This window comes from Pezoporus flaviventris, unplaced genomic scaffold (assembly GCF_033815535.1).
Source record: "Pezoporus flaviventris isolate CSIRO_AGI_PZ_B2104156 unplaced genomic scaffold, CSIRO_AGI_Pfla_v1 ptg000022l, whole genome shotgun sequence".
NCBI lineage: Eukaryota > Metazoa > Chordata > Aves > Psittaciformes > Psittacidae > Pezoporus > Pezoporus flaviventris.
Window position 1 is genome coordinate 30,377 of NW_026892570.1, and position 128,076 is coordinate 158,452.

Below are 128,076 nucleotides of genomic sequence, written 5' to 3' on the forward strand. Positions count from 1 at the left end.
ATGTCTTGAGAAGAAGGATTTCAACAGGCATCAAGGCATGTAGATTAAGACTTACAAAATCAATTTGAGCAACTTGAGGTACCTATGACAAGCTGAATTTTAGGCATTTTTAAAGACTTATTCTTCCAGTTACAGAGGATTGCCCAGTAGAAGTAAAACAGAGAAGAGAGACAATTTCACGAGCAGATGACTATTATTTGAGTTCTGGTCCTTATATACATTTTTTCCTCATTGAAATAATTACTTTAGGTCAGGGTTCTGAAGATAAATTAAATGCAACTCAGAACAAGGAAAAATAAGTGAACAAATTGCTAGACAGAATTCTACATCATAGAATCAGGGAGAAACCAAGAAGCTGCCTAGAAATGTCTGTTGTGAATCATTAGCCTGACAGATATCTTTGAAAATTGAAAATACAGAACAAACAATTAATAGGTTTTATCATTATTTAGGTAGTTTGAAAGTTCTTAATAAATCCTCCTACAAGAGGATTTTGGTCTCTAGCCGACCATGAGATGAAATACTGTTGCAATATTAGAGAAGAGAGAGATGTAAAATAATAATTACTGTTAATATGTGAAAAGTTTAAAGAAGAGGGGATGCCGTAATGGATGGGAACCTAGCTGAGAGCTGATTCCCTCTTATGACTGAGTGACATAACCAAGTGAGCTTTTTGTCAAAGTATTCAGCAGAGTATGTACGTTTATGTTCATCATGACTGTCTGTCAGAAAGAGGCAGGAAAACATAGGTGTGCAGCTGTTCTATGACCTTCATACTTGGCCACACTGGTGTGGATAACAGTGGGATAATGAGAAACTGCACTGCCCACGAGTAAACAATTACCGATCTGGTGTAAAGAAAGTTGTTTTTCTAAGGGTATAAAAGCAGGACCCCCTTGTAGCCAAATCCAAATCCTCACCTATGGGTGTACGCACTGCACAGGAATTTTCTCAATTACCTCAGACTCCTGGCACTGGCTGCAACAGGGCTTCCCAGCTTAAAGTGTGGGACTGGATGATGATTTGGTGGTAAATAGTGATGTATTTCTTCTTAATCTCTGTTCTCTATATGCAGCAATGATTTGATGCATTGCTAATTTTTCTCTGTATTTATATATATATAGGTATCTGATTTATTGCACTTATTTACTGAATATATAGAGATATATACCCAATTCGCATTAGCGTGCTTGTTTGCTTTAGAGTGCTTATTTGCTTTAGTGTTCTTGTTTAATAAACTGTGCATGTTATACAAACCAGTATACGGTCGTTTTGTTGCATACCCTGCCTGTCAGCAGAATAGATGCAAAGATATTAATGGGTGTAGGTGAATTTATTGTTACTACTGATCAAATAAATTACATATTACACTTGGATTTGTCACAAAATCGTGTTCTAAAGTCATGACTATATAGTATTAGAAAGAATTTTAAAATTATCTAAACAAACAGGGCCACCAAATTTCTAGTTATCATTTCATAAGAAAAAAAAAAAAATCATCATTCTGAGTTTTCACTCTGATACCTAAAATGTTTACTGGCACAAATCAAGAGAAAAAAAAATCATACTAACAACACTTAATGATTTATTATAATGATCTAGAAAATTCACTGTACATAATGTTGAAACTGGCTAACACCAATTCAGGCATTGCTTTGCAGATGGCAAGTGGTGTCAGCTACAAATAATATGTACATAAAAAATTTATGCTCTGGTGGTGGGTAGGTATCTGCTTTTCCATGTTCCTTCTCTGTTATTTCCCACATGCCCTTCTATTTCTCATCAGTGATGACTTCAGGCCTCCTAAACAGTTACCTGCCACAAGTTACCAGCTGCTTTTGTACAACTTCGCACCCTAGCGCTTTTCTCATATAATGTTAGAAGTAACCACGGGCTATGACTAGGCTACCCGGGCTAGGTGTTTTTAAAATTAATTGAACTATAGTGTCATGGGGATTTTAACTACAGTGGTACGTCACTCCTGTAACTGAAGTACAAGTGCCCATATGCCCTCTTTCTATGGAAAAGCTCATAAAGGGAACTGCTGGATTCAGATTTGCCATTCGAGCCATGAAGTCCTAGTATCTCCATAAACAACTACAAAGTGAGTAACAGTGCAGAAAGACCAGGAAGTGAGACATAGCAGTGATGGCTCCAGTCCCTCTGGACTGAGCAGATTTTGGCAAGTTGACACCCCGTAGCAGCAGGGATAGTCACAGTCAATATCCAAATACTATTTTAACAAACTGTTTTGCCAGGGCCCACCTACACAGCCTCTCCACAGGCATAAAAGCAATGTTTTTTTTTAAAAAAAAGGAACAAAAACGTGGCACTAATCCCTAGGACTTCTAAAAGTTATTTTTAACATCTGCATTGGCTTCCCTACTATGTGGACAGAGATAAAACCCACAAGAATGGCTTTGGCAACATATTCTATCTTCTCAGCCTTTTACCTATAGTACCTAAGGATACCAACATATGGGAAGACCACATAGTCTTGAGTCTTACCTGCTTCCATACAGAGCTCATCAACTTACTACTGGATGACTGCAGGGATACCAAGGGTGCTTTGCAAAGGCCAGCCATCTGAAATGCGTATCTTTGTGTTGTGAGAATTTATGCTTACCCTGTGCACTTAATTTAAAAAGGGACATAAACCAACTTAAAATTATTCACATTAGTGGTAATTATTTATTGAATACAAACCACTAAAAAATGCGTGAGCTCATCAGTTCAACACTATGCTGAGAAACTTGCGTGCCCCCCACTAGATGGTGCTGTCCCTGTCACTTAATAAAGACAGCTCTCAAACTGTAACTCTTAAGCGTCCTTAAACATTACTAGCAAAATTGCTCATTCACTCTGATCCCTGCAGTCTTGCGAGGAGAAACAGCAAGTGCCAAGTTCAGTATCCAGAGGTTCCATTATAGTTAAGGAATCCCAATAGCATTTTGGCTTTGCCACTCCTGTGCTGGTTTGGTTTTTTGTGTTGTTTTTTTTTTTTTGTGTGTGTGTTTTTTTTTTTTTTAATGTAATATGTAGTGCTGCCTTTTAAGGTCTTTTTGGTTTTCATACATTCCTATCAGCTGACTGACGACTAAGAATAATTTTAAAAATGCAGATATTACAAAACAGTCCCAGAAATACTGGGAGAAAGAGTCATATTTCTGATTTGGTGTGCTGATGGCTGGAATAGACTTAATGTACTTCATAATAGCTTGCATGGTGCTATGATTTGGATTGTGATGAGGACAGTGTTGATAACACACAGATGTGATGTTTCAGTTGCTGCTAAGCAGTGCTTGCACAGCACCAAGGCCTTTTCTGGGTCTTTTATTTTAGCGAGCAGGCTGGGGGTGTGTTGACACGGGAGTCACGAACAATGCAGTAGACGATCAATGTGATCAAGTGATTGCCAAATTTATTACAAAGCCTTAACTCCTTATATACTATTTTTTACATGCACTTACAGTGATTTGCCATATTATGATTGGATACATGTCTTGAAGACCCTTAGTGACTAACATATAATTGGTTAAGCACAGGTGTGGGAACTTGACCTCGAAAGCTTGCCAACAGTCCACAGTTCTCATTAACTCAGTGAATTCCAGCTTCTTCTTATCTTGCTTGCTTAAGCTTCTTCGGGCCTCTCATGGCCTTGCTGTATCTTTCAGGATTATTCAGAGTTTATGTACCAATTATGCATTCTCCTGTGAGAACACTGTCTCCACAGGGGTGCACATGGAGCTGGGAGGGAACACAGCCAGGACAGCTAATACCAGCTGACCCAAGGGGTACACCAGATCGTATGGCAGCATGCTTAGCATATAACACTGGGGGAAGAAGAAGGAAAGGGGCACATTTGGAATTATGGCATTTGTCTTTCCAAGTAACCATTACTCACAGGGGAGCCCTGCTTTCCTGGAGATCGCTGACTGCCATGGGAAGTAGTGAATGATTTCCTTGCTTTGCTTTTCTTGCATGCACAGCTTTTGCTTTCCTTATTAAATAGTCTTTATTTCAACCGACAGGTTTTCTCACCTACTCTTACAATTCTTTCCTCCATTCTTTGGGGTGTGCTTGTGGGTGCAGTGTGGAGTGAGCAAGTGGCTGCATGGCCCTTAGTCGCCAGCTAGGGTTAAGTCACGATATTTGGCCAACTGAAACAGAGGAAAAAATATTTAGCCACATACTGACTTTCAGATCTGACACCACACACCTGACTTCTCTCGTCTCCCTTCCTACATTTTCCCCCACAAAAACCCCCAAACCTCTAGAGAAGTGCATTTAGCAGACTAAACAGTCTTACAGGTTAAATCTAGCATAAAAACTACCATTTGACTATTACTACTAACCTTCAGCATTACAACAGTACAGCTCTGTCTTGTTTTCAGCTGGTATAGTTTTTGTTTTTTTTTTTCCTAGTGGTGGGTGCAGTGCTGAGTTTTGGCTTTAGTCTGAGAACAGCGCTGATAACACACCAATGTTTTAGTTGCTGCTCCGTAGCGCTTACCCTGATCAAGGACTTTTTCAGTCTCATGCTCTGCCACTGAGGAAGTGCACAAGAAGCTGGGAGGAAGCAGAGACAGGACACCTGACCCAAATTAGCCGAAGGGGTATTCCATACCACAGCACGTCATGCTCAGTATATAAACAGGGGGGAGTCATCTGGAAGGCCCAGATCGCTGCTTGGGTCAGGCTAGGTATTGGTCAGGGGGTGGTGGGCAATTGTATTGTGCATCACTTGTCTTTCTTGGGCTTTATTCCTCTCTTTTTCATTGCAATTACTATTACATTTTACTTCATTTCAATTATTTCACTGTCTGTATCTCAACCTGCAGGTTTTACCTTTTCCTGATTCTCATCCCCATCTCACCAGCAGGGAAGAAGTGAGAGAGGGGCTGTGTGGTACTTGGTTGCCAGCTGGAGTTAAACCACGATAACCTGCAACCGCGCAACTATATTACCTGACTGATGTTCAGTAGCACAACAGATGTCTGAATGCAGGATAGGGAGTACAGGCTTCACTGAAGACTAGTGCTTTGTATTTAATTAAAACACAAATAATATGTTTAACAATCAGATAGCAGAAACAGAAATAGAAGCAAAGTGCCACACATTGTGCAGGATGTGCAGCACACTGTGGGTATTTCTCTGTGCAGCACACTGTGGGTATTTCTCTGTGCAGCACAGTAGGAATGTACACTGCAGCTGAACAGAGCCATACTTCACCCACAAAGGCTAGGAGTGAATAAAAAGATCAAGACAGCCTATGAGTTCTCAAAGTGATTTCTTAAAATTAAGGAAGTTATATCTAGCTGCCACTTCTGTCAAAATGAGGTCTGGGTTATGCAAAATAGCAGATAGTGTACCCTGAGCAGTTTTGTCAATAGCATGTGTAACCTATGAGCAATCTTACTAACATGGGTTTCTCTTGTGTAAATCTGTCACAGCAAACACAGATTACTTGTATTCCCAGCATTCAGAACTGCCCTGCTGGGGCCCTGATGCCATTTCTACTGGAATCAGTGGTAACATCTCTGTTTACTTCACTGATCTGAGGATCACTTACAATGACATTAATGCTTCTCTTCTAAAACGAGAGAGTAGAAAAAAATTGCTATTGCAAACACTGGCTGTTTGGGAAGCCAACTCAGAGTGCATGTGATTGTTCAGGAAGTGCCACTTTTAAGGCGCATTACCAGCTGCTGCCTTTTTTTTATTTCATGTTTCTTTCTTTCAGCTAGAACTCTTCAGAGTAATCATTTCAATGTATTTTATCTACACTGGAAACATAAGGGTCAGGATAGACCTCCAAAATCCTTTCAGTTATAATAGATATATATATGATTTACCCAATTTAAAATTAAATGCAAATTCTGAAATCTGGTGTAAACTAAATGTTAAGTATAGTACTTCATCAAATCTTTTAATCAATGACAACTGCCAAAACGTGAAATATATTGGAAAAACTTCTTCTGTCTACTGTTATGTTAGACTGCAATTCCACTTAGCATGTTTTCTTCTGACTATATATTATGTGCAATAATCTCATTCAGTTAAACTCAAAGAATTTCAGCTAACAAAGGTTGTAGTTCACAAGAGAACTCCAAGTTGCCAAGAAAATGCCTTGACTCCAGAAAAGAATTCCAGATCTTTATTCCTCTATCAAGACCAATGAATGCTGTAACAACCTCTACAGAAATATCCTGTTCTCCTAAAAAAAAAAAGAACCCCAAAATAAACAAACAAAAAAATACGCAAAACCCCAAACAAGAAAAAAAAACAACAAAATTCTCACTTTATGATTCTGAAACAAAAAGCATAAGCAATAACAAATTAGTAACCATAAAAAATGACAATAATATAGTTTAATTATCAAACTACAAAATTAAAACCATAAACATGGAAAAACATTAACCTAAATGAAAAAGCTCATACTGAATCATATGGGTAAAGTGTGGATGTAATATACTTGGGCTTAATTATTGTCCTTAGTGTCACAGACAATGTTATCAATTTCCTTTCTTTTGTCATATGGCACCTCTTCAGTTAAGGCAGGAACCTCCTACTTTGTGTTCTATTTCTAGTAACCATTCACACATAGGGCCAGACTTCTGCAGTTACTTAGGCACCAAAAACACATTCTTGGTGGTACTGATGTAAGCAACAAATAATTCTTGTCAGCAGACATCAACAAGAGAGCATTTTACAACTAACGAGGGAAAAGACACAGTTTACAGTGCTAGGAGTCTCCTGAACAAAACTTGAAGATCAGCATCTTCCTGGTGAATGTATTCAGAAGCCTACTGAACTTTCAGTGTTTGTTTTGCCAAACCACTGAACACATTTCATTGACGATGGCAGGAAGAATGCCATTACTCTCTAGTTAGTTGCTACAACTGCAAGAACTGGCCTTGAAATTGAGATGAAATGTTTTATTGATAAGCAGACCTTGGAGTTTTTATTGTGTATCATGAACAGATGTAAAATTCAGGAGTGTTTAGACTCTTCTAGTTTTGAAGAGTTTAAAGTCAGTACTATGGATTTACTGAGTAAGCTTACTACATTTTACAGCAGTTAGTACATTGCTGCATGTATAATTGAAGTAGTTTAGGACTTATTTCACCTTGTCCTCAGGAAAGGTTGTGTAACTAGAGCAAACATTGTTCCAGCATGATTCAGCTGATTCCAAAGAACACTCAAAACCGTGTGTCTCTGAAAGACTTGGAAATAAAGCATCCCTGTGATGTCTGGCTTTACTGTAGTTATGAATACATTCTAGAATGGTTTATGAAATAGTTCATACATTTTGACATCCCTGTAAGATTGACAGAATTCAATGTTTGGTGGGGTTTGGTGACACACTAATGAGGTTCACAGTGCGCCCTGTTTTAATTCACCACCTCTCATGCTGTTTTGTGCCAAAGCCATTCTGAAAGCACTACCTGCAACACTGAAGAAACAAGCTTGAGAATTTTCATATTTATGTACATGAAAATACATGGAATAGGTCTAAAGTTATATGATTTCATTAGACCCTGTAAATTAGAAGTTTTTGAGAACAAAACCAAGAAGAAAAATCTTTTATTTATTTCTTCTATGGGCGAGTTTACTTCCCTGAACTCTTAGTACGGGACTGAGAAGGCTGGCTGTGATTGTCCTGTACCAGAGGACAGCCCTGTACCCTGAAGGTGACCTGACGACCTCCCATCCTGACCTCTGTGTGAACACTGCTCAGATTTCTTCTGAACTCTCTTGCCTTGGTAAGTCTGCAGATGTTACAGACTTCTAACTATGGCCACAAGGTTACGACAGAAAACCACTCCTCTATGGGCTGCTGCTTCCCTTGGGGCACATCCACCTGCTCCAGTGTGGGTTCTCCATGGGCTGCAGGTAGATATCTGCTCCAGCATGGATCTCCATGGTCTGAAGGGGACAGCTTGCCTCACCATGGTTTGCACCACAGGCTGCAGAGGAATTTGTGCTCTGGTGCCTGCAGCATGTCCTCCCCTCCTTCTGCACTCACCCTGGTGTCTGCAGGGCTGCTTCTCCTGTGTTTCTCACTCCTCTCACTCACAGCTGCTGTGCAGCAATTTTCACCCTTTCTTAAATACACTATCACAGAGGTGCCACAAGCATTGCTGAGAAGCCCAGCTGTGCCCTGGAGCGGGTTTGTTGGAGCTGGCACAAATGGGCTGTCTGGCACAGGGCACTACCCAGTTTCTTCTAAGAAATGCTGCTCTCTGTCCCCGCAAATGTGCCATGAAAACCCAATACTGCATGCTGCAAAAACTCAGGGGTTTTGCTTACCAATGAAACTTTTTGACTTAATTTAAAACCTAATTGTTGCAGTTCCAGGAACAAGTTGGATATAAATTATTTTCTTCCTGTCATCATCAAAGAAATGCACTGCGGCTGTGTGACAGAACAAGAACCTTGTGAGCGTGGGAGGCATCGGCACACAGTCACTCAGGGCAAACATGACCCAGATTTTGCAGTCTGATTCACCACATCCCAGTGGTGTGAGAGTCAAACTCTTTGGAGAAGTACCAAGATTCAACTTGGTTTAGTCATTATGCTAATAATAGAATTATAGAATGGATAGGGGTGGAAAGGACCTTAAAGACCATCTAGTTCCAGCCCCCCTGCCATGGGCAGGGACGCACATCAGACCAGGTTGCTCACAGCCCCCTCCCCAGCCTGGCCTTAAACACTTCCAGAGATGGGGCAGCCACAGCTTCTCTGGGCAACCTGTGTCAGTGCCTCACCACCCTCAGTGAAGAATTTCTTTCCTAATGTCTAATCTAAACCATCCCTCTGTCAGTTTAAAGCCATTCCCCCTTGTCCTGTCACAACACGCCTCTGTAAAAAGTCCTTTTCCAGATTTCCTGTAGGCATCCTTTAGGTCCTGGACACTGCTCTAAGGTCTTCCCAAAGCCTTCTCCAGGTTGAAGAAGCCCAACTCTCTCAGCCTGTCTCCATAGCAGAGATGTTCCAGCCCTCGGAGCATTTTTGTGGCCCTGCTCTGGACTTGTTCGAGCAAGTTCATGTCCCTTTTGTGTTGGGGATCCCAGAGCTGAACACAGTACTGCAGATGGAGTCTCATGAGAGCGGAGTAGATGGGCAGGATCACCTCCTTTGACCAGCTGGCCATGCTCCTTTTGATGCAGCCCAGGATATGGCTGGTTTCACACTCAAGCCAGCTCATGTTGAGCTTCTCATCAGCCAACACCCCCAGGCCCTTCTTCCCAGCAGTACTTTCATCAGTTCTCTGCCCAACCCATAGCTGTGCCTGAGGTTGCCCCAACCCAGTTGTAGGACCTTGCACTTGACCTTGTTGAACTTCATGAGGTTGGCACTGGCCACCTCTCATGCTTCTCAAGGTCCTTCTGGATGGCATTCCTTCCAGCATGTCGACTGCACCACACAGCTTGGTGTCGTCGACAGTAATTCAGTTGCAGTAATTTCTACACTGGCTTAAGCCGGGGGAAAAAAAACAGTAAAAAAAAATATGGTAACGGCCATCCCATTTGAACCCCTTGGACCAGCTGACTGACGTCCTAAACCCGGGCAGGAGCTGCCGGCCAGTGTGCAACCACCGCATGGCGTTCGGACCGACCACGAGCACACCTGGAGGTTCCTATTCCCGGTCAACCTGCTCCCCACTCCCTCCCAGCGCCCTACCTCGGCCCCGCCGCTTCCCGTGCCGGGCCGTGCCGTGCCGTGCCGTGGCGCGGCGCAGCGCACCACGCCCTCCCACGCCTGCAGTCGGCAACAAGCTACCGCGCCTGCGCGACAGAGAGCGGCCCAAGGCGCATGCGGGGGGAGGGCGGGGCTGGGGGAGGGGCAGTGGTCGGGTAGGAGCTGGCGGTCCGGGGGCCGCGCTGGTGCTGCTGCCGCCGGCGTGGCAGTGGGGGACAGGATGGTGTTCGAGTCGCTGGTCGTGGACGTCCTGAACCGTTTCCTCGGCGACTACGTGGTGAACCTGGACAGCTCCCAGCTGAAGCTGGGCATCTGGGGAGGTAGGGGGCTGCCACGCCGCGGCGGGACGCGCCGCCTGGCCCTTCCGCGCTGGGGAGCAGCCTGCCTGCCCGCCCGCCGCCTCCGCCTTCAGCACCCTCGCTTAGCTGTCTGCTCGCCCCCGCAGGGAGGAGGCCGAGGCGGTGGTCCCTGAGCGTCGGGGCCCGTCGGGCCGGAGCGGGCGATGCCGCCCCGCCACCGCGCTGGGCTGACTGCCCGCAGCTCCGCCGCCGCTCCACCTGCTCGGCAGCTTAAAAATAGTTGTGGGGGCGGGCGGCAGGGAAGTGTCCGCGGGGGGCGTGGAGCAGCCGGGTGCGGCAGCGGGGAGAGACCGGGAGGCGCTGCAGCGGGTGGGGGAAGCGCTGGGGGTGTGTGAATGCCCGCTTGCGGTGAATTCTTCCTCGTGGAGCTGCCCCTGCTGCCTATTCCTGGCTGGGTCGTACCCTGGGTGGGGAGGTTGCGGGTTCGGTCCGAGCGGCGCTCAAGGCACTCGCGGAAAGTTAGGGGAGGGCTTGGCGGGGAGTCTTACACGGCCTTGCTGAGCGCCAAACCGGACCGACTTTTTTCCCTATCAAGAAATAAGAAACTGAAAACAAACGGGGTTTTGATAACATTTTAGTATCGGTGGTGGGCCGGTGGGAGCGAGCAGCCTCTCTGCGAACAGCTGTGACATTCCATTTCTTGGTCCTGTCATCAGTAGGTCTAGAATATTTGTCATTTTTAGCGTTGAAGTATCAGGAATGGAGACTGTCTTAGGTGTTTGCAGAGGCTATGACCAGCCGTGCTAGGCGAGTAGAATAGTCTGTAGAATGGCAATTAGTATGCCAGTTTTGAAGGAGGGGAAGTATTCTGTTTTGTGGAGGTCCCTTTAGTAACGTAAGTACAAGAAAACAGCAGCAAAGATCTCTCCTTCCTGTACGTCTGGGCAAAGTAAGGCAGGTTAAGAAGAGTAAGACCCACACAACTGACAGATGTGTATGCAGTGACCACTCCTGGCTGGGTTTTGAATGCGCATTCTGGGTGTCTGCAGCATCAGCAAAAGCAGAGGTGCACATTTGCTGGTTTTTTTTTTGTTTTTCTTTGTTTTTTTACATGTATGTTCATATGTCTGCAGGTGTGAAGCATCCTTGAAGTACAATTCCAGTCTTAGGTACTCATGTTTATGAATCAGATTTTTTTTGCATCTTGGACATTTTTGTTTAATGCATCTATTTTCTGAAATGGTGTCCTTGTTTGGTTTCATCTCTGCTGTAATTTTCCTTCAGTTAGTCAGGGAATTTTTGGGATCTTTGCAAAGTTCAGTCTCTGTATGGAGTTGTAACACTGTAACAGCACATGTAACTGCTGGAGAAAAAGTAGTAGTCCTTGATCTGTAACAGTAAGGCCCAGTGTAGCATTGATGTGTTATATACTGTGCGTTGTATGTGTCTTGTTTGAAAAGAATGAGTTGCACTTTTGCTGAAAGACGCAGTATCAAACGAATAATTTGTGTACAGAACACACCATTTGTGTTCTTAAGTTATCTTAGTTTCTTCTTTCATTTCAAGAATGGCAAGCAGGATAATGTAAAATAGAATCATAGAATGGTTAGGGTTGGAAAAGACCTTAAGATCATCTACTTCCAACCCCCTGCCATGGGCAGGGAATAGAATCATAGAATAAATAGTCCTCCCTCCCTCCATCTTTCTTGCTGTTGCTATTGTTCAGGCCTGGTACCAGTATAAGGACAGCAGCTTCACACCTGCAGCTTTGTCTAGTAATAATGAAGATGACACTAACGCTATAAAGCTGTCAGCAGCACTCTAAGCTGACCTCTGTACCTCTCTGGAGAAAGGAACTTTAAGATATGGAACATTTAAATATTTTGGGTAATGTTTAGACATTACAAAGAGGTAGAACCTTATTTTTCCAGCGCTGTAGATTGCTGGTGGGTTATGGTTCTACGAGGCAGCTCTTACCAGACTAGATGCACATCAGATCTCTCATTTAAAAAAAAAAAAAAAAAAAAATCCTAAATAGTTTTCACTGGTTTTAACTGTAGAGTGTTAATATGGGGCTGTTACGTTTTTTTATCTATGTGGAACTTAATTTTGCGCTCTTATATTATTTCCTCTTCAAGTAGTTTTAATGTTTTAGAGGCTTTAGTATATTTTTTCTTTAAATTCCTTTTTCTACAGAATGGTGCCTTTGTACTAGAGAAAAGATTAGTTTTTCTCTACTTAGTCTGTGCACTTGCTTAGCATGAAAATTGGTATATGAAGCTACATCTTGCTCTGAGATGCCTAACTGTGTAGCATTGCTGAAGGATCACCTATGGAGGTTTATTTTTAACTCGTCTGCTGCATGATGCTTTCACTTGCATTTGCAACTTCAACTGTGTTTAATGTTTCATTTCAAACAATGTGGTTTTTTTCGTTCCAAAGATCTTGGAGGACTAAAAAATTGCATGCCTCTATCTAAAAGGCAGTTAACAGTAGTAATAGCAGTGGACTGCTGTATTTATATGGAGGCCATCACTGATTAGTAGATCCCTACACTCAGTGTATCTAGATGCTACTGATAATTTTATTGTCTTCCTAATTACTGAAATTACGGAACTAAATTATTATCATTTTAATAAAATAGTACTATTTTTTGTCTTCGTATTTCATGTAAACTTAATAAATTTTTGTGCTTTCCTGCACTCTCTGAAAGCATTTCCATTAACAGCTCTGTGTTTTTATATAGTACTTGTTTTTGTGTGTCATAAACTTGCTAAATTTTACATAAATCATGTAGTCTTGAAATCAGATTGTGCCAAATCAATTAAATATTTTGATAGCAGTTAAATGGGATGTTTTCTATCTGTAACAAATGGCCAGTGCTTTTTGGATGCTATAGCACTGCATCCCCACTATAAATCTGTATCTTAAATTTTAAAAAGCTTTTTTTGTTTGTTTTGTTTTGTTTCTGAATGAATAAATAACCAAGGGAGTTTTTTTAGATGCTGGAACAGATTATGTCCTTGTGGTATTTCGTAGCTAACATGTTTTAAATCAAGAGTGGTAACCTGTTGGTAGATTCTGGTTATATGGATTAAAACTAACTTTATATAGTTTCAGCTTCTGCAAATTTGGGAGCTTTAGTAATGACTTTTTAATGAACAAGCTTTTTAGTTTTGCATAATAAGAGAATTCATCATGCCACATTAAATCTATCCATATTCAATCTGTGTAGTAAAGTTGTGTGATGAAACTGCTCCAAACAACATACATGAGCACTTATTTTTTTGCCTCTTAAAAAAAACCCCAACCTCAGATTGAAGGGTAAAAATGCAGACTGTCTCAGTACTAAAGAAAGATGCGATGTCTGGGAACAGAGTCATGGCTGAGAGATTTGCAAGAACTGAATAACCTGAAATTCAAAAGGCAATGCAGAAGGGAGGGCATACGAGAGCCTATGCAAGTAAAGAAGGTACTTTGAATAGGTAAGGCCAATGTTGGAAAGGCCAAGGCTCAGAAAACAATGTAACAGGGAACAAAAGCTTATTATTTTTTCCTTAAGAATTCTGTTAGTATGAAGCAGAATAAAAGAATTATCATCAAGGATAATTATTTAATGGCTGATGCTGGGAAAGATAGTGTTTTAAACCTCTTCTTATTCTGATAGTTTCAATAAGCTGTGTTAACAAATGTCTAAGTACTTGGCTCAGGTAAATGGGTTAGAGAAGTATCTAGACAAGTTACATATTTTTGCCTGCTCTAGACCTAATAAAGTTATATTTCAGTACCCAAAGAAATGATTAAAGTAATGACAGTTATCTCTGAGAAGTGAAGTGACGCTGAGGTTTCCAAACAGGATGAGAGATCAGCTCTTTCACCATGTTGCTATTTTCTTTTGACTGGGTCTAAATAACTTTTTCATTCCGTGTCATGGTCAGACCTTCTATATTGTCCTTTTAAATACTTAATTCTCAGTTGACTTGGCACACCTATTTATTAGGTAATGTCTCAAGCATATCTTACTTAACACAACTTGTTATTTGAATAGCTGGTGTCTCTTAGGGGGAAGCTATGTTAGTAGGATGGTACAGGCAGATAATTGACACAAATATGTGAGCACACAAGCACTTTTTTAATTTATTTTTTATGGCTACACCTATTATAATAAACATGACTACTTTTGCATGCAGTGTTCAGATATAGCAGAGCAAGTATATAGTAGGTGCAATCTGTCCCCTACATAGTAACAATTTGAATTTATTGAGGAATGAAGAATATCTAGTACTTTGTGCTGTCTTTCGTGACCTATTTTACAGTAGATGTCAATAGAGCAGGTATTTGGCAGGCACTGTCATCCTCAAAAACTTGGAGCTTGTCTCCAGAAGGTGTTCTTAAAGAGGAAAGAATTAAGAACACAAACAAAAGGCAAAAGCAGCAATTTGTATGAAGTAACCAAAGGGGTTCAGAAGCTGGTAACACTGTTGCTAAAAAGCAGAATTATGTTAAAATGCGTGAGTGGGCGTCCTGGTTCAGCTGTAGCAGTTATTTTTCTCCTTTTTAGTAGCTGGTGCAGTGCTGAGTTTTTGACTTAAGTCTGAGGACAGTGCTGGTAACACCGATGTTTTTAGTTCTTGCTAAGTAATGTTTACTCTGATCAATGACTTTCAGTCTCATGTTCTGCCAATGAAGAGGGGCTTTCTGGGAGAAAGCAGAGACAGGACACCTGACCCTAACTAGCCAAAGGGTTATTCCATACTGCAGCACGTAACGCCCAGTATATAAACTGGAGGGAGTTACCTGAAAGGCCCAGATCACTCACTGAGCATGTCAGGCTGGCTATTGGTCGTGAGCAGCTGTATTGTGCATCGCTTGTGTTTTTTGTTTCTTTCCTTTTCCCCTTTTAGTTTTGTATTCTCTCCCCTTGTTATTTCCCTTATCATTATTATTAGTAGTAATAGTTCGGTATTATACCTGGACTGTTCTTATCTCAACCCATGGGATTTACATTCTTTCAATTCTCCTTCCTATCCTTCTGGGAGCGAGGGGGAAGGAAAGGGGGGAGTGAGCGAGCGGCAGCATGATTCTGAGTTACCAGCTGGGCTTAAACCATGACAGTGGAAGTGTTTGGTACTGGTCAAATACCAGCTGAGGTATTTCCAGTTTCTGATGCCTGTCATCTTTCTTCTCTCTCTTGACTGCTTTCTCTGCTCCCTCACTCTTTCTGCCTTGTTCTTATTTACAAGACAGCAGAGATGGGATTAATACATAGGTTAAATCTGCAGGTTTGTATGTAGATTAATATTCTTCCCTCTTTTCAGCTCTTGTTGACATCTGTAGCAATTTCAGTTAAGCCTCTTTGGTCAAATGGTTTACTGAGTGTTATTTTATTTCATAGATATGTTCTTGTCAGACAAGTCCTTGGTAATAGATGTTTAGTTCATGCAATCTAATTTCATCTAAAATTGAAACTACAAACCTGTTTGTTCCACAATTTTGACAAATATTTGATTTTGTTCAATTATTTACAGTGTCCAGAGAACACTAAGAATTTGCTTTATAACATAGCCTACATAATTCCTAGACTGTGCTATAGGTGTTTATAAACATTCTGGGTTTTATTATTGATTTGGCTGCATGTTTAATCCTAGATATTTATACCACTCCATACAGTTTTCAAGGTTGCTTAGTTGGGCATTTTTTAATCCATCAAATGGGCTTTTATCTGGCTGCATTTACGTTGTCAAAATAAGGAAAGAACCAATTGCCCCCAAGGGGGAACGACATCCCTCTACCCCAAACCCCACAAAGCCAAACAACCACATCTTAATGCATTTTGAAATTCTTGCAATTAAAATTTATTGGCAGTGCTCCAAGACAGTAAAATTGTAGTAAAAAAAGTAGCTGTGTTATGTCCTGTAACAGCCCTTTGTTCCCTGATATTTTCCGCTTCTATTTGCGAGGGTTAAATTTTGGCAATGAAAGAAGATACTGACATGGTCAGTTACTGCATTTCAAATAGTGAGTGTTAGAATTGGTTGCCAGTGAGGTATGTTAACTTTGCAAATAGTTCATGTTTGTTTGCAGGAATGTTTAGTCAATCATTTTTGCATTCCATCTCAAGTATAGGAAAAGGAAGGGTTGCATGCGTATATAAAATATAGTGCTTCAGTAGGAGCCTTTGATGTGTTTTTATAATCTATTCACTGTGGTTAGTCTCGCAATCAAGGTTTTTGTAAGTAAACCCTGATATTTTATTGAATGTGTTTCAGTAGTTCTATATGAAAATTAAGATGATTGAAGTTTTCCTGATTTCTACCTCTTCTAATGATTTTAGCTGAAACCTTTAAACTTACTAATTGTAAAACCATAAGTATAGGAAAAATGTTGAATAGTTGTTTACCCAACTTCCCACTCCCAGCATTTCATGTAGAATTGTCAAAGCTGCCTTGTTTGAAACACTATTGATACTGCGTTTATTCTCTGCCATTAACAATGTGCTCAGCTAAAATGAGCTGTAGTTCTCTACTACAAAATGTTGTTTGTAAATGCTTGAGATAATAATCCTTACTCATTTTACAGTACCTTGTTTTCAGAAACATTAGGGTTGCCAAATTATTGCAGCTTAAGTTACAGTGCCTCAGCTGAAATGTGGCATGTGCCAAACCCTTGATAAATAAGGTGATGTTTGCTTACCTGACGATGAAAGTGAAGAAACCAAACCCAGTTAAACTGCTTTGTGTGTCATGTTTAGAGTTTGCCTGTGAACTTTTTTTTACCGTGTCTCTACTGATGTGCAAAAATTGTATGCTATGCATGGTAACTTGGTTACAAACCTGAACATTTGCTCTACATACAATTAGAATTATTTGCCATGAATACAATTACAATTAGTGATGTCATCTTAGAGAAGCAAATGGCTTTTTTTTTTTCTCCCCCTTTTTTTGGTGTTTCCCATATAATGAAACTTTCTCTAATGAGTGTTAAGATCAACTTTGTCAAGGAGTAAGTTTAGAGTTGAACCCAATGGTATATAAAACTTGTCATCTTGTTATTACCTACAAACTACGTAGGCTAGTTACAGTTACTAGGGTAGTTACAGACTACTGCTGGAAATCCTTTGTGGAAATCCTTTGATTTTTTTTTTTTTTTTTTTCTTTTTTTTCCCCCTTATGTTCTTGTACAGCATAGGTGTGTTGTAAGGCTTAATAGCAGAACCACTAGCTCTCAAAAATTACCTTCTGCATATAGTATTTGTCTGGAGATGCTGCTGGTACCAAGTGCCAGATGTATAGAATTCTGCTGTAAAGTGATAATAGATTGTTGCAATGAATAAATTAAATAATTAAAAACTTTATAGTATTTTATGAGTACTACAAGATGGATAGATTACTTTACCTGATCAGCGATTCCACAGCAGTTCAACAACTTGAGCCAGCTGTTCTAATAAATGTGTATTTGAGATTAGGGTCTGGTTTCACAAAATTGGTGGTACTTTGAACATTAGTCTAATGCCATCAACACTGTACAATGGCAAGGATATTCCTTGCAGTTGGAGCTCCTGTCTGCCCCTATGTTTGGCTATTTCTGACTTGTGTCCCTCAACGGAAAGCATTATTGGGTCAATCAAATCTTCTTTTGCAATCTCAAACTGTATTCATTTCCAGGGCTGTAATCTGCTTCTGGTTTCCTGAATCTTATTTATGCCACTGCTAAGCTGTATAAGGTGTCTGTTCCATGTTCATGTGTTAACATTATACAACTAATTTGAAGGTAACCATTGCAGGTGTTCCATCCTTCTTGTAGAATTTGCAGAAGACATTGCTTTGGAGTGTGTGCATGCCATGAGTTTCCTGGTCCCTTCTAATGTTCCTTTTGTATGGCAAGTGTCTGATGCCAAGTATGTTGTAAAATCAAATCATACAAATTCAAATTTTCTGTGTTTACAGGGTATGGAATTATTGTTATCTATAGACATTTAAAAAATTGGATTTACTGAAATGCTTCCTGTGCACTTTTATAAGCCTATAAATACATCTTGCAAATATAAGATCTTTTGAGAGCTAAAAATTCACTCTAAATTTCATGTTGCTAGATTTCCACAAGCACAGGGAGCAGATGGTTGAGGAAAAAGAAGCAAACTTTTAATTTAAAAATGTGTACTTACAAAATCTGGCAGTAATTTCCAACGTTTCTAAGAATCTTAGATTTTTTTTTTTTTTTCCCGTGGACATGCAAACTCCATCAGAAAATAGCAGATACTGTTTTATAGCATGAATGAGCAGTGTGTTCTTAATAACCTTTCATGGGTATTTGAGGTGCAGGTTGTGGGTATCTTTTAAAGCAAATAGTTGAAGTAGCACAGGTCAGGGACTAATGACTCAGGCTTTGGGATATTTAGCGAGGACCACAACTACTTTGCTTATTATAGTTTTACTTATTGGCTTCTTGTTTTTTAGGAGCTGTAGCACTTAAGAATCTTGAAATAAAAGAAAATGCACTGGTAAGTTAGTGAAAATAAAATTATTGCAAAAATGATTCTTGAACTTCTGGGCTTTATGTGTTTTTTTGGCTCATATTTAAGGTACACTGTATTTTAAGTGTAAACTTACTGGTTTTTTTTTTCCTCTCCACTTGTCTGGATTACCTAATTAATTTGAGATTAAATTTAAAGGTGAAGGTGTATGCTGGCTTCATTTAGCTTTATTTTTTTTCAAAAGCAAACCCTGAAAAGCTGAAAGAATGTATTGAGGTCAAAAGCAAACATATGGCTTACTTGTCCCATTATATTGTTTTTTTTCAGTGGTTGAAAGGTAAACTCGTTAGCTTTAAGGTTATCATCTTTTTTTTTTTCTAACATGGGACCATTTCACAAGTTGCTGAAATGAGCTTTAATGTCCTAAACCACTTTTTTTCAGAGTCAGCTGGATGTGCCATTTAAAGTTATAGCGGGACATATTGGTAAGTTACATTTCACCATACACTCATGCAGGAGTTATTAAACATACTGCATTTCCTTGCAAGTCACCCTAGGCATGCTGAGCAAGTAATTTACCACGTTTCCTTGATTTGAATGCTTTGTACACTCTGAAGTTTGTTTCTTCTGAAGAAAAAAGCGTTTGAAGCAGCTCATTTCCTTAAGCTGAGGTGGCGAAGTTAAAATATACTGGAGTCTGTCTAATCAGCTTAATATTGATAAGAACCCAACACAGCAAAGACGAGCAACTGATCAGGGCTAGTTCTCATCCCTCAGAAGGATTTTGCCTTCCACGTCCTTTTCTATCCTCCTTCCCTGTTTTTGTTAATATGGGAAGTTCTCTCATTGCATGTTGGTTGTTTTGTAGAAGTTAGTGGTTTCTTAAAGCAAACTAAGTTTAAAGCCGTTATATTTCCCTTAATCTACCCTGGAAGTATGTGTTTTCTCTGACTGACTTCATAGTTTATTAAAATTAGTACTTTTGTGAAGAGTCAGAGACTCTGTAACCTGACACTCCCCATGTTTACAAAACATACACACTACTTGAAGACTCTCTTCCACAGAAAAATAAAGAAAAATATGTATTGGGGAGTATTTAGCTGGCTGATCATATAGAAGCTGCCCATGCTTTGCTTGTTTATGAGGATGCTGCATTAGGTTTGCAAGGAGGGAGAGATTGCTGTTAGGAGTAAGAAATGTAATTCGAGGGGGGAAAAAAGAGAGGACCTGTATACTTCATAATTCTGCTCATGGAGAAACTTGCCACATGTTCATTTGTGTCCTGTGTAAAACAAATAACCTAAAGGACATGTGCCTCAATTGCACTGTTTTTTTTTCTGTCTGATAAAGTAATTGTTCAGAGGTTTTGTGGTTAAATGTCAATTACCTTTTAAATATTTTTATTTTCCAGTCAACTATTTAACTGTATATCTCAACCTTTTTCTTTTGTGTTTATAGGTCAACTTAACTTACAGATTCCATGGCAAAACCTTTATACTCAGCCTGTTGAGGCAGTTCTTGATGGAGTTTATTTGCTTATTGTGCCTACAGCCAGTAAGTTAATGTAGAGGAAAAAGCAAATATAGATTGATGTGGTTTCAAAGGAATCTGGAATGGGTTGATCCTGCTTTCATGAACTTTTTGTCTGATAAATAGTCCTAGCAAATGCAATTAGATAATGGGAATGGGGTGTCTTTGAGTAGTTTACATTTAGTCACCTTATTTTTTTGATCTTATGCAGCTATTAACAAACCATGAAAATTACTGCTTTTGAAACAGCATCTTCTAAAAATATATTTATTTTTTTGTATCATAACCTTTTTACATTGTCTATTTAGGTGTAAAATATGATGCTGAAAAAGAAGCCAGGCAGTTCTTGGAAGCAAGACAAAGGGAATTACAAAGAATAGAGGAAGCAAAGCAGAAAATAGCCGACCAAGGTAAGAGTGGGAAAAGGTAATAAAAATAATGCTATTTCTTTCAATTTGTCACTTAAAGTGTTTTAGATTCCTGTTTTCCTCTTGATACTTAAAAATCTGTTAGTCATAGATTTTTAGTTGTTGCTGCCATCAATACAAGAGCAAGCATCCTGAAAATCAAAAGGTTCAAGCTTTGACGTGATCTGATGTAAATAAGGCTTTTGAACTATTGTTTATGTCATATGTTGCCTGATGTTATTTTCCTGTTCTTTCATAAGAAACAATTTAACTTCGTTTCTAATAGTAAAGAATTACACCTTTTTAAAGATTCTGTTTAATTTGTTCTTTGATACGTGTAAAGTCTCATAATCTTGAATTTAACTTCTGGTACTTTCAAGAAATATGTATTGGCCACCTTGAGTATCAGTGGGTACAAGTCATATTTTTGAACAACCTGATTCTTCAGGCTGGAAGTAGTAAAGCTGAAACTGTCTAGTCTGACTATAATTTTTATGGATTATACTGAAAAGACATTTCTATACAACTAGAGTACAGTGTGTTAGAAAATTTAAATATCATACAAACTCTTATGTTTTTGTTTTCTCTAATGTAATTTTTAAAGTACTTTAATGCAAACAAAATATTATTTTCCTTTAACTTAGATAAAGCAAAAGAAGAGAAACAAGACACTTTTGTGGAAAAACTAGTCACTCAGGTTATCAAAAATCTTCAGGTGAAGATTTCCAACATCCATATTCGCTATGAAGATGATGTAAGTATTTTGTATGTCTCAGCATAAGAGGTTCTGCACTCTAACATGAAATTAGGAACCCATCTGATTTCATTTCTTCTAGTTGCTTTCCCTGTCAGGGGAATTCTAGTAAAGTTCTGGGAATTTCATAGTTTTAAAAAAACCCCCAGAACACCTTATAAATGAAGACTGATTAAAAGCTTGCGCAGAAGCATGAAGATATTTACAAGCATGTGTCAGGCAAAATAAGATATAATTGTCAGATCTGTGATATATATATATATTTAATTGTTGTCTGTTTACTTCCAAATCTAAACTTGGAGCATAAGGTAATCCTTTTTTGGTATTTTCCCCCTGCTCTGCTAGATCACAAATAGGAATAACCCCTTGTCATTTGGGATTTCACTTCAGAACCTAAGTTTGCAGGTAATTTTATTTTTCATCTTAAAAGCATGTTGAAAGTTATGTTTTTGTGTACTGTTGTGGTGTCATAATATGTAATGAAAGTTTGCCTATAATCATGAGCAATCCACAACAGTAACTACTTGGTTTATCAAGTCCAGCATAAATGTTGTGGTGGGGTGCCATTAAAGGTTGAATGCTAGCATTAAAACAGACTTTTGGGAATAAATTAATATATTTCTGCCTGCTGCACTTTATTTTTGCCAAATACCAGGTTTGGGGTTTTTCAATATCTATGAATATTTTACTGAAACTGCCTTGAGCACTGTGAAAGGAAGTCATTACTTGAGATTGGTTAAGGGAGAAAAAGGAGAAAGGGGGTGGCATCTTGTTTCAAACTGGAGCTCAGTTCTTTGATCTGCAAGCTCCACTTTGAAGTGCTAATAGTAGTCATCATAGACTATATACTTTTTTTTTTCTAGAAGACTACCTTGTAGCAGCAGTATGCTTATTCTGCCGAGTTGCTCTGATTCAGTAGTTTTTACTATGTAACTGATAAAATGTCTTAAGTAAATGTTACTTTCTTGAACTAAATAGTTGTCTTATGAGTGCTTGTTCCCAGCACATTAAGAGGTATTTGCCCTTCCTTTAAACAGTTTTGCATAGTGAATAAAAAAAAATATTATTTCACTCTTGAAAAACTATACTAGCACATAGTGTTTCTTTTGGGCTCACGCTAAAATGCTACTTCTAGAATTACAAAAAACTTATAGTCAATTGTTTATCTCTTTCCGAAGAACCTGCCAAAAAATAATATTGGTGTAAAGGAAAAGAATTGCACTACTGAAAACAGAACTTTTAAAGAATCTTTTGGTTCTTATGTGTAGCCTAGCAGTCATGGTGGTTAGGTGTGTGTGTTTGGGGGGGTAAGTAGCCTTATCAAGTTTCCACTTAAAAGAATGACCCATTATTTTCAGAGCGGTTTAATTATGATGATGTTCCTCTCTTTTTCTGGTTTGTTTTTGGTGATGATAATATGTTGATGTGTTACAGGTACTGGAATAACTTTTTTTTAAATTTCATTCCAGACTTCAGATCAGAATTGGAATCCATGTTTACATGATGAAACTGCCAAGTTGTTCTACAAGGTACAATATAAACTGTGTGATAAAGAATTGTTACTAAAATAAGCTAAATTACAGTTCCTTCCATGGAAAGTAAGATCAAGAAAACACTGTATGGGCTCTAAAATAAAAGAATGTGGAGTGTTCAGGGGATGTTCTGAATATTTAATTCATCAACACTTTATGAAATCCATATTATGAATCTAAAATTTGTAGGTATTAATACATAAGTTCTGTTTTATTTTCAGCTTGTACGACTGGATAACCTTTTTGCTTACTGGAATGTGAAATCGGAGATGTTCTACCATGGTGGTAGTGACGAATCGTTGGTAAGGAAAGCATGAGATAATGTATCTAGTATTCTAGTTCATACTGTGAAGCATAGAGAATGCTTTACATTCATTTCTGCTTCTATTTATGTTAATCAATGTCCTCAAGAATTGTCTTGTTACTAATAGCTTTTTTAGGAAAACCAGTGAATTTTAAGATTTTTACATGATGGAAGTACACCACCTATCTGAGGAAGTTAAAAAAAAAAAAAAAAGTCCGTTGCCAGTTACAAAAATTACACACAATACGTGGTAATCTCACTGTTTAGTGATTTTTATCAGCTAAAAATAGAAGTCTCATGCCGTTTAAAACATAGATGAGTATTTTGATTTAGACTATCAGAGGGATTATCTGAAACCTGTATTAAAAGGCTAACATTTTATGTTTTAAAACTTTATAATGAAATAAAAACACAACTTGTTTTTAACTCCATGGTGTATGTAGGTTAACTTAAAACATGGAGTTGCCAGCCACAATGTGATTCCAGAAGGTTATGATTTTGGTAAGTGGTACTTTATTTGTAATAATGCATGTATACCTTGCTTCTAATTTTTAATGCCTCTCAGAGGTTGCTACTTTGGCTGTTACTCGGGAATCTTAGTAAGGAGTGCAGTTTAGTTCTTTGGCAGGAATATCCGTCTCTCTGACAGTGAATACTGTACCCTATATGTAGCCTCAGAAGGGCTTTGATTAAAATATGAGTCTTGAGTCATATATCATTCTAATGAAATATCATACATAAATCCTCCTTGTTCACATTCACTGGTAATTCATTATTTTAAGAAGTTTAGCAATAATATGTGCATCATTTATGTCTTTTGAATCAGATTGGTTTGAGTAATAGATTAATATTTTTGAGGTCACCTGCCTTATGTGAAGTGTATCTTTTTTCATTAGAGGTGGAAACAGTAATCACAAAACTTTGAAACATCAACATTATTTTATTTTTTACAGTTGCTATATTGCACATTATATTGCTTTGAGTGTTGCTTACTTTAGTCCCAAAGTTGCATTGGGTCCACTCAAACATGGTGATTATTTACTTTTCATTGTGTGGAAAATACATGGGTTTTATTTTTCATGTGCATCTGTGTGATTGTTAGTAACTGTTTACAAGGCAGAATGGCCATTGAAGTGCCTTGTTCTTTAGCAAGCAAGTCCTCAGTTCACTATAGCCAGGGTTTAAAAGGGCACTGTTAGGTTCATTGGCTTTTCTTGCTGCCTTTGCCTGAAAGGGAAACCTTCTGTGTCTCTTGCTTAGACAGAGACCTGCTTTGCCAGGGAACTATTTAATAATTTCTTCTGATTTCTTACCTGTTTTTTTTCAGTTGTTAGTTTTGACTCTTTATTTTACAAGAAAATAAGTTAAAACATCATCAGTTGTCTAAAGTTTTTGTAATTTGATCCAAATGCAAACATAATGCTTACACATAGGAAGGATGAAAAATTAAGATTAGTAAATTAATATAGGGAGAAAATTAATAGAAATGCTACCATAGAAAATGTGCAGCTAAAAGTAAATAAGCGTCAAGAAATACAGGGCTTAAAATGAAACAGAAGTAATTGTTGTAAACATAGTTTCATCTTGCAAAAATGTCTGTTTCCATTTGTATGAACCCCTTGGTGAATTTAGAATATTTGCTATGTAGATGGTCTATCAGTATTTCTGTTGAAATCAAAGATATTTTATTTGATAAAAATAGGATTTATGCAAATTCATGTAATTATACATGAATTATTATTCTTAGATCAGTTGTTGAAACAGTGGAAATGCTGATCTAGACATGGCTTTGAATGCCTGATATTACTGAATTGAGGAACAGATGAAAACTTTCTGCTCTCAGTATTTTTTCATGTGATGTAATTTGCTTTATCTGGGATCTGTATTAATTTTTTTTCATGCTTACTTGGGCTTGGATTTATTCTACAGATGTTGCCAGAATGAAACTGGAAATTGAGTGTAGATTGTATTACATTTAAAGATATGTTGATGAAGTCTAGGATTTCAAAATTAATAATCTGTCATAACTTTAGCTCTGATAAGCATTATGTATCATTTATAGCAGTCTTAAATAATTTAATTGCACTTTTAATGTCAATTTATGTTTTTTAGTATTCCGCCCAATTTCAGCTAGAGCCAAACTCCTTATGAATCCTCGATCTGATGTTGACTTTTCCTCACCAAAAATGGATTTAAATGTAAATTTACAGGATATAACTGTTGAATTCAACAAGCCACAGGTATAAACTATTTTTCTGAAGTTAGATGTAATGTGGTAAAAATGTTAGTTTGCAAGAATAAGAAAAGCAGTCTGAGATTTTCTAATAAACAGAGAATCGATTTACTTAGTCTTGTTTTTCTTTGTAAATTATTTTCTTTTTAAAGAAAAGCTTGATTCACATTGTTCTCAGAAAGATAACAGTTTGATTTTTTGTTGTTTTTTGTTTTTTTTAGTACTTCAGTGTTATGGAGCTTCTTGAGTCTATTGATATGATGACTCGAAATCTGCCATATAGGAAGTACAGACCTGATGCTCCATTGCACAACAATGCCAAGACATGGTAGGCTACCTCAGACTTTGTAAACAATTTGTTAGTTATTAATTTGAAATAATTGCCAAGTGATTGTTTCTCACCAGAGGAGATTAGAGCTCACTTCCTTCTGAAACTAAGGGTTTTCTTTGTTTTTCTGAAACTAAGAGTGTTTAAAAAAAAAAAAATGGTGAGGATCTCAAACCAAGGGTGGGGACATGATATTTGAAAGCCTTCCTTAAAGATCATTATCAGAAACTGAAGTCAATTGGATTTTAATATCCTAACTCTGTTTTAATGAAGGACACTGTGTTATATGTTAGGTACTATTACAAGTATATAGCTGTTATCTGCAAATAGACAAACATTGTCAACACAGATGGCAGAGATTTGATTCTTTTCAGAAAATTCCTTACAAATATGCTTTAATTATTCACACACACATATTTGTGGCCATTTTTTGTAGAAGGTTGCTTTTTAATTTCATGAAATAGAAATCAAGTCAACTTTGTGGAGAAAAATAAAATCTTTGGGTTCCTCTGTTGATCAGAAGTGTGATTATTAGAAAAGGGATTTTACTTTCTACAACTTGAAGTTGTATTTAGTGGGAGTCTCCATAGCTCTAGGTGTCTGTTCAATACACAAAAATAAATGCGAGCTATACTTCATTTGTCTTTGCTTTAGGTGGAAATATGTTATTTATGGCATCCTTGAAGTAAATGTTCAACCTAAGCTCCAAATGTGGTCATGGGAACATATTCGGCATCATAGGAAACAAGTGAAGAGCTATAAAGAGATGTATAAAACAAAGATAACATCAAAAAAACCTAATGAAGAAATCCTAAAATTATTAGAGGTTAGCCTTTTTTCCATTAAAGGCATAAATACTGTTCTCCTTGCTGTTTCCTTAGACTTAAATGTTTATATGTTCATAAAAGTCAGTGCTAAGTTAAACTTTCAGTGCCCAAACTTGCAACTTCATCAGTACCTTTTCCTGTGAATAGTATTAATAAACATACTAGATAATTTTTTAAATTAGTAACTGCAGTGAAGGAAAACTTAAGCTGATGTGCTTTTCCAGATTTAAGTTTTCAGCTTGAGCAAATTAACTTGCACTGAAAGTTGTTTACTGTCATTCCCTGTAAAACTGAGCCATAAAACGTAACCAAATGAAATTGTAAAAAAGTAATCTCTCACCTTCTTTCTAGGAATTTGAAAAGGCCTTGGATATTTTTAACATCACTCTAGCAAGGCAACAAGCAGAAGTTGAGGTAAAATGTCATCATTTAAGTGAATCTAAGAATAACTGCAGCACAAGGTTGTGGAGATTTTAGGCAGATGCATTTGAGTTTTAGTGATAGAGTTGTGCATCATAAGGTCTATTTTCTTTGTGTTTCCCATTTGTTATTGGAAGGCATAGTAAGTTTCAGCTTGTAATTAAGAAAAAAATAAATAGCTGCATATTCTGCTTCCTCAGAATAACTGATCTGGGATAAATTTCTTTCCACTTTTGGTGAGGAACATCTACTGTGGAAAATACGGTCAAAGTATGATGGCGTAAGTCAAATTGGAAGCAATTATACTCAAAGCTTCAGGCTTCCCCCCCCCAACTCTCCAACCCAGACTGTTAGTATATTTCTTTCTTCCTGATACCTTGTTATGTAGGCTGAACACCTCTATGTGTAGTATGTGGACCTTTTGTTACTGTTTGCAAATAATTCGGAATACAGCAAATGCAGAATACATTTAAGTTGATAATCGCAATTAGACAAGACAATGTGACTTGAGTAGTTACAATTGTTAGCCTTGTTTTTCCTAGGTTAATATACTGCTTAATTTTCAGTGCAGTACTAGCCTGAGCATCATTCCAGGAGACTGAAGTAAAAATCTGTATAAGCTTTCTGAAACCTGCAGAGTCACCTTTCTCCATTAATTATCAATGTGACTAAAAGTAAACAAAATACGATATTTAGAATCTGAAATAGTGTACTGATAATTAAACTTCGTGATTGTCAATAATTTCTTAATGGCAGTGCTTGATTTTTTTTTTTTTTCCCTTCTCTGTGTGTGTGGAGTATATTAAGTATGGCATGAAAGCTGTAGTGATAGATATGGTGGTTCTAAACCAAAACTCTAAACAGCAATATATGAATATGATTTTTCCTTCTAGTTGTCTGTATATACAACCACATTTGGATGCTTGTATGATTTTAATTCAGACTTTTACAGAACCAGAAGACAGGTTCATGTCTCTCCCTTTCAGATGCTTGGCTGACCTGGTGTGCTTTTCACCAGAAGTTTTTGGGATTCTCTTTTTTTTTGTTTGCTTGTTTTAGTTCTTGCTTGATTTTTGTATGTTTTTTATGTTGTGACACATAGTTTCTTTGGTTTTATCTTCTTCCTCCTACTTTTTGCAAGGTGACAGAGATCCCAGAGTATTTCCTGTCTAGTTTTATTTGTCTTTTCTCCAGTGTGACCATGCTGCATTCCCGACTGCTTTCCAGTCCTGAGTTTTAAGATAGGTTTCTGTAATGCTTATGATAGGTTGCAAGCAAATGTATTTTCATTTGTTTGGGCTTTTAAAAAAGCCTTGTATTTGAAAAGTGTTAGAAAAGCATCTTACAGGGTCTGCTAGCTAACTCTGAATTTATTTCCAAGTATTGAAATCAGTCAGTGATTCTAAACTGTGTTCTACCTCAATCTATCAGTCAGAAGCCCTCTCATTGTTACCAGGTCTCAGAGGACTTGTAAGAGGCAAATCTGCTACTAGCTTGGTATCCTGACAGCTAGCCTTGAGTCTACTAGAAAATTAAAGGAGCACCCTTTAGACATGGGCCGAGTAAAGACAGATAAAGGATCCTACTGTTGAGCATTTTTATTTTCTTAAAAACATACCTTACAGTTGAATTTCTAAGGCTTTCTTTTCTGTAGACTTCGAAATTAAGATGCCTACAGCTCACACTTGCGAACACCGTACCATCTGATTTTCTGGGACCTTTGTAGCAAGAGCATTATATTCCATTCCATATATATTCCATTCCATATTATATTCCTTATATATCCCATTCCATATTACATTAGGCCACTTTATAATCTTTATCACTAGTACCACACACCAACTTCAGTGAGCCAAGTGTCAAGTCTGTGTTGGAGAAATTTTGTGCTTTCAATCTAGAGAAGACTTTACAGATGATTCACCTTAATTGGAATACAGGGTGATGTTCTCCCTTTCTTTTATTGAAAACAGTTTACCTCGCTGAATAATTCCACAGACTGTGACTGTATCCATTACTAAACTGTTGTAAATGGAGGACAGGGAAAGCTCATCAAGATTTCTTAAGGAAATATCTTTAGTTCCAGTACTACACAAATGTTTTCTTCATCCTTGCAGAAGTACAGTTGCCCTCCCTTCTCTATGTAGCCTCTGTTACCTTAGACTCTAGTGTCAGCTGCTGCCTCAGACACAATGAGAATCATAGATTTGAGCGTCACTACTTTTTTTCCATGGTAGTAGTTCTTCAACGCCAGCTCTTTGGTGTCCTAGAAACCTCTGATTTCAAGGGTTTAACAGTCATTGTTTCTAACGCTCTGTCCATTCTTTCCTTGAACTGTTCACTGTAACATCTGCTTAATGACTTGGTATCCTGGATAAAGAGGACTTTGTAGAATTTTGTTCAAATTTTTTGAGGCCTTGTGTTGTTTAAATGACATCTGCATCATCTCTCTGGGCTGAATCAACAGCATCAGTTCAGAAGCCTTTACTTTTTTATGGTGATTTCCATTGGCCTGTAGGTGGATAGATGTGACAAGTCCCTTTAAAATTCTGATTTATAGCCAGCTGTTTTCCCTAGTTGTGCTGCAGAAAGGTCTTGGGCTTTTTCAATGCTGAGAAGGGATCTCTGTCTCACTCACTTTGGGTATCACAATTACTAGAGCATCTCTAAATTCAGGGCTTATCTGCAAGTGTTTGTCTTTCTGGATCATAGTAGTCATGAAGAAAAAATTGGTTTGTTTAGTCCACTACAGTTTGAGGACTCCTCTGTCTCTTAGATCAGTTGATGGTCATTTGCTGTCCCTTTTGCCAAGCTTTCAGTGCTCAAGTCTGGATGTAGTTTGCACTTCTTGGAGGACCCAGTATTGGAATAATCATTGGCATCAGACAGGATGTCCCTGGTTGTTGAAATAGTGGATGTGGGAGGAGGGAGTGCTTCGTTGCTGTTACAGCTACATATATCAGGTCCAGAAGCAGTTTTCTGTATTCCTTAGAGTAAGTACTGTATTACAAGAGTAATTTTTTTATTTTTTTTTTATTATTGCTTTGGACATCTATCTTGAAATGAAAAATAAAGGGATCATTTAAAATTTGGCCTGTGCTGGCTTTTTAATTGCTTATGTATGTATTTTTAATGATTCCTTATAATTGCACTGTTGTAGTGTAGAGCACAGTCTAATATTGTGGACTTTTTCCTTTTTTTTTGTGTGGTAAGAGCTAAAGAGAAAATCTGCTATGTAAGAAACATTTATTGACTATAAATCAGCTGCTGCTTTTTGCTTGCTTTTTTTGTTAATAAAGGTGGTTGGTTGGTTTTAGGCGAGTGAGAATTAGTATGATGATGCACTGTGTACTTGAAAAAGTTATTAAACAAAAAATAAAAAATAAGATGTTGCTTTTCTTAATGATTGTCTGATGATGTTTTCATGTGTTAGAGCAAGTCTTGAGTCTATAATTTTCTTACGAAAATTACTTGTTTGAAAATTTCTTAATTTTCAGGCAACTAAGGCTGGATTAAAAATCTACAGACCAGGAGTGAAACAAGATGATGAAAACTCTGGTGGCTGGTTTAGTTGGATATGGAACTGGTCAGGTGAAAAAAAGCAGGAACAAAAGCAAGAAGTAAAAGGTTCAAGTATGTTCACTTAGTGTTGTTTTTTTTTTTTTTTGGTGTCCCCCCCTCCCCCCCCCCCAGCTAGAAATTACCTTTAGAATAATGTGTCCCTAGCAATGGAACATTGCATTTGTTTAATATTTGGGCTGTCATATTATTGACATTTGCATTTACTCTTTGCCTTTTTTTCGCTGATAAAGTTGTTAATTGCATGTTACAGAGCTACCTTACAGTTCCTTCAAAAGTCTCTCTGAGCTGTCTTTGTGCATTCTTCTGCCGCAGTTTTCGCATTTGTCTGCATAGGGTAGTGTGTATGGGTACTTGAAGAAAGTGCTATAAAACAGTAGCAGTTAGTGCAACATAATTTTACTTCCATTTGTTTTGTAATTTGGTTATTTCATGTGGTGTATTAGAGTTTGAATCACTTAAGTACATACTGGACACCTAGTGAAGGTTGTGAAACACAAAGTAAATCAAAAAAGTTGCTTCTGTTGTTTAGCAGGCTTGGAAATAGTGTAGGTCACAATAAAAGTATAGCTGCATTTTAAAGCATGCTTTAGGACACTCAGGTAATTTAAACTGCAGAGATTTTGCTTGGATTTAGGACAATATTAATGGTATCTGCTGTAAGTTACAGAGCTACTGGAAAGTATATAACAGTATTTTCATTTTTGAGATACCTGTGCTGAGTTTAACTAACCTCATGCAATATGACAGGTCTTGAAGAGCTGATGACACTTGAAGAGAAGGCTAAACTTTATGCAGCAATTGGATATAGTGAAACAGCTGTGGATCCAACCCTTCCAAAATCGGTGAGTCAAAACCAGCTGTGATCCCAAACAATTGGTAGCTTTGTCTGCTAACAAAAGTGTACAGAAATAATCACCCTTAAAATTACTTAAAGCTGTCTTTATATTTGAATACTAATCTGACACTTCTTACCTAAGTTACTGCAGTCTGGCTTTGTGTAGTTTTTGGAAGGTGGTTGTATAGCTTACTTTGGATATTATGAGAAAGTTCAGAAAGAAATTTTGCTTACTAAAGTTAAATAAAATCATATAAAGTAATATATTGGTATTTAAGTTATGAAATGCTTCATACCCTCTTACAATTTTGAGGGATTTTTTTGTTTGTTTTTTTTTTTTTAAGATATCACGCCGAGAGATTCTCCGGAATCTTAAATATGAGTGATAGTACATGAGGTAGAGTAGATTAGTTATGAGGTAGAGTAGGTTATATAAGAGAAGAGGTGACTAAAGGACTGTAGTGAGTAAGAGCAAGAGTTTGAACCATTCAGAAACAGTCTAAGTAGTTTTTATGTGAGGTACCATGTATGGTACAGTGGACACCTTCCAGGTCTACATCAGAGGCCTTTTAACTCAAAATGTGGTGTAGAGACACCAGTCATGTTTGTAAGCATAATAAACTCTTCTATAACCCTGCCTTTTCATAATAACTAATTTGGAATGACTTTTATACCAGCTATAAGTTATTTATAGCACTAGAAACATAGTATCAAACTGGTATTTATGGTTTTCATCTCTTCATAAACTGTATTTGTGATCCACTGTTGTTTTTCCTTCATATCTAGTATGAAGCCATGAAGTTTTCTGTGAAGTTACTAAGCATGTCTATATCAATAAGGGAAAGCAAGCAAAGTCCCGAGCTGGTAGAATTTGCATTAGCTGGCTTGAGTACAGTATTTACCCAGCGACCAGGCGCACAAGCAATAAGGTGAACTTTCTTTGTCAGACTGGTTTTGCTCTCTATGAAATGTTGATGATGGCTAATAAACATTTTAAGGCTCTGCTATGATTTTTAACTTCCATATTTCACTGTCTTTTCTTGTGCAGTTTAGCAGCAGAATCATTCTGCAACTGATGGATGAAGTATATGCAGATGGATACAGTTTCTATGATTTAAAGTTCTCTCTGGCTTCAGACTATTTTGTGCCACTACAGATTTTCTCCTTTTTTTCAGTTTAGCATTGTTTCATACAAGAAAGCCATTTACTAACTCATTTCTTGCTTTGAAAAGTGACTGTTAACTCCTTTTGAAACTTTATGTGAGTATCTGATCTTGTAACCACTTGTATAGTAAGGTGATCTTGTACATGTATATAGGCATTTAACATGATTGAAGGTTCTTGAGCTTTAAGTTGAGCCTTTAGATTTGCAGAAGAAGGCTGTAACAGATGATTTTGGCTTGTTTTTGTGCTCACAGTAGATGATGAAAAGCAGCAGTATGTAATATTTTACTTTCATTTCAAATTTAATGACTTAAAAATTTAGCTTTCCTGCTTTAAACCTTGTCCCTTCTCTTTTGGTATTAAGTTACTATTGGTCTTATGGAGTTCTATGCCTAATTTAAATCTTGCTTGCAGCTTTTCTGTTTATTCCCCTGCTCATCTAAATAGTCCTAATAATGCATTATACTAAGAAAAAGGAAAGAGAATATTATAATTTTACATTGAAACTTTCTTTTAAGTGTTGGGAGATGAAGATCTTTTGTTGAAAGCTGTTAGAGGTAAGCATGATAGTGAAAGAACATAAATCCAGCACCTAACTAATACTTCCTCAGAGTAATGAGACTGTTAATGTTGTGTGCTCGTGGTGTTTCTTTTATTTCTCTGCACTGGAACCCTTCTCTCTGTGCTCTATTTCTGTTCCACAGAATAAGCTGTGGCATCTAATTCTGAAGCTGATAATACAGAATTCCAGTTTGCATAGAGGCAGGTGTCCTGTGCTGACACCTGTCCTAATGAAAAGTGTATGAAGTGAACAACTTGGTCCCCTTTTCTTAGCAGTGGCTAATAGACACAGAAGATAATGAAATGAAAGACAGTTAGCACATGGGTATATGTCTTATATGCTTAGAAATGCTATTTATATTTGAAGTAGGGTAGCGATACATTTTTTTTTTGTTCGGTTTTTGCCCTTTTTGTTTTTTTCCCAGCTTATTCCTTATACTCTTGTCATCTAATTGTATCTAGCCAGATGGATATTATATACGATCATGCTGCTTACCTTTCTTTACAGATTCGAAACAAAAGTTACCTCACTTGAAGTTACAGGCATGTCCCGAGAAAAGTGTACACCCTGCCTCCTATCTTCTCGAACGGTGTATTCAGATGAGAGTACCTCACTCTTAAGCATAATGTTTGAGACTAATCCTTTGGATGAGAAAGCAGATCAGAGGCTTAGAATAGAATCACAGCCACTGGAAATAGTGTATGATGCTGTAAGTAAATATTTAAATAAGGTATAAATATAAAAAAAATCTTAAAAGTAAATATTACGTGTATTTTTTTTGTTTTAACAGATGACAATAAATAGCTTAGTGGATTTCTTCAGGCCTCCAAAAGATGTCCATTTAGAGCAGTTGACATCAGCAACTCTGATGAAGCTTGAAGAGTTTCGTGAAAAGACATCAACAGGCAAGTGCTGCATGCTCTTCTGATTGCACATTCACACAAATGTTATGTTTTAGGGGTATGAAAATATTACATGTTTACACATGGGGATGCATGGATCCAAGTCATAGCTTTCTAACACAATACCTAAGTAAGTTGAATTCTTCAGTCTCGTTACAAAACATTTGTTCTAGGTATTTGGATAATTTTATGTCTTCATCTTTTTCAACTTCAGCTTCCTTTGTAAAATACACTTAAAACCCTGAGATAGTATTTCACTATCTATTCTGTTCTACTCCCTACAGGGTTGAAAATGGTTTGTTACTTCTAACTTTTCTGTATTGTTCATCTGAGTATCTAAATGGTCTTAATTGTTTCATACTTTAAAAAAACTGATTTGTATTGATATATGACTAATATATTCAGAGATACTGGTCCTCTAATGAAACCTCTAAATCCTTTCCAGAGTTGTTGCTTTTCATCTGCCTCTATACAGGTGTTACCACATTACTTATTCTGCAATAAATATTGATTATATTCATCTGTTTTCCAGTTACTTGGCATTAAAACCGTTACTCAAGTTTAATTTCATTCTAGCTGTTTATCTCTAGAGATCTTATATTTTGATATATGAACGAAAGTGGTGGATACTTTTAAGACTTAATACTGAGATCAACACTAGTAGTTTGTCCAGTATAGTTGGATACTTCCAGTAAGAACTTCTAGAACAATTAAGTTTTTGAATCTATGGAGCATAGTGGGTTACCCCAGCAATTCCAAGTTTCAGTACAAATTCCAGTTCTTCTTTCATCTGTTGTTCAGTATGAAACTGCTTTGGATTTGTGTTGTGATGTTGTCTCTACTTGTCTATTAGCATTGTTTGCTATCACAGTTTCATCTACTTCTTGCTTCTTTAAAGGCTGACGGTAATTATTGGTTCAGAAGAAAACTGAAGAGCATGTGTACCTCTAGTTAAACTCAGTTATCTAGCATTCACAGCTCATTTAAAGTTAGACTTGGATTTCTTTTTCTATCATCTTTTAATTCTGTAGCTTCTGCATGGATTTCTTGGCTTGTATTTACTAATTACATTATTTTTCAGGTTTGTTGTATATTATTGAAACCCAGAAAGTTCTTGACCTCAAAATCAACCTCATGGCTTCATACATCATTGTTCCACAAAAAGGATTCTATGACCATACATCAAATTTACTACTCCTGGATCTTGGTAGTCTTAAGGTATATATTTACTTAGTGAAGTAACTTACTGAAAATGACAGCTCAGCTTCTATGTGATTTCCAGTTTCTTAGTATGTGTTTTTTGGTAGTGGTTAAGTAAAAGTTCCTCTTGCAGTTTACATATTAGACATTTATTTTAAACTGCTTTCCAGTTAAGTTAGAAATTACTGAACACTTCTCAGTAGATTCTTTAAACCCAAAAGAATTTTTAGGAAATAATCCTCCCCTGGAATGAAACTACAGTTGATGCTTTGAACTCTTAAGTGGAAAATAACTAGTAATGTTTTACCTTAGAATATAAAAGAGTAAGCTTTGTAGTTATATGATTAAATGGTCGTCTTATTTTTACTATTACTATTATTCTTGTTATCAGTTACCTTTCAGGCGTTCAGTTGACTTTAAAATGAGAAAAGTAAACATTGGCACTTTTTAACTTTGATGAAACTGGAGATATGTTTGAGATACTTTATGCAAGGGAAAAGCTAAAAAGGTAGTTTGTGTTTAAAATTACAATTTAGCACTATAAAATCATAAAGAGACTGTTTTTGCATATTATTAGTGATCTTTTTACTCATTGGTGAACTTGTGTTCTTTCAGGACAAATGATCTTACATGCATGCAGGCAATGAAATTTTCCTTTTTTTTTTTTTTTTACTTTAGGTAGGAGTGATTCTTCCACTTACTATCAGTGTAGATTGCTTTACCTGCTTTTTTAGCAGGTAAAACTTTTTAATAACCTGTTTCAAAGCTTAAAATCTTGTGAAAGTGAAGTAAGATTTTTATATCTCTGCCACAGACTGACTTTTTGAACATGCGAGTGTCAGCTAGAATCATAGAATAGTATGGGTTTGAAGGGACCTTCAAAGATCATCAAGCCAAAACTACCTGCAATGAGCAGGGACACCTTTAACTAGACCAGGTTGCTCAGAGCGCTGTCCAGCCTTGCCTTGAATATGAGACATCCCCTTGTCCAGGGACAGGCCTCGCTAAAAGGTCTCTCTCCACCTTAGAAGCCCCCTTTAATATACTGAAAAATCTCCCCAGAGCCTTCTCCAGGCTAAACAACCGCAAATCTCTCAGCCTTTCATCCCACTGATCATCTCTGTGGCCTTTCTCTGGACCTGCTTCAACAGGTCCATGTCTGTCTGGTACTGGGGAATCCAGAGCTGAACCCATTATTCCATGTGGGGTCTCATAAGAGTGGAGTAAAGGAATAGAATCACCTCCTTTGATCTGCTGGCCATGTTCCTTTTTATGCAGCCCAGGGTACAGGTGGCTTTCTGGACTCTGAACACACATTGCTGGCTTATACCCAGCTTTTCATCCTCCAGTACCCTCAAGTCCTTCTCCGTAGGGCTGCTCTCAATCCCTTCATCCAACAGCCTGTATAGATCACAGAATCATATGGGTTGAAAGACCTTGAAGATGAGGTCCAACCATTAACTAGCACTGCCAAATCCACCACTAAACCATGTCTCTAATGCACCACATCTACAAGTCTTGTAAGTACCTCCAGGGATGGGGACTCAACAGCTTCCTCAGGCAGCCTGTTCCATTGCTTGACAATTTTTTTGGTGAAGAAATTTTCCCTAATATTCAATCTAAACCTCCCCTGGCACAGCTCGAGGCCGTTTCCTCTTGTTCTATCACTTGTTACTTGAGAGAAGAGACTGACCCACACCTCACTACAACCTCCTTTCAGGTAACTGTAGAGAGTGATAAGGTCACTCCTGAGCCTTCTTTTCTCCAGACTAAACACTGCGAGGTCCTTCAGCCACTCCTCAGAAAACTTATGCTCTACACCCTTCACCAGCTTCACTGCATGCTCCATCTCCTCAGTGTCTTTCTGCATGGTGTTATTGTGGCCTAAGTGTAGGACCCAAGTGCAATTGTTGAACATCATATCATTGGCCTTGGCCCATCAGTCCAGCCTGTCCAGGTCCCTTGGTAGAACCTTACTTCCTTCAAGCAGATCAACACTATGCCCAACCTGGTATTGACTGCAAACTTACTGAGGGTGCACTCGATCCCCTCATCCAGATCACTGATAAAGGTACTAAACAGAATTGGCCCCAGTACTGAACACTGGGTAATGCCACTTGTGACTGGCTGCCAGTGACACCAGGCTCAGAGCCCGGTAATGGCATGGAACAGCCCACCTCCTCCACTCTGCGTATAGGATATTACTTTCAGAATAATATACAGAAGAATATGTTTCCAAGTCAGACTCCAGTAAATGTTCAATATTACTTTTTTTCCTGAAATGCATGAGTAATTTTCATAGTGCATGTGACTCTTGAATTGGTTCCTGTCCTTTAGTAGAACCTCAGCAATACCAAAAGAGAAAAGTTAGATGCCTCTCAGGATATGATGAATAATTCTGTATTCACTTCGAGAGGCATATGCTTAAGAGAGATACAGGTTATTTGTTGAATTGGTATGTTTAATACAAAACAATATCTTTCCCTCAGTTATGTATTGGATAAGGTCAAGTCCAAATGGAGAAAATGGCATATAAAATTAAAACTGTATCTCAATGCTGATGCATAAGTGCACTTAATTAAGGTTGCACAGGCAGTATTAATCTGATAATTCTGAATAATCAATCTGCAAGTTTTTTAATGTAAAAGTAGTCATAGTTCAGTACCACTGGAAGAAGAAATGCTATGTCTTAGACACTAGTATTTGAGCCTGTTTCACTGTTAACCTTGAATATTACCTGGGTCTGGCAAAAGCAGGTGGGGATCCAAAACCATTCAACATTTAAGGATGAGACGAGCCACATTTCATCAGAGATGAAAAGCAGAGAGAGCATGTGGAAAGTATGGGCATCCCAAAGCTGAGTGAACATAAATGATGAACAGTCCAAACTCCCTTTTGCCTTTTACTCAGGATAATACCACAACTAAGTTCAACAAGATTCAGAAATAGATTTTATGTTTTTGAGGTGATTAATAGAGTAATATTTTTATATATAAAAAAACTTCAACAGTTATTCCATCGATTGCAAAAGGTTTGAAATTTTAAACTTTGGGGTATGAGTCATTGGTGTTGGGACTGGTCTTGTTCAACATCTTAGTTGATGACAGGGACAGTGGGATTGAGTGCACCCTCAGCAAGTTTGCCAATGACACCAAGCTGTGTGGTTCGGTTGATATGCTGGAGGGAAGGAATGCCATCCAGAGGGACCTTGACACGCTTGTGAGGTGGGCTGATGCCAACCTTATGAAGTTTAACCATGCCAAGTGCAAGATCCTACACCTGAGTCGCATCAATCCCAGGCACAGCTACAGGCTGGGCAGAGAAGAGATTCAGAGCAGCCCTGTGGAGAAGGACTTGGGGGTATTAGTCGATGAGAAAATGAACATGAGCTGGCTTCATTGTGCCCTTGCAGCCCAGAAAGCCAACCGTATCCTGGGCTGCATCAAAAGGAGCGTGACCAGCAGGTCGAAGAAGGTGATCCTGCCCCTCTACTCTGATCTCGTGAGACCTCATCTGGAGTATTGTGTGCAGTTCTGATGTCCTCAACATAAAAAAGACATGGAACTGTTGGAACAAGTCCAGAGGAGGGCCACGAGGATGATCAGGGCACTGGAGCACCTCCTGTGTGAAGATAGGCTGAGGAAGTTGGGGCTGTTCATCCTGGAGAAGAGAAGGCTGCATGGAGACCTCATAGCAGCCTTCCAGTATCTGAAGGGGGCCTATAAAGACGCTGGGGAGTCCTATCACTATAGTCCCTTCATTAGGGACTATAGTGATAGGACAAGGGGTAACAGATTAAACCTTAAACAGGGGAAGTTTAGATTGGATATAAGGAAGAAGTTCTTTACTGTGAGGGTGGTGAGGCACTAGAATGGGCTGCCCAGGGAAGTTGTGAATGCTCCATCCCTGGCGTTGTTCAAGGCCAGGTTGGACAGAGCCTTGGGTGACATGGTTTAGTGTGAGGAGTCCCTGCTCATGGCAAGGGGTTTTGGAACTAGATGATGTTAAGGTCCTTTCCAACCCTAACTATTCTATGATTCTGTGATTCTATATCTATTAAAGAAAATTAGTCTACACAAAATATATTGTATAAAACTTCATAGTTTTTTATTTGTATTTTGCTTCTCTCCTCGAAGGAGAAATGGAGTTTAATACTCTCCATTTTTTGTTTTGATACAGGATATTAAGTTTAGATATCTCCTCTGCTGTGACAGTGGTAACACAGAAGCCCTTATAATGAGGACTTTAAATTTAATCTCTTGTTGTGATAGGGTCAACTATTTGTAGAACTAGTGCTTTGGATGTTTTTGAAATTCATTTATACTTTTTTGTGATTCTTTTTAAGATGGAAAGCAAAAGTCGTTCTGATTTATCAAAACTCGCAGTACGACAAAGCACTATTGAAGAGATAATGTCAAGAGCTTATGACAGTTTTGATATCCAGCTCAGCAGTATACAGTTACTGTACAGCAAACATGGTAAGTATTCATGAAAGTAATCTTTTTCTCTAAAAACATTTTGAGGGTTGATGTGCCTTTTATACTTTTAATGTAGCAGTAGAGAATCTTTGAAACATACTTCTTTAAACTATTATTCTAAATTCAGTCCTATGAACATGTAATGAATTTCCAAAACATACCTTCAGGCCTTAGGTTCCAACCTTAATGTTTGCTAAATAGATAAACTTAGAATAAATCACTTATTTTTGAAGATGTCTCACTTGATTTGTTGCATAATAAATGTAAGTGTAATTAATTTATGAAATTTTTCTTCAGTGGCTTTTCTTTGTATCCTTCCACTTTTAAAGCAGAATCCATGAGTAGTTGTAGCTTTGATCCTTTTTTGAGAGTAAAGAAAGGATCAGAATCCCTTTGCTAGTAATTTTGGAACTTAAACTGCAGACAGAGTCAGAACCAGGGAAGTCTTAAGCATTTTATTCTTAACCCTCTGATTCCAGAGGGGAATGCAGAGCCTAAATTTTGTGTCATGCATATGAAAAACTGGTCCTTAGAAAATCTGCAGTATGGATGGGTTAGCTCTTCAGATGTGAACAGTGGAAATTAAGTAGTCTTGTTTGTCTGAAATTTGGATCTTGCGTTATATACGTGCATTGACAGAGTTGTAGAAGAGATTTTGTCACCTGAATTTTTAGCAGTATATACTAACTAATATCAGATACTTTAATTCTGTGATATGTGTAATGGGAAAGAATCTCAGTGTTTAAAACGTAGGTTTTCTTTGCTCTTACAGATGAGAAGTGGCAAGAGGCTCGGAAGTTGAAATATTCATCTCAACATATCTTGCAGCCCTTGGATGTAAACCTCGAATTTAGCAGGGCTATGGTCGTTACTGATGCAAGAATGCCCAAGTATGTGTGTTTTCCTATTTTGAAATTTTCATAGTAAACCACTTTCTTTTATTTATAAAAAGGATAATCTGATTATACTTGTGCTATTTTACATTATGAATTGTGGAAGTAAAATACTTTAATTGAGAAAAATAGAGAATAAACCCAAGAAGTTGGGAGTATTGAGGAGGTGATAGAACATTACAGTGATATTAAAAATAGAAGTCTGTATAATGTATTTTAAGATTGTTGTTAAAGATACTAATAGGTGTTCTAATTAGGTCTAACAGCTGTATTTCAGTCCTCTTTGAAAATACTGAGGAACTGAAAACGTCACAAAAATAATCTGAGAAGTGGTCTGCTCTCATATTCCCTCTGTCTTACATAAGTTACTCATTGTGTTTATTTACCTACTAGAGACCATTTCTCCGGGAAACAGCTCATAATACATTAAGTTTGGATTTCGGTTAAAAAACCTGATTATGGAAATTGTGCTCAGAAGAAAATGTGCATTACTATTAGTGATGAAACTTCGATGTTGAAGATCACTGAGTACCAGTGGCAAAGATTTATATTCACACATATTCTGGAAAGTGCATCTTCACTAATATATCTGAAGGACGCCACTAATTAAAAAAATCTGATCAGTTTGAAGTACTTGCAAACTACTGCATTAATGCCTTGTGTAATTTGCTTGAGTCATTATTAAGAATCCCTTAGCTACAACAAGCTAGCATATACTTTCTTAACTGTTGGAAATTTGTTTTTTAGCTACACGCTTCAGAAAATTAATGGCATAAAAATAGACATAGTCTGTTGCAGAAAATTGTTTAGTACAATCAAAAAAATCAAGAGGTAGTTTATGAAATAAAAGAATTACTTTTAATTTCCTCTGTTATAAAAGGATTTGCTTAGTCAGGAAAGAAAAGCCTTAAAAACAATGTACCTCACTAGTGCAGTGTATTGTGAGCCGAGATCAATGATTGCATGGTACAGTGGTGCCACCTTCTGGAAAGCTGGTGGGCCAGATTCTGAATTTTGATGCTTTACGAAACATCTTACTCTTTCCCTCTTTACTTTTTCTCTGTTAGGTGGTGAAAGTGAGATAATAAGGGAAATACAACTCATGGGAATCAGTCTTTTTATGTTATAAAGTCCAGTTAGGGAAAATGAGATTTCTCTTCTATGGTTGTATAACATAATGTCATTTTAATGTAGGTTTGTAATCAACATATCTCCAAGTGATGCTAGTATGACCTGGATTAAAGAATGTTGTTAATGAGAACACCTATTGCAGTATTGTAGTGCCACCTGTCTGTCTTAGCTAACAGAAGTGTTTCTCTTTTTGGCCATTTGTATCAAGAGTGATGCTGAAAAATTTTTCCCTAATGGATATTATTTCTGTATTCTAAATTCTCATACTTACTTGACAGTGAATAATTTCTGCCTGTGTCTAGAAATAGACAGGTTTTTCTTCCACTGAGATAGTAATATTTCTTGGGAATCAGCTGCTCTTCTTTCTCAGTGCCTGTACTGTCTAAAAGTATTAGGAATGCCACAAACAGCAGTTTGGTACTAGATAAGCATATACCACAGTAAGTTAGTAAGCATAACTAATACTTTAAATTGCACCAAGAGCAAGTAACTGTTTCAAATCTAACATGTTGATACCATGACTGAACAACAGCTGAACTTGTTCGTTTTGTACCTTATTCAGTCTCCAAATGCTTCCAGAATGTATTCTGCAGATGATATTATAATACTCTAGAGTCGCCTACCAGTCTTGAAATGAGACATATAGCAGCTTTTCATCCAATGGTGGAGATTTGCCCTTTTCTGCATAATCTCTTTTTGCTTTGTAATGGTCAGCTAATATGTTTATGTACAGATAGTTAAATACAAATAATTTGGCTCTTGTGATCTGTAGATGACAATGTGTACAAATGATAAAAATGAACTGATAGCTTTTACGTCAGTAAAAATCTGCTAAACTGTAAATTTTAGTAATTATAGGTGGCTAGGGCATTATGCATCGGTATTGCTCACATCAGTTACACATCTCTGAATGTATTTTTAGTATACATGTAGCTATTCTTTAATATTCTAGTTTTTATGAATATATATGAAGTCAGCATTATATTTTTCCTGAGTTTTTTTTTCTGTTAATGTTTGGAACTGTGCTGTAGAACAGAATAGTTCTGTGGAGGAAGGTGAATGGAAAGATGTTTATTCTACAATAAAAATTAGTACCAGAACTTCTTTGTTTAAAACAATGTAGTATATTTTAATGAATGAGTCCCTTAGTTTAGAGGGCATCTATTTTACTTAAGTTAGATAAAAAGCAGGTAATTGGGTTGTCTGTATTTTTTTGATTCTTTAATACTTGTACTTCCTTGGGTGACCATTGAATCCAGTTGAATTCCTTATTATTATTTTTGAAGAATGAAATCACCAGGACTTTGTACTGGCTTTATTTAGGAAGGCACATTTCTGTGTTGCTGCCTTGAAAAGAATACAAATTAATGTAATTTTCATTTTTCGAAGACTACCACATCAGTTGAAGTGAGGATTGCTAAGTGTCCTAGCTTAGTGGAGCACTCAAGTGGTACATACATAAGTCCTTTCCCGGCCCTTCTCTGTTAAAATAAAAGAACAAACAAAAACAAAAGGTCAAAATTTCTCTGTAACAGAACTGGAAGTAAGAATAAAAGTCAGAACTAGTTGGGAATTGATTACTTTAGAATTTAAGGATGTGAAGAAATTAAATGAACTGTAGAAAACAAGGTATTTACTGTTTGACATGTACAACTCTGTGCTTGGCTTGCTCAGGTATAAGGAGCTGGTTTTCCAGTTATCCTTGTATTCTCGAAGTTAGTTGAGGGTGATTGAAAATTTTGGGGGTTTTGTCCTTGTATCTTCTCCATATATTTTATGTTTCTTAGAATATTGAGTTGTTAGTCAAGCCCAGCAAAACTGGGAGGGAATAATAGGTTCTGTTCCTTACACCTTCCATGCTGCTGCCTATTGTAGGAGACAGTTAGCTTGTTGAATACACCCCTTTAATCTGTTCCAACTAGAGGTTGTAATAAAAGTATAATCATGTTCTTGGTGCCAGTTTTCTGCTTACTTGTGTTCTGCTCAATTCTATGAGAAATCAGGATGGGTTTTAGTTCTTTAAAAAGTCAGCATCTACATTTGAAGTGATTTAATTTCTTTTTGTGAAAGCCTATTCAAACAAGCTTAAAATATCTTCTACTGCTCTCAGTTTTAAAGACTGTTATTTTATTATTTGAGGTCATTTATTCCTATGGCATTTATTTTTTTGATAAATACCTTGACTATTTCTAGAGTAAGCTTAAATATATGTAGCTATATACATAACTAGGAAGCATTTTCTATACTTCATTTGAAGTTTTGGGTTGTAAACATTCTTATGCATAGAAAGTCCACACCTTTTGTTATGTAAAATACTGTGCAAAGGATCATCTATGTGATTTATTACAAGTTATTAAATATACAAACAAGAGTAGACAGTTTCTGATTGTGAGGAAGACGCTTTACGTAGCCAAAACTGAAGTGGTTATTAGTAAAATTTGCAGTTGTGATCTGCAAGGCATTATATCAAAAGCAACCTGGTCTAGCGGAAGGTGTCCCTATTGCTGGTTAAGTAACTCCTCTGTGTGCAACAGAGTTTACATATATGTATGTGTGTGTATGTATTGGAGTATTGTGTATGCTTCTGGTGTCCTCAACATAAAAAGGACATGGAACTGTTGGAACAAGTCCAGAGGAGGGCTGCGAGGATAATCAGGGGACTGGAGCACCTCCCGTATGAAGACAGGCTGAGAAAGTTGGGACTGTTCAGCCTGGAGAAGAGAAGGCTGCATGGAGACCTCATAGCAGCCTTCCAGTATCTGATGGGGGCCTATAGGGATGCTGGGGAGGGACTCTTCATTAGGGACTGTAGTGATAGAACAAGGGGTAATGGGTTAAAACTGAGGGCAAGTTTAGATTGAATATAAGGAGGAAGCTCTTTACTGTGAGGGTGGTGAGGCACTGGAATGGGTTGCACATGGAAGTTGTGAATGCTTCATCCCTGGCAGTGTTCAAGGCCAGGTTGGACAGAGCCTTGGGTGACATGGTGTAGTGTGAGGTGTCCCTGCCCATGGCAGGGGGTTTGGAACTAGATGATATTAAGGTCCTTTCTAACCCTAACTATTCTATGATTATAGGTAATATATTAAAACCCACAAAATGGCTAGATGAGTGATTTTCTGACCAGTAAGGAAACTGATGCGAAGTTGGAATGAAATAGTTTTGAGATAACTTTCATTGTTTATGAAACAGGTTCAAATTGTCTGGACAGCTGCCTTTACTCTCTATCCAGATATCAGACCAGAACCTGACACGCATCTTGGAGCTAATTGATAGCATTCCTAAGCCAGAAAGTGCTCCTGCTACCAGTACACTTCCAAAAATAACTGAGGTAAGGTTTTTAAAAAATAATTACAGTTATCAGAAAGATACTTTCTTGTTGTTAGCTGCTATTTGCAGTTTTTAAAGGAGTACCAGAAAGTTGAGAAAAAGCATTTCCTGAGTACTTTTTGAAAAAACTTGGGTATTCTTCAAAGTATAGAAATTTCACTTGTTAGTTAATCTCCAAATTTCTACTACTCTGGGTATTACTTTGTAGTACATATAGTTCTTGATTAACAAACGTATTCACTTTTGTTGAGGATTAGTTTAATAGTACCTTCAAATTTATACACATATCCGAGTGCTGCAGAACTTGGGTTCAGCTCTTTTGTTTAGCAAAGAAAAGTTTGAAACCTTGTAATTTTGAAAGTTGAAGTTGCAAATGGATTAGCCTGGCGTTTAAGAAACCCCACAACCCAACAACAAAGAACAAAACCTGCAAAATATTCCCTGTCTGTGGCTAATGTTGGCTACACATTGCCTGGCTGGCAGAAATGGCAGCTTCATTTCAGCTGATTTCACTGTTCTTCCCAGCTTTCTCAGTGATAACAACATGCCTGAGTGGGCAGCAGTTTTGCCTTGCAATTTAAGGCTTAGGGTTGTGGCATGTGTTCTCTCCCTACTTCCCCATCCCCTTTCCTTAGTAAAAATGGTTTGGGTCACTGTTCTATGCTTTTTTTGGGATAGAGGATTCGCACTTTCTTGTTTCTATTCCTGAAGAGTGTGTTTTACCATGTGATATGAGCTGTTTTTAACAAAACCAAGAAATTAATTCTGAGTTGCTAATTTTTAACATGGCTCTAGTCTGTGTGATCTGGCTGTGTTTTATATAGATTTAAAGTAGTCTTCTCATTTGAACATATGTGAAATCTCAAGGTCAAAGATAAAATTTGCTGTCCATTTTTGTCATTTGTAAATGCTTCTAATTATCTGTTACTTAACCCTTTGTATACTTTATTCTAAAGGAAGGATGGTCATCTCTCATTTTTGTTTCGTTTTAAAGATTACTTGATTATTATCTTTCCATTGTTACACTAATTATTCTGTTGTGTCACTGATGGCTATTGCTGCAGTTTTGGTGGTGTTGTCTGTTGATTATGTTAGCATAATATTCGATAACTGTAAACGCACATGACTAGACATGCATACTTATTCAAAGTATATATAGACTGAAGATTGTTCCACTTCAAGATGTAGTTCCTACCATCTCTTTAGTGGTCATGTTATGATCTGCTTTTTCACTCCTCATGCACTAATATTAGTATTCCTAGCCAAATGCTGCCCTAGTCTCTGTTGTTTTGACAAATAATTACAGACAAACTTTCCTCGAGAATAAGTAATGGGATTTTAGTTTTACATAAATAAAATGTGCATAAATAAGATGATTATCCTGTACTTCATAACATTACCTGTACTCAAATTTAATTATAGTATTCAGCAATTACAGTTAAAATAATACAACTTTGTGCTTAGTATTACCTTGTACATGTACAAGATGAGGTGAGGAAAGACTGTTGAGCCAGTATGAATGTATTCAAATTGCATGCAGCATCCGTATTAAAACCTGTGGTTAACTCTGTCTGCTCAAGCTTCTGTCTGTGGCAGAGCTTGAAAGACACTAATTGCTGGTGATAAATTCAGTTAATTTGAGAGGGTTTGCTGCTGTGCTGGTTGCAGATACACTCCCATGCTTTCATCCTTGTAGCTGAAATTCTGAGCTTTGTTGCCATCACATCACTTCTGAACCAAAAAGGATGTGAAGTCCTTTTTCAGAGCTCCACATGTGAACTTTATGCTTTACATTTTGAGTTAGTGGAGGAATTGTTCTTGGGCTGTGAAAACAGAAGACTCTTCAGAACAGATAACCTGTAGTTTTTTGCACACTGCAGTTTCCTATACTTTAGTATGAGAAGGCTCTTCAATGTGGAAGGCTTTATTTCTAATGATTTCATACTGTAAAATCAAGTCTCACAGTTTCTTCTCCTTGTCTTCTTAGAACAGGAAAGTGTTACAGATGAGACGCTTTCACAGCTACAAGACTCTTAGAGATTTGGTGTAATTATTACTCATAGGCATGGATATATTCAGTAAGGTCAAATTATGTAGGCTGGAGACTGAGAAGGGAGAGTGGTGAAATGTGAAGACTGAGATGAAAGTGGAGCATTGGAAGCAATGTACAAATATGAATGTTTCTTTGTTGCCATAATACTTAGGTTTCTGTAGGATACAATGAATTACTGTATAATTGCCCCCAACTGGGCTTTGAAAGTAGCAGTCAGGGGTTGGCTGGAGGGGAAAGAACAACTGTTGTTTGTGCAGTTTGAAGCCAGAGGCGCTTGAGAAGAATGGAGCACACAGACAATGTACACGTCTCTCCTTGCTTTAGAACTCTGTGCAAGGCACACACATTCTACATGCGTGTGAGGACGCAAGTGAGAATTGTTTACAAAATTAAACCACTGAGACTGCTTTCTGAGGCTTGATGGGAGATCTGGCTTCAGTTACCTTCACAAAGACAATTTAATTGTTATATATGATATCATATGGAGTGAGGTTTTTTGTCCTTTTCTCCACTCCAGTGGCAAAACTGTGACATTTCATACATTCCAGTTACCTGTCTGCATTGTGCATAGCTGTGTCTCACAATTAAAGACTTCACTAGCATCTGTTTTTCCAGATACATGAAGAAATGAGATTGACAAGGGTCAGTGCTGGGTCCTGCACTTGGGCCACAACAACCCCATGCAATGCTACAGGCTTGGGGAAGAATGGCTGGAAAGATTCTCTGCGGAAAAGAACCTGGATCTATTGGTTGACAGCCAGCTGAACATGAGCCAGCTTGTGTCCAAGAAGGCCAGTGGCATCCTGGCTTGTATCAGAAATAGTGTGGCCAGCAGTGCTAGGAAATTGACTGTCCCCCTGTTCTCAGTACTAGTGAAACTGCACCTCAAATACTGAGTTCTGTTTTGGGCCCCTCACTACAAGAAATACACTGAGGTCCTGGAACATGTCCAGAGAAGGGCAGTGAAGCTGGTGAAGGGTCTAGAGCATAAGTTTTCTGAGGAGTGGCTGAGCGAACTGGGGTTGTTTAGTCTGGAGAAAAGGAGGCTCAGGCCACGAGGATGGTAAGGGGGCTACAGTACCTTTCATATGAAGACAGGCTGAGAAAGTTAGGGCTGTTCAGCCTGAAGAAGAGAAGGCTTCATGGAGACTTCGTAGCAGCCTTTCAGTATCTGAAGGCAATTTACAAGGATGCTGGAGAGGGGCTCTTCATTAGGGACTATAGTGATAGGACAAGGGGTAATGGGTTTAAGTTAAACAGTGAAAGTTCAGATTAGATATAAGGAAGAAGTTCTTTATTGTGAGGGTGGTGAGGCACTGGAATAGGCTGCTCAAAGAAGTTGTGAATGCTCCATTCCTGGCAGTGTTCAAGGCCAGGTTGGACAGAGCCTCGGGCATCATAGTCTAGTGTGAGGTGTCCCTGCCCATGGCACGGGGGGTTGGAACTTGATGATCTTAAGGTCCTTTCCAACCTAAATCATTTTATGATTCTATTAGGGAAAATTTCTTCACCAAAAGGGTTGTCAAGCATTGGAACAGGCTGCCCGGGGAAGTGGTTGAGTCCCCATCCCTGGAGGTACTTACAAGACGTGTATATGTGGTGCTTAGAGACATGGTTTACTGGTGGACTTGTCAGTGTTAGGTTAATGGTTGGACTCTGATCTTCAAGGTCTTTTCAACCTAAATGGTTCTATGATTCTGTGAAATTTAGATATATAAACATCTGTTTGCTCTAAAGTTATTTCTTGCTCTTTTTAATTTCTTTTTCTTCACCTGTCACTAGTGTTATGTGATTTTTATAAGGAACTCTTGATCTTTTACTATGTTTGCTGATGTAGCCATGCTGTAGTCCTGTGAGGGACTAGAGTTTGTCTTTCCAGAGTTTTCATATGATGTGCTGTTTCTGTCTGTCTTTCTATCTGTGATGTTCAGTGTTTGAATCTGTTTGAGTGTTTCCTGGTGTACTCTGTCTGTAGTGGAATGAATATGCAATATCTGATTTAGGCTTCACTTCTCCCCATGTTTTTGATTTTTGGTAACGTAATTGTTTAACAATAGTGATTTGCACTTAAAAATAAGTCCAATTTCCTAATGTTGTAAGTCTTCTATGCAGCATATGTATATGCAATAGCACATATTTAAGCAAAAAATAAAAATAATGGTATCTTCTGTTTCAGTCTATGCTATCGCCCGTGCTTTCAGCAACACATTTGTCACAAAGTGTGTTTCCTGGTTTGGATCTTTATTCATTTACTGAGTCAGGTAATACTATCTATTTTGAAGTCTGATATTATACACAGGTCAAGTTTTTGAGTTCATTGAATGAATTTGTTTCTCTTGGACCGAGTGACCATTTGTGGCTTTGTTTTAAGTTCTGGAGATTTAGTAGTGTTGCAGTGGGTGCAGCTTATTATAATTTTTTGTAATACAAAATATTTGTATATTTTCTCATAGAAGTAAAATTCTGTGTGTTCCTTTTCTGAAGGCAAAGCAGTAAATTGTTTGGTAGGATAGGTTTGTTTATTTTTGTCTTTGCATATCTTACTACAAATCTCTATTTGAAGTAGTATGTATGCCATTTTTTGCTTCACTATGTACTTAGTCATCTGACAGCGGTTTAAATTATTTTCTTCTGGTGAAGGATTCTTCTCCTACTTAGCTGGATTTATGTAAGTTACAAAATACTGAAATGATGACAGTTGGAAATTACTGTGTTGTTATAAAAACCCATCACTTCAACTTCTGCAGGATCAAACAGAAGATTGGCCGTGGAGAAATTGGTCATGCTTAATAATGCCTTGCTGTTCAAACAGCTTAGATTGTAACATTCCATCTAGCAGTTACATATGAAAAATACAAAAATATACAAGTGTTATTTCAGTGTCAATCACCTTTTGAGGCCAAAATACTCAGCTGGAGAAGTAGAGAACAATACTACCTTTCTTCTCTCATGTTAATAATATATGCGGTTTGCAAACACTAGCAAAGTAAATCTTTACATCTGCTTCATCACTTTAAATTCAGTGTGTGTATACAGTATTGATATAAATATGTATCTGTGTATCTTCATGTATTTTTTGGAACTATGAGTTCCTTTAAGTGGCCAAAGCAAGAGAGAAAGTGTCTTGGTTCTTAAATACTGGGGTGACATGAGGGCAAGCAGTGACTAAAATTGATTTGAGAAAGTAATAATTAGGTTTAGATTGAATCAGGTCTGGTGTTCAATTTGTACTGTGCATACAACTGTGCAGTAATTTTAAGTGATTCATGTTCTTTCTCTGTCTCCACACCCCCAGATGGAAGGGTGCTTTTAAGCTGCAGGAAATCCTTGTTACTGTCATTTGTTCAATTTTGTCAGAAGAAGGATACTTCTTCCTCAGTTACCTCCTTTAATTTTTCTGCTTATGGTTTTAGGTGAACAAGAAGAGCCTTACAGGATCGTGCCATTCTTGGTTAGACATCTGTAGTTGGTCGATTAAAACCTTGATAGCACTTAGGAATCTCCCCTGAAATGTGAGATCCTTAGGAGGGAGTGATCCAAAGTAGTGCCACTAATAGTGGCGCAAAGGCATTTGTATGGTCAGCAGCAGTCACACCAGGATAAGACAATTTAAGATATTAGTACGAACTGAAGGCAAGATGAGGCATGGTTTGTGCTGTCTGTTGCATACATAATAGTGAGAGACTGTTGATGAAGGAATTAGTTGATAAGAACTGATTTAGAGGGAGATGTAGGTGTGGTGAGAAGATGTGGAGCCAGGAGCAGATACGATAGAAGCAGACTTTACTGTTTGCTAATTACCAGCTAGGTAATCTTCCCATACTTGTACATTTAAGATTTTATAGATGTAGTCATGAAAATTCTAGGTCAGAGTATTGCAAAACACTGGCTGTCTGAAATATATATGTAATGTTGTTAATTAATCCTTAGAATCAGAAGAAGAATTTTATGATGCTCTAAGCAGTCCTGTGGAAGACATGCCGTTTTTTGAAACTCCATCTGGTTCCCTGAAGAGAACTAGCAGTACAAGGCAAAAAACCCTATGTAAACAAGAATCTTTGAAAACCATGACAAAATTCCAGCTAAGGTTTGAAGTGGCTGAGGTAAAGTGACATTTTAAGATTTCTCTGAATCACACCTGAATGGTAATTTTTCCGTGTCTGTTGTGTCATGAATCCATGTCTACAGAAGTATGAATTCCCAAGTTCTTGTTGAAACTACTCTAGGTTTTTTCCCAAGGCACAGTTTTGCTTCTCCATCCTTGTTGTCACTGAAATGCTTTGGTTTATCTCCTTTGTTTTATCCTAGTTTTATTGCTGAATTTCTTTTATCTGACTATCACTCAGAAGTCATGTTACATATTTTTGGCTTAAGATGTAGCTTCTGGCATTTTCTTCAGGATACTAACGTGGTCACTAGGAAAGCTTCGTGCATGTTTCATCTTGTAACAGGCACTGTATTTTTCAGCTCCAGTTTTTCCCAGACTCTGTTGACTTCACACCTAAATCTGTAACATGTTCAGTATGAAATGTTTCATATGTTATTTTTGCTGTTCCAGACTTGGGAGAAGGCTGGGGAAGGGTATTGTATCCAAACGCAAGATCCTAACTCCATCAGTTAGCCTAGTAAAAGAGATGGCCTTTTACCACTATCATTACCTTTATCATTAGGCTATCACATCTATGACAGTGTTAGTGCTACTGCTCTCCTTTTAGCTTTACCATTAAACCATAAAAACCCAGTTAACTTTACAAATTCTGTTTTAGGGTAGGGCTTACAAAATGGCTTCAACACATCATAACTAGCTTGCAGCATGCTATATACTATACCATATAGAAAATACATAAATAAAACTGAAATTTTCTGGGGTTTGAGTGATGACAAGACCTTGTTTAAGAATCGTAGAATAGTGTGGGTTGGAGAGGACCTTAGGATCATCTAGTCCCAGCCCCCCTGCTGTGGCAAGGACACCTCTGACTAGAGCAGGTTGCTCAAGGCCCTGTCCAGCCTGGCCTCAAACAACTGCTAGTCTAAAGATAAATGCTGTGTTTTACGTTATTCACTAATGGAAACTATCTTAAAAACTATTAAAAAAAATAATCAATTGAGAATCTATGAAGAGTCACCTTTCAGCTTGGTAATTTAAAATGACTTACTGGGTTTGGTTTTGATTTTCTGTCTTTGTGGAGAGTATTATGAGGAACAGAAGAATGCATATATATTTATTTCGTCTTGTTTGAGAAAGACATAAAACCAGCTCATCTAGAAATTTATTTAAAAAGATCTTTGTCATACATGGATGAAAAAGTAGGAAATCCTTTGGGCTGATACTCAGCTTGGGAATCTAATTCTTACAAGGAGAGTTCAAAGAAATTCCAGTGAAGGCAGTAAATTCTTTATTCTGACTGAAAATCTGGTTTTGACAGGGTTGAACATTACTAAATGCCTTACAGAGATTTAAAAAAACAAGTTAGTTCATGTGGGTGTAGCTTTGGTACTACACATATGTATGTTTGAAGTTTTTGTTAAAATAGCAGCAAATGGTATTCCAACATTTTGGTTGTTGAACTGTTTATATTTTTCAGGGCATGTGCTCTGTAAAGTCAAATGATCAGCAGATGTCAACCAGTAAAATATGCCTAAATAAATAATGCTATATAAAAACTAAGAGGATAATCCAGTACCTTTTTTTAATTTTTCTGTTTGCTTGGGATTTTTTAGGTCTTAATTAAACTATGCCGTCTTACTGATAATACTGAGACACCTGTGCTGGAGCTTGATATCATTAAGTTAGGCACTGAACTGAAGTTAAGAAGATTTGACGTGACTGCAAGTGCTTTCCTTCGTGAAGTTTCTCTGCTGTGCCCAGAGTATATGGGTAAGTATTTATAATCTGATAAAAAATAATTCACTAATAACACTATGAATTTGTCTTTAAAAAGCCTGTGGGGCTTTCTTTTGTCAACTGAGGAAGATTTGTTCCCTGAATTAAATGGAGGGGGTGGATGGGGAAGGCAAAAGGAATTAGGGAATTCCTTCTCTTAGAAGGGCTTTGGTAAATGTGTTTTAGTGCTTATGACTTTAGTAGATATCTAACTATTTTAGTTCTACAGAAGAGATTTTGTGATTAAGTAGTAATGGTAGCTAGTAGTCTAGTTTGTAGGCTATAGATGATTAAGAGTTGTACAAAACCTGTCTTTTTTCCTTATAAAAAGTAATTCTTTTTTTTTCCCTGCTGGGTTTTTTTAAGATGATAATGACAAGCCAGTTTTCATAATTACTACCTTGGATAATGTAGATGATGATCTTCTTACTCTGGAGTACATAAAGGTGAGAAAAAAACTTTAGTTCTTTACATTGGGGCTGGCAGAGTACTCTAACGGACTGCCAGAGGGGTTGTGGAGTCTCCTCCGGAAATATTCAAAACCCACTAGAGGTCCCGACCAGCCCTAATGGTTCTGTGATCCTGTGAAATTAGTAACCTCCTGATTTATTTGTTTTACATGTGCTTTTGGTGGAATAGGCTGATATTAATGGACCAGAACTAAAAGCTATTTATCAGAATGTTCTACAGAAAATAAAGGTATGATTTTTTTTTTTCCTTAACATAAATCTCTCACTTTGGGGAGATAGGATTATTGGACAAATATAATTTGGTTTTTTAGGTGAACTTTTCATCTCTAGATGTTCAATTGCATTCTGAAGCTCTGCTGAATGCTATGAACTATCTGAATAATATTCTACCCAAACAAGAAACTAAAGGTGCAGAAGAACCGGTCTGTGAAAAAATAGAGGAGAAGAAGGATGTTCTTAAGAAATTAAGTAAGTTTCTTTTTTTTCTCTCTCTGCCTCTCTTTTAATTCCTCTCTCTTATTTGTGCAAGGAAGAAAACAAATATTTTCTGTTTTTGTGAGCCTGTCAGTGACTTTTGAAATGATAAATTTGCTTCAGGGTATATATACTTCACAGCTTTTATTACTATAAAGTGTATTTCCTGCAGTTAATAAAATAATCATGTTGATTACCACGTTTTTTTGAGTACATAAGGACTCCTATATATACAATTCTGTGTATATACTTCCCTTGTGTTGTACTTGCTAGTATGAGTGCAGTGCATTTTCCCAGTGCTGCAGGCTTGATTCAAACAAAGCTCTGGGAAAGGGATCCTAAAATATTACATCTTCTCCTTGAAGAATTCTGACTTTATAATTTTATATTTCCCACAGCATCAAAAAAATCGAAGTATGAAGATGTTATTGACCTCAATATTTGTGCGGATTTATCTTGTTTACGTATCTTTATTAGTGAGAAAAAACATAGAATAGCTGAAATTCACATTGAAGGTAGGAACAAAACTTCAATCACAAAGACACAAAAATTTGTAACAATAATTATCTCTAGATTTTGCAATCCTTTTTTTTTTTTTAAGGTCTGGATAGCCAAGTGATCATGAAAAAATCAGCAACAGAAGTAACTGCAAAATTGAAGAACATCATTATTGTGGATTCTGATGAGACAGCGTTGTACAAAAAGGTATGCATTTTCATGTATAATTGATTTCTGAATGGCATATAGGTGTTCAATTGACTTTCCTTTCTGGACTTGTGCCCTTCAGCTGTGATTAATTTTTTTTCCTTTATAATAATATTTTATGTGTTTGGTGGGAGCATTATTCTCTATATAGGCAGAGTCATTGTGCCCCTACACCCAGCAATTGTTAGGCTGACATTGATTTTTGTGGAACTGAGCTCCCAACTACTACTTACACTCCTTATTTTGTTGACATAATGGACATAATTATTCAGGCTGAGATTCTAATGGAATATTTTAATCAATTTAAAGGATTTTTGTTTATTTATTTAATTTATTGTTGAAATATTTGAGGTAAAAATGTTTTGGAAATGTGAAGTACTGAAATGGAAGTACTACATTTCACTTTGGAATTCAGTTTCTCCACTGGCTTTTTTACAGCAGATACTTGGTTTTGTTTTGTTTTTTTTCCTAAGGCTCTTTATATCACCGGAAAAGAAGTCTTCAACTTTAGAATGATATCATATGTGAATGCTACAGATGGCATTGCATATACAAATATGAATGTTGTTGACAATCGTATTTACCTGACTGTTGGGTGTATTCAAGTAGTTTTTGTCAACAAGTTTGTTTCATCTATTTTGGTAAGTTAAATTTTCCAGATACTGTTCTAAACCATTCAGATAACACTGTCAGACCTAGAAAAAGATAAAACATCCCATATGGGGTGGTGCCCATTTATGTAAGAACTCTTACATACTATTGTAAAAAGTTTACTTGGATTGGTGGTTGGGCTATTTACTTTTCTTCTCCATATGCTTCTCATTGTGGACAGGTGGCTAAGCAACAGTATTTGCTATTATTGTTAGTAATTTTCTGTTCATTGTTTTTAACACTGAAATACAGGTAGTAAACCAAGAAGATTAATGCCTTTTCCATGAATTCTAAATAAATATATCTTTTACTTTCCATATGAGTAAGTAAAACATAATTCATACAAGTCATATTACAGGGTCATTGCTGTTAATACCTCATTTACCAAATATATAGTATGGAAATTTGTTTTTATCTGTATGCAGTGTTTCTCATATTTTGGGAGGAGATCATCCTATTAACGAATTCAGGCAAAGTGCATAGCAAAAAGAGTATCTCAGGATGGTTTGCTGTTTAAAAAACTATGATTCTGAAGTGCTTTTGAAGTAGTGTAATTCTTAATCCCAGGATCTGTTTTCCTTTACTAGGCTTTTGTAAATAACTTTCAAGCAGCCAAGGAAGCTCTTACTGAGGCAACAGTTCAAGCAGCAGAGAAAGCAGCTACAGGTGTAAAAGAACTAGCAGAGCGTAGTTCCCGTTTGGCACTAGATATCAATATTAAAGCACCTGTTGTGATAGTTCCACAGTCGGCAATGTCTACGAATGTCCTGGTGGCTGATCTTGGTCTAATCACTGTGAAGAACCGGTTCTTTATCTCTAAAACAAAAACACAGTATAATCTCCCACCTGTTGTTGACTCTATGACAGTGAAATTGAGTGAACTAAAGTTATACAGGTAATGTATTGTTAAGATTTTTTTTAAACTCATGTTTTTTTTAAACTCATGTTTAAAAAAACATGGGGCACTTAAGTTGGAGAGCTTTGAGAGATTGTTATCAAAATGATTAGCTGATGTTGATGGATACACTATTATCTTGAAATACAACTACAAATTAATAAAGAATGTGTAAAAGCAGTTAATATATATGATTTTGGTGAAGTGCAATCTACAAATCTTTAAATAGAAGCGAATGTTTGTTTAGGGAATATTATGGAGAATAATAGGCTTATGCATCCGTCACTACTTGGAACAGGTTATGCCAGTTTGTGAAGGCTATTTTGATGGAGTTTTCAAGGTGCTTAGGGATATGAGCTAGTGATAGACATGGCAGTGTTAGGTAAACAGTTGGAGTCGATTAATTAAAGATATTTTTCCAACCTAAATGATTTTATGATTCTGTACATAGCAGAAAAGGTACCAAGTAACACAGCCATAAAAAGTGTTTGAAAATGGGCAGGATATTTGGAGAGGGAGAGGGAAGGGGATTTTCAAACACAGTTGAAGAATACTGAAGAAAGACGCAGTTGCTCTCCAGTGGAGAAGAAGTAAGAGGTCCTAACTTGCAAGAAGTTAGTGTGTTGTGTGTCTGAAGTATCTCCTCCCTGCTAAGGAAAGATACCTAGTTGGTTGCTTAAGTCTTTAGCTAGAGATACTAGGACTATGTGGCTGAAGTGTCTCCTCTGCCAAAAAAAAGTAAAGTATCTAGTTGGTGGAGTGAGGCTTTAGCTAGAGATACTAGGAGTAGTATGAAGACTGTTTTACAGTACTGTTCAAAAAAGATGAGGAAAAGACAGAAGTTTGTTAGAATGTGTAAATGAAGTATGTCAGGTTGGGAGCATTTTCTTTCTTTTCACAGGTCATGCTATGAGCAAGGTTTATTACAAACTGAAGTACAGTTACTGCAGCCACTCAACCTGGAAGTAGTTGTTGAGCGAAATTTAGCTGCTGCATGGTATAACGAAGTTCCTGATATTGAAATATCTGGTCTACTCAAGCCTATGAATGTAAGCAGTCATTTCTGAAAGCAGGTGTTAAAATATCCGTGGAAAATTGGTTTGGTTTTCTGTCCATAAAAATCCAAGTTCCCTGGAGTATTTTTTGATTTTGAGATGTAGAACAGATTTTGTCATTTCATGGGGAAAAGGGAAGTCAATAGCTTTCTGTTCTAATCTGAGCTCTCTATTTCATCTGTGATACTGCAAGGAGACCTTGTACTGTCTCTTACTGTTGCTAGTTAGAACTGAATATAATGTTAAAGCCTTCTTTTACCAGTCAGTATTTTTCAAAGAAGGATTGGGAAAAGTGGGGGTTTATTGGCCTGTTCATTAGCAGCATGATCACCTGCTGAATTCAGACTTGTCACAAGTTCCAAGTTAGTACATGTACTCATTTAAATTTCACTTAAAAAAATAAAATGTTTGTCAGTCATATGAGTAAAACCAATTTGCCAAATTTTGAAATAGAACTAGTAACTAATACTGTAAAGTACCCTGTGACTTAACTGTGGATGATTTTGGGCGACTGTAAGTCATACCATATGAGTACAACTTTTAACATTCAATTCCTAAATTGTAGGTTTGTAAAGAAAGTTCATAGATCAAAGCAAAAAGGGGCTGTGTGGATTTGAGAAATAAATTTTACTTGGTTCTGTAGTTTCCTAAACAGAGACTCAGATGAAATTAATTTGGTTTATCTGTTTATTTGTAAATTTAATTTTAGTTACCAAAAGTTTAATGAACTGATTTGTTCTGAGTTTAATAACAACTTTTTTTTAATTATTTTTTTTAAGCTAATTCTCAGTCAGGAAGATATTACGACAATATTGAGGACACTAAATGAAAATATAGGTGGAAGCTCCGGTGCATCAACATCTTTACCAGAGCCGAAAGATACGACTAGCCAATGTAGTGATTTTCATAGTACTTCACAGCACTCTGCAGGTAATGTTTTCCAAAATTACGTGTGGTCTAGCATTTTTAGGTATTACTGTCAATTTATTATTTCTGTTAGAATTGCCTTTATGAAAGGATGCCAGATTCAGTTATTTTTAACAGTATGCCTCTGTTATCTTGATGTTGTGGTTTGAACTGTACCAGACAATAACGATAACGAATAGAAGCAACTGGACTATTGAAGTGAGTTTTACAGCATGATGTGTTTTAATGTAATGACTGTCTTGTTCCACTGGCAGTAATGTAGTGGAACCTAAAAGTCTGTCAGCTGGATTTGGTAACATCCCAGTTTAGGAAAGGTGGTATGTTACTCTCTTTCTTGTGCATGCTGGTTCTGTTGCTGTTCAGTTTTAGATCTGTTCATCTTGTCATAATGATGTTATCCCTGGAAGTTGTTTCTATTCAGTAGAGAGCCATGAACTATTTAGCAGAGACTAAAAAAAAAAGCAAGTAAAGTTAAGAAAAGAATCTTTTATTGAACTGTGCTATTAAATGTGAAAACCAGCAAAAATGTGGCGAGATGAACAAATAAGGATATCAGTAAAGTTGTATTTTTTGTAACATTCTTGCACACAGAACTGTAATGTTAAGGAAAATTGTACATTTATGTCTTTCAAAGATGGTAAAAATTGCATATAGAATATATGAGTGGAGTATTTTATCTTCTCAAACATTGTGTGCTTTTTGCCAAAAGTAATTGCAGAGAGCACAATAAACATATCCTTATTGTGGATGGATTTACATGTGAAAGCAAGGGGAAGGTGGTGTCTTTATAGTGTCATTAGTGAGGATGTAGGTTTTAGTTTTTCCTTGTTTGCAGTCAGGTAATTTTCTTTAATATTAAGTGTTTTTCTAATTTTCAAAAGGTGTAACTGTTGTGACATCAGCTGTGGTGGAATTACATTCATCTATGAAAATAAAAACAACACTAAAACTGGACTTCAGATTCGACTCTCTGACTTTAGTATTGTATAGTCCAGATTCAAAACAGGTAAATATAATTTTGGTTACAAAGAGAAAGAAACAACTTCGAGGCTGCATAGAGTGCTGGAAATTCTGAACAGGAATTGTTTAATGTAAGAGCAGAGGAAATAATTTCTAACAATAGTAACAGACATGATGGAAATGATAAATAGCTATTTTAACTAAATATTGTGTCAAATATTATGGAAAGAGTGTAATCAGTGGTAGCACATAATATATGGCATTTTCTGTGATCTTACTAAAAATTCGCTGAAAACTTGCCTTAGCTTAAAGTACAGTTTGGAAAGAAGAAAGTGCAGAGGGATGCAACCTATTCTTTAGTTAGACGTATGGACACGAACACGTATATAAATGTAATCGTGGAGTGAGATTTTAAATTTGTGTTACAGTATGAATATGTTATTATTACTCTTAGTTTAAATTTACAAAGCTTGTCAACAGATTTCTGACTAAAAGTTTAGTAATACTTTATTTTTAATTTTTATTTTGCTATTCTAGATTTTGAACAACTTTCCAGTATCTGGCTGAGCACTACATAGTTGCAAGAGACAAAACTTAATTTCTTATTTGGTGTTTTTGCATACACAGTGTAGGTTTTAAACAGCAAACAAATCGAAATTGCATGTTGACAGTTTTACTTTCTTTCAGACATTGTCTCCCTTTCACTAATATAAGCTTGCTTTAGCAAGCTGTTAGAAGTGTAAAGCTTTGCATTTTTTTTATTTGGTTTGTTTTTTTTTTTTTTTCTCTGTATGTTAATGCCTTTTGAATTCTTGTGTTTTGAATTACTGGTGGGTTTAATATATTATTATTAGAAATTTTACCAGTTAGAAGAAAGCTGTATCTCACAACTGTGTATTATTTCCATTACCTGTAAGCAAGTCTACAAACATATTTTCATTTGATTTAAGCAGGTTTCAAATTTGGATCAGAGAGATGACCTTTTGAAGCTTGCAGAGTTTAAATTAGGTTTGATGTCGGCTGCTGTCAAAATGTTATCAGATGGTTCAATGAATGCTTCAGTCAAGCTGGCAAACTGCACATTGGATGATAAAAGACAGTCAATCCAGATGGCTACACCAAGGTCTGTGTTTTGACATAAAGTCCTGCTTATTGAAATTTGACAAAGAGTTCCAGATGTTTCCATTAAAACTGCAATTGTTTTGGTGTAGGTGATTCTTAAAGTACATATCACAGTATACTGACTTGTGTGTTTTACGTGCCTTTTGTTTATGTTGTTGCTTATAAGACCAGTATAAGTGCTAGAAACCAACAAAATAGGAATTAAACAAAACATTAGATATAAAATTAATAAATGCATGGAGAAACAAATTTCATTTTTAGCTTTAATAAACTGCAAAGTAAGACTTAAGATTGTTCCTCCCCATGAAAAAAAAAAGTCAGTAAACTATACTTCTGATATGTAAACACAGAATTGTGATGGTATGACTTGTTAAAATTATGAACACCTTTAGTTGCCAATGTATGGGAATCTACTTAGTTTTGAAGTTGTACATAATGTATAGAATTACAGAATCGTAGAATAGTTAGGGTTGGAAAGGACCTTAAGATCATCTAGTTCCAACGCCCCTGCTATGGGCAGGGACACCTCACGCTAAATCATATCTCCCAAGACCTCATCCAACCTGGCCTTGGACACTGCCAGGGATGGAGCATTCACGAACTCCCTGGGCAACCTATTCCAGTGCCTCACCACCCTAACAGGAAGGAATTTCCTCCTTATATCCAATCTAAACTTCCCCTGTTTAAGTTTTAACCCGTTACCCTTGTCCTGTCATTACAGTCCCTAATGAAGAGTTCCTCCCCAGCATCCCTATAGGCCCCCTTCAGGTACTGGAAGGCTGCTATGAGGTCTCCACGCAGCCTTCTCTTCTCCAGGCTGAACAGCCCCAACTTTCTCAGCCTGTCTTCATATGGGAGGTGCTCCAGTCCCCTGATCATCCTCGTGGCCCTCGTCTGGACTTGTTCCAACAGTCCCATGTCCTTTTTATGTTGAGGACACCAGAACTGCACACAATACTGCGAGTGAGGTCTCACAAGAGCAGAATAGAGGGGCAGGATCACCTCCTTTGACCTGCTGGTCACGCTCCTTTTGATGCAGCCCAGGATACGGTTAGCTTTCTGGGCTGCGAGCGCACACTGCCGGCTCACGTTCATTTTGTCATCAACCAACCCCCCCAAGTCCTTCTCCACAGGGCTGCTCTGAATCTCTTCTTTGCCCAACCTGTAGCTGTTGATGTTTATATATCAGTCAATTTTAGTAATTGTTGGTGTTCCATTTTAAACTCGCTCTTGTTAATGTATTTTTGGGTGAGACTCTTGAGTGTGTTTCAGAACTCATAGCTGGTTTTTATTGTGTCATTAAATTCTACCTTAATGATCTTTCAGAATGGTGGAAATGAAACATGGATTTGACAAGAAAGTTATGATGGATATAAGCTATAAGCAGGGGAGAGATGGCACTGTTCTTGATGTGATTGTTCAAGAGATATACCTTTGTGCAAGCATGGAGTTTCTACTTACTGTTGCAGATATATTTTTAAAGGCTAATGCAGAAAGTGCTGCTGCACAGAAAAGTCTCAAACAGTCAATACCTTCAAAGGAGCAAGGTAATATACTGGAAATATTTTTCAATTTCTATTTAAATGTCCACGTATTTTTGGTATTATAATCCTATTTTAAAAATTATAATACTCCTTTTATGCTATTTCCTATGTTCATGCATATAGAACAAATTCTTTCAAAAATAGATATTTCATTCTTTGCATCCTGGAAATTGGTTCATGTCACTTGGTCTTTATTTCTAAATGAAGCTTTGTCTTACCAGGCAAAGGAAATACCTAAAAATGTGTGTCCAAAATAAAACTAAAATGGAAGAGGACAATTACAGCTGGCACTCACTATCTTTGCAGTTTCAACAAAGTTTATAATGATGATTACCGCTATCATCATTTTCATCCTTCCAGAGAAAGATGGAGCATATTTATATTAGGCTTACATATGAACTCAGCCTGCCTGATGTTGCTGCCTAGAAGTGTTGTCATTTCAGTTGTCCCCTCATGTGTGTTTCTCTCTACACCAGTAAGCATGCTTTTAGCTTGAGTGCCCAAGGTCTTTCTAGTGCTGGACCCTATACCTGTCAACAGGAATTAGCCCATTAGAACATCAAAGCAGGAAATGAGCTATTTAAGCTTCCAGGCCATTGTGGCTCACATGAGATCTGCAAAGCAAGTCTTCCTTTTTATTTGTTTGTTTGTGTTTTGTCTTTGTTTTGTTTTGTGAGGTTTTTTGTGGGTTTGTTGTTGTTTATTTGTTTTCTTGTACGCTGATTATCTTAGTTGTGTCCACCTTATGTAGGCCTGCTGTGGTTGTTTAATAGATGATCAAAATCTAAACATAGGGAGCCTTACATACATTAGAACTGCAAATGGCTAGATCAAGTACTACAAAATGCTGCATTACTGTCTTATGGAAAAATGTGTTTTGCCACTCCGGAGGGCAGAAATTATGTCCAGTATTTCGGCATTTTTATAAGACCCTGTTGTAGCTGGCTGATGTAGATATTTATAGTGAAGCTTATAATAGAGGTAGCAATAGTGGTGATACTGATTGACAAAGAAGCTTTGTGGAATCTTTCATTGTATCTGAAAGTGTATTAAAGCTTTAATGGTTTTGTATCTCCAGTGAAGAGCCTAGAAATATTTCAGTCACTGGGATCTAGAGGTTTTCTGACACCAGTAATGCTAGATCTTTAAAATATCTGTAAATTGAGAGATGTAAATAGTGACCATTTAATCGTGAAAAAATAATCTAATTTAATTTATATTTTTGAAGCACCTGTGCAGCCTGTATCTACAATGGAAATGAACATTGTTGTTAAAAATCCAGAGATTGTGTTTGTGGCCGACTTAACAAGAAGCGATGCTCCTGCATTGGTGGTTACAACACAATGTGAGGTCTTCATTAAGAATAGTCCTGAAAGGTATAGCATGACAGCTGCTGTTAAGGAGTTACAAATGAAAGCATGCCCATTTCTTCCAGAAGAAAGGAAAGGGAACATTACTACGGTGAGTTTGCAAACATACACTTTGTATTCAACAAGTGCTGTGTAATTTATATCATGAGAATGCAAGTTATTTCCGAAGCTTTAACCATTAGAATGTGTGTTACAGACATATCAGTAAAATTTTTGGCTAACTTATTTTGTTGATTTTATTCTGTTTTCTCTGATATGCCAAAAGCACCATCTTGATCTGCGGCTTTGAGGTTTGCTTAGTAAGTCAAGCTAAAATAAAAGCCCAGAAGAGTAAGAAGTTAATAATCTTTTGCATTCTGTATAAGCAAAATGATAGAATTTTATGAGTGTGCACTGTTTCAAATGCAACATCATAAATTTGGAATACTTCCAGTCTAAAACTTTGTGTTAAATAGCAATGTGAGTTACAGAAGGTCACAGACCAAATGGGAAGTATGTATTATGAAATATATTACTTACTGTATGCCATAGATCCATTATATTAAAACTGCCTGTTTATAATTTGGCAACAGAATTAGACTTTTTAGTTTTAATGACCAGGTGACATGTATTGACTTCTGGAGCTTCTTGGAGCTTTTCTGCCTCTACAGCTAAACACGCTATACCTAATGAAGTCAGAGAAAAAAAGCAATTTGACAGTATAGCCAACTGTTATCTCTGTCCTCAAAAGACAGATGAATTTTGAAGAATGAGTCTTTGCAGCTCTGGATTAATGCCTACTTACTCTGTGGAACTACGTAGGAAAGACCAAAGCTATAAGTACAAAGGATTAGGACTTCCATTTACCATAGCAGCTTAGTTTACTCCTTGGGTAGACAGATTTTTTGACTGTATCAATTTGTTGACAGTCTAATTATTGAGAAAGTGATGTAGTTTCACTGATAGCTGCAACGCAATGCAAAGCTGCTTCCATTTCTGCAGCTGGGGAGCATGGCACAAATGTGTCTAGCTTTGTAAAAAGCAATTAAAAGGCTTCACACCAAGCTTTCCATCTTACAGGAAGATCTTCTGCCAGAATCTCGTGTCTCAGACTGTAGAAACAAAGACTTGTACTTAGCAGGATGCTTGTGATATAAAGAAGGAAAAGACTTCAGAGGGCTTTAGTTTTGATGCTTAAAATGGTACCACCTTCGAAAATTTGAAAAAGATACTTGAATAGCAAGAGTAGAGGTCAAAAATGAAGACATTCTCTGCTGGAAGCGGCATAACTGCCTCTTTTGAAAACCCGTACATAAGGAAATATTTGAACCCAGGTTTTCTGTAAACGATAACTATTTCAGTCTGGGAAAATAGTTGGATAAATAGAAATTCAGATTATATTCTATGCCTTCCTTTAGTGAAGAAAGAAAATATATGGTATTATATGAAGATCACAAGATTGCTGAAGGCTGATACTGATGTGAAGGTTTTGTATTGCCCAAATTTTGTGAAAGACGTATCCTAGGTAGGGACTGGAGAACAAATTTTCCAGTCAATACAATCTCAGTAGAGTCTTAACTACATCTGAGTGCTTTATTAATTACATAGCACTATTTTTATTTATTTATGTATTTATATATAATGTGCTGTAGATTAGATTGTCATAACACTTGGCAAGTGAGAGTATGCAAGGACTGACTGTAAAATAAAGCTGGAACTGAGTGATTATGATTCAGTGATGTTTTTATTCAGGAAAACTGTAACTGTTGTTGCTGTGTTGCCCTTAACTGAAAAGTCTGCTTCTCAGACGTCACGGGCATGATGATATGGTGTATCTGAAGACATCAGCAGACCTTACCTAAAGAACAGATTTACTGAAGTATAATGCATTTTATTGTAGTGTTTGAATCTTTAATGATTTAATTATGAGTGGCTGAGGTGATGCTTCTGATACTTTTTTTCGTGTACTTTTCCTTTCATAACCTTAGATACATAGTATTTAAAAAGTATATGATTTTAGAAAGATTTTTACTCTATTTGTTTTTATTTTTTTGTATAGGTATTACAGCCTTGTGACTTCTTCTTTGAAATGAAACAGTCAAGTACTAATCCACAGACAGCTGATCTAACGATTAGATCTCTAACAATAAAAGTAGGTACACTTTCGTTATGTTTTTAGTTCTCTACTGCTTTCTACTTTGAAGGCTTTGAAGTTGCTTGTGATATATGTTTCTGTCGTGGTTTAAACCCAGTCAGGTAACTTGTTCACTCACTCCCAGTGAGTGGTGCCGAGCTGACAACAATCGAGGTCCGTGTCCGTCTCCCCCCCCCCCCCCCCCCCGCACCGGGGCTCTCCCCTTCCCCGCTCCCGGAGGAACGGGGAGGAGGATCGAGAGAGTGCAACTCCTACGGGTTGAGACAAGAACAGTCCAGCAACAAATCACCACCGCTACTATCAGTTAAAACAATGATAAGGGAAAATAACAAGAGAAGAGAATACGATACCACCGGCCAAGAAACGAGTTCCACCCGGAAGCCCCTGTCCTTCCGGGTAACTCCCAGTTACCCCCCACCCCGGGCATGACGTGCTGTGGTATGGAATACCTCCCCGGCTAGCCCGGGTCAGGCGCCCCATCTCTGCTTCCTCACAGCTTCCCCTCCTCCCTGGCAGAGCATGAGCCTCACAGAGTCCTTGGTCAGGGTAAACATCACTTAGCAACAACTGAAAACATCGGCTTCACCAACACTGTTCTCAAGCTAGAAGTCAAAACACAGCACTGCACCAGTTAACACAAAGGAAAAAAACATGACTGCTACTGCTGAACCCAGGACAGTTTCTTAGGAAACAAAAAAAAAAAACATAAGGAATGACTGAAGAGGGGAGTTGTTTCTGTTCTTTATCGGTTCAGCTGTCTGTTTAGCATGTGAAAACAAACAAAATTGAAAATTAGCAGTTGTGTCACAGTGTTTTGGTTTTGGAATCTGTGTTTTATAAAATGGCCTGGTCTGCAGAGATGAGTTTTGAAGTGTTCAAATAGAGCATTGAATAATGTAGTTTAGAAAGCTTCCACCTGGAAGAAAGGCAGGGGCTGAAAATCTGTATAGTTTGAACTGTATTTTGTAGAAAGTAATGAGTTGTCAAATATAGAAGTCCTGTAGAGAACAGAAGTGTTTTGTTAGTGTTAACATATTCATTATAATGTTGTTTCTGAAAGAAGTTTTTGCCTTTAAAAGTTTCTCATTTCAAATTATTCCAATATTTAATTGTAGGTTTCACCAATAATCATAAACACAGTAATTACTATTACATCAGCCCTTTATCAAACTGCAGAAACAACAGAAGAAGAGGTCAGTCCAATTCCTCCAGATCTGTGGAACAAGAAAGATATAAAAAATCTAAAAATGTGGTTTCTTGAAGAGTCAAATGAAAATGAAGATACAAATCCAACTGCTGAACTGGTTCCCACAGGAGAGTCATTGAAAATGAATGTAGAATCTGTTTTTATAACACTTGAAGCTGGTGTTGGGCACCGAACTGTACCGATGCTTTTGGCTAAGTCCTCATTTCTCGGGGAAGTCAAAAACTGGAGTACTTTAATCAACCTACGTTCTCGTCTGGAGCTAGAGGTGGGGAATCCTACATAAGAAATGAAAGTTTCTTAGACTATTAAACATGTTATGTTACTTAGACAGTAGAGGAAAAATAATCCATATATTTGATGACTAAACACCTACAGATACGTGTTATGGGAGCAGGATGGGAATGAGAAGGGTTAAGATAGTTAAAATCTAAATTATTAGATGTATTAATGGCAGTAATTCACGTCATACAATCTCACATTTATATTCTGTACAAACTTCTCAAAAGCCTGTGGCATCAGTATTAGATTTTGGAGTATCAGCTGGCTAAGATGCTGTGACAATCTTTATTTAAGATTATAATAGAATATATTCACGTGTCATTTCTGTAAAATACTGTGCGGTTCCAATATTGTATATAAAATGTTCACAGTGGCTCATATTTGGAAATTAGTGGCATAAAATTCAGTGGTTGTTGTAGGTAGATTCTTTTTTATAGTCACTTCCAGTGCCTAAGCCTACAGCTTAGGTCAAAATTATATTTTAAGTGACATACCTTATACCGCTTATTTGGAAGTGGGTCTTTGCAGTATAGACTCAGCTCTAAGTGCAATCTGATTATAAATCTTTCATGTTACCAAAGTAACTAATATCCTTGTAAACCAGAATTTTAAGTCTTTAAAACCTGTAGAGCTTCCACTGATGTAACAGTTGAATTTATCTTCCTAATTGACTTCTGTATTTTGACAGGTACACTATTTTAATGAGATGTTTGGGGTGTGGGAACCTTTGCTTGAACCACTAGAAGTTGAGAAGACTGATTTATTCAAACCGTGGGTTCTTGAAATTAAGGTATATATTCCAAATTGTAACTCAAATCTTCCATTTCGCTACCTTAGTAAAGACAAATGCTCTGCATCTTTCATAGCTGAGGCTAATCTAAGTATCTTGTTCCTTCTTGTTGGTTACCAAGACTTTTTTTCCCAATTAGTGAATGAAAACTGCTTTTGCACAAGTGAAGATCTGGACTCACAGATGTGTTAAATAATACTGTCTTTCAGGTGGTGAGAGAATTTGATTCCAGTTGCACTAGATAATCATAATGGCTTTAAATCATTTTCTCTGAAACTAGGTTGTATGCGGATGATGCCCTCAGTGACTTCAGGAAGGTCTCATTCCACAGTAGTACCTGTAGTGGAAATCTGTTGGAAAAATTGATACCCATTACTGACTAGCACAAAGTGTGCTCTGGGGATAGTGCTCTTACCAATTAAGTTTCATCCTTTGTAGGGAAAAAAGTCTAGATTCTGGTCTCAAAGTAGATAAGCATATATCTAAGGAAGAGTGATACTTCTCCCACTCTCCTTTTTCTTTTTCAAAAGTTTTCAAGTATTTTTAGCCCAAGAGGTTGCTCAGAATAGAAAACTTGCACTTTTCTTAGGACTGTCATTATCAAACAACTTTCTGAAGTGATGGGCTCACAAGGGTAAAGATTATTGACTGAGATATTGCAATCAAGAAATTGCTATTAAAAATATTCCAAAGAATTTTTCAAGAAGGTGTGAGATCTAATGCAGAAGAAAGGTAGAAGACAGTGAGTCAAACCTTCTATCTTCTTGCCCAGATTTGAAATACAACATTTGGAAATACATATAATTTCCAGAATGTTGACGGTCAGGAAAATGTGTTTGGTTTGGAAATGTAAAAGACTAAATTTGGTGTTACTCCTCTAAGAAGAGGAAATCGGTTACATATAACAGTTTTTACAGTGTTATTAGATGTTACAATGACTGTTTTCACACAGCGTTTACTGGATATGTTAGTGGCTATATATAGCTGTATATTGTTAATTCTTGAATAATCATAAATTTAGCTAATGTTATTGACTTCTGAACTACTTCTTCTGCTTCTTGCCTTTATTCTCTTCTTCTGTATTCAAAAATAAAAACATGAACAGAAAAAGGAAAGCCATGACAGGTCATAGAAGTGGGAAGGGGAGACAGAAGGCATTTTGAGGTGAAACTTGCTTCTACAGAAGAAGTGGTCAGATAAGAATGCTTTAAAAATCTCCTTTCAGATGAAGAAGAAGCCTAAAAAAGCATTGGTTGAATCGGATGCAGAAGAAGAAGAAGAACACTTCAAAATTCCAGAATATAAAACAGTAATAAATATTTCTTCAAAAGACCAGCTGAACATTACATTATCCAAATGTGGACTACAAATGTTGAGTAACCTGGGCACGGTACGTAAGATTGCTTAACTATGCAGTGTCAGAAATGTTAAATGAATGTTTGTGCAGATCATCTTGATGAAATCTTATTCAATATATTTGTGTTTTGTATCTATACTTCGTTTTCTAGGCGTTTGCTGAAGCAGCTAGTCGAACTTCAGACATCTTCAAAAAAGATCGAGCACCATTTGTAATAATAAATTCTTTAGGACTTCCCATCACTGTCTTACCTAGTGATTCCTTTAGTGTCCTTAATGTTGAATTTGGAGCAAAAACATTTATTCTAAGAGATGAAGAGAATTTAAATATGGAATTTGTCAGAACTAAAAATGAGAGTGACCAATTCACAGCAATGACAACTCTTTGCAGCAAGAGGTTTTACATTCAGATCTGTAAGTTCCAAAGTTCATATATCTTCTGTTATTGTAAATAGTGCATCATACATAATACTACATCTTGCACATGTCAGTAAGTATTGGGGAACTACGTAACATGAAAAGAGTGTCTATATTCTCTGTGAATGGCAGTATTTGAAATCCTGCTTTAGTCTTCGCAGCTGAAAGTTAACATGTATCATGTTAATTTTCATAGCATAATTTTTCTACTATGATAAATTATTTGGGTAACCGATCTTTACTCATGAGTTTACTGCAGTGAAGTATTTGTTTGCATTCAAAAGTTAATGCAAAATTAAGCTACCTCAGTTTTTATTTTTTGTAGAATTGAGGCCTTGTATGGATATATGAGTGTTCATAAGGTTACTTTTAAAGGGGATCTTTAGAAGAAAAGATTTTTTTTTTTTAAATTCAAGTAAAACACAGTTAAAAAAGTAACATCTAGTTTTAATGTAAATGTGTTAAATATTTTAAGTTGGTTTATCGTAATAATTGACAGGTTTTTCAAAACTGATTTTCACAAATGGTCTTGACCGTATTATGTATTAGTTGAATTGTTTGCACAGTGTGTCTGAACTGTACCTTGTTAAAAACCCATTACATCTTGTAAACATTTCTTTTTAGGCACTACTTTTATTTGTAGTGACAAAACCCACTTGACTCTTTTTTTCCTCTGGTGAAAAAAAGTCTTTGCTGTTTCTTAGGAGCACTGCAAAATTGGCATATTAAAAGTGGTGATTGTACATTTTCATTTGCTTTACTTTTTTTAATAGATTGATACAGAAAATTCTACTGAATGTGCATTTCTGGCTTTCAGATGTATGTTATGCTTCTTTTGAGTCTTTTATTTCTCATCTTATAAATTCTAGGTCCACATAATCATTCCACTGTGGAAAAGATTCCATTGACAAAAGTGGGTCGATGTATTTACAGAGTGAGACATGACGAATCGGGTGTTGAAAGGGCCATTGTCTGTCAAATTGATACTGTTGAAGGAAGCAAGATGATAACTATACGTTCTCCTATTCAGGTTATTATATTTACATACATCATAATTTTGTTATTATTCTAATTTTTAATGAATAAAAATGATCCTGTAGTCATTAAATAAACATTAAAAAGTGCTTCAAAAGCTTACTTAAACAATTCCTGTAACATAGCTCTTGTGTATTATAAGGTAGTTCAGAAGAGATTTTCAAGAATAAAAAGCTTTTCCAAAGTGACAAAGGCAGGGGCTGGGGTGGGAGTGAAAATGGACCTGATTTTAGATCAGGATAATTCATCAGTTATGTCTTAAAATGCTAGCTGTGATTGCAGTCTTGTTGACCTATTTGCTTTGTATGAAGTGATCAAACTTCTCTTAACCTTACGTTGATTCTGCAACATAAGGTTAGTCTGTCAGATTTTTTTTTTCTTCATTCTCTATGATTGAGACATGAATTTCAAATGAGGAACAAGTCAGCTAAGAGTGTGTGTGTCTGTTTTTGATTCAGTAGTGTTAGATACATGGTTTGTATGTAGTTTACAAGTACAGGGAGGATCCAGGTATTAGTGCTTTATAGTGGTAGTGTCCCTGTTTTGTATCACTTACAGCTTTTGCCTGGAGTGGTTTATGACTTGGTTAATAATCAGGTTTACTGTTTTATACTTACCTAAATTAATATTTTTTCCCCAGAGCTAATAATACCATTAAAATAACCATAAAGTAAAAACCCTAATGTTTGCAAAGAACAAGAGCACTCTGTACCCCCTGAATTATGATTGCTGATGGTTTAACCTTGAAGTACAGACTTTACTTACCTTGTGGATTTTTGACCCGCCACAGCCTTGTATCTAATACAATTTTTAGGAGAAATTTCTTTGAAAATTTATGATATAGTTCAGATCTACTTGTATTTAGTTTTAAAGGGCTTTATGCTTCTCCTTAAAAAAATGTTACAGCTAACATATTCATTTTATAATTAAAATGTATTTATTTTATGATTAAAATATAGCATTAAACTGCACAACCAAATTATTAAGGAGATCTGCTGTTATTGGGGACAATTCTTTTGAAATACCTGATCTGGAATGGTAAATGGGTAAGAAGAAAAATAAGAGACTACTTATTCTGTCCTCTGTTAGGTTTAAACCACTTATCCTTCCAGTTTTTCCTAATGCATGTTGCTGGATTTTTATTTCATTTAGATAAGGAATCATTTTTCAATCCCGTTAAATATTTTTGAGGAAGGAAGATGTATAGGGACTGCTTCACCAGAAAATGAATTCAACATACCGTTGTCCTCTTACAGGTACTTTGTTGCATTGTTCTTTTATCATGGAATATGTTTATAGATTGTTGATTATTGTATCGATACAATTACACTAAAAAAGTTTTCTGTTTGGTACCTAATACTGTAATTGTATTGTCATTGTTAGCTATGATCTTCTCGAAGCATCTCTATATAATTCTTGAATTGGAAGTCTTTTGAAATCCGTTTTACTGGACAACTTAAATTAACCAAGTTACTTTAAGTATCCAAGCCCAGGTGCTGCTTGTGATTGTTACTCACACAGTACAGACTTTTTTCTTAGAGGAGTGATGTCTAGCGATGCATTACAGCTTCTTTTTTAAAAAAAAAACCACAACGGACTTCTTTTGTTATTTGTGATTCTGAAGTAAAAAATTGAAACTAATACACAAACTCTATCACAGTTGTGAAAAAAGACTTGTCAACCTTAGAAAGACTTGGCTTCCAGAACATCTACACTATTAGCACCTTCAAGCTAATACCCACTTGGAACTGCAGTGAGTTTGTGTGTACAATTTAGCTGAACTGTCACCAACTTTTAGGCACATAAGTTTGCTTTGATTTTTTTTTTTTTTTAATGATTATGGAGACTTTCTTTCTGTTTTCCCACAAATACTTTCCCTCCCTTTTTTTTTTTTTTAAGATGACAGCTGTTTGTCTTTTTTTTTAAATAACCTGCACTTTACTGTGGATAATATAAGTTAGTAAGTATCTCTGATTACCTGTATTTTATTTAATAAGGGTTAGTGACCTTCTAAATTCATTGCACAGATATATAGACGAGTTCAACTAGGCGCATGTAAACATTTCTCATAGTAAACTTTTCATTCAGGAAATGTTTACTAACAAAATGAATTACTGTCAGAAATCTTCCAAAATCCAAATAATCATAGAATGTATGTTGCATAGGACTTTTTCTTAAATGAAAAATTCAATGTCAAGTGTTTAAAAACCATTTTCATTTACAGATCCATACTGAGTTTGCAACCACAAGCCAATGAAAATGGAGTGGATGGAGAATATGATATGTGTGAAGGAATTACATTTGATGAAATTATGAAAAATGTTGACAGTTTATTACAAAGGAAATGTCAGTCTGTGAGGTCAAGTAATCACTCACTTATCATCAATATTGTTCCTGTAAAAGACATGTTGACAACTTCATTATGCACAGATCAGTGGGATTTTCCATATGTTGTTCATTTATGGCCTTCTCTTCTTCTCCGCAATCTTCTTCCTTATCAAATAACTTACTCTCTAGAGGTAATTCTTTAATATTTATTTTTTTTGTGATGCTTCCCACCTGTGATATGAAAGCTCACAAGGTGGTTGAAATGTGTTTATAAATTTATATGAAAAGATAGGGCTTCTGGTAGAGTAGTTGTGAAGCAAGTTTACAGATCTTGTAAGGGCAAGTCTCTATTACAGAAACGAAACAGTGCCAGAATGTGAAAAGTGGTGGTATTAATCATTAGTAATAAGTATTATTTTAAATACGTATGTGAAGTAAAACTTACGCTGTACAAATTTAGTCCTGTGAGTCACTTCCTGTTGCTCAAGTGCAGCTTGAACCTAATTAAACAGTATAGTTTTTACTTTGAATTATGACTGCATCAAGTGACATAAGTGGGTCAGCCTAAAGTAGCATTTTACATGCTGTCACTGAATTTTAGCAGTAGTATGCTTTTAGCAAATTCTCAAAGGCGTGCCTTTTTGCCAGGTTTCTGGCTTGAATTGCAGCCTACTGCCAGACTTTGTTCTTTTCAGACAAAATTAAATTATTAGATGCACTTTTGACTGTTAATAGTCATTCATTCCAGGTGAGAAGCCAGTCCCAAGTAAAACGCTTAAAACATTTACAGTGTGGACATTGGTTCCTCAGCATTAAATATGTCGTTCTGTGGATCTGCTATGGTTGTATCCCACTACCTGCTGGTCTAGACATAGGATAATAGAGATATAGGTGGAAGACAGTGAACCACCTTTTTTTTTTTTCTCCAAGATGGTCATAATATTTAGTATATGGACTCAAATAGTAGAATTTAATAAAGAATTTTGCTGCAAATACACAATTACTAGAGCTAGAGACTGTGGTCTCTGCCAAATGTGTGGTAGTAACAGGCTCTTTTCTGTCTCAAGGTATCTCTCTTACAAATGTAAATTTAGGGAAAGAAATACTGAGTTGAGGAAATTATGTTAGTATTTAAGCATGTTTATGTATTTGAGTTTGGTGACTCTGTTGTGTGTTAAATTTTGAGGACTATGCATCAGATTGTTTTGGTGGTTTTTTTTTTTTTTTTTGCTTTTTTTCAGTGTCAGGGTAGCTGTTTAATTGTGTGTCCTGGTTTTCGGACATAGTATGTATCATAATTAAATAGTGTAATAAGCATTTTAAAAATTTGCTTAAGTATATTGTGTTTCAGTTTTCAAAGCCAGCTAGAAAGTAAAAGTTGATATGAATTTTGAGTGACTCATTTAAATGTACACTGTTGTTTTTTGTTTGTTTTTTTTTTAAAAAAAGGGAAATGGGAACAAGTATGACACTCTACAAGAGGGATGTTCAGCTCAGATACATAATGCAGTCTTGGATCAAACAAAACTAGATTTACAGTTACTTAACTATCTTGATCAAAATTGGAAAAGTGAGTACCATATAAAAAGCAATCTACCTGAAATCAGCTTTACGACGTTTTACTGCATCACGGAGTTGGATAAAACTGAACTGGATATTGCTGTCCACGTGATCTACACAACTGGGCAGATGGTTATAGAGATTCACAGTCCGTACTGGATGGTGAATAAAACTGGTCGAATGCTGCAGTACAAAGCTGATGGTATTCACCGCAAGCATCCTCCAGATTACAAAAAGCCACTCCTTTTCTCTTTCCAGCCCAAAAACTTCTTCCAAAATAACAAGGTATTATATTTTTTAAAACCTGACAGCTCCGTAGTACCATGTTGTTGTATGAAAGCATTTTTACACTTTGGAAGTTATCTACACTATGCTGTGATCTCTAAAGATCATGAAAGCTACCGTATCTGTCTAAACTCGTATTTTAAATAAGCGTGTTGTCAGATATACTAAAGATGGGAAATGTGCATTATCAAAGGCATTGTTAAGAAGGAGACTGTCGTCTTTGAGAGTAACAAAATTAACTTTATTCCATTTAAACTGTGTCAAGAAGTGATCCTCATTCCACATAAGACTTTAGAAGTTGTGTAAGAAATGTAAAGCTGTGGTACTTGAAAATGGATCCTTGCAATGTGGTTGTTAGATTTGGTCAAAGTTGGTAGTAAGCTAAGGTTAAGATGCAGTTTACCATTTGAGTTCGCTATGTGAGTTTTTTAATGCTGATTACTGATGGATGAATGATACAAGAAAGATTACATGACCGAGATTTTCATTGTGAATAGGTTTTGGAAAGGATAGTTACGTGGTTGTTTCCTCAGCAGTATCTTACAGTTTTAATTCTTATTCCACATAGGTTGTAACTAGGGGTGGTAGAAAATCTTGGATTTACTCAATAGAGTATCTTTGTGAGACTATACTGACAGTTGTTGCGTCTTGAATAGGAACACCAGTATTTCCAGGATTCACTTATATTTGTGTTTATATACACACTTACTTTGTGTATGATTTTAAATGTTAGTGTCTGTAAATTGAAAATTAATTCAGGGTGCTTCTTCCTAGGTGCAACTTATGGTAACTGACAGTGAACTGTCTGATCAGTTTTCACTGGACACAGTTGGAAGCCATGGTTCTGTGAAATGCAAGAGTCATAAAAAAGATTATCATGTGAGTTAAATTCATCTTTCAAATTCATTAGTCTCAGAAGATATAAATGAGATAAGAAAAGGACAGCATACTTCTAACAATGTCTTTCTGTTTACAGGTTGGTGTCACCATAGACAACAGCAGTTTTAATATTACTAGAATTGTAACTTTCACCCCATTTTTTATGATCTCAAATAGAAGCAAATACACTTTGGAAGTAGCTGAAGAAGGAAAGGAAAAGTGGATTCCTATTGTTTTACAACAGGTAAACTTATAAAGGAACCTATTAAAAAAATGAATTGGATTGAATACTCACTGATGGAGAATTAGCCATACAGTGTTCAATGAGTGTCTGAATATATTGTATTTATTCAGTGAATTACCTGTGTCCTGTTACTTTTTTTCAATGTTGATTTTGGACATACTGTAAAGCTGGTTTACATTGTAATTGGAATGTTTCTGTTACCTGCATTATAAGTAATAAGAGAAAAAGACCTATACTGTCAGGTTATTATCTCGCTCTGCACGGGAAGTTCTGTTCAGTTTTTGCAGTAGTGCCTGACAGAGTGGTTTGGTTGACGTCCTACATGTGATGCCACTTTTATGTAGCAAGAAAATTCCTCTTGTTGATCAGTTCAGATGCTCCAAACTGTTGTTCTGGGACTAGTCTCACTGTTGGTTTTTAATGCTTAATGCATACTTTCTAAAGATGTATCACTGGCCCCTAAGCCAAGTGGTGTGGAAATGGCTTTTGGGCTTTCATTTATCCCACAGAGGTCTGGAGTGTTTAAGACAGGGCATGCAGATTGGCTCTTTGCACTGGGGTGCAATTATGTTTTGTATGTGTGGTGAGTTTTGAGGCATCATGCCTTCCTTTTTGACGTGTAGGAAGAACAATGCATGTTTTGGGGTACTGTTGAAGGTCTATGAAAGCAGAAAGTGATCCATACTGCCTTCTGGGAAGAGTGATATCTCCCTCCTTTCCTTCCAATGTGTCTCGAAGAGAGTGTATCTAAAGCAGAGACAAAAGTTTAGCCTATCAGATGGTGCAGTTGGAGGTTTTCTTGCATTTCTGTAGTATTGTAGGTACTCCAAATGATTATCAAAAATGCTTTCAAACTAAAATACCAAAGTTAAAGGAGTATTTTAAATCAGATTCGTAATCAGATCTTTCTGTTACGTTTTTGATGCTTTCAACACATGGTCCTTGTGTATTTTGTATGTAATTATTATAGAAGAGAAATACTGTTTAAATATCATTATTTCAATTTATGATTTTGATACAACTTCACTTGCTTTCTGTAGTCATTTTTCCATTGTGATTTTTAAGTGTACACAGTGATGTTTAGATCTTGAAGGCTCTTAAGTCAGTTCAGCTTCCCGTAATATTTATAATTATTTTAAAATAAGATTCTTTGCTTTTACTCACAGATAGGCTGTTAGCCATAAGCCTACACATGTATTCTGTTTCTTCTGAACCAAACATTCATTTGACTGTACATAGTTTTTTGGGTTCCTTACATGCCTGATGACTCATATAGCTCATTGATAAAGCTGTGAAATGACGAAGGTTCTCATGTAGTGGGATGGGCCACTTCATATCTGATTTCTTATTTTTGAGAAAATATAGTCCGATTTTATTAGTTCTTGGGTTTGTGGTTTGTATTTGATGAAGAGCTGTTACCAGAATAAACTGAATTATTTTACAAGCACTTTTGAAATTTTGTGAAAAGAACTGTTCAGAGGTAATAGTTTTGAAAGTTTAAATACGTTGCTACATGTATAATCTGTGGTTTTTCTGTGTTGGTTGTTTTGTTAATATCCTTGCAAAATATCCTGATTTGTCCCACAAGCATCATTGTTTTTCAGGTGTTTCATAATTGTATTAATTGATTTTGGTCTCCTTTCAGTTATCAAGTATCAAAGGAGGACTTTGTAAATTTTAGGAGTGCTGATAAACTTTTGAAAGATTAGATGTGTTAATTTATCAAATGGAGTAGCAGAAGTCAACAGAGGAATCTGTATCCCCTCCTAAATGATTCCAGACTTCACTTCCAGAATTGCTTGCCTTTTCACATGGTGTAGATATTTTCCCTTTTGATAAACAGTCTAAAAACCTGTGTTAATGACAGTTAAGTCTGCCAGGGTTGTCCATTTGTAACCCAGTTGCTCAATCCAGTATATTTGTTATCTCTTCTAAAGTTAGGTAGAGTCTGGCCACTATTGCTCTATCTTGGAGCATCGAGGACAGATTTCCAGAAACCAAGTTACCATCTGATCTTCTTAAGATATGGAACTGCTATCCAGCTAGCCTAGATTTATTTATTTATTTATTTAATTCCTGTGAAATTTTTTGTGTGTTTCTCACATTATTCTATTACATTTGATTAATCTTCAAGAAAACCCAAGCTTGTTGAAATGTTAATTCGTATCTCAGTTTGCTACCTTTTCCCCTCCATTCTATTTTTGTCATTTTAAGCAGAGTATTTCCTTCTGCTATTACCTTTTATCCACTTTTCTTTCTTGGTGACAGGTAGACTGTCTTCTCGGGGTGGGGGTGGGGGTGGGGAAGCAATTATTACGTAGATCTCATTTGCTCGTGGACATATTCCATGTCTGGAAAACAGTCTATCAGAATCTTTAATTACTGTTTTTAGAAAAATTTGTTCTTCACAAGGCTGTAACAGAAGTCCTTGGATGGTGATTAGTATGAAATGACTTGCTAAGGATAGTCCTTTGAATTAGGTATAGTGCAAGTGAGTTGACCAGCATGAATCCTTAGAGAAAGAAAGAAAACATTGCCGAAGGCTTTACATGAGACTACTGTTAAATATAAACATCCTATTATGGAATGGAGGTTGTTGTAGAAATACAGTATCCAGTGAAGTGCTTAGCAGATAATGTGGTAAAACATTTGGAAACAGCATAATTTTGTGACACATTCTGTGGCTAAAGATCATTGCAAAAAAATATCGTTTAGTTCTCTCTGGTTGATTCTGTAACTTTTTATTTAGCCAATTCTTTTATTTTGGTTTTGATTATAAACTTTCGTTTACTGTTGACTGAATCTCCTTGAATTTTCTTTCGGCTCTCTAAATTTCTGTGTTGAGACTGACTTACTGTGTTTTATGCTAGTTTACAACAGAACTCTGAATTTCCTTTGTCTGTAGGATTACATGTTGGTGTAGATCATCTTCAATCTTGCTGTTTAACTATATTTTTTTCCTTTGTCTTCCTGCTTCCTGTGGTGTGAGAAACAATGGGAAAAGGAACTTAGTGGCATGGTAAGTTGGTGAACTAGTCTTTCACCACTGGAGATTGAATTCTAGGATTCAGATGCAGTTTAATATAAACATCACATTTCTTAAACTGTGTCTGAGAAAGATGCTCCTAAAGTGTTGGATGTTGCAGCTGAACAGTGTGTAATACAAGAAAAGTGGTCTACCTACTCAGAATTTGGCTCTTGCTGATTGAGAATTGTTGTTAATCATAGCTTGCTACTCTGGCAGAACCCTCATAATCAATAGGAAACTTTTCATTAGTTACAATTAAAACTTTTGTCTTCCCTGCCTCCTCATTTTATCCGCTTGTGTAAACTGTTTAAAAAGAGATTGTCTGAGGGATTTTTAAACCAAGAAGGGCTGTGACTTCAGTCAGATGTCACTAGCAGAATGTACTCTCTGATTTAGCTGCCTAATGCTTAGAATTATAGAATCATAGAATAGTTAGGGTTGGAAAGAACCTTAAGATCATCTAGTTCCAACCTCCCTGCCATGGGCAGGGACACCTCACACTAAACCATCTCACCCAAAGCTTTGTCCAGCCTGGCCTTGGACACTGCCAGGGATGGAGCATTCACAACTTCCCTGGGCAACCCATTCCAGTGTCTCACCCCCGTAACAAGAAAGAATTTCTTCCTTATATCCAGTCTAAACTTCCCCTGTTTAAGTTTGAGCCCGTTACCCCTTGTCCTGTCACTACAGTCCGTAATGGAGAGTTCCTCCCCAGCATCCCTATAGGCCCCCTTTAGATACTGGAAGGCTGCTATGAGGTCTCCATGCAGCCTTCTCTTCTCCAGGCTCAACAGCCCCAACTTTCTCAGCCTGTCTCATATGGGAGGTGCTCCAGCCCCCTGATCTTCCTCGTGGCCCTCCTCTGGACTTGTTCCAACACTTCCATGTCCTTTTTATGTTGAGGACACCAGAACTGCACACAATACTGCAAGTGAGGTCTTACAAGAGCAGAGTAGAGGGGCAGGATCACCTCCTTTGACCTGCTGGTCACGTTCCTTTTGATGCAGCCTGGGATACGGTTGGCTTTCTGGGCTGCAAGCGCACACTGAAGCTGGCTCATGTTCATTTTCTCATCAACCAACACCCCCAAGTCCTTCTCCACAGGGCTGCTCTGAATCGCTTCTCTGCCCAGCATCTGAATCCCAACTCTGCCTGGGATTCCTGCGACCCAGGTGTAGGACCTTGCACTTGTAATGGTTAAACTTCATGAGGTTGGCATCAGTGCACCTCTCAAGCATACCAAGTTCCCTCTGGATGGCATTTCTTTCCTCCAGCATTTCAACCGAACTACACAGCTTGGTGTCATCGGCAAACTTGCTGAGAGCGCACTCAATCCCATTGTCCATGTTGGCAACAAAGATGTTGAGCAGTATCTGTCCCAACACTGATCCCTGAGGGACACCACTCGTTACTGGTCTCCAGTTCGTCATTGAGCCATTGACTACAACTCTTTGCATGCAGCCATCCATGTTTCATACTTTATTTATATGTTTTATACCCATGTGTGTGTATATATGTGTGTATGGAGATATATATATACATATATATAGTATTTGAAAGAATAGCTGGTACACTGATGTCCTGCATACTCAAGTTATATGGTATATTATGCTGTTATCCCCTTTTGTCATTGATTGTCACTACAAGTTTGATACATAATTTATATTTATTTGGCAAGATGTTTTGTTGATTGCTGTTGCTGTTTGGTTTGGTTTTTGGAGCGTTTTTTGTTTGCCTTTTTGAACAAGTTTGTCTGTTTTGGTGGTGTAGCTATGCTCATCTTTATCCTCTGGTTTGCAAATACATTATCCATTTTAAATCTACTTCTTCACATGGATATGAAGTCTTACTGTTTTCATTTTTATCTCCTTAACTCTTTTGCATCTTCACTGTAGTCTGAATTAATTTTTACTTCCTTTCAATTTACTGTGTTCAGGTAAGTATTATTACCTTAGTGTTTTCAATAGTGTTTCTGATCCAACTCACTATACTTTTGGGTAGAATTTTAGTAGATAAACTTTGGGCTAAAGTGAATTTTGTTTAACATCTAGTTTATTTTCCCACTTACTTTAAAATACCTGTTTGGTTTTTTTTTAGTGCATTCCCTTTTGGCCTGAAAACGATGCCAACAAACTGCTTGTTAGAGTCGAAAATTCTAATGTCCTCCCAAAGAAGATAAATTTTGATAAGCAGGAAAACTGCCTGCTACTGCATTTGGACAACAAGGTAATGGTTGCTTTGAGAAATCAGATAAAACAACATAACTGCTTCATTTCTATTCTCAGAACTTTCTGTCTTCCCATACAATCAGCTATTGAAAAAAAATGCTGGGGAAAAGATTATGTATTTGCAGCTGTATTGTTGTCACCCTCATACTCACTTTCCGGAGTGTATACATATGGATACAAGTAGGCTAAGAAGTATTTCACATTAGTTCTAAAGTAACATGAAGTTACTTGTCAAAGAAACTGTAACTCAACTGAATTTACTTCTGTGTTGCATATGGTCTCATCTAGCAGTAATTCTAAAATATGTGAATGTTTTTAAAAGTAGAATGTTTTGGAATGAATGGTTGAAGATTCCTCTACTACCAGCCTAAATTTTGACAGTACAGAACTTATTTCTATTTAAATTACATTTGCTTTATTAGAAATGAATTCCATTGTTACTTACTTTATAATTTTTGTATCTGATAGCTTGGAGGAATTACAGTGGATGTTAACGTGACTGAACATTCTACGGTGATTACCTTTGCTAATTACCATGATGGTGCAGCTCCATTTCTGTTAATAAACCACACTAAAGAGGAAATCATTGAGTATGGACAAAGGTATGTAAGAATTTTAGAGTAGATGTCTGCAGAGAGCATTGTGAACTGTTATTTCATGTATTTTAAGTATGCCTATTTCTAAAGATGCCCTAAATTTATCAAAGCAGTAAAAAAATAAATCTGTTTTTCTAAATTGAAGAGAATGAATAGTTAACAGAGCAGTATTATTTAGTGCTAGATGTCTGTTTCTACAAGTAAAAAAGCTGTTTTGTGAACTAAGGAGCCTCTCTGTTCTCTTTTTATATGAATTTTTGGCCTTGTCCTTTACATTGATTTACATTCCTGATAGGGGCAACTACCTGGATTTTGGGCATCCCTAGTGTAAATTTAATAAGTAATTTATGTAATTTAAATAATTAAGTAATTTTTTAGTATATGTAACTTTTGTAATTAACTCTGAGGAATAGAATATTTTGGTTGGAAGGGGCCTATAGTGGTTATCTAGTCCAACTGCCTGACCAATTCAGGGCTGACCCAAAGTTATAGCATGTTGTTAAGGGCATTGTCCAAATGCCTCTGAAACCACTGACAGGTGTGGGCATTGACCACCTCTCTGTGGTGTATGAGGTTGGTCCACTCTTGGTAAAGAAGTGCTTCCTTATGTCCAGTCCTGGCACAGCTTCAAACCATTCCCACATGTGCTATCATTGGATCCCAGTGAGAAGAGATTAGCAGTTTGCTTTCCACTTCGCCTCCTGGGGTAGGCTTCTTTCAGAGAGATGTAGAAGCAGTTCTGACAGTTTTTAACTCTATGTGAGGGAGAATGGAGTTTAAAATCTGTCAGCAAACATCTCCTGCATCCATATACTAAACACTGCACTTTTTCCCTTCAGCAAATCATATAGGAGAAAAAATAATGAGTTTTCCTTTCAGCTTGTAAGCTCCACTGTCTTTTTTCTCTACTGTTTCCCTTGTTAATCACAAGTGGGGAAGAAAATAAGTAATTACAATCTACTGTGTATACTTTATTGATGAAGTATATATATGTATTTTGAAGTATAAATACTGGTTTTATTATTTATTACTGAGAATGATTTTGTGTGTGGTTTTTTATGCAGAATGTTTTAATTTTCATTATTTAAAAAAAAGCTGTTGAAATGCTAGAATATAGATATCACGGACACAGAAAAAGATTATTGACGTTTTAATTTTATGTTTAATTTTTAACTTTTGTTCTAGTTCCCTTAGTGAATTGGAAGACTGTCTTCAGCCAAATAAGGCAGTACTGTATACTTGGGTGGACCCAGCAGGATCTAGAAAATTGAAATGGAAATGTGGAAATAGAATTGAGGAAATCACCCCGAAAGAGGTACATTATCTAAATTGCCTTTTAATGCTAATTTAATATGTTTTTCATCAGTGTATGTATGAAATTCTATATACAATGAGTATGACAGTAACAACATTGTTTTCTGGACCTTGTGCCAGTATCGTCTTCAGTTCAAAAGTGTTTGTGTGTGAGACTGTTGTAAAACTTCCTAATTTAATTATTTCCCTGCACCTCTAAAAAAAAATATCACCTATTATCATGCTAAGACTTCTAGATTTGCTTGTGTAGTAGTAGAATGATGAATAGAGTTATAAAGAATTTTCTTCTCTTGTTCATAGGACAAAATGGAAACACTCAGCCTGGACTGTAGAAAAGTGGTCTATTTAGTGTCATTTTTTGAAGGTTTGCAGCGCATTGTCCTGATCACTGATAATGTGAATGTATTTAAATTGGCTTATGAAAGTGTAAAAGCAGAACTAGCAGAGCAAGAAATTGTTCTGTCTTTGCAAGATGTTGGAATTTCGTTAGTAAATAATTATACAAAGCAGGAGGTGTCATACATTGGAATTACAAGGTAACTTATTTTGTGTCTGTCTAAAATTTTTTAACTTCACAGAATTAAATTTTGAAATTTTGGATGTGATTGAAGAGGAAAAAGAGGTCTGGGTGAGGGTATTTAGAACTAAATAATCATGTTTTCTTGTTGTAAAGAGAAATATTTTCACTCTTTTATATTAATGTGTATGCTTTCTGTAACTGGATGTATGTGGTTTTGCTACACAGAATCGAAACTCTGGCAAAACTCCCAGTAGATTGAAAAGAAGTATTTCCTGTCCATGTATTTTGGGGAATCATAGTAGAGTTTTAAGAAATAAGGTCTGTGGGTAGTTTGTGTCAGTGGACTTTTAGGTCTTTATTAGAGAAACAAGTGCTGAATTCTGTGTTGAAAATTCTGATGCAGTAGCGGCTTGCAGCTCTTTTTAAGTTTGATTGAGAAACTATGGTGACTCCAAGGCTCTAATACTTTAGGTTTTTACTATAACATCTCAGAGGGAAGCAGAAAAGAAACTATGTAATGCTTGAGACATACTTCTATATATTCATAGCCATGAAGTTGCTAGAGTGAGGGTTTTTTTCCTCTTGATTCTTTGCGTCACACTTCAAAACAAGCAAAAATCTCCACATACATGTTTACTCATTCACATCTCTTATTTGCAACTAAAATCTCGATCCTTGCCCTCACCTGCGAAACTGAGCTCTGATAAATATCTAGACAGTTGAAACACTCCATTAAAAGTGGCAGCCAACTCCCTAGGTTCAAAGTAGTGTTGAGATTTCACTGAATCTGTTTTTGTAAGCAGTCATCCATAGTCAGTAGTCTAGCAGCACTTACTGTTTTCTTAAAACCTGAGTGGGTATCAAACTCCTGAAAGCTCTTTTTAAAGGCAAGAGATTATTCCCTGGTTTCAGTGAAGAAAACCCTGTATTTCAAAACGTTCCCATTTCTGACTGTGTTGTTACAGAAAGAACAGGTTTTGTTTGTATCAAACGATGCAGAAACAAGTTTCACATGGTAGTTCTGGCATCATATTGTGGGGTTGGGTGAAGAGGAAAATAAGGGAAAATTCCCAGCAATTTCAAGGTAGTACTCTATTTTGTAGCTGTTGTTTTGCCCTTTCGCTCATTTTTTTTTTTTTTTTTTTTTTTGGGGAATGGGTGGTGATTCTGCCATTGATGTATTGATGCAGACAGACATGTAGCTAAAAGCGATTGGATTAGGGAGCCGTGTCTGGACGTCTGTGTGTATGGGCTATAGAGTAACTTGTGGAAAGGGGAAACAGCCTGCACCTGTCTGATAGTGCTGGTTTGTGCCCTATTGTGTGCCTTTGGGTGAAATCAGACACGAGCTTCTTACAGCAGGAGTGGAATTAAGCAGAAAGAGTCTAGTGCCATCTAAGAATGGTTAATCTTTTTTATGATTTATTCATAATAGAATTAAGAGACAAAAAAACTGATTTTGGGGATACAGTTTAAAAAAAAAAAACCCAAAACCAAACAAAAAAGCCCACAAAAAAACAACAAACCCGCAAAGAATAAAAATAACCCAAAACACAAACCCATAGAATTGGTAGAGGATACATGTATACCAAAATCGCCATCTATTGATTTAGAGAGAAGAAGTGAAGGAGCTAGCCATCAAAAATAAGAGGCAGTTCAAGAGGCATTTCATCTCAACTTGTTCACAATTTCACAATTTTTACTATTCATTGTAGAAGAATAACGGCTGGCAGTGCTGTTGAAACTGAGCTTTCTGATTAAGTGTCCTTACATGCCCATTTTCATTAAAGCAGGGAGATATGCTATTAACTTTTGGGTTTTTGCATTGTATTGGAGAGACTGGCTTCCACTTAGTACCAAGAAGGCAGTGGGTGCCTTGAGTCACTTTTATCTACTACAGTAGTTCTTTATGATGTAGTTTCTCATTCTGAAGTTATAACCTATTAAAAGCTATGGTATGGTAGGTGAAACTTGTTTTGAAATAGCTAATCATTCTCTGTTGGTCCTTTGTTTTGTTTTCAAAGTTCTGATGTGGTTTGGGAAACAAAACCGAAGAAGAAGTCAAGATGGAGACCAATGAGTGTTAAGCAGACTGATAAATTAGAACAAGAATTCAAAGATTACAGTGAGCTAACTCCATCAGAAAATAAGATTATTGAGCTGGAATCAAATGTTTTGGTAATACTAATAGTTTTCTATTGTTTTTCATGTATACACAGAAAAAAGATAATGTGTCAGTTTTGCTATCTTTGAAGAAACTTCCAGTGAAAATTGAGATTTACCTAATCCATTTGAAAACCCTCTTTATCTCTGTGTAGAAAAAAAAATCTTTGGAAAAAAACTCCAGAAATGTTGGAAAGCTCATCATAGACTTTGTTGTTAGCATCTGTCTTTGAAGTTGAAGTGTAACATTTTTGCAGAGACTAAATATCCTTAAAGCTGTAGTAAAGAAGCTTTGCATTTGGTTCGTTATACTGGAAAGGCGGGCAGAATGCTAGTCTTAAGTCTGTTTGGTTTAGTGCAAAATCTTTTCAAGTGCGTTATTGTGGGATAAATCAACTGTGTCATTCAACTACATAAATATTAAAAGATCCCAGAAAATATTCTGTAATGTAGAAGCACGTTATGCTCCAAATGCTGCTGTCCTTATCTCTAGATAAGTTATAGAAACCTCCAACAGAATTCCAATGAGTAAATGGTAAATGAGCCATTTTTTATCTGTTGTTGACCATTATGTTATATTACTCTGCCTTTTCTCTAGAAAGCCATATATTAAACTGCAGTCCCCCAAATAATGCAGTATTTTGTAGTTTTATTTCTATTGAAATTTATGGCAAAATTAGATCATTGTAAATAAAGTTATGACATCGAACTTAAAAGCTGCAAAACTTTTTCTGCTATCTTTACAATGTTAATGAAATGAACAGTGCACACTTTACAGTATATTTTAAAAAGCAGTCTTTTGAAACACATAGCATTCTAAATTTTCTTCAATAATACAATAGGTGTGTTTAACTCCTAATGGAATGAATATGAAAATTCAACAACCACATGAGATTCCTATTAGAAGGAATTATCTGCCAGCTTTAAAAGTAGAATACAGCTCATCTGCACATCAGAAATCTGTCAGAATTCAGATCTACAGGATACAGGTGAGTTTTGTAGAAAAAAAAAAAGTGTCTTTTTTATTAAGAAAAAGCAACTTCCATGGAAACTTGGATTTGGCTTTAGAGTTGTTTGGATTTTTTTATGTTTTGGATTTAATTGTATTCATCGGCTTTTGCATCACTGCTTCTAAATCTTTGTAAATATTACTTACATGGTTTTGGGGAAAAAAAAATAGAGACAGCTGTGGCTGTTTAGGAAAAACATTTACCATTCATCTTCCATGCTTTTTCTTACGGCTTTTCTTTATAACCAGCAAAAAATAGAATCATAGAATCATAGGTATGATAGGTATGGTTTCTTGTTCTGCATATGTTAAGTTGTTAAAACCAAATCCTTCACAAAAATTCTGTGGAGCATTTATTATTACCACTGACTTATAGAGGCATTTCTAGATTGTTGGGATTGGATGATTCAATTTTTAAGAGATCTTTTGAACCACAACAGCAGCTTTTTTTGGTTTTCCTGGTTTTAAGTTGGTGGAATACTACAGGTAATGTTCGTAATTCTTGATTTTGAAATATTTCACTATTGAAAAGCTAACATGCTGCGACTTGTGCTGTCCTTACCCCCTATTAGATACAAAACCAGATTCCTGGAGCCATATTTCCCTTTGTGTTCTATCCTATTAAACCTCCAAAGTCCATCACCTTGGATTCAGGTTTGTTTCGAGTTTAACATAATCCATACTTATGAAATGACAAGATAACTTGCTTGTACTGAATTTGTCAGTTTTATCAGATGAAGTTTTTAAAAGCTTACTCACTACAGATAACAGATACTAACGTTAGAGATAGAGAAGCAGCTTGCTTTACAAAGAAGAGATACAGAAAACAGTCAGAAGAAAACAAATTTTTTTCTGTCCTTCTATATCATACCTTTTAAGCACATATTCTTGACACACTAATTCAGTTCTCTTGGAGAGTGTAATTTGAAAGTTTATCAACTTTAAAAGGGACTCTTACTGGTTGCATTCAGACCACAACTGAAACTTAATGCTGACTAATATGGAAGAGTTGCCTGTTGAAAACAAGTGATCAAATTTTTGCTTATCCTAATGGTAGTGAATCTGTTGCACCATTTCTGTATAACATGCCTTTGGAGTTCTGGGGCAATGAAGATTCACTTTTCATCTATAGTAATCTGATTTTCCCTACTGCCCTAAATAAATTGTTTACCTTAATTATGTTGGGGTTTGGGTATTTTGAGGTGTTTTTTTTTTTTGCTTGCATGCAGTAGACAACCTAGTAACCTATCTGAAATAATCTTAACTAATAAGAAATGTGTGCTGGTCTAAGCTGAGAATTGCTATGTGAAGCATCATTTATAAGCTCTGTACATGGCAAATTATATTTTGCCTATTTTGTATATAGCTTTAAGACTTCTCCATTGCTTGGAGCATAAAGCTTAATGTCAGTGTACTATGTGATCAGATACAATTTTTCATTAACTTGTTAAGTGCAAGGTCACTTGGAAAACCAGAGTAATGTCAAAAGGGATTATGAATTGCAACAGAATACTGCTATGAATTCTCTACAGAAGATAATAAACTGTTAGGTGTTTGTTCTAAATACAGTCAATTTCAAATTACAGTGCATAAATTTGCAGATTATTTATTTATTTTTAGTTCTTGTATCAGGCATTGCAAACTCTTATTCCATGACTAGGGAAAGGATATAAATCTAAGATCAATATTAGTTTTTAAATGCAAAATGGCACCTTTTCATAGATCAGTGAAATGCAGTTTTGATGTTTCATTTTATTCTTGTCTTCCTGTTTCTTTCTATTCCTGCTCTTTTCCTGTATTTGTTTGCCAATCATATCCATTATTATGATTCTACATTACAGGATTGAGAAAATCCTGAACATGTATGACATTTTCGTATTTTAAAAAAAATGAAGGTATTCTATCATATAAAAATCTATGCTGATCTCCTCTTGTTTTACAACTTTATAGCACCAAAACCATTTACTGATGTCAGTATTGTCATGAGAACTGCAGGACATTCAGAAATATCTCATATTAAGTAAGTGTTTTGACATGTTCCATCTTTTCTGCTATTGATTGTGTTTAATGAAGCTTTAAAATTAAAATTGTTACGAGGGTGAATGCAATGCTCGATACTTTTACACCAACTCTTTCTCAGAAAGATCAGAGCACTTAGAGATAAAAGTCAGCCCCCTCTATTATACACATAATTGCAGAGTAAAGCAAGGATTTTAAAGTGTCTTTTTAATGCAGATTTTTAGTCTTAATTTGATAAAAACAGTGTTATATACAGTTTTAAATGCTGCTACTTGACTAAAATAGTTCTGGTTATAGGAAATGCATTTATCTTACACCACTATGGGGAGCCTTCTTTCCACCATCAATGGTGAATCTCTCAAAAAAACCCCAACAACAAAACCAAACCAAACAAAAAAAAATCCACCCTAATAAACCAAAAAAACCTGAATTCAATATATGTGTCCTGAATACTTTAGATTAAGTTTTGTATGTTACACATTTTTGCAAAAGACCTTAACTAGGTTTTATTTCATGTGTAGGTATTTTAAGGTCCTGATTCAAGAGATGGATCTCAGATTAGACCTTGGCTTCCTATATGCCCTGGTTGAATTCTTTACACGCACTGATGTGCTGAGTGACCAACAGGTAGAAACATTTTGTTGTTTAAAGATTTCTAAAGTTTGTAATTATGAAACTTGTCTTTTAAAAAATTAAAAAAACCCTTAGTCTTCTGTGTTTATAATACTGATTATTTGCTGTATCTGGGGCCAGTAGGCACCTGGGAGTTTTTTAAGAGTTACAGTTGGCAGAGGCAAACAGCAAATTCTTTCTTGTATCTTCATTTTACATCATAGGCAAAGAAGGCTTCAGAACCTTCTGAAAAAAAAAATGAAACTAGTGCTGTAGATTACTTGGTCTTACTAATGCCTGAAGGAAGGATCAGGTAATTAAGATGGGAAAGAAGTGAAAATAATGCTTTTTTCCTTAATGTAGCTTATTCAAAAAAGTAAAAATTAAATCTTGGAAAATTCTGGCCAGGAAACTGAAACGTATCTGCCCATGAGACCAAGAGAATGTAAAAGTAATTGAGAGAGAGGTTGATCAGAAAATGAAAAGTGTCTGTGGCAGTTTTATGCAAAATTATTAACTTGGAAGATGAAATAGTTGACATGTTGATACTGAGAGGAAAGGGCAGTGGGAGTTTATTATTGTATAGGGATAATGGGAGGAGTTTGTGCATAGCAACAGTAGACATAAACTAAATAGAGTAATACAAATTGCAAGGTAGTCTGCTTGGGAAATAATAATAAAAACTCCAGGTACAACCATAAAGCAACAGAGGAGCCAGAGTTTCTTGGATTCACTAAAGAAAACCAAAAAGTCGATAAGCTGAATAGATGTAATGCAGTTATGATGTATATTGGGCTTGGTGTTCCTGTTAAGAGTGCTGAAATTTGAATGCCAGTACGCAACCAACATAATAAGTTATTTAGCAGAAAGTGTATTGGTTTTGTCTGTATCTCAGATATGGTGCGATTGAAAAATGACCCAGAAATATTTGCATAAAAGATCTGCCTGGATGAGTAGAACAGAAAAGGTCCTTTCTGATGGGGTGTTAAAAGCTAGTTTTAGTATGTCAGATGAAGGGTATGCTGGAAGCGTAACTTTGCTTGTATTTCCCCATATCTACACATTGGAGATTAAGAAAGTATTACTGCTCAGGGTTTATACTAAAATAAGGAGGAAACATTAAAAATTTGCTCCAGAAAATGAGAAGGAAGTGTGGAACAAGTGTGGAAATACGTAATCTAAACTGGTAGTTTCCAGCAGCGTTCTAGGACATTCAGTCTGTTAAATTTGCTTTACACCAGGTGTACCAGTGAATTCTAGATCATTGCGGTAGTTTGAAGAATTTACCTGAATTTTCAATGTATGGTTTTGTAGTGGAAAAGATACTTTTTTTTTTTTTTTATCCCCTCCCAGTGGAATGATAAGTTAAGCATTGTTAGCTGAACCACTGAATCCCGAAATTAGTGGAGGCCCTCCTCTGCACTTTGTTTTTAATGGATTTGCAAGGCATGGTTTTAGGATTTCATCCCTACTTAATATTTAGTGCTCTGTTTTGCTTGTTTAAGTAGAAAGGTGGTACCTGGATTTACTGTTCCGATAGGACCTGTCACATTACTTCAGATACAACTTCTTTGACTAGTTAAGTCTTTTCTGACTATAACTTCAGAATTGTTGTTATTTTAAAGTTGGTTTTTGGTTTTGTTTTTGTACATGATCAGTTCTTCAAAAGCTGTTCTAAAGGAGCGAGCTCTGTCTTTCGAAGGAAAGAAAAGAAAAGGGGCTACGTGGTGGTCTTCTGTGTCTGTAATAGTCTAATTTCTATATAATAGAAAGCAGTCTTTAGTCTATTTTTTTGTATTTAAAAACCTACACATTATGTGTTTAGAAGGGTATATATGTATGTCCTTTGCTTGACCCAGATAAAAAACAGACTTTACTAGAAAATATTTGGTATTTGAACTTTCATAAAAATATTTTTTTAACTTTTTTTTTTACTATTAAATACATGTATCTTGTCCCTTTATACGTATGTTTCCTCCTGTTTGTATAAAAAAAGTCCTCTAAAATGCTAGCTCCTTAAGTAAAAAAAATAAGATACGAGAGTATAAGTAGTACTGGTCAGTGAGTAGCATCTCAGTGACAGATACATATTTGTCATGGTAGTTTTATATAATCCAAATTTTAAATTAATGTTTTTTGAAAATGCATTCACAGCTAGAACTTTTCAGAAAGGATGTTGAATCTCTTCAAGAAGAACTGATGAGTGTATCATCAATGGATACGTCACAAATCAGCTTGTATGAATACTTTCATATCTCTCCAATTAAGGTATAACTTTTCACTGTACAGACTGTGTTTTCGCTCTTAACTAAAGCTTTAATTAAAGAAAACCGTATCCCGGGCTGCATCAAAAGGAGCATGACCAGCAGGTCCAAGGATATGATCCTGTCCCTCTACTCTGCTCTCGTGAGACCTCACTTGCAGTATTGTGTGCAGTTGTGGTGTCCTTAACATAAAAAGGACATGGAAGTGTTGGAACAAGTCCAGAGGAGGGCCACGAGGATGATCAGGGGACTGGAGCACTTCCTGTATGAAGATAGGCTGAGAAAGTTGGCTCTGTTCATCCTGGAGAAGAGAAGGCTGCGTGGAAACCTCATAGCAGCCTTCCAGTATCTGAAGGGGGCCTATAAGGATGCCTGGGAGGGACTCTTCATTAGGGACTGTAGTGATAGGACAAGGGGTAACGGGTTAAAACGGGAAGTTTAGACTGGATATAAGAGGAAGTTCTTTACTGTAAGGGTGGTGAGGCACTGGAATGGGTTGCCTAAGGAAGTTGTGAATGCTCCATCCCTGTCGGTGTTCAAGACCAGGTTGGACAGAGCCTTGGGTGTCATGGTTTAGTGTGAGGTGTCCCTCACATGGCAGGGTGATTGGAACTAGATGATCTTAAGGTCCTTTACAGCCCTAGCTATTCTGTGATTCTGTGATTTTTTTTTTTTTTTTGTCTCATGCAGGATAGTAGGCACTGGAAATGAAGAAACATTAGAGGGTGAACTATTTGAGCTTTTTAGGGTCCCTTCCAACCCAAACTATTCTATGGTTGATGATCAAAAATAAAACAAAACTGTTCTGGAGTAGCCCATCTATTGCTACCGTTTACTTATATGGTTAATAGTATTTATTAAATATTTACATGAGTAGTTCATTACTTCATTTCTATCCACAACTTTCTTCATATACAGTAATTCTTTTTATTATTTAAAATGATAGTTGCAAATTTATATTTATATTTGCAAAATGCTATAGTTTGTCTGGGCAGTGTGTTTTGGATTGGGTTATGAGGCAAATTCTAAAAGCTATATACAGCCAGAGTAACTGTGCAATGACTTTTTCTGATTTATTGTTACTGGAAAAGCAGTTTTGGGTAAAGTCTACTTTTGGATATTTCTCCATTCCTGTAAACACTCAGTCCAGCTGTTGATTAGTATGTGCATACTTACAGGGAAACCAGAGTCTTTTTGCCCAAATCTAGCTCTCATGCATTTTTTAGCTTACTTGTCCTCATTATTTTTTTTTATTCTTGTTAAAACTGTGATGGTACATTGTAGGCTTTATAGCACTTCTTAATAGAAGAATCTTCCTTCCATCCCATGGGAATGGGATCAAAGAATGATTTGGCTTTCACCTTTTTACAGTATTTATTGAGATGTTAGAATTGCTCTAGTAGTGGAACAGGAAAATGCTTGGGTAGCTTTACATAAATGGCTTAGCCTAATGCATTCCAAGTGTACTTAGTAGCTGTTTCATTGTATCTTCATTTAGGTGTTCACAGCTATGTCTCCAGTTGTTTTACTACAAAAACTGCTCAGAACTTGAGCAAAAGCAAAATGCCCTTTACGTCTTAAGATAACAAAGTGAACACTTTGTATCAAAGAAGATAAGCTTTTATCTTTGAATGTATTCTGTCACATTTAACAAAAAAGATGACAGGGAGGACACAGAATGGAATTAGTAGGCTTCAGGTTCTAATAAAATATTAGTCTTTAAAGGTTATAAAGTCAATATAGAGCTGTGAATTAAGTGCCAGTGATTCCGCAATATGAGCTATGTATCTTCAAGATGAGCTACAGTTAAGCTCTGTTATACTGTTAATGAATGACACATAGTGTTGTCTTCAGAGAAATGGAAACAGGTGTAACTTCTTTTCATCTGATTTTGAAAACTGCTGAATATGCTTGTGCACTATAGAGCCCTTTGAGAATTTTTTCTGAGTATTATTCTCTTTTGAGATTGTCCTCTTAATTCCTGTGAAACAAATACTTCAGTTACTTCAGGTCTGCACAGGTGGGTTTTTCTTGTATACATATCCCACTTGTATAGGTACCTCACAAGTAAAACTTATGTTAATATTGAATTCTTTTTAGGCTTTTGTTTCTCTTTCTTTCTTGGACACCATGCTACGTTATCGTTTTCAGCCTGCTTTGAATTTAGTTATTACTTATGAAAACAAAATATTTTGGAAACAAGCTAATATAACCTAAATTATAGCTGAAAGACTCTGGAGACCTTGTCTGAAAACATGAGTAAGCAATTTCAACTTGTTTTCTTAAAGGTAGTTCCAGTTATTCAGTTTGACTTTAAATATCAGTGGGGTTTTTTTTGTTTTGTTTTTTATTGCCCTACATGGTGTATTTCTGTTCTCTATTACAAAGTCAGTCTGGTTTCAGTTAACATTGAGATAAAATATTCCTATCTTTAAATTGCCTAAGAGATTATAAAGGTATAAATACAATACTTCTAATAACTAACCATATTATTTCCCAATCTCATTTTTATCCTTTAGTTACACTTAAGCTTTTCACTCAGTACGGGTGGCGAAGACAGTAACAAAGAAGAAAGAAAGAAAGAATTGATACCACTTCAGTCCTTGAATCTCCTGCTGAAGAGTATAGGGGCCACCCTCACAGATGTGCAAGATGTTGTCTTCAAGTAGGTTAAAAATATTATTATAAAGATTACTTCCAAAGACTAAATCAATATTACGTATGTTAGATTTTATTTTGCTCTGCTTAATAAGGACTTTTTGGTTTTGTTTTTTTTTTTTTTAGGTTGGCATTCTTTGAACTCAGCTATCACTTCTGTACTACACAACAGCTCCAATCAGCAGTTGTAAGGCATTATTCGAAACAGGTTAGCACAAGTAAATTTCAGTATGTCAGCATATTTGTTTTGAAAGTGCTGCTGTATGCTTTGGTTCTATGAAAATAAAATTACTTTCAGCCTTAAATGTTTGTCCAAAGGTTAAATGCACAAACACATAGAAAACAATCGCTCATGCATGAGTTGAATTCTATTACATTTACTTTGAGGGCAAGTACTTTTTCTGAATTATGACTAGGGGAAGAGTGGCATGGCTAACAAAACAACTTGGTGAAAAGGGAAGTGGAAGCAAACATAGTGCCACTCTGACAGAGTAGAATTGGCACCAAAACATTGATGCTTTTTCTTGGACATTAGTAGTCTATGAATTCTGATCCCTCTTTGGCCCTTGCATACTTTTCAGGTCCTGTCATCCAGTGGAGGCAATCTAGCAGAGAGATGCTTTTGTATAATGGAATTAGTCCTCTTCTATCCATCCATCAGTAATTATAAGGGATTCTTTGGATGTACTAGTTAGGTGCTCTGTCCATCTGTAAAGGAGAAAAAGACCTACAAAGGGCTTTAACTAGTGACCAAATTATCTGTTGTTCTCTGGCCCTTTCTTTTAGTGGACGGAATATTTGAAATCTTGAATTGCACTTCATATAGATACAGATGTGATGTTTTGCAGTGACAATCAAAATTTTCTCAGCATATCCAATCAGACCAAGCTTTGTCCGGTAGCATGAGAAAAGTCTAGGTAATGTGTTTGCTTTGTAAAATCTTGAGAACATTAATGTCAGTTATATGCTTGTGAGAAGTAATGTTTATTTGGCTGACTTAATATGATTTACTCACTGGAAGATACTTTCCAATGCAACTACTTTTTCCAAGTAAATTTTAGGGTTTCATAGTGTTTCGCTTTTCAAAAATCTCAGTATACATAGTTTGTCCTTGGTTTAATGTAATTTCTGAAATATTTTTATTGATCACCATTTTTATTACAGGCTATTAAACAGATGTATGTTCTTATTCTTGGCCTTGATGTCTTGGGTAATCCATTTGGATTCATAAGAGGCTTGTCTGAAGGAGTAGAAGCATTCTTCTATGAACCTTACCAGGTAAAAATCTCCTGCCTTATGAAATGTAAGACAAGGAAATAGATACGAAATAGATTGAAAATGTGGATATATTAATGCCTTTTCTGTTTTTAAGTTTAGATTAGAATTGATAACTTAAAGTGCCAGGAAAAGTTACTGGAATGCTCAAGTGAGATAAAAACAAGACAGTAGCCCATTTAACTTAATTCACAAAAGACTTATTTTAAAATAAATCTGCTCTTTTCAATTTGCCTTAAAATAAGTGGACATCAGGGAATGAATTAGTGTTCTAAAAAGTCTTTCTTTTTCTCACAGGTGCTCTTGTGGTCACTTTGACATTTTATCACTTTGTCTCATGTTTGTGCTGTCTTTGTTAGATATAATTACAATGAGAACATAATACGCATTACACACTTTCCAATATCATTTGAATCTTAACATAAATGCATCCTTTTTTCTCCTAGGGAGCCATCCAGGGTCCTGAAGAATTTGTAGAAGGAATGGCGCTAGGATTCAAAGCACTTGTAGGGGGAGCTGTTGGTAAGCTTCAGCATTATCATGGTAGTATACTTAATAGTAAGCAATCTAGGTGAGCTCTTGTAAATTGTATTGGCATTTTAATTTTTTTTTTGTTTTCCAATAGGTGGATTAGCTGGTGCTGCATCAAGAATCACTGGTGCTATGGCAAAAGGAGTAGCTGCGATAACTATGGATGAGGATTACCAGCAGAAAAGGAGAGAAGCCATGAATAAACAGCCCACTGGTCTGAGAGAGGGTATCACTCGTGGAGGAAAAGGATTAGTTTCTGTAAGAAGAAAAAGTTAAAAGATTAATGAATTTTATTCGGGCAAGAGTAACAAATACAGAGGCTGATATAGTTACCCTTTATTTTAATTCTTTTTTTGCAAATATATGACCACAATTAAGTGATAAATAAAAAGATGTGAGGACAGAAGAGAAGGTAAGAACTGTGAAGCAGCTGCTGCTCATTCTGTTAACTTGTAGTGAATTTTAGAATACGTCAAAAAATGTATTTTGAGGCTACTCAGTGAAGAAAAATGAAAACTATCATCTGAAAGCATATTTATAATGTCTTTCATTTCTCTTGGCAGGGTTTTGTCAGTGGCATAACAGGAATAGTTACGAAACCCATAAGAGGTAAGTTTAGGTCTTCTGATACATTATCTGTTCATGTTGTGGTAAATTCTTGACACTTGATGGGACATAAATCTTAAGTTATAAAACTCTGTCAAGGTTTACTTTTTTGTATTGACTTCTAGTTAAAATGTTGTTTACATGAAATTTGTGTGGAGGAGACTGTGATTGTATATTAAGTAATTAAATGGTAATTAAGTTTGCTAAGATTGTAATAAAACTTCAGTGCTTTATAATTATTTTCTGCATTTAATTGTTTTAGGAGCTCAGAAAGAAGGAGCAGCTGGTTTTTTCAAAGGTGTTGGAAAAGGCTTAGTGGGAGCAGTAGCTAGGCCTACTGGAGGAATCATAGACATGGCAAGCAGCACATTTCAGGGTATTAAGAAGTAAGTAAAATAAATGTGAAGAATGACATACAGCATGAAACAGACAATAGTCGTTGCAGCAGTGCATTATGTCTTTTTATCACTTTTGTGTCAGTGTTCCTGGATCTTTCAACTTCGTCATTAATAAAGATGAGTTAGGAAAAAACCTTAGCATATTCTTATTGATACAATAAATAGGTGGCTCTTTAAAAACACACAGTTGATAGCATTTAAAAAACACAGTATCAAATCTCAGGCATTTCTCTCATTACCAAAGAAACTAGTTTAAAATCTTCAACAATCAGACTTTCTTCAATTTCTGATTTTTCCTTTGCATCCCAAATACAGGGAGAAAAGGGTTTCCCAGTTCAAAAATTACATTTTATATTATTACTACTATATAAGATGAGTTCCAATACTATTTCGTCATGCCAGGATCTGTCCTGATTGTTCAGACTGAGAACTGTTAGGACTGCATATTGAGTACTGTGATAGTCTCACTTTCATGAACCTGTTTCTGTACATTATTTCACACTGTAATGTTTAAGTAGTAGGAGAAAGTGTTTTGAGGGGGCATTTAGTAGCTTTGTCTGGATACAGCTGTTTAATAGCCCTTAGTAAGTCAGACCACTTCTGCTGTAGTAAGGTTGCTGGTCTCTTTGCTTTTCACTCTAAGTTCTTTAGCAGAGAGATGCAAGAAAAATATCAAAGCAGAAGTCTGTATGACACAGAAGTCTTTAATGTTGAAGTTTCAAAGTGCAATACTTAGACACTAATTGTGTCCTACCCCATGCCGCTGAATTTTCTAATAGTCATTCTCTGAAATAGATTTCTGAGTAAAGTCTTTGGAATATCTACTCAAATGTCTACTTTTATGCAAAAGTGCATACACAGACAGCACAGCTGTTTTGCTAGTACTTGAATTTAATTTGTATTTAAAAATAATTTAGAGCCTTTGCTAAATATTGTAGCTGATTAGAGATGACAGCACATACCTTAAATCTGTGACTTTGTTGTCAGAGTTACAGATTCATCAGAAGATGTGATAAGCCTGCGCCCGCCTCGCTTCTTTGGTGAAGATGGAGTTATTAGACCTTATAGATTAAGAGATGGAACCGGAAGTCAAATGTTACAGGTGAAGGAAATGAAAGATAATTTGACGTACCTTTAAGCTCATCATATATTGAAATAAATATTTTGCCGTATTTCTCATTTCTTAAATTCGCTGCCACCTCTTACTTAGTGACTCAGTAGTCAAGAAGTTTCATTTAATTTCTTAGCTCATGACCACTTTGGTGGTTTAGTTTCTGTGATACAGCTTCTGAGGAAGACACTGTAATTTATAGCATTTTATACACTTTATTTTATACACTAGTGTATAGTGTATCTGTAGAGATTTGTGCAAGATAGAAAACCTTTTGAAAGAAGAAAAACATTTGTCTTTTTATCTTTGATAAACTGTGATGCTAAAGATACTTTTTTCAGTGAATTTATAATACACACCTTAAGCAGTGACTTTTTAATATCAATTTTATGTAAAGCAGATTTTTAAACTCTTGAAATAGGTATATCTATATTGTACTACTGTCATCGAAAGAACATAAACATTTTTCTAGTGGAATCTACTTGCATGAAGATGCTGAGCAGGATAATTTAGCTGCCATTTAACAAATTTGATTCAGATACAAAAGTAAAAATAATCTGTTATGCAGCTTAAAAAGTTTCTATTTTATTCTCTGTTTGAAGTAAAACTGCATTTTAGAAATATTCAAACATAAGATATAAAGTAGTAATTAGTGATTGCATGAATGTAAACAGAATTTTTTGAATAAACTTTGAAGAATTCAGTGTGCCAAGAAAGAGTTGGAGAAGTCATATAGAAATAACGGTTTTGGAGAAGTAAATAAGAGGAATTTTGGACTATTTTGAGAATTGCCATCGCTGTTTGTTTCATGTCAAGTTCCAGTGAGGTTGACTGTTTCTTCTGCATTTTATCAGTGTGTCTTTTGTTTTCTGGTAGAAGAGGATAGTCCTTTTTCAGGCATCTCAGCAATGTTTGCCATACCATTCACTGGTGATCTAGTTCAGCAGAGTGTGAAAGCTCTTTTGAGAATAAGTAGTATGTACACCTCTGCTTTTCTTCTAATGAGGTAGCTTTAGTCCATGCTCTCCAATTTAAAGCTAGTGTTATAAAGCAGTATTACCGTAACTAAAGCATAATTAAAAGCTACGACTGGCAACTCACGCCAGTGGTAACACGATGAATGGCATAACCTTTCTCCTCTTTCTTTCAAGAAAATGAATTCCAAAACATCCCCTTCTCTGTCCTAAAGTGTACAACTAAACCAAACACTAGCAAGCCAACAGAGTGAGCTCTAATGTGCCGACTTCTCTAACGACTTTGCATTGCTTTTGCTTCTTAAATTTGTACATGTTCACGTTTTGGTTTTTGTTTTGTTTTTCTGAGAAACCTTTTAAAAATTCTGCAATGTAATATATAATTTTAGTTTTTCTGCTGTTTGGTTGGGTACAGTACCACCACCTTCAAAATCCAACTTTCAAAAGCATGCCTGTCAAATTTTTGATGACAGCCACCATTTTGAAAGTAGTTAAAGTTGAAAAATTGTATGTTTCATATTAGTTTTCACTACTAACGATGATTCTAAGGCAGAACTACTCTTCAAGAAATGTTATGAAAGCTCTAAACAGTGCTATAATTCTCCCTGTAGACAGTCAAATCAAAAAATACTGAATTGCTTTTTTTTTTTCCTGTCAGACATTGATTTCTGATATAGTATGTTTGATTCCTTAATCTTTCTCTACACTGAAGTGTACTAATGGTTTTCTTTGTAATGTTTCTGTTCACTGATAATTCTTTTGCATGAGTCTTAGTGTATTACATGTTCCCAGTCTGAGGCAATTGGAATAGTATGATGTTTCCTTACAGGGGAAAAAAAGATTATTCTCCCTTTTTGTATTACTTCCATGTATACAGATCTGGTGACCTGTCCCACTGCAGTCACTGTCTTGTAGTATTTTCAACAATTACTGGGTTAGATTGGAATAAAATTTCTTCTGGTGGCTTAGAGGTTGTATATGTTAATTAAAGGAAGTAGGATATAGGAGATTCCGTGTGCTCATACTGTGTCCTAAACTAGGATGTCATTTCAGAATTTCTTTGTTTTCTGGGGATTTATTTTGCTTTAATTAACAAACTTGCCAGACAAACTAATACTCCTAAACTAACGCTTCTGCTTTCTTCTTCCTTTACCATGCTTTCAGAAAAGACAGGCCTACAGGGAATGGACTAAGACTCACAGTAGTAGTGATGATGATGATGACAGTTAGGATAATATGGACTGTAATAGATATACATTGCTTTTGTCACTTTTCACCTTAAAGTATTAAATGTTGCTGCTATAATTCCACTGAGAAGATGGGGTTGTCTGATACTAAATTCTTATTTTTAAAACTGTGCAAAAAATACGGGTAAATAAACTGTATGATGATAAGTGCTAAGCAAAGGAGCAAAGAATATAATAAAAATAGTCTTACATATAAAACTGGACATGAGGTGAAAGTAGTATTGAATAATAGGAAAAAATAGTAATACCGTGACTTAAAGTTTATTTCCAGATATGTTTTTATCAAGTGTATTTAATGTTTTTGCATTTATGTGACAGGTTTTGATTATAATTTGCTAGGTGGAATGCTTTTAAATGCTTAGTAAAACTTTACTGGGTTGTACAGTCATGACTGGTGTTAAAATGCTGTTTGACTGTTTGCTTTATTTCATATTTCTAAAGTATTTTGTCTGCTTTTCTTTTTAACAATAAACATGTCTCAAGTATATCTAAAATGGATTCATCTGTTCTGTTCCACATTGTTTCTCATGTTTCCTGGAACTAGATTATGTGAAAACACTAAATGGCCTATAGAAGTCTTTAAAACATAAAATACGTGTATTTTGAAAGGAGCATTTAACATAAAATTTTAATTTTTCATGTATCCTTTGGAATTCTTAGATGTGGAAAATAATGTTTTAATTTTTTTTTGCTTGAGACCATATATTATTTGGTTCTTAAATAAATATTTTCATTTTCATAGCAACAAAGAAAGCAAAAAATTCACCCCAAAAATAAACCCTATGTAAAATCACAGACAGCTGGAGAAAATAGCATACTTTTACAAGGCTCTGTGTAGTGAAATGTACGTAACATGCAAAAATATTTAGTTTTTTATTTACCTTGACATATGGTGTAAAAATAACAACATTGAAGCACTACAGTTCTGTATTATAAATTGTTCTGTATGGCTTTTCAAGGTATTTCTTTTAAAAATGTTTTATTCTGTATTCACTGGAATGCTTGCACAGATTTTGCTTTTTTGTTGTGATTTTTTTTGTTTTTTTTTTTGTGGGTTTTTGGTTTGTTTCTTTTGTGTGGTTTGTTGCTAAATTCACAGTTTTGGGTTACATTTTACATATCTCTTGCAATAGACATTTAGGTACCAGTAAGTGCTCTAGTAAGAATTAATTCTTCTGCCAGCAGCTGAAGGAGTAGAATTGCTCTAGAACAACAATAAGGGCTTCTGAAATGTTTGCATATTTACCAAAGGCGATATCATGTCCTTCATTGTCTGTTTTCTTCCAGTTATAAAAATTCTGAGAGAAGAGCCATTAGAATCCGTAAGACTGCTTATTCTGGCCTTATGTGTTCAAAAGCTGGTGTACAGTCTGATCTTTTTGGCAATGAGCCAAGTAAATATATATATGTGCTTATAATCTCCAAGATAATAGGGGACAATATCAACTTGAGAGCTTGTTTTAGCTGAAACTACTGGTCCTTAACATTGCTACAGGTCATGTATTGATACTTATTTTGTAATGTCATCTCAAAAGGATGTCTTTCCAAAGTAGGTGAAAGACTGTTGTGGTTTGTTAGGATTTAGAGTATTTTAGATACAAATGGATCTTTCCTTCTTTCTTTCTTTTTTTTTTTTAAAGGATGTAGAATTTTTTTTGGTCTTGCATACTGAAAAAAGACAAATCATGTTTAAAAGTTGAGGAAATTAGACAAGTTACTGCTGCATTTTATTAACTTTACTGGATTTTGGCAATTTGAATGTTACCTGTTATTTTCTTTTTCACTTTGGCTTTTTAGTGCAATTTCATTTTTCTTCCTATAAAATTTTGGTTTTCTTCTATAGTGACCTGTCTTGCAAGACAATGCATGTCAATTTTATAACAAAGCATTTTTAATTCATTCTGCAACAGCTTTAGAAAGAAATTTAATCATTTGTGGCTGAAAAAGAATCCCTGCAAAAACACAAATATGGTTGGTTTTTTTTTTAGAAATAAAAGATTTTTTGTGTCAAGTTGGCTTAACTTTTAAGTTTTCTAACTTACAATTTTACAAATCATTTAAGAATGTGGAAGTAAAATTCTGCATGAATGGTAGTACTTCTGGGTCAGGTATCACTAATTCAGGTTCCACTGGAACATAACTAAGAAGAGTTTTTTCTTTACTCATTAGTTTGAAATGTTGTAGTATGCTATTTAAAAAAATAAAAATGTAAAAATAAAAAAGTGCCAGCATATTTGGCAAATAAGATTAATACCATAGGGTATCTCTTTCATGGTATATAGTTCTATTTTTGAAGGTTTTATGTAAGAAAAAAGTAGTTATTTTGTGCAAGTATTTTATTTGATCCTGTCTTGAGTCTAGTTCCTTCTGAATATACATTGCATAAACAAATAATTTGGATTTAGGATAACAAAAAATTGTATTGCCTCAGATATTAGGACTTAATTTTTTGCTAAGTCATGGTACCAAAACTTGTGAGAAGTTTAATAGGTAACTAGCCAAAACTGGTGCTCTTTAAGGCACCAAAAATGGAAAAAAAAAAACAAAAATAAAACCAAACCCAACAATCAAAAAAACCCAGCAACCAAACACACAAAAACTTCCAACTCTAAAACAATTTAGAGATTGTTTTACTTTGGGATTTACAGTAACATATAAAAAAATAGAGACCACCTTTTCCCTGCTCTCCATCCCTCCTCCCCCCATTTTTACTTTATTAATATATTAATAGTTTAACTTTTGGCTGCACAATTTTTACTCCCACTTTTTCACTGGGCAGTTAAATTTGACATCCAGTACAGTTGCTGAAGACCTCAAGACTAAGTGTCATCCTTTCAGTTCAGGTTGCCAAGATTTCTGCTGTCACCTACAGAACAAGTTGATGATTCAGCTTTTTCCAAGTGTTTAATTTTACACTTTTAGTGACGTCTGTAATGGTAATGAGGTTACATGTTACGCATTGCTGAGGTGAAGAATTTACTGTGCTTTTTATCTCTGATATTATCTGGTATGTCCCTTTTGATTAGGGTTCTTTGGTCTTTTGGTTTTTCTCAGGAGGTTCTATAAGCTTAAGCCACTTCAGAAGGATACTATAGATACTTCTGGGATCATTTAATACATTGTTTATACCTTTGTTGTTATTATTTACAGAAGGTATAAAACGGCCAGAAATCACTGGTCTTTGCCCTGCGAGGGAAAAAAGCTGAAAGATAAGGTAGTTCAATGCTTATGAACATTCATGATGCCATTAACATTTGACATCATGAAATCAGTGGAGTTCTCTGTGTTGCATCTCAGTGCCTACTCAAAACCGAAATAAATTCAAACCTTTTTTTTAATTATTTTTAATTTACCTGTATAGTGTATGAGTTTGTGAAGGCTCTTTTACAGTGTTGGGTAAGGTTGCTTCTCATCTATGCTGCAGTGGATGTAAGCTTGTAGAGAAGACAAACCTTCAAAAGCTGTGCTTCAATACTGTGTCCTACTGTGGTGGAGGTGTTCAGCTTTCAGTTCAATGATCCGTTTTTGGTCATGAGGTAAGCTTCAGATCAGGTGCTAGAATGTTGGATTGGATTGAACAGACTGTTGTTTCTTAGTACTCAAACTTCAGTTTGTCAGGAAGAACATCTGAGAATCAGGAAAAACATCATACTCTTTTCTCTTCTTCCCTCACCTCCCTTGGCTTGGGTTCAGATTAAAGCATAAACATCTCTATTGTGGAGTATTCTAAAACTGACATTTCACTTCATAGAATTACAGGGAGATATCATTACCAAAGTTCAAAGTAAATTCATTTTTGTCTGGCATTGTCCAGACTCCTGCCAGGCATCCACTCATGCGTGCCATCTAGTTTGCTACTCCCTTGATTCAGTGTTGTCATTTTCCAAAGGAGGAAATGTGTCTAGGTTAAAGGAAATAGCAAGATCCTTACCACTTAAATGTGCAATTTTGGGATATTATTATATAGTCATTGTTCATCCCTAAATAGAAGACTTGTGTACATTTAGAGGAAGCTTGCTGAGAACAGCTAACAGCAGTTGCTTCAGAAGAACATGGAAGCTTGTTCCATGACTCAGTTTTCATCTCGGCTTGTTTGACTAAAACAAATGCTTTTTATGGTGGAAAAGCAAGTAAAAACTAGAAATGTCCTAGGTAAAGTATATACCAGCTTGTTAGCTGACAGAGAAAACGGAAAAGCAAATTGAAATATTTTGCCATTTCCCTGCCAGTACAGTAATCACTTCAGAAGCTACAAATCCAAGAACTTTGGTTGTATTGGCAGGAAACATAAAGAACATCTAGATATGGTCATCATAGTGGAAGTGTAAATCACTATGGTTTCACTGTTCAGCTCATAGAATGAATTGAGATCAGAAATTGACCAAGATAATTTTGCGGTCAACATAGGCAAGTATTTATGTTGTGAAGTAGAAGCTTCATATTCTGACAGAAAACTGCTGTCCCAGTTGTTGCTGTCCTGCATACTGTGGCATTAGATTGGAATGTTAACCACAAATTTCTGTTCTGTTTGGCAAAAACGGGTTGATTTTGGAGTTGCTGCTCTGCATGACTGAACAGAATCTTGAATTCAGGCACTAGTGTGTCATTGACAAAAGCTTTGCTGTTTGTAGAATGATATTGCACATTAGGATAACTGGGATGAGGGATTAGCCAATAAAGGATTAACTTTAATTCTTATTAATAAGGGACGAGGAGAGAATTTTGCATGTAGAAAAAGGAAGGGTTTACTTTTGTTTGTTTGTTTGTTTTGCTTTGTGTGACAGTTTTCTCCTTTTTTTCACACACATTCAAGTTAGATCTATCAAGTGACCTGGGTACTGCTTAGAGTTATTAAATGTTTCTGGGGTGAAGACCAGGTGTGCAATTATACCAGGTTAGTCTGATGGAAGTAACGATTTTACAGCTTTGGAGGAAGTCACTTTATAGTTTGACGTGAAAGATACATTCAGTATTCGAGAACAGTGAATCGCCTTTAAAACTTAAATGTCTGGACAGTATTCAATTAATAAGGAAGTACATTGGCAAACTAAAATCCAGTTGAAAAAGTGAATCTGAGCAGAAAGAAACGAAGGTTTATAACCCTTTTTTAAGTTGTAACAGTTCTTACAGGTTTTTTTTGTTTTTTACATGTTTTAGTTGGGATGATTCAAGAAGTATATCAAATATTCCGAATTTTGTATCACAGATACTGCTAGTATTTTCTAGAACTATAACTGTAAGGTTCATAGATTTTAAGTTTTGTTTCCACAAACATTTCATTGTCAAATACCTCTGTGCTTGCTTCTCAGTAAATAAGAAGCATGTGGTGTGATTAGGAATCTTTCCAAAAACAGAGATGGCACTTTAAAGACACTGAGCACATTTGTGCATCCATCTCTGCACAGAAGATTGCATGTACTGTTAGGTTACTGCATTGACATTTAAGCATTTGTACTACAGGTGAGAATAATTTGCACAGAAGAGAATTTATGCTTGGATTGCTTCAAATTTAACTGCTGCCGGAGTGTCTTTATTCAATAGATGCATTCCTTTTCTATGTCTAGTCAATGAACTACAACATGTACTAAAGTAATCAGGTTATTAAACCACTCTTAATTTGAAACAGAAGTTGTGTTTTAAAAATTAGTATTTTTTTCTTACAGTAGTTAAATATTGAACAATGTTTGATCAATGTTAACTGTAACAGTTTTGCATCACCAAGCAGTGGCCCAAGTTGATGGTTTTCTGCAAACAGTAGTGAAATACTGTAGAATTGTTTTAAAAGTCTATTTATACATCTATATATCCTTTTATGTTTGAGTTTTATAAGGCACTTTGGTAGCAGAGTGCAGTAGTGATACTGCTATAGGAGTTTTCAGCAGTAAATTGGCATATCCCTCCATGATATATTTCCTAAAGAACAGGTGCAAGTCTAATGCTAGAAGGGATACAGATTGTAAATGAAGGGCAGAAAAATCTAAAGGCAGAATATTTAGAAGTAGTTACTGCTAAGCATTGGCACAGATGCATTACCTTTGCAAAAGTACTGTGCATAATTTTTCTGTCCTTTATTTCCCAATTGTCTACAAAACTCTAGACTACAGTCTACAGAACGAAGTTTGTAGGTACTTTGTATCTACAAAGTTATCTGTGTTCTATCTTATAGCATATAGATAACTTTGAGTTAACCACCGTAAGATCGATTGCTAACAATGAGTAATAATTAGGTCAGCACATACTACATTCTGACAGTATTTTTGTGCTACACAAATCACTTGCTTGTGGACCTTAGTAGAATGAAAAACTTTTTGTGGAATTTGATGGACATTTAAATAGCTTTTGTTTAGGATTGCAACCTGTGTGATAGTTAAGTACTGTACTTCCTTAATAACTTTCATAATTCTCAGTTCATCATCAGTTACAGTCGGGTGAGATGGCTTGTTGAAAATTAACTTGCAGGCTAAGGAAAAGAGAGAAAGAGGTAACTTCGCTCTATTAAGTCCCTTTTAGAGAGGATTAACTTTTGGATTGAGAGCCTTATCTCAATGCGATGCGAAGGATAAGGAAGTTACTTTCCTTGATGCAGGACAAAGACTACAGATCCTCTCCACCCTCATAAGGCTGAATTGCTAATGCTTCCCTATAATTGCTTATAATAGAAGAGAGATACTGGTCATGCTGTGGAATATTTATAATGTGTTTTGTCAGTAAGAGAAATTGCCAGCATTGTCCCAGAGTCTTGCAGATTAAATGCAATGATGTGTATTTGTTATCTCTACTGAACTACCCTTGCTTTTTCCACACACACATTATTTCTGTAACTTCCTGTCAGCCTTCTGTCCCCTTTCCCTGTCTTTCTTGCAAGGCCACTAACACTTAACATCCATCAGGAAATAGAACTAGACCTGACCCATAGGATCAGGTATCCTATCCATGCTGTCTGCCCATACAGCCTTGTCTGTCTTCTTACCATCCAACATATTGTGTTCTGGAACAAATGGGAGTGTGACAACCCCTAGACAAAGCTTGAATAAGGAGTTTCCAAGCCCTTAATTCCTCATTTCTTATATCATTCTTCATGCTGTCTTATATCATTCTTCATGCTGTATTCATCCTGTCCCTGACACTTGCTTTTGCAGAAATTCAAGCAGACTTATGTAAGTAGGCATGTGAGCCATAGGTGTGATTATGTAGCCCAACAGAGTTACTATCCTGGAATACTCTGAACTTCCTGAGAGCTTACGGAAATCTCTTTTGGGAGCCTGTTAATCAAATATTCTTGATGTTATTCACTAAAGAATCAGTAACTTTAGGGGAGGGCATGATTTAAAAAAGTATGTTTGGGCAAGTGAAGTTATCCATGCAGCTAAATTTGAAGTTGTAGGGTATGTCTAATTAAATGTCTTTATCATTTTACAGTGGTGATGGATACTCATTAAATGGTTTTGCTATTTTAACAGCATTGAGAACTAACCTACATATTTTTTTAAAAATATTGGCATACATATCTGAAGCATTATGTGTGTAGTTAAGGGTTTCTTGAATCATACTGGCTTATACTAATTTTTTTTTTGCTTTCAATCTGCAACAGATGGGAAGCATGCAAGGATCAGTTTCCAACTAAGATACAGCAATCTTAATTCAATCACTAATTTAATCACTCATTGCTCAGAAAGTCAGAAATCCAATGGTTGCCAAGTCATGTTAAAGTTACAGAGCCTCTGTTTCTAAAAATTATTCACCTGCTGTCATTAATATTTTGAAATTATTGCCCATTAAAGAATACCCATGGAAGAATATTCTGTTACAATATTGACAGAATTATGGGGCAAGATGAAGTAAATTCAGGGGGAAACGAGAATATGGAGAAAATAAGCATTGCCTCAAGTGCAGTAATAAGTCCCACTATTTACACGACAGTAGGTTCCTGTATACAGTTAAGTATAGATTTGTTCCCTGAGTTACATACTCCAGTTTTTGGAGGTGACTTAACGTAAATTAGGAAATTAATCCTTATTTCTTTTGTTGTCTCAGAATTGTATTTGCAGAAGTTTGGTGTGTACTAAAAGTATGTAGAAAACTGATTCCTGAAATGTTTTGAGAAGTTATATTATTCTTTGACAGTTTTGGTTATTGATTTTTCATCTGCATGGCTGCATTAACAACAACCAAATAATCGTATGCAGTTTTGAACTTTGGCTGTCACAGATCTATTAGTGATATATGACTTTGACTTTTGGGGAATAAATACATTTTTAGCACAAACTTAGCATATGAATTTATACTAACATATTCAAAGGTATGAAACTGTTATCTCTTTTAGAAAATTGAAAATGGAAGATTTGCAAAACTGAGATATATTGCACATGCTATGGTCAACAGTACAGATCTATTAATGGTTACAAAAAGGTAAACAGTTCTTACTCTGAATAATAAGTACTTAAAACTATCATCAAAATGTTCATACCTTGATGATTGCTGACTAGTAACTGTGCTGTCATGTATGTAGATAAAATAACGGGGAAGGCATGCTTAGTAGTGTGGCAGCAGTGGGATCAACAGTTAATGGGGTGTGGGGGGGGGTGTTCAGCACATGAGTGTTGTTTTGGGTGTCTTTAGCTGAGAAGAATTGTTAGACATCTGAGTAGGCTGAGGTCAACACAACTGTAGGATTCCCTTATAGATTAGTATATTGAGGGAAAAATGGATAATATAGGAACAGAGTAAATAATGTCTAGCAGTGGAGTAGCAGGCATTCATCTCAAATAGGAACTCAGTGCATCTTTTCATAGAGATACAGCTAGAGGGAGTGTTAACGGTTTTGCTATGAGATACGGTATTTTAAATAAGACTCAAAATTCACTCTTTTTAAAAGTATGCTGTATGGTTGTTATGCATCATTAGATGAGAACTATTTTGGAGCAACTAATGACTTCACCAGTTACTTGATAACTTTTAAGTATTTTTACACTGATTTAAAAATTATTAATTTCAATTTCTCATACATAGTGGTGTGTTATTTGTGACAAAAGGGACATTTGGACAGCTGACATGTGAATGGCAATACACTTACGATGAATTTACCAAAGAACCATTCATCGTCGATGGCAGAAGATTACGCATTGAAGCCAAGGTATGTGAACTTAATGTTTTGGTTTCTTTTTGTCTTACTGTTTATAGAATTGAACTCGGAATTCTTAATCTTTCGCCTTTGAATTCTTGATCTCTCTTCTAGTTAAAATGCTCAAAGAAGGGAGTTGAAATTTGTCATGAGCAAACTCCTCCTATAACTATCTTCTGACTGTTCTAAGCAGAATTGTGACATGATGTTTGCAGCTGAAAGTATTCCTTGAATGCTGGGAATTTTTTTTTTATGTTACACATTACTTCATGGTGCGTTCATAGTTGTAAAATGGTGATACAACAAAACTCGCAGAACACTGCAGGGTATTTTTATTATGCAGTCTGTCACTGTGGAAATACGCCAACGTTAGCCTCCTACCTTGTGGTAATCCCAAAATTTCAAATATATTTGAGCAATACATTTTCATGTACTGTGCTTCAAAGAGGGTTTTTTTGTTTTTTTTTCATTTGCTGGTGTCATGGTTTAAAACCAGTCAAGTCAGCTCGTTCACTTACTCCCCCCACTTCTTTCCCTCCCCCTACTGCCGGAGGGACTTAGAGGAGAATCAAAAAGAATGTAACTCCCACAGGTTGAGATAAGAACAGTTTAATAACTAAGGTATAACACAAATCACTACTACTACCACCAATAATAATAATGATAAAAGAAACAACAAGGGAAGAGAATAGAATACCTCACCACCAGCCGACTGATAACTTGGCCCCCCAACCCAACCAAGCACCGACCTATACCTCCTCCAACCCTGCAGACTCCCAGCCCTTCCAGCTAACTCCCAGTTACATCCTGGGCATGCCATGCTGTGGTATGGAATACCTCTTTGGCTAGTTTGGGTCAGGTGTCCTGCCTCTGCTTCCTCCCAGCTTCCCCTCCTCCCTGGCAGAGCATGAGGCTCACAAAGTCCTTGGCCAAACCAAACCATCATTGTTATCAGCTCTGTTCCCAGGCCGAAAGTCAAAACACAGCACTGCACCAGCTACCAAGAAGGAGAAAAATGACTGCTACTGCTGAACCCAGGACATTATCCACCCCATATTCCATACCATTCACGTCATGCTCAGATCCCACATTTTCAATATACCATCACTCTTATCTAAGTGCATGGACCAGTCCCTATAAAGCTGCTGAGTCCATCTGGTCCATGATGTCAGGTTCCATCTCTTGTAACAATCTTTCAGGGCAGGAAAGGCTGTGTGCAGTATTGGATCGTTGCCTGCTGATGCTGGTCGTTCCTTTACTGCAGAACTCGTCCGGTTCTATCAAAGTTCATTCTCTGTTGGGATGATGGTTGGAGGGAAGTCAGGGCCAGTCGCTGGTGACCTGAAGACATCTAGTTGATGGGCTATAAAAGTATTACACAGCAGGCAAGAGCATACAGTTAAGTTCATCGGCTGTTTTCCCCTAAAATCAAATCCCCTTGAGGTATACATCGGGCTTCCCCATCTTCCCGCATTACCCACCAAGTATATCCAGGTCCCTGAGCAAAAGCAATCCCACGAGTGGGTTTGCCTTTACCTGAAGCAGGAATAACCCAGACTGTCTTCCCCAGCAAATTCTTCATATGCACCATGGGAACTTTGTCCCCTTCTACAATATGTAAAAGTTCTGACTGGGCTGGGCCAGCCCTGTTGGCAGAACCTCTGATGTTTGACCATCCAGGTGGCCTTTGGTAAGTGTGTATCCCAATGCTTGAAAGTTCCCCCACCCATCGCTCTCAGTGTAGTTTTTAACAGCCCATTGTACCGTTCAATTTTCCCAGAGGCTGGTGCACGGTAGGGGATGTGATATACCCACTCAATGCCATGCTCTTTGGCCCAAATATCTATGAGGTTATTCCGGAAATGAGTCCCATTGTCTGACTCAATTCTCTCTGGGGTGCCGTGTCGCCACAAAATCTGTTTCTTAAGGCCCAGGATGGTGTTCCGGGCGGTGGCATGGGGCACAGCGTATGTTTCCAGCCACCCGGTGGTTGCTTCCACCATGGTAAGCACATGGCGCTTGCCTTGGCGGGTTGGTGGCAGTGTGATATAGTCAATCTGCCAGGCCTCCCCATATTTATACTTCAACCATCGTCCTCCATACCAAAGAGGCTTTAGCAGAATTGCTGCACTTCAACATAAAATAGCTGTCTATTCTCCTGTTAAAAATACCCAGGTAGGAGAGATTTAACAAACCAAAGCCACAAACAGTTTTCTCTGAGACAAACCCAGGGCAGCTAGTAACAAAATTCTGCAAAAGTACAATACAGTATTAATATCTTTATAAATATGCTTATCTCTTTCAATGCAAATTGAAATATGTTGCTCTCAGTTGCAGTTTTCCTTTAAACAATCCCAAAACTTTCTTTCCCTGGTAAACGGGTGAAGGCCATAAGGAGAAGGATGACCACTGGTGACTGAGTATACTTACAGAGGCGATCTTCCTTAAAAAAATAAAGAAATTACCTCTTAAATTCTTGTTGAGATGGTAACTGAATTTAATTTCAGTCAATGAATTTAACTGTGTTTTGTATTCTTTCTTTTTTTTATAAGCTTCATGTGTGTAATTACACATATTGGTTGTCAGGGCAGTCTTGACAGTGTATAAAGGCATTCACTTTTTCACTCAGATTATTTGTTTCTGTTGCAGAGAGCATGAAAGGCAGAGCCATATTGGATTTCTGACTGCAAGTGAACTTTTACAGGATGCAATAATTCTTAAGAATTTCTGCCATTTCAGACAATGCTGAATAACATATCCATCTTTACCCCTACACAGTAGTCATTTCAGAATCCATTAACATATCTGTAGTATGCTCTTTACTGAAATCTATGGTTGAAAACCATATTTTGCAAATCACTGCTTATGTTCTGTTTCTGAGGCATAAGTTGCTAACTCTACTACTTGCAAGTCAGTATTGGTGGAATGTCCACCCAAGTAAAGACTTAAAAGGTGAAAGACAAATTACAACCTTAGGGAGTACTGGATTTTGTTATCCCCCATACTCTATTATGTGCCTTCCATTCCTGCACAGTCTTATGGTCGAGTCTCAAGGGACTCCATGGTAAGGGAAGTCTGTTACTGCTTGAGCGTTATGCTCTACTGTGCTTTTATGCAGAAAATGAAGTTTATCAGGGTGTGTGCATGCAATGTGAACGTATTCAGATCAGTGTAATGGCTGTCTGAAACAAATAGCTATATAGCTGCCTTAGTAGTAAATAACTTCTTACTTGTAATGTCTGAATAAATTAATTCAATTTTGAATTACCTTCTTTCCTTATTTATTTATTTATTTATTTATTTATTTATTTTTAGGAACGAGTTAAGTCTGTGTTCCATGCCAAAGAATTTGGAAAAATTATTAATTTTAAAACTCCAGAGGATGCTAAGGTAAAGTCAAGATACTTTTTACAATTTATTGTAACAATATTTACAATTAGTGTTACAATAAAATTATTGTACAATATTTTATAATTATAATTACAATTATTCTGTGCTAAACTTGGCTTAAAAAGTGAAACAGAAATATTCTTAACCTGAAATAACTATGTTTATTTAAAATTCAGCATTTCCACACAGCCATGACACAAATGGAAATGGCAATGCTATCTTCAGTACTGAATTTAAAAAATACTCAAGTACCAAACTTTTCACTTCACTATAAATCTTCAAAGTCATAACTGTCTGTCAAACAGCTGATTTAATAGTACTACTAACAAAAACTAAGCAATCAAGAATGTGAATTAAAATAGGGTGTTTTAATAGAACAAACGATATTTGTACGTTACTCAGTTTTATTCCAGGTGGATGGGGAGATGAGGTGTCATTCCTCTTCCTCATTATATCGCTTTTGTTGAAGAAAGACAAAAATCCCTAATAGAAACACAAATATTTTTATTTTATATGATATATGGCCTCTTCATTTTGATAATCACTAGTTTTGACTGCAATAGAGAGGAGGAGTAGTTCAGGTCTGCTACCAGAACAGTGAGGTAGTTGGGTTGCAAAAGTTCTACTTGATTCTTCTTAGCATAGCTAATTATTTTCATAAACAGTAAATTAGTCATGTATACATTCACACCAGTGGGATATAATACTACAAGATCATGCTTTGAAACAGTCTGTGAAAGTTGATCCTCTCATTAGTTTGTTTTGTGCATTTTCATCTGCTTTTGTCTTCATGAGCATAGTTTCTAACCACAGCTGGGTTATAACATTTGACTGTTACCTCAAAAAGCATTACAATTACTGTCAAGGTATTTGAGGTCCCCGTGCTGAATTTGACTTGTCTGTACTCTTTGGAGGTACTGAGCTCTTCTTCAAATTACTATTATTGTGTTGTTTTTTTTTAAATTGACAAGCAGTTATTCTTTATTGCAGTGCTGGGAGACACAGGGGATGGCTTCTCCTAGCATGTCTCAGCCAAACCTCAAATAGACCAGTCAAATTGTTGCTTAACATACATATTACATATTCATTAACCATTAACATACATCATGCATACTCATTAACCATCTGAGAACCTCTTTACATAATTCCATGCCCATTTCCACATGCGCACAACAATGTGGTAGCGGTCTTTGTTGGAAAAAGTAAGTGACCCCCAGTCTTCATCACTTTCTGTGATCTTTGAAGCATGCGCACTAGATAAATGCTTACATCATCTTAACTGGTTTGGTAAAACTGCAGACATAATCATCCCGTCCTTCTACTTATCAGTTAGCGTAGTCACCAAGCACATCCTGGATATCTGCTAGTTTCAGATACTCTTTATCAACACTTCCTGTTTTTCTGTCCTGTTTTTCTTACAGTTATTTTTGTACTAAGGTCATACAGCAACTACAATGAATTATCTTATACAAGGATTCTTATTAAGTCCTTTGGCTGTATTCTGACTAGTTTTTGTGAAACATTCACCTGAGTTACTTTCCATTGCTACTGTTACAAAGCCATCGAACTGAATTTACTTGCTTACAAAAGATGATGTTTCATTTTGTACTTCCTTGTCTCAAGTAGTCTGTGCGGGTATGAAATCCCATCTGTGCCCCAGCTAAATCAGGAGTAATTCCAAAACTCCAGTTAGTGCATTATATTATGTATCCTGTAAGTCTTAAGTTTTTCAGCTTTATTTCCTTTCTTATCTCAAAACTGTTGGCTTGCACACTTTCCTAGAAAGGCCCATGAACCTCACAACAGGAATGTGAGTATGAAGGGAAATGTCACTGTCAGACAGGCTTGGTAAGGAATGTGGTTTTATCTTGGAGCAGCAATCCTTCCCTAGGAAACTCATTAATAGAAAGTTTCATTCAGAAATTGATATCAGGGCCTTAGGGGATATGCTTCAGAAGGAAGTCTTTTGAGAGTTGCTTCTGGGTTTTGTTTATACTGTGGCTTAATTGTGCAAATGTGACATCTGTGCTGTGTATACAGAGAGATGACATTGATGGAAGTGTTCTAGGAGTAGTGAAGATGAAACTTGCACCTTAATAGTGAGGAGGTTATGAGGTAATTTCAGTGACACTGCATTGTGAATATTGCGATCATGAGATGGCCGAATTTGAGATCCTCAGGACAGTGAGAAGAGCGTGCGGCCAGCTCACTGCCCTGAACTTCAAGAGTGCAGACTTTGGCCTCTTCAGAAACCTGCTTAGTAAGGTTCCATGGGATATAGCCCTAGAGGGCAGGGGGGCTCAAGACTGTTGGTTGATAATCAAGGATCACCTGCTACAAGCTCAGGAGTGTTGCATCCCAACTAGAAGGAAGTGCAGCAGGAGGGCCAGGAGACCTCCTTGGATGGATAAGGAGCTGCTGAGGAAACTCTGGGAGGGAAAGAAAGGCTTACAAAAAGTGGAAGCAAGGACAGGCAGCCTGGGAAGAAAACAGGGATGTTGTCCAGGAAGCTAGGGACCAGGTTAGGAAAGCTAAGGCCTGGTTAGAATTAAACTTGCCTAGGGATGTGAAAGATAACAGGAAGGGATTCTGGAGGTACGTAGCAAATAAAAGACAGACTAGGGAGAACGTAGGCCCTCTCTGGAAGCTATCAGGAGAACTGGCTACCCTGGATTTGGGGAAGGCTGAGGTTCTGAATGACTTCTTTGCCTTGGTCTTCACTGGCAAATGCTCTGACCAAACCACCCAAGTCTTGGAAGGCAGACGCAGGGACTGTGATAATGAAGACCTTGGGCCCACTGTAGGTGAGGATCTGTTTCGAGACCATCTTAAAAATCTGAACGTGCACAAGTCCATGGGTCCTGATGAGATCCATCCATGGGTCCTAAAGGAGCTGGCGAATGAAGTTGCAAAGCTGCTGGCCATCATATTTGAGAAATCATGGCAGTCAGGTGAAGTTCCCGATGACTGGAAAAAGGGAAATATAACCCCCATTTTCAAGAAGGGGAAAATGGATGACCCAGGGAACTACAGACCAGCCAGTCTCACCTCTGTGCCTGGCAAAATCTTGGAGCAGGTTCTCCTGGAGGGCATCCTAAGGCACATGAAAATCAACAAGGTGGTTGGTGACAGCCAGCATGGCTTCACTAAGGGGAAATCCTGCCTGACCAATTTGGTGGCCTTCTATGATGCGGCTACGGAACTGATGGAAGGGGGTTAGAGCAGTTGGCATCATCTACCTGGACTTGTGCAAAGCATTCAACACCGTCTCTCAAGACATCCTTGTCTCTACATTGAAGAGACATCAATTTGATGGATGGACCACTCGATGGATAAAGAACTGGCTGGATGGCTGCAGATTGGGCAGAGAAGAGATTCAGAGCAACCCTGCAGAGAAGGACCTGGGGGTGCTGGTCGATGAGAACATGAGCATGAGCTGGCAGTGTGCACTCACAGCCCGGAAAGCCAATGGTATCCTGGGCTGCATCAAAAGGAGCGTGACCAGCAGGTCGAAGGAAGTAGTCCTGCCCCTCTACTCTGCTCTCGTGAGACCTCATTTGCAGTATTGTGTGCAGTTCTGGTGTCCTCAACATAAAAAGGATGTGGAACTGTTGGAACAAGTCCAGAGGAGGGCCACGAGGATGATCAGGGGACTGGAGCACCTCCTGTATGAAAATAGGCTGAGAAAGTTGGCTCTGTTCAGCCTGTTGACGAGAAGGCTGCATGGAAACCTCATAGCAGCCTTCCAGTACCTGAAGGGGACCTATAGGGATGCTGGGGAGGGACACTTCATTAGGGACTGTAGTGATGGGACAAGGGGTAATGGGTTAAAACTTAAACAAAGGAAGTTTAGACTGGATATAAGAGGAAGTTCTTTAATGTAAGGGTGGTGAGGCACTGGAATGGGTTGCCCAAGGAAGTTGTGAATGCTCCATCCCTGGCAGTGTTCAAGGCCAGGTTGGACAGAGCCTTGGGTGACATGGTATAGTGTGAGGTGTCCCTGTCCATGGCAGGGGGGTTGAAACTAGATGATCTTAAGGTCCTTTCCAACTGTAACTATTCTATGATTCTATGACTGTATTATTGTCAGTCTACTGGACACTACAAGGTGCTCCATCTGTGAGAGGTGCCAGTTCAACAGTTTCTTTCTTGCTGATTCTTCTTTCAAACCTTCACGAACCTGCTCTACAGAAGCTCTGGCTTCTTTGAGTTTCCTTGAGGGGGTGAGGCCATCCTGAAGATCTTTAACATAAAACCTGATGCAGTAACAGAATCTGGTTTTAATCGTTTACTCATCTTCCTTGAAAGCATTAATGCACATTTCTCATGACAGTCCTGTTGTGTAACTTCATCTTCTGCCATGGATTTCCATGTCACTACCCCACACCATTTTTTTTTTTTTCTTTTTAGAACTCTCAGGCGACTAATTTCCATTTCATGTTGAGTAAACATGTGAATGCAAAATTCTGAATTTCACCAAATATCGTTCAAGAAAGAGTCTTTCTAAATAACTGTATGATCACGCTGCAACATATTGTTATCCTCTGTCTTTTGGTATCCTTGCTCCTCTATTGTCATTTGTGTTTTTTCTAGAGGTGTGACTAATGCAAAAGCATTAATAATGATGTGGGTGAAATGATAATGTCATTTATTTTTAAAAAATATTTCATTGAAATATAGACCATGAAACTGAAATTCCAGCCTAGCCAGTTTAATTAGCTGTGTCATTTAGTATAAGACACTGGTATTTAAACACTATTTTGAGCACTGTCTTAAAACTTGGTTAGGAAGAGAACACGTAGTGAAGTGGCTGACCAATACAATATAATTTTCACCTGCATTGTATGCTTTTTAACCAAGGAAACATTTTATTTTTTCCTTTTTCTTCACACAGTGGATCCTTTCTAAACTGGAAGAAGTGAGAGAGACTCAGCCAAAGTTGTAATAAATGGAGAAGCATCAAGATACGAAGAATACTGAACAGCTACCTTTTAATTCCTTTTTAACAAGCAAAACTACTTAAATATCAGCAACAAAAGCAAAAAGAGGAGGGAAGAAATAATTATGAAATTGTCATGGTCATAACAGTTTGTGGCTGTATAACAAAAATAGATGACATGAAGTCAAAAAAAAAATCTGGCGATCAAAAAAATTTTGCCAAGTTTTGGCTTGTGTTTGGGTGTGTTTTTTTTAATGTTAGGAGTTTCCAGATTTACTTTTTTATAAATACAGTGTAAAATTAACTTGTTTTACCATTACATTTGATAGTGAAATAGAACTCTGGAATAAATCTTACAGTCCTATTCAGAGCAAATCAAATTATACTGAAAATCAGTCCTTCCTTTCAGACTTAGTTTTCATATGACTTGAGGCTGTATTGAAATTCAGATTTCTTTATCAAAGGAAATGTTAATTTAATAATCACTAGTCTTACAATTCAAATTCTAAGATGGAGGCTACTGATGAGAAAAGTGTAATTTAGATGTCGAAATGAGTGGCTGCTTAGTGAACGCCGTTTTTCTTTTTGTAAATGAATGGACCAGGTCACAATGAATTTACCATACAGTACCACTTTCATACTTCAGGAAATGTTGCAGAACCTCTTATCAGTATCGTGAAAGTATAACAGTTTACAAATACATATAATGGGGAGAATTAATATATCTCTGCACTAAAAATATTAATTAAAGCCTATCACTTTAAGTAACTTATAAGTCTTGCAATTCAAAAAGGAGTTTATGGGGTTATAAGTGCACTGTTGTATACCAAAAATAAATGCCTTTGATTACACAGTATTGTGTGCTTAGCAAGTGACTAATAAAGTCAAATTTATATTAATTAATAAAAAATACAGTATTTCACAGTTGCTTTTATCAACTTTTCTTACCCAAGGAAACTTTTTTGTTTCCTGTCCAGACAGCAGAACTTTAATAGAGAGTGCCTGAATGTGTGCAATTCTGCTTATTCCTGAGATGTAGTAGTCACAGTATTGTTGAATGAGTGTTTACTGCCGTTGATACAAAAAGTACAGGAAAAACAGTACAGTTTTGTATGAAGGCTTCTATAAATTCCCATATAAGAATCTTCAAAATATCTGGTAAATGTAGTAAGTACCTACTGCCAAAATATTATTTCAAAATTATTTGGAATATTTATAGCTAGAGGATATAATTCTACATTGCAGATTGACAGTGCTTGAGAGATCCAAATTGTCACATTATTGTAAAATCTAAAATGACGAGCATGCTAACCTACAATTGCAGTTCTTTAATTTACTGTTAGATCTTTCTTTAAGTGTTGAGTAACCGTTTAGGAGGTTGCAAAATACATGTAATCTTGTAATTCTTCCCGTAAATTGTAAATTGAATCAAAAGATCATAAGACAGTTCTGAATTATGACAATGACTGTGTTGCTCCACTTGTTTGTACACTAAGCACGTACTAAGAGTATTAACTCAGGTTATAATCACGCCAAATTTAATAGAATACTTTGCCTTAGATAAGTAGTGTTATTAGGTGCACTGAGTACCATTCTGTAGCTGTAATTTGTTTTTCATTAGTCACTTTTCATCTTAGGCATGATAGTTCATTATTTTAATTCTTGATTAGTGTTGTCTCCTCCTCTCTCTATCCCCAGTATTAACTATCTGCTGCAACATTCACTTCTAGTACGTCTTGCAATTACTTTGTACATTCCTATTTGTGTAGCTTATCAATTTACCATATTTAAATATTTCTTCTTTACGGAACCTCTGTTTCAATTAATATTATCTCAAACTCTTAACTTTTACATTTATTTTCCCAACAAACTCCTCAAATCTCAGCTGGCTCTTCAGTAACCTTTAGGCAATTTAACCATTAATGTTGAAGAATTTATTTTAAATGTGCATGTCTGTGGTTAAGATCACGGTTTGGAAAACACAACAATTCCCCCAGAATTGCATTTTTCCTATAGAGTATAAAATATTTTTATCTTCTGTGCTAACTAAAAGCCTTAATTAAGAGCTAAGCCACTGAAAATGTTCAAAAGTAAACATGGGACATTCCCGCACCTCCCTCCTTGTTTCCACTTTTAATGACAACATGATTTTCTAGTTTTGTTTTTCTAGTCAGTAAATTGTAGCTTTTCCCCCTCTTTTTTTTTATGTTATTATTTTTTTAATGCTTTCCCATACAGACATAAATGAATTTTGCCATTTCTCGGCAGACACCTGTTCCCTGTTTTAACTATACATGAGCTGGGGGCAAGAAGGAAGGTGTTCAAATTTACACCACAGAGTAGATTTCTGGATTACTCCAAGTTGTTTGAGATGTCCATTCTGCTGTGCTTCATTCCTTATTGCAATATGCATGTTTTTTCAACAAGATGGCAGAATAGATACATTAAATTTTATTAAAAATTTATATGCAATTAGACAAGGGGATATCAATAAAAATTAAAATGTAGGCATTTAGGTCTCCCCGTCGTGGTTTTTAAAAGTATACCATGGCTTTTATTTAAGTATGGAAGAACAGTTTCTCTTCTAGATGGCTGTTACCTAAGCTTAATACCTTTGAGAAATGTCATTTGGGTTCTCAGTAGTAGTTTGTTAAGGGTTAGAACTACCTCTGACAAATCGATGACAAACCAAACATAGAATCAGATGCCAGACACATTGCTAAAACATTTACAAGTCTATTTGCACCTCTTTTTGTTCAGCTGCATGGCTTTGTGTGGCATGGCTCTCCTGGTTACAACTTCCTTCCCTCTTACCTCCCAACCTCTTCTTCACCTTGAATAAAGTGAAACTGAATTTTATTCGAGTGGAATGTGATTATTATTCATTTTCTTTATAAGCTAATTTAATTAACAGGTAACACCATCAATCATAATTTGTCAATTTCTACCTATGAAATTCTGTCAAATCCTTTCTCTGAGAACACAAGGTCAAATTTCTGTTGCAGCCATCTTGGTAAAAGCAGAATACAGACCTTAATCTTTACCTCTGGTTTATTATAAAGACAACATTTTAATAACTGTGTTCACATGTATGAGCTACTTTTTTTTTTTTTGGGGGGGGGGGGGGGGTTGCGGAGGGCAGGGTTTGTTGGGTTTTGGGTTTTTGGTGGTTTTTTTTTCTGCATTGCCAAAAGTTAAGATGATGTTGCCAGAGAAAAAGAGGATTTCATAAGAATCTGGTTTTCCCCGAAAGATTTCTCAGTCTGTGCCATTAGTGATTTATTATCTTTAGCACTTTACAAAAGTGAATAAATTAGCAAATAGCTAACACCTTTTTTCCCCACCTGTAACTGTTTCTTGGTCAGGGTTTGCCTGATAATATTCTTACTGGTGGATTAATGAGGAATTGTCTGGCCGATATATGGAAGTACATATATGCATCACCTGGGAGCCTGGGCTTTGTTATTTGACATAAGAATTGCAACTGTGATCTTGTTCATAGTTTTCGCTTTTGTGACTGCAAGTGGGATGTGAGGATCTGAGGTTCCATTCACAGCAGTCACAGGGTTTATACAGAGGTTTTGATTGATTTCAGGGAAAATCTGCAACAAGAATTCTAAATACTTTTGTTAAACTTCCACAGAGGAGTAAACTGACTTAAAGTCTCCTCCTACAAGCAGTAAGAGTATGTACATGCCATTAATTTTTATTAACTCATCATCTCCAGATCAGTACACTGAAAGAAATGTGACTGCTGGAACAGGCATGATGAGATTAGACGCTAACAGGCAAAATAGGAGGAAACCTGACTTTCTTTTGCTGGATGTCTCCAAGTTTTTTTTTTATCTTTCAGGAGTTTCATTCCTTGTTGCATCAAGCAGATGGAGAACAATGTGCAGTGAAGGAGAACTGACAGAGCTGTTAGTGGTGCTGGTATCTTTAGTGGAGAGATTTGTAGTTGGGCAGAGAGTGGAGATAGGAAGAAGGCTGGAAATCTTCTCGAGGAGAGGCTTTACCACCCTTTAATCCCTGCAAAACTAGCCATGAAGGCAAAGTGCAAAAAGCAAGTTATGTTAGTGACTTGGAGGAATTGAAGTCCTAGTTTACTGCAGGCAGCTGTGGATGATCTGCAAGCTCTTGTGGCAATGAGTGCCAAGAACATTTGCAAAGTACTTTTCCCCTTCAGGAAACAGTAAATTCCCTGGACTGCCTACAAGATCTTAATCTGTAATTCTTTAGCTGTGAAAGGTATTTTATTACCTTAAGGCACTTCAACAAAAATGCAGTGATAGACAAGGGTCACCAATAATTAATCTTTTGTAATGATTTCTAGAACATTGATGGGTTTGGCCTATGAAGGCTACTGAGAGATGCTTCAAAAAAGTGTTAATAGGGTTACCCTAGTCTTTCAACTACATTGATCAGAACAAGAAGATAAAAATGCCTAGCTCCCTAAAGTAACACGAATTTGCCATTTTTAAGGCATCACTGTTTGAAGTTTTATAAGCTATGACTGTAAAAGCTAAATTTAAAGAATAAAATATTGATAAATACCAGATGAACAGCAATGCAATTTTACATTCTTCTAAATCTATTTAATTCCTGTAGCTGTCAAAAAAACCCAAAACCTCTCAGACAAAACTAATACAGGAAATAAAGTTCTCTTAATTCATACTTCTTCAGTAAAGATAAATCCTTTGCCCGTTTCCATAAATGCTGTTTAAAAAGACACCTTTTATTTTTTGAATTCACACAGGCTGTGCTATAAGTAAGCCATACTCAGTGGCTGCAAACATGTTTTGTCTTCAAACCAGATTGAACTCTCTGAAGTTTAATTGCAGGATCATGTCCTTGACAACAGCGAACACAAAACTAGTATTTTCTGTGTCTGTGGCACAAGTGACGTGGGAGTAGATTGCTTTCTACTTGTCTGGATTCTGATCTTGATATAGCTTCAAAATGAAGTGTCTGGCAGCTTTGACGTCTTGTTTAGGTGCTAGCCAAAAGCACAATTAGCGGTTTTGTACAGTTAAAAGCTGTGGGTCAAGGAAGAAACATATTGACAGTATCTTAACAGGCTAGGTTCATATTTAAATGTCAAATCACCATAAAGGCATCCTCCCTTGTCTGCATTATCCCATTAATATGTTAGTAGAGCAGGAGGTGTTGCAACACTGCTTTTTAAAAATGTGTGGGGTATGCTTTTGAAACGGTAAACCTTACTGGTTAAGTAATTTTTTATAAAAACCTATGCAACTGAAATCACCCAGCATATATTAATAGTCTGCTACATTATTGTAGTATGTCAAAGACCACGAGAAATTAAGTTTTCCAAAACACACAGAGTAAACAGGATTCTCTTTGGCAAAGATACGATGTAGCTATTAAACCATTATGATCTTTTCCTTATTTAATGAATGATTCCACATGATATGTGTCTCATAGACTGTAACATTGTATTAAGTGATGGAATACATCTGTGTTTATTTTCATCATTCTTTGGCAACTTCAAGTATCAGTAACATTTGTTCAGAAAAGTCATTCAGGCTGCTTTTTAACTTTGAACTTTTAAATAGACAACAAGTTATAATAATGAATGAAAAACTACACTAGGAGTTTATACTATATAAAGAGTTGGGTTAATAGCCATATTCCTCAAGTTCCTGTCCCGTATCTTGTCTCTTTAGATTGAAGATGAAAAAGGTGATTCTTGCCATAAGTAAATAGTGATTGTGCCACTCTAATGGTGAAGAATTGCTGCAAGAAATCTCTTAGGACTCTGTCCACAATGCTCCAATAAAAAAAAACCAAACTTGCAGTAAAACTGAGTAACTTAAGTTTATGGTTTAAAGGATAGAGCAGGAATGCATAGGTATCAAATACATTGCATAAATGCACTTCAGTTTAATGAGGAAAAACTAACTGGTTTAACTATTAACTTTTAGTTTTGTGAAGATAATATAGGATAAATGCTTATCTGTGTATTCTGGAAAGTAACTAATTAGATGGGAATACATTATTTTCTCTTCTAGAAGATCTTTTTTATTTAAAAACAAAATGACTGAAGTGTTCAGAAACCAGGGAGATATAATGATAGCTTTAATTAAGGCCTTGCTTTCTTCCATTTGATTCTACAACAAAAATTAATATGAAGTTACACTGTCTGGACAGTAATAGAAATGCATCAGCCAGAGATCATACAGGTTTTTTTGAAAGCTTTTTAAAAAATATTAAGTGCATTTGCAGTGTATTGGTTGATCATTACTCTTCATGTTATATATCCTTTTATTTGTTGGGTTTTGGATCACTGCTATGAATGACATGTGAAATCAAGGTAAGCCTTAAAAATAGAAATTACTTGAATTCTTGTATGAGCTAGTGAGCAGCCATAGACTGCTGCTCTACGAAAGCCTATTCTGACCTCACAGTGAGAGATGAAGCAGGGTGTATTGGGTCAAATATCTGATACTAACATGCTGTAACAACATAAGGACAAGGGCATTATGTACTATACTAGTAATATAATTTGTCCATTTCAAGAGTGATCTAAGAACTACATACAGAGATTTATGTTTGGAGTTCCTAGGAATAAGTTGGTGATGGCAGTCTGTTATTTATTTCCTACTGTCCAAAGTAAACATAACAAAATGTGCAATATTGTGAAGGCAAAAAATTACAATTACTAAAATTGTTCATGCATCAAAAGATGACAGGCGACTGCAAACCCTACAGTGGATACTTCAGCTAATGAAGTAGGGTATGCTTTTCACAGTTCAAACAGGTCTTGAGACAGTGATGTATAAGGGCTTTGGAACTTTAGAGTTCAAATAGTATTAAGCGTCTTTGAAGAAATTCTCATAATGCAGGACATAAAGCAATGACTACCAAAAGCATGCAGTTCCCCTAATATGCTTTTGCCTAATTACCTTCTGTTTTATTTTTTTCATTCTCTTCTACAACGTCAGGCTACTGATGATGAAAACACCTTAGAGAGGAGGGAGAACTCATGTTTTCTAACCTTGGGAAGGAGGTAAATTTTAAATTATTTTGTTTCAATTTTCCTTAATTAATGTACAGGTAATCTGGAAATATCAGAGACTAAAAGAAAAAAGCAAACAACAACAAAACACACCCCAACTAATTACAGATGACTGAGGTAGTTTTTACTTGCTTAGAAATATTGCTGACACTCAAATAATCATTTGACATGGCTGAAGTGATTTAAAACATTTTAAAATCATGTTTTGTCTTCTAAGGTAGAGTTAACTTTTACAGGAGGCTACTAATTTAATACAACTTTTGGAACTGCTTGATCAGTTTCTTAATGTAGCTCTAGTATTTGCAAATGCTTTATGAAGACACATGAACGCCATCTTTCCTAAAAGGCAACACATCTTTTTCTGTACTTTACATGACTACATATCTTACCTCATTCTCACATACCACCCAGAGGGACCTTGACACGCTTGTGAGGTGGGTTCATGCCTATCTTATGTAGTTTAACCGTGACAAGTGCAAGGTCCTACACCTGGGTTGGAGCAATCCCAGGCACAGCTACAGGTTGGGCAGAGGAGAGATTCAGAGCAGCCCTGAGGAGAAGGACTTGGGGGGGTTGGTTGATGAGAAAATGACCATGAGCCAGCTTCAGTGTGCGCTCGCAGCCCAGAAAGCCAACCATATCCTGGGCCGCATCAAAAGGAGCGTGACCAGCAGGTCGAAGGAGGTGATCCTGCCCCTCTACTCTGCTCTTGTGAGACCTCACCTGGAGTATTGTGTGCAGTTCTGGTGTCCTCAACATAAAAAAGGCATGGAAGTGTTGGAACAAGTCCAGAGGAGGGCCACGAGGATGATCAGGGGGCTGGAGCACCTCCCGTATGAAGACAGGCTGAGGAAGTTGGGTCTGTTCAGCCTGGAGAAGAGAAGGCTGCATGGAGACCTCATAGCAGCCTTCCAGTATCTGAAGGGGGCCTATAAGGATGCTGGGGAGAGACTGTAGTGATAGGACAACAGGTAACAGGTTCAACCTTAAACGGGGAAAGTTTAGATTGGATATAAGGAGGAAGTTCTTTACTGTAAGGGTGGTGAGGCACTGGAATGGGTTGCCCGAGGAAGTTGTGACTGCTCCATCCCTGGCAGTGTTCAAAGCCAGGTTGGACAGAGCCTTGGGTGACATGGTGTAGTGTGAGGTGTCCCTGTCCATGGCAGGGGGGTTGGAACTAGATGATTTTAAGATCCTTTCCACCCTAACTATCCTATGATTCTATTCTATGATTTTGCCAAGACTTGATCATATTCACTTAATACAACTAAGAAAGTGACGGAAGTAAAACTTTCAAAACAAGGGATCCGCTTCCTTCTCTCTGACCTTTGGCCACCTACATCCACCATTCTGCTAAACAGAAATACAGTCAGCATGTTAGTTATTTTAAGAAGATACTTCAGGTATCTCTAGTGGCCGTATAGTAGATTGCCTTCATGAGAGGAGCTTGAACTGTGAAATGTGCATCTTAACATTCTATGTCCTGTTTAATATTTCAACTTGATTCCCTATCCGTAGTGCTCCAACTTTCACTTCTCTTTAGTGTTATTGTGGATTAATCCTGGTGGGCAGCTAAGCACAACTCATCAGCTCACTCACTACCCCCCTCCCACTGTGAGTGGAGAGGGGGAGAGGAAAGAAAAGAGTAAAAGCAAGAAAACCCTGGAGGTTGAGATTAAAAAAAAATAATTGTTTAATAAGTGGCAGGTAAGTGGAAGAAGAGCTAAAGAAAACAAAATAAGTGATGCAAAAGCATCACTCACCGCCTTCCAGGGGTAGCCCTATGCACAACTAGCTCCTGAGAAAAAGATGGCCCAAAGCCTTCTCTTTTCACTTTCATCAGTATGTTTGCTATATGGCGTTAAGTACATCTTTGGTTAGTTTAGGTCAGTTGCCTAGCTTGTGCACCCACCAGCCTATTCACTGGGGGGCGGAGAAACAGAGAAGGCCTTGGTGCAGTGTACACACTGTTCAGGAAAAGCTGACACACTGGTGTGTTATCAGTACTGTTTGGCTGCAAATACAAAACACAGCAGCAGATCAACTACTATGAAGAAAATTAACTTTATCCTACCCAAACCCAGTACAAGTGTATAAGCCACTTTAGGCAAAATGCAACAAGTAACACTGGAGTTTTTTCTGTGTTGGTAGAAGTTTTAGCAAAGGCAGATGTGAACATACTCAAATTTGTTTCCCCATGCACTCTAAAATCTCCCTTGCCACCCCTCTCACAATAGCCCCCCAGCATAGTCATAACTCACTACTTAAAACAATGAAAATGCTCACAATTATCAGTTCCGCATCAAATTCCTATGTTTTTTTGACAGTTAAATATGTCTCCCACATTTTATCCAGGTCAAAGGATTACCTAGAACATTCCATTTTGCATGAAAAAAACACCAACAAAATCACAGTTGGTTTGACCATGTGTTATCAGAGTTGACTCTGATTCTGTGTTGTAACTGTGTTGTAGGCAGGTGTTTGTTCATGATGAAATGAGTAGTTTGTGAGAAAGAGCTTTTTTCTTTACTATTACATGGTAGGACAAATACAACTTTATACTGTCCTGACCCTCCGCTTTTTAAACTCCTCCTTCCTTCAGTCACTTTTCCTAATGTTATCTTAATGCAAGTTGTAAAGTCACATGAGGGCTTTAATATCTATTTGGATCATCTCTTCCAAGCAGTTACAGTCAGGAGGCAGAAACTGTTAGCTCTAAATGGAATTAAACTACGTTCTGGTACAAACCTCATGTTACCGTAAATACCTTGCCTCTGCAGCCTCCCCCCACATCCAAGGCTTTTAATTAAAGTAATAGTTCAGCATTGTCCTGGGTTCAGCGCCCAATGTGGGGTCCGAGGGGTTGAGATAACGACAGATCTGTCCGGATTAATAGTCACTCCTCACAGTGCCGATTTATTGGTTCTCAAGGTTGTTCCTCTCTGTCCCTCCGGGAGTAGGGGGAGGGAAAGAAGGGGGAGAGTGAGTGAATGAGTTGCCTGACTGGGTTTAAACCACGACAAGCATGCACAGTATGAGATGTTTGAATTGGGGGAGGAGGGAATCACGTAATGTAATTTTCAAAAAGAATGTTTTGAAACACCACTCAAGTTATTGTATTAACTGAAAGGACTGGAAACACAGGCAACACTCTTTGACTGCAAAGGTGTCATGAACTTTAGAAGTAATGATGCTGCAGCTACTTTTGTAATGGTGTACTAAATTACCTAAATGTAGTATTTTCTAAATCAAAAGGGTACTCAAGAATTCCTTTGGTTGGCACTTGGTATCTAAGAATATCTTGCTGAGTTGGCACAAATGAGGACATAGCAATATGATCAAGGTCAGGGAGATAACTGGAAATTAAATATACAACAGAAACAAGATTAATGCACTATCATAAATTAATCACACAGATTCAAAACCAGAGGCTTAACCAGTAATCAGAGAAGTGTTCACACAAAAGCAGCTAAAGAGAACTTCAGTTGTGCATGGCCTTAGCGCAATTGATCTTGGCATAAACC

At 36.6% G+C, this 128,076-nt stretch overlaps 1 protein-coding gene across 1 annotated transcript; it reads left to right on the top strand.

Annotated features, from left to right (window-relative positions):
* Window positions 1-9,896: 9,896 nt before the first annotated feature.
* VPS13A (vacuolar protein sorting 13 homolog A) lies at window positions 9,897-120,372 on the top strand. Its single transcript, XM_061456249.1, has 72 exons — window positions 9,897-10,025; window positions 18,461-18,504; window positions 18,920-18,962; window positions 19,936-20,031; window positions 20,316-20,417; window positions 21,059-21,168; window positions 21,514-21,573; window positions 22,638-22,697; window positions 22,922-23,002; window positions 23,448-23,505; window positions 25,117-25,244; window positions 25,459-25,565; window positions 26,220-26,391; window positions 26,744-26,806; window positions 30,307-30,442; window positions 31,139-31,233; window positions 32,013-32,155; window positions 33,460-33,661; window positions 33,743-33,857; window positions 34,936-35,072; window positions 39,400-39,532; window positions 40,305-40,422; window positions 44,749-44,887; window positions 49,116-49,200; window positions 50,870-51,042; window positions 52,661-52,817; window positions 53,190-53,269; window positions 53,463-53,522; window positions 53,605-53,761; window positions 54,166-54,282; window positions 54,369-54,472; window positions 54,946-55,113; window positions 55,711-56,018; window positions 56,920-57,067; window positions 57,853-58,003; window positions 58,882-59,006; window positions 59,914-60,083; window positions 61,409-61,629; window positions 62,855-63,087; window positions 65,035-65,127; window positions 66,246-66,602; window positions 67,305-67,406; window positions 68,632-68,796; window positions 68,915-69,176; window positions 70,049-70,209; window positions 71,367-71,470; window positions 72,439-72,733; window positions 73,992-74,387; window positions 75,162-75,266; window positions 75,364-75,510; window positions 80,636-80,764; window positions 81,235-81,368; window positions 82,548-82,677; window positions 82,977-83,212; window positions 85,221-85,374; window positions 86,202-86,348; window positions 86,941-87,022; window positions 88,319-88,388; window positions 88,909-89,014; window positions 91,154-91,267; window positions 93,783-93,928; window positions 94,048-94,129; window positions 95,086-95,199; window positions 95,643-95,718; window positions 95,822-95,985; window positions 96,291-96,336; window positions 96,596-96,719; window positions 97,719-97,833; window positions 108,387-108,472; window positions 109,073-109,196; window positions 112,500-112,574; window positions 117,469-120,372. Exons 1-72 carry the CDS (start codon window positions 9,926-9,928, stop codon window positions 117,517-117,519), a joined length of 9,591 nt encoding a protein of 3,196 aa, XP_061312233.1. The 5' UTR covers window positions 9,897-9,925; the 3' UTR covers window positions 117,520-120,372.
* The last annotated feature ends 7,704 nt before the right edge of the window (window positions 120,373-128,076 follow it).

Coding starts and splice junctions, on each gene's coding strand:
- VPS13A (XM_061456249.1), top strand. CDS start 9,926: ATGGTGTTCGAGTCGCTGGTCGTGGACGTCCTGAACCGTTTCCTCGGC. Junction 85,375..86,201: donor AGCTGGAATCAAATGTTTTG/GTAATACTAATA, acceptor ATAATACAATAG/GTGTGTTTAACTCCTAATGG. Junction 112,575..117,468: donor AAACTCCAGAGGATGCTAAG/GTAAAGTCAAGA, acceptor TTCTTCACACAG/TGGATCCTTTCTAAACTGGA.